This window comes from Colossoma macropomum, unplaced genomic scaffold (assembly GCF_904425465.1).
Source record: "Colossoma macropomum unplaced genomic scaffold, Colossoma_macropomum, whole genome shotgun sequence".
In the NCBI taxonomy this organism is placed as follows: Eukaryota; Metazoa; Chordata; class Actinopteri; order Characiformes; family Serrasalmidae; genus Colossoma; species Colossoma macropomum.
In genome coordinates this window covers 25,800,565-25,944,743 of record NW_023494805.1, presented here as the reverse complement: position 1 = coordinate 25,944,743, position 144,179 = coordinate 25,800,565, and the positions used below count along the sequence as shown (strand labels likewise).

The following is a 144,179-nucleotide window of genomic DNA, read 5'->3' as shown; positions in this document are numbered from 1 at the left end:
ATATGATTTTGCTGCCTGACCAAGTTACAAAAATGTAATGCCCTAGATCAGATTTGAATGTATGCATAAAGGGGTAATGGGAGAGGTATGCGATTGAGTAGATAAACTGACCGGATATTCTGGTTTTTGTAAATGAAAGTAATTCATTTGTAGGTTGTTTATGGGAGCTTCAGGACGAAGGTTTCAAGCGAGTGAGCATTTTAACTTCAAGTATGTATTGTATATTGCTTAAAACGTGTGTGTGTGTGTGAATAATTCATAGCAAATTGTTTCAAATATGATGCAAATGTGATTTTAACGATGATAAAATGTCTTTAAGGGATGCAGTTTATGTATGTGGCACTAGTGGTTCTCTGTAGCTTTTCAACATCAAGATCAGGTACGTATCTAAATCTTATGAAATGTTGCTTACTTCTCTTTAAAGGGGTAGTATACCAAAAAAGTAACGTGTAACATGACTTTCTTCTGCATGTTGAGTGAGGAGAGATTCAAATGTACCTGCTCTTGCCTTTGATTAGCAGAGATTGCGTGAGAGTATATCTAAGGAAAATAATCATAGAAGCACATATCTTAAACGAAAATCAGACTTTTTACAATTATTCCTTAATACAATTGCATTGCTTGTAATATGAATCGCTGAAGTTTTTTAAATCAGTCTTTTTCATCTTCAGTTCCTTGTAAGGCTCAATGCTTATCACAGAGCCGTGCCACCAATACATGTACAAACGTGTTTTAGGAGTGCACCTATTTGAAGACTCCTGGTTTACCATAACTTAACATGCAGTATAAAGACCGTGTCTTGGGGTTCTACTGATGTTTAAGGGTACCTAGCTCAGTTGTTCTACTGAGGTCACTATAGCCAAGTCTTAAACAGGAAAGCGCCAAGGTGAGCTAAAGCTCAGTATGCTTAATACATAAATAAATAAGCTGCGTTCCATTCCACACTTCTTAAACAGTGCCCTCGTGCTCCATACAAACTGACCCCATAAGGAGTATTTTGGCAAAAAAATAAAATTTACACAACTTTCCATTTACTCTAAATGTAGTCAGTCAACTAAGCCATGTTTGGAGTCCAGATTTTGCTTCTTTAGTTTAACACTGGAGCTATGAAGTTAACATTGTTCACACTAGAAGTCAACAGACACTCATATCCTTTCTGCAAATACATCGCCAAAATTTCTCTCAACCTGTTTAAACTGCACACAGGTCTTCAGTAAGATCGTGCAGACGAGTCAGTGTGGTATAGAACACAGTATGACTTACTGTAAACTCTAAAAAGGAACAAAACTTCAGTGTGCAGCTGAATGCTGCAGGCATTTTAGATAACAGGTGTTAACTTCTAGTGTTTGTTAGCAACTATTGCCTCATAGACTGCCGGTATGAACAATGCATCCTGCTACACATATCAATAGATTGATTATACTTTACTTTGGACAAAATGAAAAACAAAGTGAAATGTAAAATCACAATCAAACAGCGTTGCCAGTAATGAAACATCTACTACGGGAAGGAGTTGACAGAGGAGGACAGTTTAGCTATTCCTTGATATTCAGCTAAGTTCTCCAAATTCTAATTAGCTCTCCAAATTAAATCTACTAGGTCATATGATTACATCTTACTAATTTAATTAATGTTGTACATTTTATTTTGCTGGATCTCCTTTCTTATTTCTTTATCAGACATGGGTAATAACACACTACACTTTAGCCATAGTTGGACAGGATTAGTTTTACACATGGAGGTGGGTAATGTAATTTTTACCTGCATTTCTCAGTGATTTTAGTCCCATCCAAATCCGCAGTGTTAATAATTTTTAGGGACTGCGCCCAGCTGCGCCAGGTAAGATCGTGACACCTTTTACCTTTTATAAAATGAGCAAAAGAAATAGTTTCAAGTCATAGTGATCTCATGTGATTCAACATGTCAGAAGAAATACTATCATATTGTGTGAAAAATGAGTTTCTTAAGTATGGAGGCACTTGAATGAGCTTTAATTTAATTGTGATGTTAACTGTTGGCTGTAAATTCTAATGAATTCTATTAATTCTAAAAGCTAGTGACACTGTCCATTCACTAAAGACAGCAAGACAGCTGATTAGAGTAAATGGAATGTCGTCTAAATTAAATGTTTTAACATTTTTTTTCTGACATAAAGGCAGTGCTTAAATTGAGTAGTCACTCCAATCTTTGTCATTTATCCTGAGATTTCTTATTGCATGCTAATTATGGGAAAACATAAACGTTACAGATGTCCTGTGGTAAAGTAACATTACCCCACCTCCACATGAAAACTATTTCGGTCCAAGTAGTACTTCAGTCCGTTCACTTAAATATTCTCTTAAGTAGCTTTTTAATTAAATTGTACTTGTACAAGTCATTTTAAAAGAGGTTACACCTACATACAGGCTGACCAGCTTGGCAAATAGCTAACATGCTATCTTCACTCACAGACATGGTTTATGTTTTACACTTTTACAGAAGAGTTCACTATGAAACGACAATGTACAAATTTAATTACATTGATATGATTACAAGGTTCAAATGTTCGAAAGCCCATGTTTAAGCTAGAGTTGATCATAAATACTGTTGCCATGGCACAGCTAGTCAAAACTACTCCATGTGACTCATTTTAAGCCAGTAAAAAGGAGGCCACAAATATTTGATGCTTGGTGTTTTTATTTACAGAGAATTTTAGGCTGGTTGGTCCATCTGTTTCCCTGATTGCTGTAGTTGGTGAAGACTTCATTTTACCCTGTTCCCTCCAACCCAAAATCAGTGCTGTGGACATGAGAGTGGAGTGGTTCAGACTAGATCAGGCAGCTTTAACAGTGCATCTCTACACAGACCATGAAGACAAAAGCATAGAGCAGGCTGAGTCCTACAGGGGGAGAACAGCTCTGTTCAAAGAGGAGCTACAGGAGGGCAACACCTCCCTCAAACTCTCAGTAGTCCAACTTTCTGACGAGGGAGCTTACAAGTGCTTAGTTAAGTCTGAGAACTGGTACGACGACATAACGCTTAATATCATAGTTGAAGGTAAGCAAAAGTTTAAAAAAGCATTTGCACATCAAGTAAAAATTTAAAAATGCATTTCCCAGGTCAGAACTCACAGATATGCAGTTGTATGCAAAAGTTTAAACTCCCCTGGTCAAATTGTAATATTTGTGCATACGACAGTAGCTCTAAAGTCCAGTCAATGGCATGTAGTGTTTGTTTAGAAGGTTTTTTATGATGTTGGCAAATAGATAAAAAAAACTATGCCATTTTGATTTACACTGAAGTAGAACACTTCATAGTAAATCAGCAGGTATGTAAAATATTTATGTTGAAGAATAAATAGCTATACATCATGTACAAGGCCGTATTTAAAATAATTTCTCACTGTAGTTTTAAATCACAGATTTTAAACATTTCATATGTTTGTTACTTCAGCTCTTCAAAAAACATTAAACGCTCTGCTACTTTGGCTTTTCAAAAAACATTAAACACTCTGCTGCTTTGGCTTTTCAAAAAATATTAAACACGGCTACTTTGGCTTTTCAAAAAACATTAAACACGGCTACTGAAAAAACACTCCACACATTAAAAAAAAAACATTTTACTGACATGTTAGGCTTTTTATCATAGTCAAAGCAGGTTAAAAATCATTAAAAACACTAGTGACAAGGTCATGAAAAATAACACAAGTAAGTAGTCAGTTCAATGAATACATGAACATGAAAAGCTTTCTGTCCAGCCTTACAACATTCAATGGGACTGTTTCTTGTAGGCATTTTAGCCAGAAACACTGCTGGTCGTATTCTATAGGTTGTATATATCAACTATCAACCTTTGCAGCATGAGCTAATTCAGTTGATTTTCACATACTTCAGCTATACAGCCGTAATTATATTATATCCAGTTATATCCAGTGCTCTTCAAAGAATAAGAATTCTCATATGAGTACTTTGTAAATGTGTGATCTTTACAGTTACAGGTAGAGATCCAGTGATCACTCTGGAGGAGCTTTATGTTTCAGGAGCATTGAGTCTGGTGTGTGAATCTAAAGGCTGGAATCCTGAACCAGAAGTTGAGTGGTTGGACAGTGAAGGAGTCACTCTGAATGCTAAAGCTACACAGACACACAGAGACTCTGAGGGCTTCAGTGTGAAACGCTGTATCACTATTTATAAAAGTGACTCTAACAGGTTCTACTGCAGAGTTAAACAAAGATATCATGTGAAGCAAACAGAGGTCATAATCTCTAGTAAGTGACTGTTTTAATCAATCTCAATATGGTGGCCAGTGACACATTAAATGTGTATGGTCCTGTTATATAGTTGTATAAATATTAATTATTGTTCACCATTGATGAGGCTCCTGGCAATACTTCACTGCAGACAGCAATTTTTTTGTCAATATAGTAGCATACAGACAGTGCAGTAAAATATGGTCACTATGGTAGCAGACAGACAGTTTCCAGTGAAGTATGGTCAGTATGGCAGCAGACAGACAGTTTGAAGTGATGTCGGGTCAGTATGGCAACTTACGGTAGCAAACAGCTCTGATTAAATCCAATATGGCATCCTCAGCAGCTCCAAAATGAATTTTTTTTACAAAGCAACCTGACTTTCAATGTGAAGTCCTTTCCTTTTTAAAAGTAAGTTTTATATTATTTGAAAGTTACAGTGTAGTAATAATTTGGTTCCCATGTGATTTTAATCACATTTCTAAACTGCTTATCCTTCTGGGTCACGGGGGAGCTGGAGCCTATCCCACCAGTCATTGGGTGGAAAGCAGGAGACACCCTGGACAGGTCACCAGTCCATCTCAGCGCAGACAGACAGACATATATATTCACACACACACACACACACCTAGGGGCAATTTAGCATATCCAGTTGGCCCAACTGCATGTCTTTGGACTGTGAGAGGCAACCCACACAGAACGGGGAGAACACACAAATTCCACACAGAATCCAGGCCCTTCTTGCTGTGAGGTGACAGAGCTACCCACCTCACCATGCCGCCCCTGATTTTAATCATATAGAAAAATATGTCTATACTTTTGTTCATTATTTTGTTTGTTTGTTTATCATTTTGGTTTATGTTTTTCCAGATAAAAGTTTTATGATGTGGAGGATCAGTATTATCTTCAATTTCCTTTTTTCATCAATAGTACTCATCGCTGGTCTAATTACATGTGCTTATTGTAGGAGAAAAGGTATTTCTATTTTATATAAAATTCTTTATAGTTTATATTTCCAAATTTCCAAAATTTCAGGAATTAAAAAAAAATGCCTTTGTTTTGTTCCACAAGAATATTTTTTCGCTAGAATGGGTCGATTCAGAATCCATGAAAAACGAAGAGTTGACAAAGGTAACTGTAATAAACTCATTTTATAATTGTTTTTAGCAAGTTTTATTATCTTGCTGTTATTCCAAAATAATGAAGTACATGAACCCATACATTTTCATTTTTGGGGGTTATCCCAGGGGTGTCCAATCTTTCCCACAAAAAGCCAGTGTGGCTGCAGGTTTTCACTCCAACCATGCAGGAGCACACCTGATTTTACTTGTTTTGATCACTTGACCTTATTCTTCAAACAACTGGTTGCGTGTGCTTCTTCTGCTCACACTGGCCCCTTACGAATAATATTAGATACCCATAGGTTAAAATAACTTTAACAGTTTGAACCACACTTTCAGCATATGATAATGGTATGGTTGTAGAAAAAAATTAAGCTGGAAGGCTGAACCCCGCATTGATAAACGGAGGTAGAACTAAGAGATAGGACTGAGATGGAGGGAGGAGATGGGAAGGTGGTGGGACATGAAAACTTTGTTGTAGGAGACAGACTGGAGAGATAGAAATTTATAGAGAGATTTGAAGGAGGAGAAAATTCAGGTGTGGGCTTCCTCCCATACATCAGTTATTTCATAACTATATTTTAAAGTTGAACCTCATCTAATGTCTTGAACAAAACACAATGTAAATTGTTTTCATCTCTTTTCAGAAATAGAAAAGAACATTTTATGCAGAGGTGAGTGAGATGACTATATAATTCTTTGTATTAGATAAGGATTTTTTTTGCCATGCTTTTTTTTGGATTTTATTAGGATTCGAAGAGTGTGATACATTTTCTATTTAATGACATCTAATGCTTTATATGTCAATATTAAAACACAATTACATATGTGTATGCTTTGTAGAGTAGGTGGGTAATAATCACATAATGCTGATACAATAAAACATGGTGAAGTTGTTAGTCTACCTGCGTCATTAAGCCCTGCTGCACACTGACAGAGACACTCTTTGGGACAGCTCAGTGCACACACAATGCATTTTCATGAAAATGCAATATGATTTAATGGAGAATATTATCAATTATATAAGCCATGTGTTTTTTTCAACAATCATTCTGCTACTCCACAAAATGGCCTTGTGTAATTCAAAAATTATCTCACATACTTTTAATAGTGATCTTGCACCAATGCTGACTACCAAGATATTATGAAAAGTATGTAGAAAAGTGGAGGTTTTTGGTTTTGCTCATGTCAGAGGACTGATATTGTATATTAACTCTGTATTTGAAATTTGTGTATTTGATTCTGCATTTCGCTCTGTGTTTCATCTTGTAAACACAGTGCTTTTTCTGCCAAAAAAAATCAAACGATACATTTTTTAAAAATATTGTGCTACAGTACCTATTTTAAAAATGGCACTTTCAAGTAAATTAACAAAACTACCTTTTATCCATGTTAAAATTGTCGAACATGTACTGTACTTCCTTTCTAGTGGATGTGGTCATGGACATTGGTACAGCTCACCCCTATCTCAACCTGGTTGATGATGGAAAGGAGGTAAAATATGGAGAAAAGCGGAAGGATTTCTCTGATGCACCAAACGCTTTTGACGACTGTGTTTTTATCCTGGGAAAAGAGGGGTTTAAAAAGTCATTTTACTTTGAGGTGCAGGTCAGAGGAAAGACTGAGTGGACTTTAGGAGTTGCCAAAGAGACTATAAGGAGAAAGGGGGAGATTGCACTGAAACCTGAGTTTGGATTCTGGACTTTGAGTATGGGGAATAGTATGTTCTGCCCGAGTGCCAGTGTCTCCCCGAGACATAAACTCAAAAAGGTGGGAGTGTTTGTGGATTATAATGAAGGTGTGGTGTCTTTTTATGATGTAATTGGCAAGGCTGAACTTTATTCCTTCACAGATCAGCATTTCTCTGAGAAGCTCTATCCAATATTCAGTCCTGGTTTTAAACATGGAGGTCAAAATACAGCTCCTCTAATCATTACACCTATAAGTGAGTCTCGACTTAAAACCCACATATAAGTCTGCTGAAGACCAGAGAACTGCAGAAACGAACCTGGCGTGTTAAGAAAAAAATATTAGTGAACAGTGTAGTCTGAGTGAACTGATTGACACAGGTTAATCCATTGAATGCTGTATCTGCACAAAATTACTGCAGCCACCTGTAAACGGCCAAGAGACTATCGCAGTATGTCTGGAAGTGTTTATCAAGTGTAAAATCGAGCATTGCTTGTGATCACAGAGCAAATGATTGTTTTCTCTTTCAGGTATTATGATTTGATGTGTTTAGACAGGTAGGGTTTTAACCTCCAACTTGTAGAGTTAGTCTGGGGACCTGCATTGTGCTGGGTGGGTTGATGTGTCTTTTACTAGGCAGAAATGAAAAGCAGATATCGCTCTCAATAGTAATAGTTTTGTTCACATGGGTAATAGTGCACCATTAGATTATGTGCTGGAAGCCTTTTATCTTTCTTTGGAACACTCTTGTCAGTTTGGATTTTCTGTAAATAATTAATCTAAATATAACGAGGAACAGTAAAAAAAAGTTAATTTTGTTGTTTACTTATTACTGTTGTAAACATTTGTTGTGTAACTTAAAGATGTAAGTGACTTGGCTGCCTTCACATTTTGTTTGGATTTCATTGAACATCTAATACCAAGTTAATATAGTAATAATCTGTCTTACATTCTTTATGTTTTAAGTTTTCACAAAACCTTTAAGGTTAAGACTACACCAAATCATTTTTACAGTGCAGATCATAAAACCACAACAAATATTTTTTTTTTGTAATGAACACTTTTAGAAAGTAACATGAATAAAGTGATGATATTTTTAACATTTGAATTTACTTTAGACGAAGTTACTTAATTGTGATAAATACTATGGTGTTAACATGGTTGAATAAAAATTATGTAGTTTTCAGCATATATTTTTTTTCTCAGATCAATTAAGCATTAAGCTGTATCATCACAATTTAAATGTTATCATTTTAGCAATATTAGAAACACAGGACTAAAACATGTTTGTGTGGCACCACCTGGTTGTGTTAACTTTTATTAACTCTAGGTTTAGATCAGGTGTATTTATGATTACAAGGAAATTTTGATTTCATATATCTCTGTGGAATTATCTTCAACAAAATATGAGGACAAAACAGACCTACATTCAGTGCCTTACCATCATCCATGTTAGGAAAGGTAACTGATATGCTCATTGGAGTTTTGAGGGAACTGTGAGATGCTAAAGTTATTTTAAATCAGAGATGATGTCTGAAAAGTTATACTTTGTGGAATAAAAAGTTGTATGTGTCCCTGAAGTATAGGTTTCAACCCATTCAGTGTGCCTTTATAAAATAAGTGCATACATGAGATCAAGCCAACTGTGTATGAGACATTGTTTTGCAATTTAACTTGATAAGCAGCTACATTTTCTAATTCTGTATGTAATAATTTGTATGACTACAAGATGATTTTTTATACACCACAGAACAAACATTTGTATAAAATATGTAACTTCTTAAAGTCTTATTTTTCTTTAAACAGTAATTGTTGAAGTATTTTAGAAACAAATTATACACTACTGTGCAAAAAGGGGCCAAGCAAAAAATGGTAAAACATTAAGTTTTTAATGGTCTTAACAACAAATCATTAGATATATAGATAAAGTAAAGATCTATAGATAAAGATATATAGATAAATACAATACATAAAGTAACGTAGTTTGCTATATTTTTTCCGTTTAAATGTTGAAATCTTGTGGGTAATCTTGCAGACAGGTTATTTTACAATTTGGGTGCCATTTGTGTCCCCCTGATATTACATTTACAAATGTATGTTAAAGTACAGATCAAAACATGGTCAAAGTGTCCTTCACAACAACCTATATGTGCATGTTTCAGATAAATAACTTAAAACATTAATAAAACCTATCTACAGAAGAACAGTAATTTTGACTGTCTCAGCACACTATAACTACACTTTACCTTGAGACGTAATCATTAATGTATTTCAAAAAGTCGTATTATTATTTGCATTAATATGTGCATTTAACATCTCATGCTTGAAAGTAATTGTTTGATGACTGCAATCCGTTGAAAAATGTACAGTTCAGTTGTGTCCCTTATCATTCATTCAACCCTGTTACCTAAACACATTCACCCCTCTGAACTATCAGGAAAATCAGAAAAAGTCACGTGTTCTGCAGAAAGTATCAAATTACTTGTATGAAGAAGATGAGAAGAATTCTTTTCTCGTTCTTTTTTTAATTTAGATGATGTTTTGATGTTGACTGATGAGGTCACTTTGAAAGTATAATCTTTTTGCCCAGTATTACAGATTGAAAGTACGTTATTCATTTAAGTAAATTATTAGAATGTTATTAATGTCCTCATGCTGGGAGCATGGATGCTAGTTGACTAGTTGGCTAGTTGTCACTGCAGTGCTGAGAATGATCCACCATCTAAATCATACCAACTCAGTGGTGGTCCCATGGGGGGTCCTAACAATTAATGAATCAGGTAAAAGGTAACAGATAGGCTACAGTCTGTAAGTTTAGAACTATGACATGCACCAATATGATAAGTGGACCTGATAAAATGAACATACAGTGGAGATAAAAGGTATGTGTGCTGAATAAAGTGACCAGTGGGTGTATATGGCAAAGATAAATAAGAACTTCACCCAATAGTAACATTCATTTTGGACTTCTTTTTTACATGCTTACTATCCACACAAATGGCTATAAGAAATTGTAGTAATAGAGGGACAATCACACACACACATCTTCTAAGCCACTTATCCTTCTGGGTCGCAGGGGGAGCTGGAGCCTATCCCAGCAGTCACTGGGTGGAAGGCAGGATACACCCTGGATAGGTCACCAGTCCATCACAGGGCAGACAGACAGACATATACATTCACACACACTCTTACACCTAGGGGCAGTTTAGCATGTTCAATTGGCCTAACTGCATGTCAGGAAACCCATGCAGACACGGTGAGAACGTGCAAACTCCACTCAGAAAGGACCCTGGTCGCCCCGCCGGGGAATCAAACCCAGGCCCTTCTCAGCATGATGAGTTTCAGTGTAACAGGAAGTAAACCTTTAAAACTGAGAACTCTGATTTATTTGATTTATGTGGTTCTCCTTGGGTTTTTTTTCTTCTGAACATGTTATACAGGAGCTCTGCCTTTCATAGATGACGTTTTTAAAGAAAATAGATGAGGTATGAAGGAGCGTCATCGCGTGTGTGTGATAGGACAGGGATGCGAGTGAGCGGATATGCTGTCAGACTGGCTGTTCTACTTACTGTACAAAATGAAAATGAAAGATTTTTTCATAGACTGCTTAAGAGAGCTTCAGAAGACGGTTTCAAGCAAAGAGGAATTGTATATTTCTTCAAATACACATTTAGTTTGTGCACTACATAGCGGGGCATTTCAGATGCGATGCAGATGTGATCTAAGCTATGATAAATTGTCTTTCAGGGATGAATATGATGTTTGTGGCACTAAAAATTCTCTGCAGCTTCACAACGTCAAGATCAGGTATGTATCCACATGTAAAATGTTGATTACCTAATTCTAAAGGGAAAGTAACTAAAACCTATAGATGATTTCCTGGCACACATGTTGATCACTGAGATGTTCAAATTCATCCTCTATTATTTGCTTTTATTTGAAGGAATTCATGTTCCCAATAATGAATTAACTGTTTTGACCCACCATGTTTTTTAAGTCAGTCTTGGCTTTCTCCTGCTTTTAGTCCTTAATATAAACAGGTATTTCTGCCTGTAGTTGTATCTACAGTGCATCTTTATAAGACCATTACTGAACATATATTTTACTGATAGTTACTGTTCATGTAATTTCTGTTTTGGATTTCTGCTATTCTACATGGCTCAGGTTAATAACCTACATATAGATTATATCTCATAACAGAGGTTTTTAGGCTGGTTGGTCCATCTGTTCCTCTGATCGCTGTAGTTGGTGAAGACCTCATTCTGCCCTGTTCCCTCCAACCCAACATCAGTGCTGTGGGTATGACAGTGGAGTGGCTCAGACTAGATCAGGCAGATCCAGCAGTGCATCTCTACACAGATCATGAAGACAAAAGCACAGAGCAGGCTGAGTCCTACAGGGGGAGAACAGGTCTTTTTAAAGAGGAGCTACAGAAAGGCAACATTTCCCTCAAACTCTCAGACGTTCAAGCCTCTGACAATGGAATTTATAAGTGCTTAGTTAAGTCTGAGTTGGGGGATGACAATGTAACTCTTGGCGTTGCAGTTGAAGGTAAGAGCCTTTGTACTGCACAAGCACCTGCAAAAGTTACAGTGCATTTCACATGTCAGAATCCACAGATATGGATCTAAACCATTGGTAATAAATAGCATGTAGCAGTAAATATTGCTGCTCCAAATTGTTTTATGTTCTTGACAAGTAGCAGATTAGAATCTGTGCTAACTCAGTTGATTTTCACAGGCTTTAATTGTGATGAATTCAATGGCGAATTGTGATAGAGCTAGGCCTTCAGTTTGGGACAAAATTCTGTCAGGAAACAAGAAAAAATCTACCTCTACGATACGGCTGATTTCTATTGGTGTCTTTTTGCCATTTCTGGTAGGATGTTAGTACTAAAAATTAATTTTTAGGCTGTACTCAATGAAATACAGATATTTGAGGCCCATAAAATACATTCTATTTTTATTTGATGCTTGTAACAGACATGAACACATTTTACTTTGTATGTAGCAGTTTTTCAGTGACTCATTCAGTAAAGAGCCCTCGCACTGACTTGCTGCTGTTTTCCATTTGTAACAACTGACTGAAACCCAATGGTTAGGCTACTGCTGGTATTTGCAGTTTGTGACATATTTTCTCTCAAAATTTGTCCCACCTTTTGTAAATCAAAGCATGACTGTTTGAGTCCACTGTTGCATCCTAATTGCTGATCTAAGGCCTTTTTCTAGTTCCTGAAATCCTAACAAATGGGAGAGCTAACTTGGGAGAGATAAATAGATAGATAGATGAAGTCCTAACCAAGAAAGAGCTAACTAGATATCAAAGGAAATAAATGCTGATTGGACAGTTTTCTGCTGGGCATTTCAAGATTTGAACATTTTGTGTCACAAATTAACAAAGAGTAGTAGCACAATACTTGCAGAGTGAAATAAAATGAACTAAAAAGTAGTGCCTGGTTTAAAGCCAGTAATATCTCAGTTACAAAGTAAAATATGTCCATGTGTTTATTTGCTTGTATTTCATGTTTGTCTGATACATGTAATTTTTTATTCCTCTAGATAAATGTTTTAAAAGGGGGAGGACCTGTGTCATCTTCAATTTCATTCTTTCATCATTAATACTCATTTCAATCATTGGACTAGTTATACTTGTTTATTATAAGAGAAAAGGTACATCTGTACATCTCTCTCTCTCTCTCTCTCTCTCTCTCTCTCTCTCTCTCTCTCTCATATTATTTATTTATACATATATGTCACATATATCACTTTCATACATACACATACATACACATGCTTGTATGAAATCTACTTTTAATATACTTCTGTCAAGACTCCATTACATTTTTAATAATGCTGTTTAATATGAGTTTATAACAATAACATTTTAATCACCACTCATGCTTCATCAGGAAAAAAAGAGGAATTCATTAGGCTAACTCTACTTGACACGTATTTTGTTCATTTTTTAATAAAATGTAGTAAACAAAACCTCTGCAGGAAAATATTTAAAAAGTTTATGCAAATGTTAATACACAGTTATTTTATATTTGATTACCTTAAAAATAGAAAACAAAATAGAATGAACGTATGGCATGTGGAAATGTTTGGACTCCAAACCAGTTGTAAAGTCTCAGAATTCTTTAGGCCTTAGTTGAATTGTTAGGGCTGGTTTAAAAATATATCAAATGCTTCCAGCTCACAATTTCCACTGTCTAAAATGTCATTAAGAAATGAAAGTGAAGAGGAACTGTGGAAGTCAAGACAAGATCTTGAAAACTCTCAGATAGAACTGCTTGTATGCTGGCCAGAGAAGTGAAGCAAGACCCCTATATGACAGCAAAGGACCTGCAGGAAGGTTTAGCTGACACAGGAGTGGTGGCGCACCATTCTACTGTGCAATGTTGCTTGCACAAATGTGATCTACATGGAAGAGTCTTCTAAAGGAAATATTACCTGTAAGTTTATCACAAAGGTCAATGTCTGACATATGCAAAACAATATCTAGATAAGCTAGAGGCATTAAAAGAAGACAAGTGCTGTGGAGGGTGGCACGGTGGCACAGTGGGTAGCGCTGTCGCCTCGCAGCAAGAAGGGCCTGGGTTCGATTCCCGGCCGGGTGACCAGGGTAATTTCTGTGTGGAGTTTGCATGTTCTCCCCGTGTCTGCGTGGGTTTCCTCCGGGTACTCCGGTTTCCTCCCACAGTCCAAAAACATGCTGTCAGGCCAATTGGATGTGTGAATGTGTATGTTTGTCTGTCTGCCCTGCGATGGACTGGCGACCTGTCCAGGGTGTATCCTGCCTTCCGCCCAATGACAGCAGGGATAGGCTCCAGCACCCCACTGTGACCCAGAAGGATGAGTGGTTTAGATGATGGATGGATGGAAGTGCTGTGGACTGATGAAGTAAAGACTTGAACTTTTTGACCACAATCACCAAAGTTACATTTGGAGAAAAAAGGAGCAGCAGTTGATGAAAAGAACAGTTAAGCATGTGGGTGGATCTATTTTGTTTTGGAATTCTGTGGTCACCACTGGCACAGGAAACAATATAGATTACAATCATCAAAGTCACCAGTCAAGACCCTGAAGCTGAAAAAGGTTGGCTTCTACAACAGGACAATAATCTAAAACATACCTTGAATTCCATCATGAACTACTTCAAGAAATGCCAGCAGAAACTGTTGCAATTGCCCTCACAGTCCACACACTTGGACATCATTAAAAATCTGTGGGGAGATCTTAAACTTGCTATGAACGCAAGACAGCCTAAGAATGTTGCAGAACCATGCGTGTTTTCCAAGGAAGTGTGGGAGAAAATTCCTAAAACAAGAATAGAAAGACTCCTAGCTGTCTACAAAAAGCTTTTGCAAGTTGTGCTAAATGATGTGAAAGAATGTGACCGTGATGGTTACAGCATGACCATTGGGTGTCTTATCTTTTGCACTGACTGTAATTCCTATTTTCTAATTTTTTAAGTCAGTCATATGTAAAGTACCTGTGCATTTGAAGGTAAATGTTATTTTGAAAACAGAATGCAGCAGAGGTTGTGTTCACTACTTTTCAAAAATCCACAAAATGTCATTTGGCTAGGGGTGCCCAAACTTTTGCATACAACTGTACATTCTAGGTGAAAAATGTGTTTTTAAAAGTACATCAAAGTAACTCATTTTTTTAAGTTGAGCATCATCTAATGCCTTTTTTTCCTCAGAGATCAGGAGAACAGAGTGCACAGAGGTGAGTAAAATGACTGAGCGTTTCTTTGTGTTAAACTATGCTGATTGTTTCTGTACTTCACTACACATTCTTTACTAAGAGATTTGATTGAAGGAAGTTATGAAAAATCCTGAAACAAAATATGATAGACATTTACTTTCATTTGGTATGTATGTATAGGGAATTCTTCTTGTCCTCTTTTTCCTTTTTTTTGCAATTTTTCCATTAGGCACATGACGATAAAAGTAAAAACAAAAAAAGCAACTACAATTTAAATGCAAATGTGACTTAGTGATGTTTTCGAAGTTGTATTGTACATACACACATTGAGTATATTTTTTTATTGTGTCGAACATTTGACTTTCGTATAGCAGGACTGAATGGTTATATTCATGTGTTTGTTTAGATTGCAACTACACATTTTTAAAGAAAACCATATTAACAAAAGTATCATTGTATGAACAAGCAGAGAATATGTCAGATCAGAACACTGAAGGGTTTCAGCTGGGCAGGCTTTTTAACAGGCTGATGTTTCACCACAAGGAAAAGCTACTAGTTCTCAAGCAGATTTTGTGTGGGTCATTAAAAGTGAAAACTCTTATCAGAACACATGTTTACAGTTAGTTATTAACCATAATACTGCCACATCCAAAATAAAGAATATGTAAGACACTGCGTCCTTACCTAGTTCATAATTATATGAAGTATTTTCTCATGGTGAAATGCAAAATAGCAAAAAAAAAGTGTTAAAATGCCCACTCCATTGCTTATAAAGCTTTAATTCCATCACAGTCTGTTGTATATGAGCCAATAAGATCTCTTTATATACAACTCCATTTCCAAAAAGTTGAGATGCTGTGCAACATGTAAATAAAAAAAAAATGCAATGATGTGCAAATCATTTAAACCCTATATTTCATTGAAAATAATACAAAAAGAACTAATCAAATGCTGAAACAGAGAAATTTTATTATTTTTTTTTCAAATATATGCCCATTTTGAATTTGATGCCAACAACATGTTCCAAAAAGGTTGGGGCGGGGGCATGTTTACCACTGTGTTTCAGCACCTTCTTTTAACAACACTCGGTAAGCATTTGGGAACTGAGGAGAGCGAGTGCTGTAGTTTTGAAAGTGAACTGTTTTCCTGTTCTTGTTTGATATAGGATTTCAGCTGCTCAACAGTTTAGGGGCTCCTTTGTCGTATTTTTCATTTCATAATGCACCAAATGTTTTCAGTGAGTGCCAAGTCTGGACTGCAGGCAGGTCAGTTTAGCACCCGGACTCTTTTAATATGGAGCCATGTTGTTGTAATACATGCAGAATGTGGTTTGACACTGTCTTGCTGAAATAATCAAGGCCTTACCTGAAAAAGACGACGTCTGGATGGCAGCAAATGTTTACAAAACATGTACATATCATTCAGCATTAATAGCGCCTTCAGCATTCTGCATTAATGGTGTCACACATGCCATGTGCACTAATGCACCCTTATACCATCATGACTACTGGCTTTTGAACTGGGCACTGATAACAAGCGGAGTGGTCTTTAACCCAGAGGGCACAGTGTCCATAATTTCCAAAAAGAATTTCCAATGTTGATTTGTTGGACCACAGGACACTTCTCCACTTCCCTTTAGTCCATTTGAAATGAGCTCGGGCCCAGAGAAGGTGGCAGCATTTCTGGATCCTGTTCATATGTGCTTTCTTCTTTGCATGGTAGAGTTTTCACAGACAGTTTTTTTCAGCAGTGTTTCTGAGCCCATGCAGTGATTTCCTCTATAGAATTGTGTTTGTTTTTAATACAGTGCCGCCTGAGGGCCCAAAGATCATCTCCAGCAATACTGGTTTTTGGCCTTGTCCCTTGCATACAGAGATTTCTCCAGACTCTCTGAATCTTTGAATGATATTATGTACTGTAGATGATGAAAAGCAAAAGTTCTTTGCTATTTTATGTTGCTCTTTCACAGAGTGGTGAACCCCTCCTCATCTTTACTTCTGAAAGACTCAGCCTCTCTGAGATGCTCTTTTATACCCAATCATGTTACTGACCTGTTGCCAATCAACCACCAGGCGTGTTTTTAGCATTACATAACTTTACCCGCCTTTTGTTGCCCCCATCCTAACAATTCTGAAATATGTTGTTGGCATCAGATTTAAAATGAGCACATATTTTTCAAAAAACAATACAATTTCTTAGTTTCAACATTTGATATGTTGTCTTTGTACTATTGTCAAAGAAATATATGGTTTTAGCGATTTGCAAATCATCGCATTTCATTTTTATTTACATTTTGCACAGCGTCCCAACTTTTTTGGAAATGGGGTTGTATTTAAAAGGTGGGGCCTACCTTGAATCACTTACATCATTTGCTTTTATGACTATGTTCATGTTCCTTATTGCAACCAACATAAATTCAATAAGAAAATGAATAATCTTTTACCCTTTTTATTGCCTTTTCTGCACATAGCACGCATAGGCCCTATTAAGCAGACAAGCTCAACTTTTTTTATTTATTTCTGAAAAGTGTACAAACTTGGAAATTTGTACACATTTAGTAACATTTTTTCATTGTAACATGTATGTTACTGAAATGCATATACATAATATTTGACAAAAATAAATTATATAGTTTTGCCACACGCGGCAACCATTTTGGTCCAAGCACCTTTAGTCCAGTGAGGTGTTATGAAGCCCCCATGTTTATAAATGCCAACATTTTTTGATGCTTATCATGTTTCAGTGCTAAATGGCTGTACTCTGCAGACTTTGGCGCTGTTCGATTCGAGAGAGAAAATCAAGTAATGTATGAGAAGCACAGACTCACCAGTCAGAGTATATCAAATCTGTTTGACATTTTTGGCTGTTAGAGTGTAATCTGTAAGTGTATATTAGCAACAAGTTTAGCGTGAGCGCAATTGAACACATGTACATCTAAAACTTTAAAACCTGCCACACTGATTTTTTCTTTACTGTCCATGCAATCGGCTGTAAAAACAGCAGCATCATCAAGCTGCTCTATGTTTGTTAATTTGCGTCTCCTAGTGACAGGAGAACCCATGTGTTCGCACAAGTTTGGTGAGGTGGGTTTGGATCAGCGACATTTAAAAAGCTGTGTAGTGTGTTAAGTATGTTAAATCATTAAGTGTGATTCCCAATATTTCTGTCGCCAAAAATAATATACAGAAACCAGTGGGATAGTGTAAGACACCCAGTCTTTTTATAATCTGTTAGGACTTTGAAAGTCATGCAGTGTATCCAAGGCTTTACTTTTGCAGTGACAGCTCAGATGGGATTTGAACCCAGCACCTTCACATCAGAATGTCGGTGTTGTGATGGTGAGTCACAAGTGGCCCACTGTAGCATTGCAATTTTTGAGACAGTTTCATTGTAGGTGGCAATAAGGAGCCAAGTGCCATTTTATGAATTAGTTGAAACTTTCAATTATTTTTTATTGGGAGCTATTACTGATAATTAATTTAGCTTGTTTTTTATTCTCTACTTACAAAAAAGTCCACAAACAAATCTTGTGGAAAATGTCTTAAACACAGTAAGACATATTCTTGTTTTTTAAGCCTAACTGATGTAAAATTTCATAGCATGTTAGAGAATGCCTATATTTACATACCATTCAAATTCTATGATGATTGGCCAATGTTAAGCCTGGCAAATTCCTGCTGAATTCTGATTGGCTACTGGCAGCCATAATTTTCCACTTATTGAGACATCCTTAACATCTCACTTGTAAGGTGCCTCATACATAAGACTTTTTAAGCTTAATAAGAATTTTAAGCTTAATGGGACTTGCAGTAGCAGAAGAACTGTTATTTGCATTTTATAGCACCTCCTCCCATCAGTACTTGGACCTCTAATAACATTACATAAATGTAATCGCAGTCATGTATTTTCACAATATTACAGTATAGCATTTTGAATTTATGTTTAAAAATGTTCAAACATGTACTTAATAACAATTTTCTTTATTGTTTCCAGTGAATGTGAGTATGGACATTCATACAGCACATCCTTCTCTCAACCTGTCTGATGATGGTAAGGAGGTGAAACATGAAAAGAAACATGAGGATTTCTCTGATGCACCAAACAATTTTGGTGATTGAGTTTTTGTCTGGGGAAAAGATGAGTTTACAGAGTCATTTTGTTTTGAGGTGCAGGTCACAAGGATGACTGAGAGGCTTTAGGAGTGGCTAAATTGTCCATTAGAAGGAAGGGAAAGATAACGCTAAAACCTGAGTTTGGATTCTGGACTGTGAGCAAAGGGGGATAAACTATGCTCCCTGAGAGCCAGAGTCTCCCTGAGGTGTAAGCCCAAAAAAGGTGGAAGTGTTTGTGGATTATAATGAAGGTGTGGTGTCTTTTTAAAGTAGTACAATTATGCACCTGGAATTTTAGTTATAGGTGCTATGGGTAATGGTACATTATTAGACTGCATGCAACCATTTTTTTTTCCTTGTCAAACTTTGATCCATTTTAGTTTTCTGTAAATTAAGAGTTTATATAATCATCTGAATTTTTTTATGAACTTTTTTTTTTATATTTTTACATACCTGTTTCAACTTTGTATTGCTGTTGATGGAAAATACTAAAAAATGCTATAATACACTGTGAAAAAGATTTTTAGTTTATCACTTACAAAAGTAACCTGCCTGCCTAAAATTTGCTTTTATGCTTGTATGACCTTAGGTTCCTTATTGCAACCAACATACATCCAATAAGAAAATTAATAATGATTTAGTCATTGCCTATTGTGCCTATAGCTAGAGCAGGCCCTAACAAGCAGACATTTTATATTTACTTCTGAAAAGTATACAAACCTCCTGCCCTGGAATTTGTAAGCATTGGCAACATTTATTTATTGTAACATTCATGCTATTAAAATGTGTGTACAAAATATTTAACAAAAATAAATCATACAGTGTTGCCACAAATGTCAACCTTTTTAAATAATTATTGGGTATTGGGCTTTTACAAAGATTTGCCTAAAATTTCCACTGAAACTAAGCAATTATCTATGTTTTACATTCTGTTATTATTTTCAGTTAATTTATGATTTATTTCACCACTAGTAAAGGAAAACTGCTCAGGCACCTGCAGTATACTCTTGAGGAGGAAAAGAGAATTGAGGACTAGGTTTTCTTTATTGTGATACCCCACAGAACTAGCTTTACTTTGAAATTTCATGCTGTAACATAAACCTACAAGCAGACTGTATATTTTAAAAAAACTCTACATAGGATAGTCATATTTTGTAATGGTTCCTTTATAAATTAGAGAAGTACAGGGTGTAAGGCAAGTATGCATCTTTTCATGTTTCTGTGCTTTTAGGTTACTCTGTTAACTTAATCTAACAGCACTGGTAAATTCTCAGTTAAATTTTCTTGGTGTTCAAAAATCAGACAAAAGAAAAATCATGTTTCTCTGTACATGTCTACAAACATTGCTCAGATTAGCATAAAGCTAGATCATCATCATTTTACCATTTTAAATACCAGATCAGTAATAGTATAAGCTTTATAGCTTTACATCAGTAATAGTATAAGCTTCCTCAGGGCTGAACAGTTCAACAGTTCAATGAATGCAAAGAAATGTTGCATTTCCAGTCAAACATGTTAAGTTCACTGTCAACAACTTATGGCAATCAAGATACAGTTCTCCTTTATCTACTGTTTAAAGGCAATATGAAGTCAACATAGCCTACACTCAGTGACTTTTTTTTGCCAAGAATGGAGAAAACAGCAGATTATAAATGTTGAATACTTAACAGCTGATGAATATTTCTTCAGCTTCTAAACTTGGCTTCTCTGACTTAAATGATGTCACTTCCTTGTTATCATGTCACTTAATATGATAGCATACTATTTTTATGGCTAACGTTGGTGTGATGTGGTGAAAAGCAAAACTCATTTTCCTAAAAATATTTCAAACAAAAACATGCTTTCCACTTGCAATAAAAAAACATGCACTATGTTAAAGATTAATTTTGATTTCACATGTTTTAGCTGGAAAAAAAACATTTATTAGGCACAGATGCATCTGTCTCCAAGAAACTCCAGCTGAGCCTGTGTAAGGGGAGCCTGGCCATTTCCTTTTCCTCATGTTATATCTAAAACATGACTGCAAGCACCAGAGGGTGCCCACGAGCGAGTCCTAAATTAATGGGGGAAATGGAGCTAAACAGCTTAAACTGGAAAGCTATAATGGGTTCTAACCGTTTGTCAAGGACCTTTCTTTAATTTTGGAATGCAAAAGATGTATTTCACTAAAAAATAAGTAAGTGCTGATTGGCTGGCAAGCAGATCAGCTCATTGGCTGAGTGAGGCATTCGCGCTCACTGATGGTGTGAACATATATGAGGTGAGTTATGACGTCCTGTAAGGAGTTCAAAAGTGCTGAAAAACACAACAGCGGTGGTAAAATGTTTAATGCCATTCAGTGTTCAGGAAATGAATGCATTCTTCTATGTTAAAATGCTTAATCACTTAAAAACTTTTGCTTAAATGCCTCATATTAACTCCTTCATTCAAGGTCCTTGAGACTGGAGGCCATAGGTCAGGAGTGTGGAGATTTAGACTGGGCATTAGAGAGAGGCTTTCTAAATAAGATGAGTCTCAAAGTAAAGGCTGCAGCCAAGGTAGCTCCGGTATACATACATTTACTCCTCTTAAATGCTCATTCTTGCAGATTTAAGACAGCCTAATCAGTGACATCACCAGGAGACAAAGACTTCCTCAGCTGCTGAAATGACTTGTGCTCTCTCCTAATTCACAATGCCTGTCCCCTGAGAGGGGTACCGCCATGCGGTGTGATGGTGGATAGTAGCTCCACCTTCTGGCTGTCGCAATGCCACTCAGAGTGAAAATGCTGAGGAAAACGCAACCAAACAATACATAAGCAAATTGGAAGTTCATTTTTCGACTATAGTCAAGCTGTAGCCTATTTGATCATCCTGTAACACAGAGGGCAAAGGATCCTTTTTTGGATACAACTGGTTGAGTGACAATAGTTAAAAGTAGCTTTTCTCTTTCTTCTCTTTTCTTGGCTGAAAAGTCTTTTAAAAGGTCCCATTGTTTAGAGACAACAGTTATTGTAATGCAAACGATGCGTCTTGGCTAGAGGAGCTAATGGAGATGGTAGTAAATTAAAATCCTATTATTTCTCTCATCAGAGTCTTCTCTTGTACTTTTTTCAACTTTTCGTTTTTGAGTTCATCTCTCATAGACATATAGCAGCTGCTAACTTCTAGTGACCATTTTGTTAGGAAAAGTAAATTTTGCTGCTTGAGTGTACAATCTAGTTACAATCTGAGTGGAATACTTTACACAGGTAAAGTAAATAAACTTGTGTGTGAGAGACTTTTCTTCCTCCTATGACATGCTTTCCTATCAGTTACTGCTTATTTTTAAATAATGAATGCATATAGATTCAGTATTTAAAATATAATTATGTAGATAATCTGAAACTGCTAAATGTTGCATCTTCTTCTTCTTTGTATACACTTATGTAGTCTGTTTTTGTAGTGTATTTATGGCTGTTTATAGAAAAAAATATTCTGTGAACAAATAGAAACAGGAAGAATTAGAGTCTGGTTATAGTTTAGTAGTCGTTTGTTTTTTCAAGGATGTGGTTTTACACTTTGTTTTGTGTGTGATTCTTATATTTCATTATAACTAACACTGCTTTATAAAATTGTGCCTTACAAGACTGTGTGATGTACAGTAAATAAAATATTCATAAAAATATCTATGCTTAAATAACTATAAATAACTATAATTGCATTTTTTTTCATTTCATACTTATATATATATATTATTATAATTATTAAATCACATCTTAAAGGGCAATTTTTTCATAGTTAAATCATTAAGGTGTTATTCAGAGTGGTTTGTTGTGACATGCTCTTTTAGATAAACCTAGTAAGTCAGGATTGTTCACAGTGGTGGTGATATCAATCAGATGTCAGAAGCATAATCCTTTATACAGTATGTACTCAGATATGTTACCCGAAACACTGTTTTCTGATAGTTTTAGAATAAGGTTTTAAAGGAAGGGACCGATTTCAGAGGGGAATCGACAAATTAAATGACTCTTAAAGATACTTTAATTCCCTGCATGTTTGGGGTCTACACACACCAAGTTGCCTTGGAAACAAACCACCAAAAAATGCACAACTAGAAGTCATTGTAAGTTGGTGCTAAAAGAGATTAAAAAAGAACAGAGACTGAAAAAGAAGAGCACACCCTTTGATTTAATTTTAAAATACAAAAATGTTATTTTAAAATTAGGGCTGGATATGGTTTGAAATTTTTATTACTGATCTGATACTTTGATTTCAGTGCTGATATCAAAACTGTACTGTTTTCCTATATTTTTTCAGATTTGTCAGAAAGCTGCTTGGTGATCTGTTGACCTCTCTGCTGATCCGTCTTTATTTTGAATATTTTGTGGACTCAAACATGCTAGGATCCAAGAGCAGGCTGTTAATAAGAAATCCAACATATTTAAAAATAAGCAAAGGGGCAAACAGACTCACTGTTTCGGTAGTGGTGATTTTAGCTAATGTTGAGCAGAACTCAAATGCTGCCCAGTACGTTGACTTACAGACACGGTTTTGAACAGTTGTGCACACATAAAACCATAATATTTTTCATTAAAACACACAATATGGCTGAAGAGGGCAGAAGCGGCATGCCAAGTGACTAACAGAATCCAATCAAAGTAGGCCATGTGTCCAGAACAGGTTAGTGCTGCCCAATTACCAGCAGGTGTGCTACAGGAAGGAAATAACCAAACTGTGCAAGTACACTCCCTTAGTCTAAATGTTATGGTAAGTTTAGCAGTGAAAAAAAATCTAACCTAATGAGGTGGAAAATAAGAAAGTTAGTAATAGAAATAGAACTCAAAGCAAGCATACATAGTGCACACTAATTTGTCGCTATGGATAACACATTTCATCCCAAAAAAAGATCAAAGCTCCATCTATTCTGCCTAACCAGTCTTACCTGCTACTTTCTTGGCCATTTGAATTAAACACTCTGGTCAGCCAGTTGAATCCTGCACTCTAATTGGTTATCTGAATCCTCTTACAGTAAGTACAGTAAGTATCCTATCCTTTGTTTCATATATCAAAATAAAAAATAAATAACTAAACAAAAAAACAGACATGTGGAATAATTATTTGCTGGAACAAGTCACATGCTAAAAGTGAATGAATAGCTTTAATATATTTAAGTGCTTAGCCAGTGCTCTGTCCAGAGTGACTTACAACAGTAGTTGAGGAGTCTTACTCAGCACAGCAGAAGAGAACAGCAGTAATGGTCCTGCCTGGACAGGGACCTTTGACCTGTGTACAAAGCAGTGGTGTTATCTACTAAGATATAGAACCTCAACAGGGTAATGCTGGACGTATGTGTGGATTCAAAACATGTACTTCACCATGTACTGACAAAACAGATGGAAGATTTTTGGTGGGGGGGGCCAAAAGGTCAGAAACACCCCTGCCACCATTTTCCAGAGTGAGGGGAAATGAGTTGAGGAAGTTGACACACAAACTGATTGTTCCACAATCAGAACAACATTACTAAATATTTGTGTCAGGAGAAATCCATTACTGTTATTAAAGTAATGATTACAGTTGTATTTTGTAAATAAACAGCAAGAAACACTTGAAAATGCTTGCAGTTGTGCAAAGAACATTCTTTCAGAATCAGATTTTCGGAAGCATATTCGGGGACAGGAGGTAGGATTACTTTATTTAAAAAACACAATGCATTCACACAGTCATCCTCACACAAACAACTGCAACAGGTTCAAAACAAATGTACAATTATTTTTATTATATAAATTATAAAAATAAAACCTTAGAATATAACATCTGTACATCAATTAACAATATATTTCTTTATTCAAAATGAACAAAAAAGGGAATGTAACACTCAGCTCAGACGCAATAGGCCTATCTGTAACAAAAGGGCAGTAAGATTTTGCAGTTTATTTTTAATGATAAATATGTACCTGTGTTTGTTATGCTACTAAGTGCTGAGAGTAGACTACATCTGTAAGACAAATAGGCTGTATACATCTCTCTGACTGTTACCTTCCCTTTACACTCATGTTAAAAACAATAAAAACACAAACTGAGGAATGACAGACATCTTTCTGAAGACAAATGGCAGTGACATGCATTTACAACAGCCAAATATTTAGATTGTTAAAGTGACAACTACTTCTGGATTGATCAGAAAAATAATAACAAACAGGACACTGCAATGAAAAACAAAATAACATACATATACAGACATTTGAAACAGACATCTTTATGGCTACTGAACATACCACGCTCGTTAAGAGTGTAGCCTTAACCACTTAGAATCACATCCTTCCGCGTCACTCTTTTTGGACATAAGCACTTCTTCTGAAAATCCTCCTCCAGTTACTTTGGTGGTTACAGTTGCACCTTAGACAAAGACATTCTCTTTCCATAACAAAACCCCAAAAGAAACATATACTATAGTCCTTTTTTGCTCTGAACCTCATTAATTGTTTATGACAGAGTCCTTGCTAAGAGTTGTGCTGTCGCAACCAGCATGCTGTGGTCCATGTCGAGTCCTCACATTGATTAATGTGGAAACTGTCAGTTAGTAGAGAACCAAAGCAAGCAGAAGTTAACGCTTCTGATTTAAGTTGACAAAAACATTCCACACCCCACTTCCTTTAATTTAAGTTATATTAAATTAAGATATATTGAAAAAAAACTTCATTGATTTAGCACTAGTCACCACCGGTTAACTTGCATCTCCATTCCATGTTATATGTTCTTCAGTAGGAGGCTGACAAATTCATTGCTTGGCAGCAGTAAATGTAGTTTCCACCTTTCATTCAATGGCCATAAGTCTGTGCTGCCTTTATGGGCAACCAAAGCAGAGGGAACAGCTTCATGGTACCAACAGAACGACAGAGAAATTATTTTTCCTCATGAGTGCATTAGGCAGAGGCACTTCCTTCAGCAGGGTCTTCTGATAGTCCTTCTTCACGTCATTGTTGTATGTCTATGGAATAAGACGTCTACAGTTCAGCCTGTGCCGTCTGTGGTTGTGGTGGGATGCCATGTCTGCCCCAACTATGATCTGAGCACTTTCACTGTCCATTAGTAACTCTTCATTTTAGATCAACAATATTTGAGACAACCTGGACAGAACTAGATCTAGTTCTTTTGGTGTTCAGTAGTCAAATGGTTTGGTCCACTTTCAGGCTTCCAGCATCCAGATCTGTTATGATTTGGATGACTCAGGCCTGGGGTAAGATTAGAACATGCACACATCAAGTACATGGTATTCATATGTATGATTGTTTGTATGTTTTGGAGATGGTTGAACACAGTAGTGAGAGCTGGGATGATCAAAAGCTTGCTTTTGTACTTGAGCCAGACGCACATACCATGAAATATCAAACTCATGAACACACAGTGCTACATACATATGAATAAAGACCGGTTCACAAGCTTAAAAGATAGAAAAGAGCTTCCAGAGAACAAACAGATACACAAGATGAGTATTTGTGTATTTGTCTGCGCGGACACCAAGCATTTCTATTTGTAATGTATGTACAGTATCTGATCCTTAGAAATGCTTGCTCTTCCAGCGTTTCTACACACTAGTACACAAACATGAAGGAAGTGATGTATGTGCATTTGTGCAGTGGCAATAATATATCCGCAATGTGTCCTCAGATTGAGCTTTCTTCACACTGTGCCAATGGCGCACCTCTTAGCATGTGCAGCTTAGCCAGTTCTTCCTCCAAACCCACAAGTCCATCTGCCATCTCGTTAAGCCCCTCCCCCAGTCCTTCCTCCTCTCTCTCCGGCCCCGCCCTCTCTCGGCCGTCCAGCTCTTCTGCCAGGTTGACCGCTGACTCCTGTAGCTTGAGTCCGCTGGAATTGGCATAGACATGGGCACAGTTGTGCCCGACTATATGCCCACCATGGCCTCCATGTCCATTCAGCGTCCCATTTCTTTTCTCCGTAAATGTCACCGCTTCTGAGAGCAGACTGGCGCTGCTGGGGGACTGGGGTGTGTCTGAGGAGGGCAACAGATCCCGCCCCTTTTCCGAGGTAGATGAAGAATGACCACCTCCTCCTCGTTTGCCACGTCTCCAGCGAATTACAAAGAACACACAACAGGGCAGGGTGAGGCCCAGAAAGAAAAACAGCAGATATCCAACCACAAACTGACGGTTTCCTGTTTGGGCAGCGCTGCTGCTAGTGCTAGGCTTTTCCAGGGTCAGGTGGTACGCAGCCCTGCGGCAGGGGGGCTGATCCCGACCAGCTTCCTCGCACAGACACACGTAGGTACCCAGACTCTCTTGAGTGACCCGCACCTCCAGGTCAGAGTGGTGGCGGCGAGTGTGTCTATGGGGGGGGTGTTGCCAGTGGCAGGGTCGAGGGGACACCTGCACGCAGGACAATAGCACACGCAGCCCTTCTACCACAGGCAGCTCAGTTGTTGCAGGAGAGCAGCGATCTGTACCGAGAGAGAGGGACAAAAAGGGAAACAAAGCAAATGAATTATAACATTTCATTAAAATATGTTCTGTGTTTTCTTATATGTATCTTATTTGTGTGGGTTTAGGTAGCAAAAATACTCATGATAATTTATTTTTACATGATTATTTCTCAATGTGTCTTTATCTCTTAGAATACAGTCTGTTTTTGTTGCTGTGCCTTTAAGACTGACATATGGAAATGGCCTCTGTTCTGACAAGCTGACCTCTTTGCAAGTGAAATGAAGCACACGGAGGTCAAAAAGCAGTCTATGGCTAATATGTACAGAACAAGCTGTAAAATTAGGACTGAAATCTTTAGGAAGACTGGGGAAACTCCAGCCATTTCTTTCGCAGATCTGGAGCCTTTATGTGGACTAGGAAGTGAATGGCATGTTTTGAAACTTTGAGTGTTTACATACTTAATTGACACGTCAATTTCTTATTTCAAAAAAGCAAGGAATATTATGTTTTAGACTGTTTAAAAATGATCCTCACAAGAAAGAATGATCCTAAATAATAAGCACTTTCTATGTGCATAGTACAGCTTTTGAGGTTTGACATGCAATGTTAAAACAGTATTTGTTCCTCAGCTGCATCTTTTCAAATCTCTTAGCTCAAATCTAAACATGGCAGGGCTTTTCCCACTTGTACCCCAGTCAAAACAAACATACAGGTGTTCATGCAAATCTGGATTAATCAATCATAGTAGCACTGAGAAATACTAATGAAACGCACCCTCACCACTTCCACACTGGCTGTCCAAGTCTTCAGGCTTCAGCCCCTCACCAGGTCTGGAACGCAAGTGTAACGGTGATATTAGATGATGAACAGAGAAAACGTTACACAGTGTTTATGTGTTTGTGTTCGTGGGAGTGACTCACTCTGAGACAGCCAGGTCGCAGGCGCCCTCTTTTTGTCTCCACACACAGCCGAGCGTACGTGCTTGTGCACACACTTCACAGGTCGTGTATAGAGAACAGCCTTCTGCAGGTAACTTTGCCAGAGAGAGAGGAGAACCCACCAGAGCCTCATCCTGAGAAAGCAGAGAACAGGAGGAGCTTGTACACAGCGTATCTTTGAGTATGTCTATGTGCATATGCTGCAGTTTAACAGAAAGCACAGAGGTACGTAAGGCCTCGTTCACATTCGGCATTGACATGCAGCCTAGGTAATGTGTTGTGATCCAATCACTCAAGCCACGTTCAGAGGTGATCAGGGATGCATATGGCCACTTAACATTTACAGTGTGAAGGTTAAAGCGACTCTTCGACAGCTGCAAAAGACCTCCTTATACAACTGCATCATCAAAGCAGAGGTGAAAGCAGCTGCGTAGCTTAATTTTTTGCCCCCTCTGCAAATCATAAACAAGTGGTCTAAACATTTGTGGCAGCCCTTGCGATTAAATGAACATGGACTCGCGGTACATTTTTGTCTGACAATAAATGCAGGGAGAGACTGATGTAGCACATGTCGGACGTATCCTTTGTCCAGTCACAAAATCTGATCACTAGAGACACATTTGAGACACACGGAAATACGAGGTGTGAATGGCTACACATCTCGCTGACACTTACGATCAGATCATAGACGGATGTTAATACCAAGTGTGAACAGGGCCTAAGGGCCCGCTTTGTGTATGTGTGCATACTTACTTTGTGGAGCAGGATGTTGTTGATGGGTTCTGTGGCATGAAAGAGGGGGAGTTCTTGCAGAAGAGTTGCATTCTGACCCACTACTGCAACTCTGTGAAGTTCACCACGATCTACAGACATACATTAAAAAGAAGCAAAAGATCTTACAAATACACATCACAGGCATCACAGCTGAAGGCAGTGTGTGCAGTTTGAATGCCCAGTTTTCATAATTATAAAGATGTCTTGACATATGTGTATCTTCATCAGTCATGTTGGATAAGCATCTCAGGCGGCTTATAAAGCTGCTTGAGAAAATGCCAAAGGGAGCTAATCTCTAAAAGAATCTAAAACAGAATATATTTTGATTTGTTTAACACTTTGTTTGGTCACTGCTTAATTCCATTATGTCGTCACTGTTTTTTCTATGAGTAGGTAGTGTATATCCTTTGTTTTTCTTTCCCTTTTTTCTCCTCACCTGTTCCCAGATGTAGTACAGTAGCATTTCGCCTGATGTTGCCATTGGAGACAGTTGTCAGGGTGACACCAAGTTTGGTGTATGTAACTCCACTCCTGATCAGTAGGGGCACCGATACTACGCTGTTCTCCATAAGAGGGTGGTCTCGCATGAACGTCAGCACTTTATCAGGCAGCTTTAGAGACGACTCAAACCCCTCTGCTTTCAGAGCGTTGTTCAAACACTATAAACCGAGTGAGAAGGCAAGAGACATTAAGTACTGAATTTTACAGTAAAAATGGATCACAGAATGCAAATTCACTTGGCTGTTTTAGTGTAGGATAACATCACCAAGGTATAATATAGTGTAATGCAAAAGAATATCTGGAACTGTATTGGGTCTCTATACAGTGTTGGGTTTCTATACAGTGTACTATATTAATACTGGTCAGGTGCAGATAGTACAGGGAGATTCACTCGAAAGAGGCCCCGAATATTCTGTAATAACTCTCGCTAGGATGAAGCAATCTGAACCAAACAATGTGCAATGTGCTCCTCAGTATATGGAGCTTCGAACAAGCCGGGATGAGGTAGGCATCAGACAGCCGTCGCAACGTTTAACCTCCGTTTGTAACGTCTGGGTGCATACCCCCATACCCCTTCATGTGTCTGGCAGAAAACAGAGATCACTTCCAGCATTGCATGTAATGCAATCGATCACACATACGTCAAGGTATGTAGCGTATTTTTTGGTTTAGATTGCTTCATCCTAACAGGAGTTACAACAGAATATTTGGGGCCTCTTTCAAGTGAATTTCCCTGCATAATGTGGTACAGTATTGTTACTGTATAGTATAAGTAGAGGTGTGTACCTGGCCTGGTCTGGGCAAGGGCACTGGGTCTGGATTCATCCAGGTCTCACAGCTCTTCTTCAGTTCTTTAAAGGGACCATCCATCACCTTAGAGATCTCCTTCAGACTGTACACACACACTGCAGATATCTCCTCCCTCTCCCTACACACAAACACAAACACACCTCAGTTATATCAGATATGAGAAAATATACAAGGTACTCACTTACTAAAGGGAAGAGAAGAGAAGAGAAGAGAAGAGAAGAGAGTGTTCAGTTTAAGGTAAATAAGATAGGATCAACTGGTTCTCACTGACCACTGCGAGGTGAAAATGCCATAGAAGTGTGTGCTACTGGGGTCTCCTGGATGGTGCTGTTTGGTGAAGACATCAGTCAGAACATTAAAGCGCTGACCACTCGCTCGGTCCTCACACACGAGCTGGGCCTTCAGAAATGTTGTCCAGCGCCTCTGCAAGGTCTTCATGCCCCCAATATCAGACTGAGAGAGATAGAACATGTTTCTCAATGAAATAAAAGGCAGTAATATAGGAAAAAAATGAAGCAGCATGATCCTGGATCCTACCTTACACACTCGAGCCACCCTGGGCACTTTGACCTTGGTGTAGAGGTCATATTCTTTGGCCACTTCAGTAAAGAAGAAGTAGATCTTATCATCCTCTCCTGTTGGGTTGTTCTTTTCATCCTCTTGGATGAAGGCAGAGCTGACAAACTCTGGATCTGTGTTTAGATATAATGGCAATAACATGTTCAGAGACAGCAATATCATCTCACAAAAGTCCCATATATATATATATAGAGCATGTGGAATACATTACAAATACTGTGTGTTTACAGCTTTGACTGCTTTTTGAATGAGATACAACACAGAGCAGCTGATAAGAACATAGGTTATTTACATAAATCAATCTAAATACAGCATGGCAATCTAAAATCAGACCGCAGTTTAATTCTAAGCAATACAGAGAAGTTAAAAAATGGTCATGTACAAATTAATTATAGATGTTTTTGTCTATGAAATCTCACAAGCGTTATAAATGGAAAAAATAAAATATAAACATGTAGGATATGAGCCCTTTAAATGTTAGCAAATGTTAATTAAGTAGTGTTTTAAGTATATATTTTGAATATTTATTTGGTACCATTCTTGTTTGTTTGAAATAAATTTTAATAAATTAATTTAAAATTGGGAAAGTTCCATTCCAGCTGTTTAAAGTTCTGCAAAAGATTGGATCTGATACAATATGACTCAGTGGAAAAGGTCTGATTAGCTGTGCACGCCATGCATGATGGCAGTGAACTGTGCCTCAACATGTCTTCATGGCTTTTCAATTCAGCAGAAGGAAATGGCTCAGTGGACATGTTCCCAATCTCCTCAGGATAGAAGGGATGAATTTTTGCTGTTCATTTGTTCACAGGACACAGAGAACAATTTGGTTTTTGCTAATTTAAGGCAGAGGTCAGATGAAGGAAACTTAAAGTTATGGCCCTCCAGTATTAGGTCACATTAGGGCTCCTGGTGTAAAGCACTGTCAGCTAATGTTTATTGTTATTGTATGTATGTATGCAGGCATAGGTATGTGTTGTGTGTGTTGTGTGCATGTCTTACCACTGAGCCAGGTGATCGATTGCTCCGTCCGTATGCGCTCCTGCTCAGGGCCTGTTGCCCTGGAGATGTCGAACAGTGTGCCCAGGAAGTTACTGGTGGCAGCAGTGTACAGGATGCCCCCTGAGAGACAGAGAGAGAGAGAAATAGTTAGAAATTAAGCATGATGTTGATGATGTTGGTGTTGGTGAAAAACACTGCTCTGTGTCTCATCTCACAGAACTAACTGTCTGTGTGTTTCTTTGCTGAGCTGAATAACTGCCCATCCTGTGCAGTCTGATGCTGTTGCTTCATCTGCCATCTTGATTGGATGCCTACTGCTCACCAGCCTTCTGGACATGTTTGACCAGCTTCCAGCTGTACAACGCTGTGTAAACCTCACCTGCATCCCACTGGGCCCCCCCGATGATACTGCTGCACAGACTTGAACTATTAAATCACAGCCATTTCTTCAGCTGCTTTGCCCCTTTTCTGTGTTTTTTAATATTTTATACTAATGTTAAAACCTTATTCTCTGTTCATGTTACTCTTTGTTATTGTTTGCTATTTGGTGTCGACTAGAGAAGGATGGGTTCCCTTTTTGAGTCTTGTTTTCTTGTTTAGGGACTTTTTCCTTGCCACTGTCACCACTGGCTTGCTCATTGGAGCTTGGACCCGGATTGTTCTTTTCTGTAAAGCTGCTTTGCGACAACACCTCTTGTAAAAAGCACTATATAAATAAACTATATAACTATATAAATAGACTTTGACTTCATAGCATGCAGCCATGCAAACGTTGCCATGGTGACAGCATCAATGGTAAAAGATGATGATTATCACAGGAGAGGTTTAGCAGCATAGACTGCCCTGTACTTTTGTATTGTTGTATAATACTGGGTTTGCCTGAAGATCAACAATGAAACTTTTGGAAACTTTTGGAAACCAATATCCAAAATATTTTAGCACCACAGTTGATGACAAAAGTTGGGAAAATTGAACTCTTGATGGAACATTCCATTGACCACTGTGACAAACTGCCATTGTCACTGGTGGTGGCAGAAATTTCCATTGCTGCTCAATTGAAAAAAATGGAATATTCAAATCAGCCACCTACCGCCAACATGTAAACGCAGCACGAAACCCTATATGTGAAGCTAGAAGCAGCAACATTGTTATAGTAAAGGTGGCGACTACCAACTAGCCGACTTCATTATAACTAAACCATTTGAAAATTATCTACCCATTACCATTTTTAAAAATTAAACATGACACACAATTGTTTACTTTGCATTTAACTTGTTAACAGTAGTTACTATAACAGCTATTGTAGCTGGCAGCATGCCAAGACAGTTACTTTATTTATTTAATTCTCGAGAATGAAGAAAACAGCACCTTTGCAACTTTTTACTTGTTTTTAACAGTCAGAAATCTGGTGGGGTCAGAAGGGGGAGGCCCAGGCCCTCTTTGCCCCCCCTGTAGCTGTGCCCTGGTGTGAATGTGGTTTTGTGTCGTACCTGCCATGACTGCAGCATAGTGTTGACTGGGCTCAAAGGGGCATTTCCCCTTCCCAGTCTCCATCCTCACACTGCCGTCCTCTAACGTTTCCAGAGAGAATGTGGAGATGTTCTGAGTGAGACAGAACAAAGACTGAAATGACCAAAATGTCCAAAATCATTCTTCCCCAAACATTCTTTTAATGATTTTTAATCTGTCTATGACAATTACAAGAAAAGAATTTCGATCTTTGGGGTTTCTTATTTTATGCACAATACTTTGTAGCAGGAAAACCTAAAGAAAATATATAACATATCAAAACAGATTTATGTCATTTAAAAATATCAGCTGTTTTTTTTACAATGTGAAAAACAGGATTAAGAATTGTCCTCACAAGCAGAGTTACCATTTCAGAGAAGGTTTTGTTACAACACTGATGATGGCAAACAATATAACAAGAAAAAAAGAAAGAAGGATACATAATGGATGTATAACACCTTCCAGTTTGTGTGCAAACAGGCTTGTTCATCTGTAGCACGTTCATCTGTCACTACTCTTTAATCTCTAAGCTTTAGTCTGTATATCATCATGCATATGTCTGTTTATGTACTTGTCATATCTAATGTAGCTGTCTTATCAACGTGTCTGTGAGCTCGCGTGTCCTTGTATATGTATGTTCACCTGTCATGCACTGTGATGTGCGTGTGATGTGATGTGTGAATGGGTGTGGGAGCATGCCAAATCAGTTTAGTCGTGGACAGATGAACACACACACTTACCACAAAGGCACATTGGGGGTCGAAGGCGTACGTCCCGCAGGCATAGATGCGTCCATCTCCCAGAAACTCAAGCAGACGAATGTAATTATTGCAGTCGGCCTGAAGAGGGCAGCAGAGGCAGTCAGAGTGACTAACAGAGGCCAATAATAATGCACCACAGTGGATCAGGGTCTAGACATTGTACAATTTATCTGTGATCGAGCTTAATGTGGTGAAAGTTGAGCAATAAACAAATAAAATTAAAAGAATTTAAAGCAGGGGCAAACATTGCATCATCATCTGTCAACATGCCCAGCATAAACATATAAGGTACTCATACTGGGTATTTAACAGGTGTAAAAATGTAAGACAGAGTCCAAAGAAGACCCTCGTTCATAGAACAACACTTTATTTACTATAAACTATGCATACTGCAAAGTTGCATAGTTGTAGGCTTATGTTTTTTACCAAAGCATGTAATAAAAGTATTCAAAACAAGTTTATAATACTTTCATTTTATAATAATATATTTTATATATATAATATAATTTTTTATAATGTATTCTCTGTTTTATAATACTTTTGTCTAGGATGGTATGAAGCATTAAGGTGGAACTCAATATTAAAAGCTTTTTGATAATAGTGCACATGAATCCTGTACATTGTCAGGGAATTTATAATGTTATGAACCATTCATTATGCATTACAGTGCATGGAATACTATAATAATAGCAAGACATTTTTAAAAGCCAGAATCTAAGACTTAAATAATAATGCATTATTTTTAACCAATAATGTCTATAAGAATACAACAAACATGAATATCATAATGCACAATAACCCAGTTCCTTAAATACTTTTTGTTTAAAGGTATTCTAGACTAGATAAATACTAAATCCTTAAAAAAACATGTCCTTCCTTTGTGAACCAATTAGAAGATAACAATACTGACTTCACAAAAAGACTATAAAAAGCACTTATACTCCAATAGATGTTCACAATTAAGTGACCCCACACCACTTAAAGGCTGTAAAGACCAGACATCACTCTTAAGAGAAATCAAGTGTTTTAATGCAGGCTATCATAGGGTTAAACGCTCTCTGGGGAAAATGACCCATATTTATTCAACAAACCAAAACATCTCCTTTTACCATTTTCTGTGGGTGTCTTAGCTAAAATATTTGCTAAAACTTCTGATCTTAGTAAATATTAAACCAAAACTGAGAAAAATATAGTTTTGATAGTAAAAGATCCCTGTTTCATTATCTGGAATATTATCTTTCTAGATATAATTTAGTGTATTATGTTTTATGTTTTTATAAAGTCTATTGTTGCCAGATAAGGAATAATAAAATAGTATTATAATATTTTTATATTATAATATTGAATGCGTTAAATAAATTTATGTCCTATAATGCATATCGTCACTGCCCAAAGAAAGCAGTTTTGGAGCATTTCTATTGGTCCATTCATCACAATATTTTCACACAAGATAAAGAATGGCTGCTGTGCTGAAATGATGTAGAAAAAGAAAAATCACAAAAATGGAGATGCTCATTTTTGTTTGGACATATTGTATATTTATGAACGTAGAATTTGGAAATTGGCCTGATAAGGTCTTACAATGTTTATAAGACATCATCAATAAATATTTTATCTGTACAGGATTCACATTAAGTGTTTACAACAAAAGGTAAAGGCTAAGAAAAAGCAGATGATCTGACTGTGAGATGGATCCCTGCCACAATCTTAGCGTAAAAGTCAGACTACACCATGAGAAAAACAACACCAAAAGTCACTGTCAATGTGACAACAGCATGGGTGTGACCCTAAAGGCTAAACAGGTGCTGCCCAGAACTAACCAGAGGGGGGCCAAACCTTACACTGGAGTATATTTTTTTGTGCAAAGTGCAACATGAAGAAGATGCGATTTGAGTGGGACATGCTATAGATTCTATTTCAGCATTGCAGTATAATCTAAATTTAAAAATATAATGTAAAACTTCAAATTTTTCATGAAAAACAATTCCAATTTCTGCATCATTTATTCACTATGTTGTAAACAAAGTCGCCTGGAGTGGTTTGATGTGAAGCTGTTCAGTGTAGAGAAGTATACTGACTTGGATTTATTTATAGTGGTGGTGATAGGTACCAAGGGTCTTGATATCTACAGGCCAAAACCTACTCAAAACTATCATAAAATAATGTCTCAGGCATCAGAAGAGAACTAAGAACTTTCTGTAAGAACTTTCTGCGAGGGAGGCATGAAACTCGTCAGACGTCTGGTCCCTATCACCACCTCTGTGAACAATTCTGACTCAGTTTCTCTAGAACAGAAACAACTCTGAATGACTTTGTTTACATCTTATCCTTTTAATCATGCAGAATTTCTGAAAAATTTAATGATTTCTTCTTTAATCCTCTTCCTTACAGCGTATAGAGCATGAGAGTGAACAACTGGTCTGTTTAATTAGAGTGTTTTTAATGTGTTTCAATCAAAGACCAATCAGGGTGAAGCAGTTCCTGATTTTCATGTAATTTGAATGAATTGTGTATGTGTGAATGTGATTCAAATGAACAGCAAGCCTAGCTCTACCACCGCCCCTCTCTCTCTCCCCCTCTGTCTCTATCTCCTTGTCTTTTGTTTGCTTAATCATACCCTTTGATCGTCACCCACTGGGGCCTCGCCCCACCTGCCAATCATCCGCAGCTCCTCCCCCTACCACCAGCATGGAACAGAACGGTGGGTAGACGGCAGCCACTAAGTGGCCTAATTAACTCTCTCACACACATACTGGCCCCATGTGCAGCTTCCCACAGAGAGAGAGAGGGATAGAGACAGATAGAGCAATAGCAAGAAGAAAGGAGCGTATTAATTATGTTCTCTTAATTAAGGACAGCAGGTAAATTGTGTATTTATGATGCAGTGGTGATAAAAGGATTTGCATTCTGTGTGTTGTATTACACATTCACTGTAGAAACACATGTGCATACACACACATTCACTATTCATGCACACAAGAGTAAACACACTTGAAGAAATGCTTGGATGCTTCCTCTTCTGTCTCCTCAGGGGAGAATGAAGAGAGAGAAAGTGAAAGAATACCTACAAACAGAGCCCAACAAACAAACACACACACAGAGCACTCACCTCTGTCTTTCCTTTAGTCACACAAGACTTCCTCTTATCCTCCGGAACACTCCACTCAATCTAGAGAAAGAGAGAGATAGAGAGAGAGAGCGAGAAAGAAAGAGAGAGCAGAGAGAGAGAAAGAGATAGTGAGATAGAGGGGAGAGGCAGAGAAAGAGAGTGAGAAAAGGATAGAATGGAGTTTTAGAGAGAAAGACACAGAGAGAGAGAGAGAGAGAGAGAGAGAGAGAGAGAGAGAGAGAGAATAAGGTTTAAAAGGAGAGAGAAAGAGAGAGGGATTGTGAGGGAGGGATAGAGAGTAAGACAAAGAAAGAATGAGAGAGAGAGAGGTAGGGTGAGTGAGACAGAGACAAAGAGAGAAGAGATGGAGAAAGAAAGAGGGGGAGAAAGAGACACAGAGAAAGAGACCAAGAGACAGATGAAGAGAGAAAGCCAGAAGAGGAGAGAATGGGATAGATAGAGGGAGAACAGGAGAGAGAGGTTTCAAGGGAGAAAGAGACACAGGGAGAATGAGAGAGAGAGACAAAGAGAGAGTGAGAGAGAGAGAGAGAGAGATAGGGTGAGTGAGAGACAGAGATAGAGAGAGGGAGAGAAAGAGAGAGAGAGAGAGAGAGAGAGAGAGAGAAAGCAAGGGGGTTGGTGCTTTGAACTTAGGCTCAGAGGTCTGGCACAGGAGTCCCCAGTCAAAAAAAAAGGAGAGCGTGCCCTACATGAATATGCAAATGCTCATTTGGCCTAATAAATACATTAGGGATAATTACACAGGAGCATGTGCAGGCAGCCCTCATCACATGCTATTTATTCATTTATTCATCAAATAGATATGCATTAGGGCTAAGCACTAAATGCATAATTTAAAAAGTTTAGAATATTTGACCCAGAGACTTTTATACATGATAATGATACAAAATATGCATAGTAATATAACATAATCTGATTATGTCTTCACTGACAGCAAGCAGCATGTTTCCCTCCTCTCTGGATTAACTATCCAGGAACTGACTTAAACCCGTATTCGTGACTGTACGCTATTTTGGGCCAGGGACTATTTTTGCCACTACATTAAAACCAGACCTTTTTGCTTTAAACATAGACAAAAGTTAAAGGCTGCTTTTTATAAAAGCACTCTGACGCATTACTTTAGCTCTAGACTCAACATTTAGGCTACTCCACCCACAGACCGTCTTAGCTCCTAGTGTTTATTTGAAAGGACAGATCTTACCTGCAGGCTAATGTACCAGACAAGACATTGAAGCTGCTCTGACTTCACTACAGTGGTATTGTTAAATCTGCGATATGATATTTAATGCAATTTGATATCAGAGAGAGTCATGCTGCTACTAGGCAAGTGACTCAGTGCACACTGAGCAATACAGAGAGTGTATACCTGCCCCTAATACACTAAGAAATAGAGTTAAAGGCCATATACATGCACACACAAGGTACACGTGCTAGTCTGATCTTAGCCAGCCAGGCTGTAATGGGGAAATCAGAGTGGATGGAGATAGGGGTAATTTGGTTAGAGAAATGGAGCAGGCAGAAGAGATGAGGTCATTGAGTTGAGCAAGCACAGATTTCTAATGAAAACCCATTTGGCCTCTTCAGATTAATAATCTTTTTCTCACAGTATTCTTACCCTGGCAACTATCAGGCTGAAGCGCAGCGTATAACAGTAACTCCGCAGATAAAAGCCTTACAGAGAGGAGTTCATTTTGCTGCAGCTTATCATCGCCCGTTTTTATTCACAATAAAAAGAACTCAGTTCAAATACCTTCAACTGAAAAAGCTCAATTACCTTACATTAAAAAATACACTTGCTGCACTGGAAATGATCTGTCCCAGTTTGATATGATATTTGCATTTAACCTGATGTGAGGTAATTTCTCACTTGCTCTATTAGCCTCACCCCCATGTTTTTGCATCATCCAATCACCAGAAAGAAAATTTACCTTGAGTCTCTTTAATAGGTTGGCGGTATCCACAGCAACAATTGCATCTCTTGCCCCCAGGTAGAGCATCCCAGACGACCGGTCCATCAAGAAAGTGCTGAAGTTACCCACGCCCCCGAAGTCTCTCCCACTCACCCTGGAGCTGACCGCTGAAAGAGAAACAGAGACAGAGAGAGGACGGACATTAAAGCAAACCAAGAATAAAATCACAGCTTTCCATGCTCCATTATATGCACTCATCTGCACAGAACCACAGCCATAAGGTTGTACCATTCAATTAAAATGAATAAATTAATAAATCATAAAGAAAAAAAAATAGTAAACACTTACTAAATAAATAAAACAACAAGCCCCCTCTGCTGACATGCACAGCAAGAGCTAGAGAAAATTCACTCGCTCACTATTTAGCGAGGGAACATTAGTAATTCTGTTGCGACGTCTCAGTAGAAGTGTTGATATTGTGAATACATTAGTAGAAGTGTTGATACTGTGAATAATTAATGGTGTTTAAATTGAAGATGCACTGTAGCGCAGATGCCCAAGGACAGCGTAATGAAACGGCTCCACCGATCTGTTCACTTCCATTTCAAAACATATAACACTCCAATCAATTTGGAGAGATAGCAAACAGTGACCCATATAGAGAACACTCCTTCTTTGAAGTGAGAACATCTCCAGATATATGCACACACACACTCACACGCGCACACATCTAGTCTCAAAGGAAATTATTCATGCCACTCAAGACCAGCACCTTAGTCCCACGCCTGCTTCAAAAATCCACTTCCACAGCACACTTATCAGACAGAGAGCGGGAGGAGAAGCGCAGGGAGAGAGAGAGAGAGAGAGAGAGAGAGAGAGAGAGCAAAGGATGAGATCACACTCATTTATTAGTGGGCTGAGCAGGAGGGAGACATGGAGAAGACTAATATACAAAAGGACACTTGACTATGATGTATTATTAGGCATGCGTGTGTGTGTGTCTTTGTCCACAGATGAACAGAAGCCCATTTCCAAGCCCACCGGCAACTGAAGTTGGCTCAGTTTAAAGCCCTCTTTTCTTTCATAAAGTGTTAAACAGCATTTAAAAGATTCACACATGAAACAGTAGAACTGCTCACAGGAGTTTTAGAGATTCAGGGAAAATCAATGTTGAACCTTTCTAAATGGGTCACGATGTAGATAAAATAATGTGGGCACAAATGGCCTGTGCAAAAGTTCTGCCACATTTATATGTTAAACTATGGTTGCATAAAATGTCTTTGTTCCCAGTAGAGGATGTGTCAAATTATTGTCACTTAAAAAAAAGTGAATGTGATATTGTGAATGTGACTGTGATATTGTGGTACTAAAAGATACGCAATATGTATCACAATATTTGATTTTTATGAAACTGGGGTTTGCTAAAAAGCTTGAACAGACAAAATTTACCTAGAAAATAAGCCAAAAGAATTGTAAAAACCGTATGATGATTTTTATTTTACTAATAAAGTATATTAAAATGCAGGTTACTGCTATGATGGTAAAATATCATCGTATCACTCACCCTTATGCTAACATGTTTGACCTTTGTGCAATTAATACAATGCACAGTGTCAGACTGCTTACTGCTCTCTCTTCCAGGTCCAGTGAAGCTCACATTGAGGAGGATCTGATGAAGGTTCAGTAGGTCTGTGAGTGTGTGCAGTGACCCTACAACCTACCAGACTGCAGTAATTAAGGGTCAGTGTGTGTTCGCATGCAAGTTCACCACACATGGAACAGCATGTGTGATGGGATTAATCAGTTCTGTTTAATCTCTCTCCTCCACACTTTGTTCCATCAGTTCTTCAAATCTGTCCTGCATTTCACAGCATCACAACTTAACAAAGTGCACTTGTTCAAAACTCAGTTCCACACCCCCTGCATTCCCTGCAGCAAAAGGCAGCATTGTGTGTTTCTATGTATGTGTGTGTGTGTGTGTGTGTGTCAGTGACAGCTGCTTGAGGACGGGCCAGCTGTGTGCCACATTTCTACTGGACGCGCATGTGTTTCCCCACCAGTCTGTCAGTCCTCAAGGTCTGCTATTGTACTGCTTTCCTCACCAATACAAACACACAAATAGCTGCATTTACACACAAACACACATATACAGTAATGTGCAAAAGTCAGAGACCCCCCTTAAGTGATTTAATTTCCAGTCAAAATGGCCACTGAGTATGTTATTCATTATTTACCATCAGGAAAAAAGCAAGAAAATTACACAGAAGCCTCAACAGATAAATATAATATCAAGTTCTTCAGTATTTAGTGTATCAATTGCCTTTATTACAGCTTCCAATCTTTTAGGGAAGCAGGTTTTCAGTTTTTAATGAAATCTGCAGGGATATTTGTCCACACCTTTAAAGTTCAGTCTCAGAAGCTGGTTGCATTTTCTTACAGGACTGTTTATCTGATGGTGACATATGTATGGGTCTTGCAGAGTTGTTAGGAGTCCAACGTTTTCTTTATCTTTTAAACAATTTTTGGTTTCGGTTTAGAAAACTCCTGTTTTAACACTTAATTTCCGTTGACATTCTCCTTTATGCAAGTGGATTTTCTTATATCTTTTGCACAGTGATGTGCATCATTACACAGCAGTCGTTAAGTAAATAAAGTTGATTATACAAGCCTCCTACTGACAGGAGAACAGCACTTGACAGACAGCATGCTGAGTTTGATCTGTCATAATGCTAACTTAATGCCAGACTGTCACGCAAGCACATGTCAATATTTACCACCAGTGATGTGAACATTAAAGGGCCCATATTCACATTCTTCTTGTATTTTATACATGTCTGTCCTTAGGCCCACTAACATTTTTGTGGGTTTGAGTAGCAAAAAAAACACTCATTTTTACATGAACATTTTATGATCTGTCTTTATTCCTTTTGATTAAACTGGCTGCTTTTGTTACTGTGCCTTTAAGACTGATATATGTAAATGGACTCTGTTTCTGATTGGCTGTCTGTATTGTTCATCACTGACCTCTGAAGTGGTGTCTTCATTCTGTAGTTGGCATCATGCCCATATTAAGAACTCTGAATTACTTTCTCTGAATCACAAGATTGTTAAGAAGTCAAAAAATGAATATTGCTACATGCAGCTAACACTGCTCCACAATGAACTGACATCATAAGACTGGCAACATCAATAAAATACTCCACACTAACCAGCAGGTTTTGTCACATGTCAGTGAAGTTGCTTTGGCAGTAGTAGTCTACAGTTTGAGTAGCTGGTGGTGTTGTAATAGTGCTGAACTGATATAGTGGGCTTACTTACTTTCTTTTCTTTCTTACTTTTGCTTTTTGTCACATGCGCAGAAGTGTTAGCTTGCATAGCATGTATGTAACATTATTTGTATTTTGACCGCTAAACAACACAAGACAAAGCATATCAGGTTTTGAACCTTTTTGTTTACCACAGGACATGATTTTTTGAAATTTTTGAAAACGCCATTCGTTTTTCTCATGAAGAAATCTACTTAGACCCAGAGCTCCTAACACGGGTATGACGCTGACTACAGAATTATGTTTGACTTCAGAGGCTGATTCAAAAAGCAGCCCAAGCTGGAATACTTCTTGTAATTTCAACGTGAGCTGCTGCAGACTGAATTGGCAGATTTATTTAAAACATCACAAAATTTTGTGACATCACAAAAACAATGAATACAAGACAGGCTGTTTCTGAAGCTAAGTTTTCATATGGACCATATGGACTGAGGAATGGGGCACATTTTGAAACTTTAACAGTATATTTACATACTACATCAAACTTTTTTTTCAAGATAAATTTGGTTTTCCATGAGTAGGCCCTTTAAATGTATTTATGATAAACTATGTACAATATACGCAGTGATTTTGGACAAAGTGATGTATAATAATTAAAAAACAAAATCTGATCAAGGAAAAACAAACAAAAATTAAAAATTTAATAAATTATACAGATGCTGATTTGTCAAAGGCTTCTTTACACTCTTCAAATCCCCATTCAAAACCACAAATGGATTTTAGGGAACATGCCAGTGCCCACAATATGAGTATTAGGATGTGCCAAAACTAAAACTTCAAAGAGCCATGGAGGGAGCTGGTTTGTGTGGTTTGGATGCATGAGTAAAGGCAAGCTGTTTGCTACAAGGCTTCAGTCGAGAGATTTCATTGCACACTCATGAATGGTATGCGTGATTCATCAACAGCAATGCAAGCCACTGAGGAATGCGGACGTGCATGTCACCGGCTTTCTGCAGAACCTCTCTGGACACAGAGAAATGTACAAAGATAGCTGTTAGTCTTACAGAACCGAAAGCGAGAGAACAAGAAATATTTCAGGGACCGAATCAAAGTAACAATTCGATTCAAGTGTGCCACAAAAACTGCTTCAGATATTCATCCCAGCCATACAAATGCAATGAGATGATGAAACATCTTTCCATTTCTACTCTCAATTCCAGATTCTGTCATTTCTCCCTCCATCTGTCCCTCAAAGGCTTGCCAAAAAGACCCCCACACTCCAGCATCTTTCCTCATCCCTGGACTTTCATGGTGGATGAGTGACAGAGAGAGAGAGAAAGAGAGAGAGAGATGGACAGGGACAGGCAGAAATATTGGGCCTTGGGGAAGGTCCTGAAAAATGTCCTTGTGTTATGCTTCTTTCTGTCCCTCCAGGAATCTGTTCCCCTGCTGTGTGTGCCGATGTGGTGTTAAGTTCTTAGAGCTACACCATCTGCCCCATATCCCACACAACCAAACGCTGACCGCACCCACCAAACTGTCTGTCAGTGCTCATTCATACAGTATGTGATAAATGTGCAAGACATCTGAAATGCTTCTACAGTCTGTAAACACATCAAAAATAGAATCATATATGCCAGCTAGGATCTAACAAATCAATGCCATCATCAACACTCATATCTACTGCATATAAGCAATGTACAGTAACAATTAAGATGCACAATGATATCAGAATCATCTAACTATCGGGAGACAATTTCTAAAAAAAAATATCGGCATAGGACATTTTTTTTACATTTGACTGATATTTCAAACTGATATTTGATGATGTCTTAATTGCAATTGAAGAGCAGAATGTGTAGGCGATGCAGGGATGCAGGGATACTCCACTAAAATATCTTCCTTTTCTTTGTTATTTTCTGTACTTGGAACTGTCTACAGGTAAATATTATATTACTTTATTTATATAAATATTATAGTCTTTGTACAATTTATAAACGTTTATGTATCGGTATCGTCAGATATGTACATTAAGAATATCGGATATCAACATCAGCCAAAATCCCCATATCAATGCTTCGCTAGTAACATCAGTGCATCTCTAGTAATCCCTAGTGTTATAAGACACAGTGACTGTTCTGTAAGCAGCCGTACAGTGAATACACCACTAATCACAGTCAAGAATGTGTCATTCTGGTATTTTAGGCTCACAAACTGCCTTTTTGAACAGGAAAATGCCTGAATGGAACAAGAAATCACACATAAGTCACGTTCTATTATTACTCTTGTGAAACAAATCAATAAAAAGAGCTCACTCAGAAAGAAATCACAGCGCATCCAACAATAAAGGAAACTTCAAGCTTCAAATTACATTTTACTGCCCAACATAGACATGTACATATCGAAACTACTTTGGCAGCAGATTTAAATGACTTGAAGAGGCCACTGTCATAATCTTTGAATGTACTGCCAGTAAGATGTTTGGTGTGATAAGGTTAACACAATCAGTTCCCTCATTGCGTATATGCCTCAAAACAACTCCTCTTACACTCAGTGTAATTACTTTTCACTCATAGCTCATTGAAAGAAGCAGTCTAAAAATCAGATCTAAACTTTCAAACAAAACCAAATCTGTGCTTGAACGCATAGTGGAGATATTTTATTATGATTTGAATTTAAGGTATTACTGTATGTAGCATTGTTTTGCATAAAGAAAAATGTCCATTATGTTTCTGCCTGTTTTTGTCATTGTTCGACATTAAAAGAAATGGAACAAAATCAGAATGCAGACTTAAACCTGTCAAAGCAGAATGTAAACTGAAGCTAAATTTAATTCAGTAAGTAATTAATTCTGTCATTACTTATAAATTAGTGATGCCTAGGTCCAATATTCTGGATTAGTATCGTCATTGATACTCTCCGTATTAAACGGATCGGGTATCAGTCATATGTGACCGATCCACTCTGGATACAGTTTCTTAGTCGTGGTCCTTACAAAATTGAACCAGTACTGCAAAATGAACAAATAAATAAATAAATTGTACTTTAAATTATGTGTTAGTATATTAGCCTCTACTCCAATTTATGTTTATGTACTTTGCTATTACAAAACACAAGAACCTAACTAGTTAACTACTTATAATTTTTCTGACCAGTACAGCAACTATGATTTAAATTTCCATTATTTTCTATAAATTAAGCTCCATGCCTGCAGTTCACCAGCTCAGTGTTATTAGGTTAAACAGCACTTACAACTTGTTATGACAACACTGTCGATAACATAAGCTAAAAATTAAAATGGCATGTTTTGAAATTGCGATTTCAGTACATGAAAAGGGTTAATCTTTCAGCCCAAGGTAGGAATTGGTACTGTTATAGAGAAAAGGTTGGATCGATGTATCTCTACCCTAAATGTTAATCGAAGGTATAGTAAACCAACTACTTTTGAGGGTGAACCCTATTAATAAATACGTGGAGATGCTCAGCAGGTGCTGCACTACAACAGATAGGCCTGAAACCCTTTGTAGTCTCCTGTGACAGCACAGGTACACGGGTAATGTTGATACAGTTTGCAGCACAAGGCTATGATGGCAGAAGCACAGCGAGATGGCACTGGCCTGCTAAACCCCAGAGTTGGCCGGCCATGGAGGGACAGCCAGCCAAAGCCTGCCCTACTCTCCTCATTAATCATTCATTCAGTCTCACTCCATTAATCATGAATGAAAAACAAGTGCTAGGAGAGAGAGGGAGAGGGAGAGAGAGAGATGAGGAACGGAAGCATGCTTGGAGTGATGGCAATAAACAGCAGTGGGATTTTATCTTTTTTCCTTTTTTCCCCTCATCTTATCATACACCTATATGACCTACAATCATCTTCCTGAATTGCTTTTTCTTTCTCCATGTCTTGTCTGTATCTCATGCAGATTTCATCTGATTCTCTCTCTTTCTCTGCAAAACGCACCCCACCCCCACACCCCTGCTGCTCTGCAAAGCCACGCAGCAAGTTGAATGTGCTGTATAAATGCTCTCTGATTGGCTCCAGCTGCTTGAGGGAATGATATTGGCATTAGCAGGAGGAGGGGTCCGCCACTTTTGAATAATGAACCTCAAACCTGAACCTGTCAATCACACAGAGTGTATGAGACTAATCAGCTTTGCAGCTTCTCATTGGTCCTAATTATTCCATTACTCTACTGTCTTTGTTCATCAGTGTGGCGCTTCTTCAGCCACGTCATGCCAGGTTTCGTGATATAAATCAGTCCTGATTCCAGCCATCTTGAGTTCTACAAGGATGTCAGGATTGGTATAATTTCAATGTGGCACTGAGTGAAGTGATATTACACCAGTCACGTTCACCATTAACACTGGAAAATGGCTTTACTGACATCAATAAATATGTAGATGTCATGCTTCCTGACAGCAGACAGTCACATCAGTGTGGTCGTGCAGATGTCTAGAAGACCTACACTTGAAATGCTTCAGAATCTTTAAAATGAGAACTGATTCAAATCAGCAGGGCTGCATGATATGAACAAAACATTAGCATTGTGATTGAATTGTAACAGTGTAAGTTCAATACTTTTTCAATACAGCATTGTGCTTCTTTTATACAGTAATAGAAAACAGAGTAGCACAGAAAACTCCAATTATACATGCTGATCTGGCAAATGGTGCGACTACATCATGAATCTGATGTAGACTTTTTTTAGGACCTTTCTCAAAAACACATTTAAGAAAAAACTTAGGAAGATACTGGTGAATGAGGCTCATTGTTAAAAACAGGCCTGTATTGTTATCTTTTTTTTATTTTATTTTGTTTCCATGTTTATCATGAACAATTCCACCAGCTCACTCAATGCGACCAAGAAAGAAGGGTGAGGGCTAGCACACGCTTCATTTGAGAGATGTGAAGCCAGCACATCTTTTCAAACTGCTGCCAATGCAATTTCTTTACGCAGATCATTGTGCCTGGAGGAGAAAGCTGACAGTCGCCTGTGTTGGCTAGCATCGCACTGAGAGAGCGAGGCCTATTATGCTGTCTTGGACTCCCAACACCGGATGGCTGTGGCATCACTGGAGACTGAACTCGCAATTTACAGATGACAGAGCCAACACTTGTTGGAGCCCCAGGTTAAAATTATTCTGGCTGAAAAATTAACTTCTGTTGGACTGCATGAATATCTTAATTAATCAAAACGCTGACAGTAGGGGTGGGCAATGTGACAATATTTGGGCAATGTGACAACACAGCATAATTGGTCCTGTTAACCTGCATTTAATGCTACACAGTATGTGAAATGTAGAATATTAATAATTGTACTTGCAGTGTTTTATAGTATTTTTTAAACATGGCACTGCTTGTGTTGCCTGTTCCTACTTATCAAAAAAAAAAATACTGTGGTACGATTTATCGTGTATTGTGAAAATGTCTTTAAGTGTCATAATGTCATACTTTTACCATACTGCCTACCCCCAACACAGAGTAACACTCATTTGAAGCTGTGATTGATCAGGATGCTGACGACACACAATAAAAACCCTTTTCACTGTAAATAAGTGATGTCAGTATTTTAAAGGCCAGTATTGTGAATAACAAAAGGTACACTGTGCAGCCCTACTAGTTAGTTTTAGTTCAAACTAAATGCTCACCTAGCAGATCAGGCAACGTACAAAAAAGCCATTTATTATTAAGGCAGATATCCCTAAACTAGGAAAAGGTGAATACAGTATTGTTCATTCAGGGGCACCTGATGCTGCTTACTGCTTACCATGCATTTCAGTCTGAAGATTTAATCAGCACCACAACAGAACTCCCCCCTCCACACACTATCTATACAGATAATTGTTTCACGGCAGGGTGATCAGTCACTGACTGTCACTTTAGTCACAACTCAGCAAAAAAACAATGCATTTCCTTTGGGGAATTTTCTGCCACTGATCTGATTGAGTGTGTTTTTCCGTTGGAGCATCAGGAAGTTAGACATGCCTGCAGCAGCCCGGATTGATTCCACATGATCAGTCCCTGGTTACCACGGAAACGGGGGATGCTGCTGACTAGGGCTGAATGAAAGGAGTGGAAGGAACAGCAGGATGCATTTGAGGAAAAAGGGATATTTGAGAAGAAAAAGAACAGCACAGTCTGACTGTAGGGGGAAAAGAGGATACAAGGTGAAGTCTCACTGGAGCAGAGTCATGATTCATTCCTCCTTAAAGCACTGAAAGGCTTCTGAACAAAACTCATAAACTCTCACTGCTCAAATACATCGTTGCATCTTTGCATTACTAGACACATAAACATTCTTGGACCTATAAAGTGATGCATTAAAAATTATTTTCTGTCCAACAACCTTTAAAAAATGAATAAACCGACAGATGTTTTCAAAATACTCACAAAGTAAAAATATATGGACATTAACTGCTATTTTATATCGAGGTAACAAAGTCATGAGGAAGAGGTAGCCCGGCTGTAGACACATGAGTTAGATACAAAGGCTTTTAAAGAATACATTACATTCACAGACTGCTGTCACACAACCTGTTTTTGTGGCTGACCGTAACAGAGCTGTCTCTGATAAAAATGGCAGCAGGCTGTCAAGTAAAACTCCTTCCTGCTGTATTCTGCTGAAGTTCTAAAGAAGCCCTGCTTGTCATATAGAAAATGTGTGGCTATTTGGGTGTTTATTTCTGTCACCCTGAACTCAAACAGACAGAGATCAAGCAGCAGTGTGTGGATGGGTAGTGTGTGCGCTGTCCACTGCTCCACCTCTTTCCATCACTGTCGTCCACTATCACACACTTCTCTATTCCGCTGTCAGTATCACTCTTTTTCTGGACCTCAATGCCACAGCAATTTTCTCACCTTTTCACACTTTTCACTCAAGTAAATCTTTAAGTCACACTGGGCACTCAGATTCATGGTAGGCCTGTCACGATTACTCAAACACAAACTCCATTAAAAAATGATCAATTCAAATTTACATTGTCCAGTGATTATTTGGCAGTTTACAATACGAACCAGAGCTTGAAAGTTATAAAACAATCAAGTATTCAGACTTTAGATATTTACAAGGACTATATTATGATCTATTTAAACCCGAAGAATATTATTATTTGAGGTAGTAACACGCTAAACAAACATACACAATCATTACTTATAGGGTACTTTAATTAGAAGGTGGCTGTTCCAAGCTCTTTAATATCAACTGTGAAACTAATATTTACATTTCATTGTTTTAACATGTTTTAAAGATCCTTTTGATTTCTTTAAAAGTGAAGATTTATACTGGTCATTTCACTACCGAAACACAAAGTGTTTTAGTCCTTGGGCAGAGCCTCTTTAGCCACATCCCTGCATTTTAGAGCAAGAAGTGACACTGCCTCCCTGTCCCTCATGGTGAGCAGTTAGATTTTATTGTTTTCAAGTAAATGTGTCCCATTCAAGTCTGAAAATCAGCATCTCACCTTAAGAATTGACACTACCGACACATATTTTCTGCAATTAATGTTGATTGTATTTTTAATGAAAAAAATATATTATTTTAAGTGTATACAGCTGTTCAGAGCTGTATTTGCTAGTACTGGCTAGTGTTTTTGAGTTATGCTCAATATTAGCTAAAATTGTCACTATTTGTTAAAGTTTTGGTGGTGTTGGAGGCCAAATTATTTGTTTTTAATAAAATAAACTTAATTAAGATACAGGGTCACAAGCAAAAGGATTTTAGTCTAAAGTCCAAGCCATTTAAAAGTTTAAAATGTGTTTTCAGCTCTACCAATATATATGTACACCAATCAGGCACAACATTATGACCACCTCCTTGTTTCTGCGCTCATTGTCCATTTTATCAGCTCCACTTACTATATAGGTACATTTTGTAGTTTTGGAGTTTTTAAACACTGTGTCCACTCACTGTCCACTATATTATACACTCCTACCTTGTCAGTCCACCTTGTAGATGTAAACTCAGAGACGATGGCTCATCTGCTGCTGCACAGTTTGTGTTGGTCATCCTCTAGTCCTTCATCAGATGTCACAGGACACTGCCCACAGGATGCTGTTGGCTGGATATTTTTGGTTGGTGGACTATTTTCAGTCCAGCAGTGACACTGAGGTGTTTAAAAACTCCAGCAGCACTGCTGTGTCTGATCCACTCAGTGTTACTGCAGTGCTGAGAATGATCCACCATCCAAATAGTGCCTGCTCTCTGAAGGTCCATGGGGGTCCTGACCACTGAAGAACAGGGTAAAAGGGGGCTAACAAAGTATGCAGAGAAACAGACAGACTACAGTCTGTAATTGTAGAACTACAAAGTGCACCTATATAGTAAGTGGAGCTGATAAAATGGACAATGAGCGTAGAAACAAGGAGGTGGTCATAATGTTATGCCTGATCGGTGTATATATTATATATATGGATATTTATGGATATGTATAAAACTATGCACATAGTTTATCCTTTTTTGGAGTGCAATAACAGGAGAAAACCAATACATGCAAAAAAGTCTGTCTTTCGCTTTCATTGCAATTAAGTAAAGACTAATGCAATGAATGAATGAAACAGATGCAGATAGTATAGACTATGAATAGTGGTATACGGGTGTACATGCTTCATTGAAATAGTTACTACTACAGGTTTTTAGTATGTGAATATGATTTTTGGTAGTCTTCATTAATGCATCAGCCTCAAGAACTACATATGGTTTTAAAAAGTATACATTACTATCTATGCTAGGGTTTAAATCCAAGGAAATATTTTGGAATCTTTGAGAGGTTCTCGTTCTGTTATTGTTAAGTATAGTTAAGCATATTTTTATTGTTTATTAAAAAATGTATTTGAATAATCAACCAAATAATCAGTGGATCCCTCACTTACTAATAGAATTAATAGCGATGGCCCTTCATACTGCTCTCTCTCTTTGTATTTCTGTCGGTCATCCACTGTTCCACATTTGTGACCCCCTCCCTGCCCTTACTCACAGAGCAGAGGGTAAACAAGGCCTTCAGTTCACAATTAGAGCTGTCAACTTATGTTACACTAACACAAACACACACATGTGTCCCTCTCTCTCATGGTGATAACCTGTTCTGACAGCAGGTCTGTTGAGGACTCTACAAAAACAACAGGCTGGTGCTTACCAGGAAGTGGTAACTCTGTGAGCCAGCCGGTCAGTCTACAACCAGCGGGTGTGGTGGGTGCTCCATATTAACCTCTGAGTGTGTGTTTCAGTGTTGGGGTTGAGGAGGTCAAGGGTAACCCCACCAAGAATAAGGGAAGGACAGCACTCAAATGTTGCTAGCTTAGCAAAACAACATGTCTGAGTAGCTCTGGGTCAAGGAGAGCACCACATAACTAACAGTGTTCTAGACAGAGATAAAGTCAGTTAGGACTGGCTTGTTTACTTACTGAAATGTGACTACCGGCTCGGCTTTTCAAGCTAAAAAGTAAAATAAATAATCTATTAATTATTTTGGAATCTTTGAAAAGGCTACAGTATAGTTTGTAATTGTATTGTTTATTTATTATTGTTAATAAATTATTGTTTATTTGCTAAACATAGTAACAAACAAGTATTGAAGAAAAAACCCTCTAATCTCTAACACTAAAAACACTGGAAATTTGGAGAAACAATGTCATATAAGTTTGTTCCCTGTAGAGGATGGGTTAACTTATGTTCAATTTGACATTGTATTTTTTTTTATTTATTATTAGGGAGGCGCATTGGGTAGTGTTGTCGCCTCACAGCAAGAAGGGCCTGGGTTTGATTCCCCGACTGGGCGACCAGGGTCCTTTCTGTGCGGAGTTTGCGTGTTCTTGCCGTGTCTGCATGGATTTCCTCTCGCAGTCCAATCGGACATGCTAAAAGGCGACCTGACCGCTAGGATAGGCTCCAGCAGACCCCACAACCCAGAAAGTTTAGAAGATTTGTGTGTTTAGAAATGTTATTATTAATACTTAATTTAATTATAAATAATACCTGACAGGCCTAAGGTCAGTAAGTGAGACAGATAACACAAATGTCTCACTGAGGGTGAACACACAAACACATACACAGCCGTGTGCATACACACACTCTCGAAGCCTGGGGGGTAAATGCACCTTTAACTGTTGACTCAACAAGTTCTGTATAAGCCTTCCCTTCAGAGTAATAAGCACCAGCATATGGTACACAGTCTACAAGCACCACTCATAACAGCTTTAGAAAATACAGCTGACTGTGAAACTACGGCACATAAACTACTGCACAATAATCTCTCTCTCCCTCTTGCTGTGTGTGTGTATCTGTGTGTGTGGTTAAAGGTGGCAGGTTGATTCAGGAGGGATAAAGAGATAAAGACTCCAGGAAGTGTCCTCATCTGCAAGCCAGAGATATATAGCTCAGTAATGAGTGTGAGAGAGAGAGAGAGAGAGAGAGAGAGAGAGAGAGAGAGGACACAGCTGTTTTGGAGATGGATGTAAGGTCCTCAAGTCCTGAATGGGTAGGAAAGGTTTTGTATAGTTTACAATAGAGAGATCAGCACACAATAGAACTGCAAGCACAACAGTCCATATTAGTAAAGACTAAATCTAACAGCACTGCCAGATACACAACTCATAAGTGACTCTCTTGCTTGCTCACCGCCCCCCCTTGCCCCGCCGGCTCCCCCTCTCTCTGAGTTTGTTTACACCTTTCAGAGATTTACGTGTTTCATGCATCCTCTGACCAGATGAGATCTAGTTTTACTTTCCCAAATCAAACGCACATCAACACGTGTCATCTCTATTTTACTTCCCTTTACTCTCTGCCCGCTAACGCACTAATCAACAAGCTTGGCTTAGATGTTTTCAGTCTTTTCAGCCCAGAGTGTATGAAGACAGTGGGATCTGGGAATAACTCCAGCCGCGCGTATCCTCCACTTTGACATCCTTGCTTATCCTCCACTTATATAACTGTATGGGGATACAGAAAACGCAATACATTTACACTTTCACAGTCATTTTCCGTGTCTGACCACCTCCGAATGTGGTCTGAGTGATCCGACCGTAATCCAATCACAATGATTCCTTCTGCTGTTAAGTAAAATCTGAACTGTTGCCAAAGCACCTTAACACTAATAGTAATAATGTCACACACACTGAGCAGTCATTTCTACTCCTCCTCCACCAAACACACTTACACTCAGCTACTGTACTGTACACACACTCTCAAACAGGATGTTGCTCGGCGATGGGCTGGCCATCAGTCACCAAGAGCACAATACAGTGTAGTGACAATGAGTGACCTTAACTAAACACACACACACACACTCAGCGTGCTCTGCCACTCTTCATCTCCTGCCAGGTTTGCACAGGTCTGAAATGTGAATGCAGTGTCAGATTTATAAGATTCTGTAAGACTTTGAAGATTATAAAACTAACAGTACAAAGTGTGTGTCTTTGTGTGTTTATGCCTGCTATGTGTATGCAAATGTGAGAGAGAGACAAAGTATGGGTCATTTCTTTACATCGTTGTGTGTTTGGGTCCAGTTATACCTGTAATTCAGCTAGAGGTGAAAATGCTCCAAAGATTTGCTCCAAAATGTTAACTGTGAGCTGATGCCGATATTAATACAATAGATAGCAATTCTTTGTATATCAGTGTGCTCCATCAACCATTTTCAAACCTCTTCTTGAAGAGGTGCAGTATTAAGTAGCTATCATTCAAAACCTGGTCTGGATTAACCATTGCTTCATTAAATTAAATCATGTGTTCTGCTGGATTTGAACCAATTTTTGCAATGGGTCATTATGGAGAAGTCTGGAACCAAACCTGTCTTCTTTTAACAACCTCAAAATATCAACCTATCTATAAGGCATCTTCTGTTTCAAAAACAAGAAGTTCTTGTTATTTTTTGCTGTTTTTATGTTTGTTTGTATCTTTTCTAAAGTATTTTTACTGGCACAAATTGCCCAGATAAAAGGTTTTAAACAATTTTCTTTGGTGCTAAAGACTTTTGCACAGCACTGTACAGTGTTCTAGAAGTACTGATACCCAGAATATGCTCCTCAAGTCCTGAATGGGTAGGAAAGGTTTTGTATAGTTTCACAATAGAGAGATCAGCACACAACAGAACTGCAAGCACAACAGTCCATATTAGTAAAGACTAAACAGCACTGCTGCCAGATACACAACTCATAAGTGACTCTCTTGCTTGCTCACCCCCCCCCTTGCTTTGGCTCCCCCTCTCTCTGAGTTTGTTTACACCTTTCAGAGATTTACGAAAAGTGTATTTTTAACAGTAATATAACAGTAACAGTAATATATCTTAATGTTGTCCACTCTTATTCTAAATTGTACAATCAATTTGATCAAATTGGTAACACAGAAATGTTATTGTTTTTTGAACTGTGTTATAACTATAATTGAATTGAATTGCTGTGAGATTTACAGGCCTGATTTGAGGCTGTTTGAGCAAAACTAAACTGTACAGAGAGAAAACTAAACTGTATAGATGATCTTTAGACACCTATGATCTTCAGGAAACACAACTTCAAGAGGCCAGTACTCTCTGTTCTGATTAAAGCACCTCTTCTTTAAACTACAGAGAGGCACACACTTGCTCCAGTGCCTGTCTCCACACACTGAGCCGCCACTGTGGTCTGGCAGCAGCAGAGAGAGCGAACCACTTCAACACATTCACAAACACCATATTAGCATTCCATCAATCACTATACCCACAACCACTGAAGCTACACCATTTGCTGCTAGCGCTCAATGCTGAACTTTGTGCTAGCTTTAGCTTAGCGCTACAGACTTCAAAAGCTCAGCACTCTGACGCTGTGTGAGCCCACTTTGAATCTGCTTCTAGTCAGGGCAGTTAGCGTCTCCTCCAGAGAGCAAGGATTAACAGGCTTTAGACTCAGTGGGAGCAAAAGAGAGGGTAGGGGTGAAAGAGAGAGAGAGAGAGAGAGAGAGAGAGAGAGAGAGAGAGAGAGAGAGAGAGAGAGAGAGAGAAAACAGAGAGAAAGAGAGAGAGACAGAAGAGAGAAAACAGAGAGAAAGAGAGAGAGACAGAAGAGAAAACAGAGAGAAACAGAGAGAGAGAATAGGCAGAAAGAAAGAAGGAGAAAGAGAGGACGAGGAAGGCAGAGATCAAGAGAGAGAGCATGCAACAGAGAAAGAGTGAGAGAGAAAAAATATTGAGAGACAGGAAGAGATTGAGAGAGAACAAATGAGAAAGAGAGACAGAGAGTTACAGAGAAAGAAAAAACAGAAGGAGAAAGACAGAGAGAGAAAGACAAAATGAAAGATACTTAGAGAAAAACAAAGAGAGACACAAGACAGAAAGATAAAAACAGAAAGAGAGAGAGGAAGGGAGACAGGCAAAGAGAGATTTACAGAGAGACAGAGAAAAACTGAGCAAGAGGGAGAGAGAGAGAGAGAGAGAGAGACAGAGAGAGACAGAGAGAGACATTAATGACAGTGGACGAATAAAGCTATGTCTTTTGGGTTAAAGGGGGGCTGTTTCCAGTCTCCTTCCTACATGCCCTGTTTTTCCTCATCTTGTTTTGTGCACCTGTGTGTGTGTGTGTGTGTGTGTGTGTGTGTGTGTGTGTGTGTGTGTTTGTGACTGTGATAAGCGTGCAGGCCGTCGCTAATCGTGCTTGCCCTAAATTCGCCCGTGCTCAAGAGGATTACAGCAAGGAGCTCAGCCTACAGCTTTCATCACACACAACTCAGCAGGAAAAGCTAGCCTTCTGAGACCCCTCACACCACCTCTGTGAGTGTGCAGTCATGAGTGTGAGTGCGTGTGTGTGTTGATTCCAGAGAGTATTCATAAGCTCTCTGGACTACAGTAAGTATAGCTGAGTGTAGTCTTCGTGATCAGATAAAAATAAATGGAAAAGATCTGTTGTGAATACTGGTTATTCAAGGCTACCCCAAATATCACATATTACTCTTAACTCTCAACGTCCCAGGGCCAGGCCTGTCCTAATGTTTTGATCCTTATATTTTGAAGGAGATGGAAATGACGAGTGAGAAGACAGCCTTTCTCTGATATTTTATGACTGAAGCTCTCAATATTGATTCATTCTGAAGGCATATGATTAAGAGTCATGAGCTGGCTAAAGCATTAATGACTTTAAAGTTCATCTCATGCACTAAAAACCAAGCACCCTCACAGAAACACATGCCACACTAGCGGTGAGAGGTATAAAAGTGAATTTCAGCATGATGTTGTCTCATGCTAGGTATTTTGCCAAACTGTGAAAGACTCAAAAACAAACAGCCCCACCCCCAAGACAAATGAAACATGAACCTCTAGTCTATTATTTGCTGCTTGCTGCATGCCATTAACAGTGTTGGGGTAGTTACTCAAAAAAGTAATCCATTATAAATGTCAAATTACTTCTGTCAAACTTTAGTGAGATCACTTTAATTTGACAAAATTTTATTAGGTAGCTGCCTTTGTTAGCTGCAGCAAATCACAAAATAAGCTACTGTTTTTGTCATTAATGTATTATTTTTATTGTTATTATTTTTATTGTTGTTGTTGTTGTGTGTCGTAATGTTGGACTGCTTTCATCCAAATAATCAAAAATATCGTCATGTAAATTTGAGTTCATACTACCCATCCACTAATTTACACACACCCAATCTTAGCATTCCTACTCATTATCGCCATCTCCCTTAAACAATAAGGATTAAAACATAAAGCAGAGCGAGTATTAAAGTGATACATCTTGTGCATCACACCACCAACTGCACTAAATCTACCTGGAAACCATATAATCTCTCTTGCCTTGCCTCATTAGGAAACCATAGTCATGTAAGGCTACAACAGGCTTACCGAAGTACCAGTCAAAACATGCTTAAACTGCAATTATACACAATATGATCAATGCCCTTCTTTTACGTATATTACCCACAATGCCTTGGGTTGTAGCCCACAAGGATAGACGGTAAATAGGTCACTGGCAACAGAAGAGCAACAAGAACGAGGTTCAGAATTTCAGAATATTCCTGGCAAGATTTAACCTGACCCACTTGCTTCTCTTTAATCTCCTGACCAGCATTCCAGATCTAGTATTTACGAAGGGGATGTCTGTAAAACCCTGGACATGATCAAACCATCACTACTCCCCTGTCAAAACAGGATATAACCAACGGGGCTGGTGGTCTCTACGTGAGACCTGATTAAAACATGGTTATTGACAGAAACCCAACAGCACACAAGAGTGTAGGTCAATCAGTGCACACAGAAGGACTTAATGCGCTTCTCAACACTAATGACTTTGCCACAGCTGTCAATCTTATGTTAAGGTCATCTGTGCAATTTGGCACGGCTATGAGCATAGGATAAGTTGCTGTTTGCTTCTTGGACGCTAGGGGAAATAGGCAACATGCAATTCCACTCAAAAGTTTGGGGTTTGATTACTGCTTTCATTCATTAAAAAAAAAAACAACTTCTTTGAAGATACGTGTATAAAATGATTCTGCAATGAAACTAAATTCTTACAAGTTTAAACGTTTGTAGGAACCTGTACAAACGAAGACATTTTCAATGATAAATGTCGCTAATTAAATAGCTATTCATATTATTTTTGTGACAACAAATTCCAATAAAGAGAAAATTGTAGCCTATTATTTAATAACTGTTCCAGATTTTTACCATATCCTTTATGTTGTCCCAAAATGCTGTAAAAAAAAAAACTGTGAATAAAATACTAGTTTAAGTTTTGTTGTCTAGTTTATAGCATTTCAATCTACAATGTATAAGTTTTACTGAATAGCGATTATTATCGCCATGACAAACTTTTGACCGACAAAACAGACAACCAGTGCATGTTTATAGGAGATCCATTTAAATTTCCTGTAGGAAAAGAAGCAACAAGACATAAAACAATATGCTCACAAAAGTATACGAGCTGTGCAAAATTCAGGTTTCGAGATGCTGCTACTGTTTTTAGCCATGCAACACATGTTCATTTTTAGATACCAGTATGTCAGTGTCAGAAACCAGACACAGAGAGAGAACATCTACACAAGATAACCCTACTGACTAAAATAGCTACTCTCAGTGTTCAGCTACATGCTTCACTTATATACTTCACAGGAAGTCATACTGTGTCCTAAATAACACTAACAAGCCTGTACATCCTTAATGAAGACCTGAACGTATTTAAGTGGGTTAAGAGATGTTTTTTCTGCATGTATTTACAGAAAAGATTTGGGTGACTACTGACTTCTAGTGTTTGTTAGCAATGTTAGCCTTATAGCTTGAGTGCTAAACTAAGTCAAATTGGGAGCCCAAACATGTCTTGGCTGATGACTTTATCTGGGGTAAGTCAAAAATTGTGTAAACTAGACTTCACTAAACCATTCCGTTAACATCTTGATGCAATTTGAGGCAAGCATGTGATGATTTAGGCATGCAGTTTGCACAATTTGAATCAGTTGGATATAGGGCTAGTTTCCCGTATTAAGCCCAAACCTAGAGTAAAAAGGATTTACAAAGGTGACTCATCATTGGCTGCAATTTACTCCAATATTCACTGCAGTTTACTCCAAGACTAGGCTTGATCAATGTCCAGAAACCCATAAGTTCAGTCGTTCAATAACTACATTAACCTCTCACAGCTCCAGTGCAAAACTATACTCACCAAACATACAAGTCAGACACACCTAGAGCAAAGTAAAAATTAAAAACGGCCACCAAATGTTTGTTGCCAGGGTTCAACCCAGGCTTACAATGAAGAAACAAGAGGAGTTCTTCACTGGGAAGCTTCTCTGGTCGTCTGTCTAAAGAATTTTTCAATTTTTATTCCTCTCCAAAGATCAGACAGAACAGGCCCTACAGTGTTTGACGGAAGCGACTAAAAATGGTGCACCACTGTCAGTCTGCTTATACGGCTCGACAGCCTCAAAGTCATTTTCCGTTCCTCTGAAGAAGCCCTGTAAGCGCTTGGAAATGAGAAAAAGCTTTGTGTGTCGTTAAATGCTTCTTTCCATTTTTAATGTTCTTGGGTGAGTGGTGCAACAGGCAACCAACAGGTCTTAGCTGATGCTGTAAGGCATGTAAGAAGCAAGCACCAAATTGAATGTGACTGAAATGGATAATGCTGATACCCTGAAGAGAACAGCTCAAAATCTCACTGGCCCAAATCATTTTGATGTCTATTTTTGGGCCACAATCCTTCAGAAAGGCCCAAACTGACAAGACATACACCCCTTGTTGCTGAGCTCCAGTCTCAGGGCATTGGACCCCCAGCTCTCAGCCCTGAAGCTTTGCATTTCTGTCCCCTCAAAGCACATCATCCCTGAGTGAAGCAGGCTGAAGATGAGCTTTGGGCAGTGACAGTCACCACAGCTCGTACCAGAAAAAAAAAAACAAGTGACAGCTGTGTGGTCTGAGGTTTTAATGACCTACAGCTAGCATGACAAAAGTATGCTGCTAACCAGAGTGAAAAATAATCACGAAGCAGAGCAGATTTAACCACAGATCTGCCATTTCCTAGAATCAGATCTAAACTATATCAATATAGCCTCAGTAACAAAGCCTTGTGTGAAACCTACATAGGCTTTCCCACCCCACGAACTTAAACAAAGTCTTCTTCTGAATAGATATACAGTGCCTTGTAAAAGTAATCAACCCTCTTAAAAGTTATGACTATTTTCTGGATTATATACACAGTCTGTGTACAGTTTTAATATTTATGCAACCAGTTTCAGTTTTATTTCAGATATCTGCAGATAAAGGACTATTTTGGCTTTGAAAATTTATTGCACTGACCATAAAAAATACTGGTCGAAAAAAATTCTGGTGCAAATGCTGCAAAAATTCAGGGTGGTTGAATACTTTCGCAAGGCATTTCGACATAAATCACACCACGTATGTGCATGATAATTTGGAAAATGACATAATCAGTACAATATTGGAATTACAGTTGGTTATTACAACAGATGTATCTTGGTGCCCCTTTTGCGCTTGTGCATGTACTGACATGTATTTTTATTGGCATTTGTGTTTTTTAACTCAATGAAATGGACAGCATAATGGATAACTTCTACCACTCATGGAAGATTGGCATGTCACTATTAGAGCCAGACCATCATTAAATAAAAATGAACTAAGACATTTATTTTTTAATTCTCTGAAAGCCCAGAAGGCCCCGAGGGCTCCCCTCTGAAAATGAATTTCTCCACCCAGTCAGGAACAGCACTGCTACACCCATAAGAGTGTTCAGTCAAAACTAATATTACTTTTATTTAACATCCTAAGTATCTCTGATAGATATGAATCAATGATCTTTAGACATTTAACCTTGCTTAATTTTACACTCACTCCACTATACATACATACATACATTGTGTGTGTGTGTGTATATATATATATATTATATATATATATATATTATATATATATATATATATATTATATATATATATATATATATATATATATATGTATATACACACACACACATCATGCTATAACTGTAACTGTAAACCACATGAACTGAACAAACCCCCCTTCCCAAAACAAAAGGAAAGCCCCTCATTCAAATCTGTCACCAGAATAGTTTATCTCATGCAATTTGCCATTGGCAGCAGTAAAATTATGTTATCAGTTTCAGCATGTATAACAGGAATTTTTATGTGCTACTGTGTTTTTTTTACTTTATAAAATATGCATGAAACTTTATTGTTAGATGTGCTTTTTTAATGAGAGCTCACTGAGAACGCAGTTTGGTTACAAAGAGCTTTTTATTGTTTCTTTAATCAGAGTAGCAATAAAGCAATAAAGCATTGTGTTTCCAATCTTGTCCTAAATGGTTGTTTTTTGAGACAATCTGAGTAAAAATCTATGAATTTTCAGCTTTGTTAGATCATGTTTTTTGCATATTAAAATAAATGCAACAATAGCACTGAGAAATTACATTATTAATGGAAAAGAGCAGATAAAACGGCAGAAATAGCCATTTTTTTTCCATTGGCCTTAAAGGGTTAAATACAAAAAAGTTTAATTATCGGCTATTATTACTGGTGTCAGCCAACACAAGGTATTTATTACTGGTTATCATTATCCGCCCAGAACTTCCACATTGGTGCATACCTACCTATAACTGAACAAACGATAATGAAGTCATCTGTATGGCCTAAAGATGTAACGATACTGCACCCACACACAGGCCAAGTGGTGAGGAGGTGTTGGATACACTACCTCAACCTTATGATGTCATTAGGGGGAGTCCACGGTGACCCGACACCACAAAAAGCATCATGTCCGAGGAGTGGCCACTCCTTCTCTCCATCAGTGTAAATTATTTACCTGCTTCTGTTCTGCTCTCCGCCCGAGTCAATGATGCCAGCGATAAGTACACAAACTGACACACACACCCACAGAGCAGATGGGCCTTCGTGTGTGGCAGTGACTCAGTTTCAGGATCAAGGCCCAATCACATTGTTCCCCTCCCCCACCTGTCTCTGCTCTCTTTTTCTCGTTTTTTCTTTCTGAAACGCAAAGAAACTCTGCCAAAAAAACTCACTTGTTCTAAAATTGGTCAAGTGCTCCAGTTGGCATCCATATAAGATTATAAAGCTTCCGATCACACATCTGATTATCTCCAACTCATCCACTCATTAATGACCTACTCCATGCCCTCTGACCTCTGTCTATCGAACACAGGAAGCGGTCAGATGCTGGCAGGAAAAGAACATTGACTCATAGCTTGCAGCCTATAGGCTTACAGGCCCACAGTAAAGGTATTAGGCTCTCAAAACGGAGACATCAAAAGCTCAAGAAGCAAAGAGAGGCTTATCTTCTACTGACAGCACAGAAAGGAAGAGAGGGATTTAAGAGAATGAGAGCAGGAGAGGAAGACACACACAGTGAGAGAGGGTGAGAAAGCGAGAGAGAGAGAGAGAGAGAGAGAGAGAGGAGAGAGAGAGAGAGAGAGAATCGCTGAAGCATGTACACCCCTCAGATTATATACACTAGATTATAACTCCACATCCTTCACGCTGTGCACATATAACCTTCCCACTCAAACAACGCGCAAGAGAACTTACCCTCTATTTGAAAAGGGCTTGCTTCTCTCTTAAACTCTCAAGCTGAGACAAACACAGATCAATTCTTTCTAAGTCTGAATTACTGACCTGTAACTTTCAGCATTTCTATTCTCTCTCCACTCCATTAATGTCCACAGCTCCGGGAAGAATGTGCCTTATGGATTTATCGAGTATTGATGAGCTGAGCTTTTAGGGCCAATTACTGACTGCCTGGCCTCTTCTGATCCCTCACACTATATTCATATTCATCTGTGTTCCTTCTGATCTTGTGTCAGAATATATGCATATGAGTGTGTGCGTATGTGTGTGTGTGTGTGTGTGTGTGTGTGTGTATTGTATCTCCAAATGGTCCAAAAACACTTGGAAAAAAATCATGTTACATTAACTCCCATTACAAGTTCAGAAGAAGTTTTTCCTTCTTTTGTAAAGTTGGCATTTTGGAGATTAAAGGTTTTGTTCTGACAGCGATGATATATACATATACAGCCATAAGCAAACATTTGGGCACATTTTCCCATATAATGTCACTATCAGAACAAAAAAAAAAGAAAATCCCAAATGCCTCAAATGTCCCAAGTGGTGACCAAATCTGACCAAAATGATTGTAAAGACAACTATGGTGTATATATACACACATAGCATATTATAGACATGTGTATAAACATACATATACTGTATATACACATGCTTACTTTTATCATGCACAAACATATTCATTTATTTTGAATGGTTACTTACCTATGTAGTCCACAGCCCAAAGACACGAATGCAGAGAGAGAGAGAGAAAGAGAGAGAGAACGTTAATAACCTGTCAACTTCACTAATCAATGTTTCTTGTTATTAGTGTTTTATGTTTTACAGACATCTGCATTCCACACCTGTTTTCATGTCTGCATAAAATCTATAAATTCTATAGTTTTATGGTAAAATAAACCCCTTAAAAACAAATGTCATTATAATAAGTAGAAAATATTATGTAGAAATGGATATATTCAGCTTTTTTATTTTAAACACATGATCATTCATTGAAATGTGTACTAGAGTGTGCAGTGACTGAATGTTTCTAATTGCTTTTTATTTAAATAAGAATGGACAGTTAAGCTCTAGGAAACATTTGGCTGGCAAAGTTTGGACTAATAACATGAACATCTTTCCTTACACCCAAACTGAAACCCAAACTTTCCATGCCATTTAACTTGACCTTAAAACACACACATGTGCCTCTAGACCTTGTGCTGAAATATACGGTTGGACATCTTAGATAAACTGAAGGATGAGTCAGACAGACATAACAAAGACACACACACATACGCACAATGACGTTTTCCATTAAACAGGCACACACACACACACACACACAGACACACACACACACACACACACACACACACACACACACACACACACACATACACACACACACACACACATAAAAGAGAGACAAAATGAAGGACAGACAATGCAGACATAACAAAGACACACACACACACACACACACACACACACACACACACACACACTTTTTATGCCCCACTGTTTTTTTTATGCAGAGACAAAACACCCTTTTATACCCCTATAAAACAATTCATACTAGGGATGCACCAATATGGGAACTGTGGGTCAGTATTGCCAATATCCAATATTTTTCATGTACAGTCAAAAGTTTGAACATCCCTGGTCAAATAACTTTTTTTTCACAATTTCTATTGATTTGCTGAATTTTACATATCATAAAATATAAAATATGCCATAACTTTGCCACATTTTAGGTTTCATTTTTTCCTACATATGTTAGATTCAGCAAATAAACAGTAATTGAGCAATAAAATGTGCAGAAGTGTGTTCTCTGACGAGGACACGTTTTTATTTTAAATTAAAACATCAAAAACATTGTTTAATTAAAAACATCGTTTGACTGCTGCTGCCAAAACAAAAATGTTTATAATATGTAGAAATTGGGATTACATCTACCTAGACATAATACTTATTTGTAGAGGGTTACAAAGGCATTAAAATTAATTAAATGCAGACATGCAGAGATTTATGTAAATACATAAATCATCAAATATTAGTTTAACATATCAGTCAAATATAAACTAATATAATCTGTGCAATGCTGATACATACAGTACTGTGCATGAGTAAATTCTATTTAAAAAGATATTTTACTGGGTATAATGAATGTTACAATAGACACAAATAACATTAATATAGTAAGTATTTATTTTATGTGTGTCAATATCCTCGTTTAACCATTTTGAAACCTCTCCTCAAGGAAGCCCAGTATTTCTTGTGGTCATCATCCAACACCTGGTGTGACCAATTAGTATTTCACTATGTTAAATCAAGTGTGTTAGTGATGGAATTTCAGCATTGAAGAGACATCTGGAGCCAACCTTTCTTCTTCAACTAGCTAGATATCAATTACTTCTTTCAAAATAAGAAATTCTTGTTATCTTTACGTATGTAGGTTTAACTGAATCTATTCTAATGATATAGAATGTTTTTTTTTTTTACAAGGAATAAAACATTTACTACCAAGATAAATGGTTTAAACAATCTGCTTAGGTGTCTAAGCATTTTGCTCAGTACTGTATATTTTTTAATACAATGTCTGCCGTTACCGATATGATTCCAGTATTATTGTGCATCCCTAACTGCAGCTGTCTTTCACAAACACAGACTCAAACTCTTGTAAAATAATCAAATCAAATCAAAAGCTATCACATCTGCAGCACATTTTCATAAAGCTTCTGTGCACACGTGTGTGTGTGGTGGAAAACATCTTTGATCCATATGGGACATTTTCCACACACTCTGTCTGGGAGCTGTCTGGCACAACACTCTCAGTCAGACTGAAAGAGAGAATAACTGCAGCACATGCCCAAGTCTATTTGTGCTCATTTATTTCATTGTGTGTGTGTTTGTGAGTGTGCATAGAGGGACAGCTAAATAGAGAAAAAGAGAGCGTGATGAGATTGAGAGTGATACAGAGTGACAGCAAGAAAGAGGAAAAGGAAGAGAGAGACTGATTCAATTTGGTAAAGAGGGAAATAAGCACTTTGTTGACCATGAGTGAAAGAACAGTTCTAGAGACTTTCAATGTAGAGATACCACTACCATAAGCTAAAATGATCACATACACACTAGGCCTGTACAATGTGACAATATATATTGTTATCATAATAAACTGTCACAATACAATACTGTATGCTTTTCTGAACATACCGAGGATACAGTCAGTACACTGACCAACTGCCTATTTCATTATAAAGAGAGCAACATCAGTCCCATTTAACTGGATTTAGTGAAACACGGTATGCAAAATTCTAAATAAAAATCATTGTAGTTTTTAATAGTGTATTTTGAAATGTAGCACTACTTCTTCTTTTTTCTCTGCTCGAACAGATCAGATTTTTACATATTGTTTATCATGAATGAATATTTTTGCCATATCGCCCACCTCTAACACACACACACACACACACACACACACACATTGGCACTCATGGCAAAGCTCAACAAGTACTTTTAAAATGCATAAAAAAGTAATGCAGTAATCCTGCATTAGGAGAATAACTGAAAAAGAGTTTCCCAAAACTGCAGTTCAAAAAATATTGAAAGATGGAGAGAAAATGGGACTCCTAACAACTGTAAAGACCTGGTAGAGCAAAACTGTCACCATCAGATAAACAGTAGCTTTTGTTTCTGGGGGAAAGAAGAAAATCTATCGCCATTCTTGTTTCAGATTTGAAAAAACTGACTAAGAAAAGGAAATAAAAAGAAAAAATGTAAAGTAGCTGCTCGTGTTCTCAGAACAATGGACTGACCATCCCAGAGTCCAGATCTCAACATCACTGAATGTGTTCATGGATTGTGAGAAGCAGAAAATGCAACCAACTTCTAAGACTGAACTTTGGAAGTGTGGAAAAATATGCCTGCAGATTTCTTTAAAAAACTGAAAGCAAGCCTCCCAAAAAGGACAAAAGCTACAATTAAGGCAAAGGCGGACACATTAAATAATGAAAAATGTGATATTATATTCAGCTGTTGAGACTTTAGTGTAATTTTCTGTTTTTTTCTGTATATGTTTCCAGCTTTTTTCCTGATGCAGAAAAATGAATAACTCATACTCAATAGCCATTTTTGCCGCTTCATTGAATGAAGGGTGGTCTCTGACTTTGCACAGTACTGTAACTGTTTTACAGGTAAGCAGTAATCTGCACCCCTCCCAACCCTGTGCGTAAATAATGAAATAGCAAACAGCACACTGAATCAAGTAAATTTAATGCATCAGTATTTCGGTCTAATCCACTGTTGAGTTTCAGAGAGAACAGAGTTCTTCTGTCTGTGTGTATGTGTGTGTGCGTGACCCCTGGGAGATAGAGCAGCACTGCCCATTAAACACAATTTTCCAGACATTTCATGGATCTTCTGTTCAATAGACAGCCACACATCAGCCACCGAGAACAGGCAGACATGTGTATGTGTGTGCAAGCGTGTATGTTCATGTGCATGTGAACACTAAAGCATATCTCATTTTGTTCCAGACCATAAAACCAAACCCAAACATAACAAAACCTCAGGGCTCGGGTGTACAAAATGTTCTCTTGCCTCTATCCATCTCAATAAAACAATGCCATCGCTCCACAACGAACCAGTCCGCAAATCTGGCCAACTCGTCAAGCCACACAGCACCAGCCTGTTCATCATGTGCTGAGCACAGGAGCCCGCAGGCTCAGCAAGAGCTTAAAAATACTGTTTGTATGTGTTTTACAGCTGTGCTAATTAGCAAACATATGGTGAAACATACTATTAGAGATGGTACCTGTCTTGTTGATCCCAGCGCATTAACGGTATCACACTAGTTACGCTATATGTCTTAGCTGCACTACACACTTCACTAGCATACACCATTGCCTGTCTAGGCCTGTCTGTTCCAGTGTAGTCTTACTCAGTGACTACTGTTCACTATTCTACTGTTATTATTGCTACATTTATTGTTCAAACCTTTGGGAGTTTTTGCTCCCTTTACTGCAGTAACAGCTTCTACTCTTCTGGAAGACTTTACACTAGATGTTGGAACATTTCTAAGATTTCCCTACTTTCAGCAGAGAATCTCTATTTAGAATGTTGTGTAGTCCAGGACTAGGCTTGATCCCTGTTTAGGAAACCTGCCCCTTGTTACATGCCACTTTACTCTGTCTTATGCACTAAATGTCACTCAGTATTTTATGTTTACCTTCTTGTATCTTAAGACTGATGAGATACGCTTTTCATTACACTGTAAAATGAATATCTTTTACAAGAGAATTAGAGTGAAATTAGTGTTAAATGAATGACCTTTAAGCCATTGTTTAAGGTCTATTTGCCTCAATTGTGAATGATGACAGGATGAAAGATTTGTTCAGGAAGTTAAGTTGTCTGTGTATGTGAGTATATAAGCCAATATATGGTCTGTCTGTCTGTCTTGCTATATCTGTCTCTAAACGTCCCTATATTAATCTGTTTGTATCTGTCTGCTGGTTCCTCTCTTTAAATGACTCTATACTGTTAAAAATAAAGGCTTTTCGATTCCCTAAAGCTGCGGTTCACTTTAAAGTGAACCCTACCCCAACACACATGATCCAGCTCATTCATTGCTTATCTTCTACATGAACTGTATAAAGAGTTTTGGGGAATTATTCACTGTTTTAGTGAAGGTTTGGGACTGTGCAGGGGGTCTCCTGGGTTGGAGCTGAGAATCACTGCCCTAAAGAACCTTTCAGTGGTTTCAGTTTTAAAGAACCTTACATTGAGAAATTGTTTAGGGAACCAAAGGTTGTTCTTCTATGGCAGGAGTGGAAAATTTCAGTACTAGAGGATCGGACTGCTGCACAATTTGCTGATTGTCCTGCACAAACACACCTGATTTACCTCATCAGTGTAGGAAAATTAGAAATCAGTAAATTGTGCTGGGCTTCGGTCCTCAGTTCCCCACCCCGTTCTACAGCATTGCTCCAAAGAACCCTTCTTGGCACCTTTAAATTAAGAGTCTATGTGTCTAATTCTGCCTCTCTCTGTCCACTTTAGTGTTGTGTTATTTTTCAGTCTGTCTATCTGTGTGTCTGCCAGCTCATTCCTTCTGTCTCCCTGATAGCCATTCCTTTCACCAGTTCAGTCCTCTCACCCTCTCCAGGTCCTCTCCTGCTCTTCTCTCAGTCAGCCGTGTCCACTCCACACTGCTTCTCTCTTCACACTGTCCTTCTTTTAACACTTTCCCTGCAATTCTGACAGGCACCATTATCCCCAGACGTTCTCTCTCCCAGCAGGAAGCAGCCTTTTGGGAATCTCATCCCTGTCCTTCATCAAGTTATTCACCATCCCAGACAAAGAGCTTTGGAATACTGTCTGGGATAGGCAGGGAATTGGCTGTTAGTTCCAGCTGGTAAAAAATGTGAAGTTCTTGAAGTTTTTTCAGGAAAACTTTTGTCTTCGCAATCCTGTGAGTGGAGGTTTGAGGACATATTCAGCCAATCCTTTAGTGGCCCTCATTCAGTGCTATTGAGCATCTTGTAGGATAGAAGTGGCGTGGTCAGGGAGCATGCTGAGAAGACAAGCAGCAAGTGTCACTCAAGAGTGAGAAAAGGGAAGAACAGGCCAAGCGGAAGAGCGAGAAAGAGAGAATGCAGTTCACACAGCAACTGCAGTGCAGGTTACAGTTTAGGGTTACAGGATTAAAGGTTGTATGCCTTATAGGGAAAATATACTGTGAGATGCCTAACTTCCTGACTAAGTAAATACTGTAAATAATCTCCTTTCTCTGCTATGAAATATGATTCTGAGTTGTCATATATACAGAATGTGAACTATTATATGCGCGAACTGAATGAAATTCGATTCTGTGTTGTCATGTAAACAAAACATGAGTTTTTTCACTGTTTCCAGCATGCACTTCAGTAGTCCACTACATCAGTCTGAAGGTGGAGATTTACCTGCTAGTTTTAGAATGTTAAGATCCATTATATTTGGTTATAATAATATTCAATACTGTGAAAAAGCTCAACTTTTATCCAAAATGAAAGTCTCAGGCTATTTAAAAAAAATCTGATGAAAACACTTGGTGTGTAGTTCACACTGCAAACTAATTAAATCAATTTGAGATTTCATCATGTATTCATTTGTTTCTTAAAGAGTCACAAGCAAACCACTGGTAAGGTCAGTGATTTACAGCCCTTCTAAATGGCCTACATGGAGAAGTGATAAAACAAGAAGCCTTTTAACTTCACACATTTGGTCACTGTCAGACAGTCAGCATGTACAGCGATTCCTGACCTACCCTCCCACTGCTACATCACCTGAGATGGAAACCCTCCGGGTGCAGTTTGATGGTTTGACGTTAGACTAGCCCTGCAGCCAGGTGAAATAACCACTGACCTACTTATGAAGAACAACAGATATTAAATCAACACAAACACAGGATGTGAACTGACTAAACTAAGATGTGCGTGACACCAAACTGTTTGTTCCTTTTACTCATTTCTCTTATCTCATCTCAATTTCAGAAGTAATGAACCGCCAGCATCATGATCACTTTGTGTACATTTTGCTGGTTTACTTGAGGAGAACAGGAAGGGCAAAGCCTTTGTCGGCTCAGGACAGGACAGGGATGCACCAAGTTTATACTTTCGCTTGTTTGTGAAGTCTTAGCCAAGTCCTTAGTTAACACTAGTTTTCATCCTTAGTTAACACTAGTTTGTTTCAAACTATCCTTTTACTACATTGTGTTGCATCACAAATTCTTAAGTCGTGACCTCTACAATAGACTATAGTAATGCTGTCCTCTACGGAGTCCCTGCTCGGGGCTTGAACAGTTTACAGTGTATGCAAAATTCAGCAACTAGGGTTGTTACCCATACTAGACCCTGGGATCACATTAGTCATAACTCAGTACATTTACACTGGCTCCCTGTACATTTCAGTATACTAAAAGTACAAATTAAGCTACTTTTACTTGTTTTTGAATCCCTCCATGGCCTGGACCTCCTTATCTGTGTAGTTCACTCCAGTCATACTCTTCCACTCAAACTCTTTGTTCTTCTGGTACCCACTTACTTGTGGTTCCATCTTCTAAACTTTGCTCTAAGAAAGAAGCCTCATGAACTGCACTCCTGTACATCTTTGTCTACTTTAAAATCTCATCTCAAAACACCTTTTTCAGGTGATTTGTTCTGTCACCTGATTTTTTTTTTATCTTCTTGCATTTTATTCCTTTTATCTATCTTGTTGATAGCCTTATGATTTTCATAATTTTGTTGCTTTCAATGTTGCCTCTACTGACATACTGCCTTGGAAACGTGACGGCAGCTTGCGCTGACTTTTTCCATGGAAAAAAAATCCAGCACAGAAGAGTAAACAGGTTGAACTGAATAAATCTGAATAGCTTTTGTCTGTTTATTCTTTAATATTTCCTTGTGACATCTAAATATGCAGCCTTTTTAAATGTGTTTCTGGCTAACTGACAACAGCAGACTCAGTTTAGACATTTCAGCAGCTGCTGACTCTCAGTGAACTGGAGCTGTGGGCTTCATGTTTGCAGTTGAAACCAGGGTGACGATTACAGCTGTAAGCAAAATCACACCATACAGCATTTAATGTGTTTAGTGTATTTTGCAAAAAAGTCATGTTTTTGGTCTTTTTTGTGCTACCTATGAGGTTTCAGTTGGTTTCCCTGATACTTACACCTGCTTAGTGGGTGGTGTAAATATTTAGTAGATACTAAGCTCAATGTAAAAACTACATTGTGTGGTGCGACTGTTTTAATGTATACACATACACTTAGTAAACACCTATGTTGCAACCAGTTCATGCTTGAACTTATATATAGCTGTTGCAACCAGCCCTAGGAGAGGGATTAAGATCAAATTTAAGTCAGCTATGCTGCAGAGCACTGTGGTCCCTTCATAAAACCCCTCCCACACAATACATACAGACAAAAGCTATGTTAGCCCACTTAAAGGTGCTATAGAATGGAAAACTGTATTTATATTGGCATAGTTAAATAAGGAGAGCTCGGTACATAGAACTGACATACTGTGAATCTCAAACATTATTGTCTCCTGCATTTGCAAAAAAGGGGCAGTAAAACAGCCCCATTCCAAAAATCCTAAACTGTTATGTAACATCTTGAGTCATTATTATTTATGGTCCCAAAATGTATACATACAGAGCACAGCTCATCAAATTAAACATGAGCGCACCAAAAAAGGGAACACAGCTTGCTTTTTTTCTAGGGCCAAATCATAGGGTTCTTAATGGCCGTATAAAACCACATCTGGGCATTTTTCACACTGACCAAAGTCACACACCTTCTATGTAGACCTCAGACAACAATTTAAAATGCTGAATAAATGCGTTCTATGGCACATTTAAGCCATCAGTAGCCACCCAAGCAGTACTGATTTAAAGATGCTTCTAAGATGGGTAACAGGTGGAGAGTCACACCTCAACAGAAGCATCTAAAATAAACTGTCAGGCATCAGTTACGCTCTGCAAACGTTTCAAATGAAAAACAAAAACGGATATATATTTTTAACACTACACAACATGAAGATTAGCGGTTTTATAATTGACCAACAGCATAGACTGAGAGAGAGAGAGAGAGAGAGAGAGAGAGAGAGAGAGAAATTGTACAGCAATATAAAGCAATGAACTGAAAGAGAAAGAATAAATAATACAATAGCACACATAGCTAGAGATTTTCTTAGATGACGTAGCAAATTTCCCTTTGTGCAGAATGACATCTCTTACACAAGAAAACCCCAAAAGACACTCAGGCCTTGAACAGAGTGTTTTTAATGTTAGTTTAACCTTTGCTCTAAGAACTTGCTAACTAAAACAATAAAGATGAGCCTTATGATCATAGGCTGTTTATGAAACATCACATGAGATGCAGGTGTGCTATCACAGGGCTTTGAAAATGAAAACACGCACCCCGAGGGGCACGAAGACACAGGAGTCTTTGTATGAGCGCTGCAAATGGGCGCCTAGAAAAACACACATACACACCCATTTGTTTTTATATGTTACCGGGACATCAGGTTCATACATACTGTCCATATAGAGTATGTTTTATGTGTATATATATATATATATATATATATATATATATATATATATATATATATATATATATATATATAAACTCCAATAGCTTTACCCTTTAGGTTTAATCAAAGAAATATGGAGCTTTTGGGAAAAAAACTCTTCAGCACCATTTTGCTTTGCATGTTTTTCACTGCTTTCCTACATACTGAGGACATTCTTGTCCTCAAAAGGTTTGATAACAAACACAGGCACACACACACACTACAGACTCGGCTACATCTGTGTCATCAGCTGCTGCCTTAAGACTTATTAGTCTTGTCAGTGCCTCTCTTTCCCAGTCTCTCTTTCTTCCTCTCAGCCTCTTTTGCTCCATCTGGTATACACAAACAAACACTAGCACGCAGACGCACGCAGACGCATGTAGACGCTCACAGGCGCAACTTTCTTAGTGCATCCGTCTGGGTTTGGTCCCCCTTCCTCACCCTCAAGTTCCAGACACCCAAATATGCCCTCTATCCAGACACATGGTAAACCAGACACTAACAAATGATAAGTACGGACATGGGCAGAGAAAGAGAGAAAGGGAGAGAAAGAAAGAGAGAATGAGAACGAGAGAGAGAAAGAGAGTGAGAGACACAAAGGCAAAGACATTAACCAGTGTCTAATCATCAATCACTGCCTCCTGCGTGCTAAAGAGAAAAGATCAGCTTACACTCCGCACACATAACATCACACAAATGAGGTCAGAGCTGCTGAGGTGTTTGATTCAGCACTACACGCTAAAAGCTCACACACAACACACACGCTTTGAGGTCTAAGCAGGCCTCTTTGGGAACTAAATGGGTGTTTCAGTCAAACTTGATATTTAAATTTGTACGGCATTATTCAAAAAATATTGAATGTCCACCACCACCAACCCCCACCCCCTCAAACAATGAACCTTAATAGGAATAAGAATCTTGGACCTGGAGACAGTGACGCTGCCAATAATCTCACTATTACTGCACTATATTAAACCTAGACCTACAGCACAAATCAATGATAGGTAACACAAGGCCTGGGCAAAGACATCAATCCAAAGTGTTTAAGCTTAAAAGACAAACTATTTGTGCTGTTACCTCAGCTAACATTATTAGCCGAGCCACACTGTATTTCACCTTGTCCCTTTTAGCTTGAAAACAATGAGTTTGTAAAGAGTTAGCTAGTAAATGCCAAACCTGATAAATTACATAAACTGATGTCGTTTTATTCCGTTAAATCTATTATGATGGAGTGCAAAATGAGCTTGAGCTGACTGGAGGAAGGGCAACTGCTCAAAGCTGATGTTTGGGTAAATGTTTGCATGTTGTATCTTGATACAAATTTATTTAACAATTTTAAAATTGTCAAAAGTATTTTGCTTAAATAATATGTGTGTCAGACAGATTTTTAGATTTGACCAGTGTTTCAAACAGATATTTGATGATGTACTTATTGCACTCTGAAAGAGCAGGTGATGCTGGGGTACTGTGCTAAAATATTTTATTTATATTTATATTTTATTCATTTTACTGCACTCATAACCCTCTACAAGTAAGTGCTACATTGAGTAATCTGTAATACTATTCCATGTAAATTTAGTTCCAATTTCTACATTTTATAATTGTTCATATATCAGCATTGGCGGATATGTACACGAAAAACATCAGATATTGGCATCAGCTCAGTTCCCATATCATTGCATCCCCTACTGTGATGCATATTGTGTCACGAGTTGCTGCCAAAACTCAGCCCTACAAAATAGGCGTTTATAAGTTTATCCTCAGATAAATAAGGCTTGGTGTATTATTTGCATGATCTATATTCCACCACTGAGTAAATATTTCCTCCAGTCACGTCTGTGTAATCAGTATATTTTTTAAATAATAAGTCAATTAGTCAATGAAGACTCACACCACAATAATCTAATTGAATCAAATGATGGTGACACTTCAAGATTTCAAGAAGCACAAAACATTTCCAAAAATCTGCTTCAAATTAAATCCTCTCTATTTTTAGACTGTTATTAGTACAGATTACACTGTCTATACGCTTGTAATAAGAGATTCTGTGTAATCAGTCAAAATTACTTCACAAGTCATTGTGCATTGTAAATGTGTCATCTGCATGTTCCGATCCTTCAGACAGCCACAGACGCTCTTTGTCTTGTTCTCAGATGAAGAGTTGATGGCTGGCTATGTTCATCCTGCTCTGAACAAAACCTCTTTCACATATTAATGTCTATGACACTCAGACACAGACGCAGAATGAGGTCCGTGTTGTGTCTGAAATTGTCTCGGTCGTAAAGAGACACTGTGACCGTTCTGTTCTCTCCTCCACTCATCAAAGTAGTCAAAAATCTAAATGACTGTAGAGTGAGAGAGAGGGAGAGAGAGAAAGAGCGAGCAAGAGAGAGCAGAGATATAGTAAAAGAAAGAGAGAGAGGAGAGGGAGAGAGGGAGAAAGACAGAAAAAGGAAAAAAGACTGTGAAATATTTAAGTCTAAATAAGGTGGAAACTTTAGTGCGCTCTCTCTCTCTTTCTCTCTCTCTCTCTGAGGCCAGATGGAGAGGGGTCTGGTGCTGACAGCACAGCAGAGGCCAGGATGCAGACTGGAGGAAGGGCAGCTGCAGGAGGGGAGGAGAAAGAAACAGAGAAAATGACAGAAGACAGACAGAAGGAAGGACACCATAACCATACTGACTCTAGATCACTGTAATAGATTTCATTGTCATGATCGTTATCATTGCTTGACATATGTTCTCTTGTTGCACTCTATATTTATAACCGTTATTCAGTGTCAAAATGAAAAAGCTGTTCACAAAAAAAAGCCTTTATTATTCACAGCAATGGAGGAAAGGTTAATGAGCCACCCCAATGCATTTCAGCCTTGTGGTCATGCTCACTGATGAAGGCCAATACAAAAATACATTGCTGGAGTGGCTTTTTAACATTTCATCCATAGTCAGGATACATTAAAGGCTTTTTACCTTCTAGAATAGCGCTGTGGTAACACTGTTGTTTTGCATTTCAGAAGCCTGTGCTTAGAACATAGACTGATTTTTGAAGACTGTTAGTCCTTTTATTGCTTTTGCTACAGAGCCAGAAAGAGTGAGAATATTAGCCTTTTTGACTCTTCACTAATCTGACACTGCCCTCTCTGATTGGTGGATCTGTCTCATCAAAGAGATAAAGTTACAACAATGGGGATTAGCCATGACTAACACTGGAGGAAAGATAGCGACAAAGAACTAAAAAATACATGCAGAGCAGAGCTCCCTGCAGCACTGATGACCCATCATTAAGAGAGGGATGTCAGACAGAGACATGTACTCTAGGCCTGCCAGCTGGACACTGGCCAGGGACATGTCTGTCCACACACACATTCACTCTGATCAACTCTCCCAAATAAGTAACAGGAACATTGCAAAACAGGGAGAAACAGGCAGTTCCTGTAAATTCAAAACTGAAAAGTTCAGAGATGATATGGAAAATAAGGGCATGTATACGTACCACCAGTCGAAAGTTTGGATAAGCTAAAGATATTTTGATTTAAAAGCTTCCGCTTAAATGCATATGATATTTGTGTCAAGATAAATTTTACGTCGTTATGATAGAGGTTCTTCTGAAATTAAGGGTATTAATAGAGAGTTTGTCCCCACTCTTTTGGGCAGGCTTTACATATTGGAACACTGCTGTGAGGATTTAGTTGAGCCATAAGAGCACTAGCGAAGTCAGGTGCTGATGTTGGATGATTATTTCTGGGTCACAAATGCCACTCCAGTCCATCTCAAAGAATGCAGTTCCACTGCTCCACAGAACAATGCTGGGGGCCTTTATACCCATCTAGCCCACACTTGGTATTGGGCATGGTGACCTTTAGGTCCCAAAGACAGGACGTGTGGTCCTCCTGATAAAGCTGCATCAAGACAAAGACAGGCTAATTTTTAATAGAACCTATAACAGAGTACATTTTGATTTGTTTAACATTTTTGTTCCCTGCATAATTCCATATGTGTTATTTCATAGATTTGACGTTTTATTATTCTAATATGAAAAACGTTCTATGAGAAGGTGTGTCCAAATTTTTGACTGGGTGTGGGTGTATCTGTCTACTATCTTTGTGCATGCTTGCGTGTACTCTTCATATTAGCAATGCATTGCTGTTTTTTTACAACCATTGTTGAATGTTTATCCACTGACGTAGGTATGTTACAGGCATCTCGCCTGTCATTTTACAGACAGGTATGGGTGTGTTACACTGCTGAAAAAAGATACAATGCAAATCGTTTATGTACACAAGATGACATTGCATATGTGCATACGTGTGTATGCGTGTACGTGTAAGCTGAAGGTTCAGGTGCACATTATTTCTTCTTTTGAAGCACTTCATTCACCCAAGACGTGTATAAATTTTTGTTAAATATACTCTAGAGACTTAAAATGGAAGCTAATGGATTGTGTAAAAAGGAAAAAAAGGAATGTATTTTCATCTTTCTGCTTATTTTTCTCATTTCTCTCTCTCTCGCTCTCTTTCTCTCTCCAATGTACAAATTGTTGCTGTCATATGAAATACATTCCATTTTTTCAACTATTTGAAAAAGCCAGCTGCCTTTTACATTGCTTGGACACTTCATGATTAATAGAACAACAGATGGTCCAAAATTACAAAATAAAATTAACATGTACTAGGATTTTGTTCATTCTCCTACAAAGTTACTGATTTGGTAATGTTTTGTTAAGAATGCAACAGTATAAAATGAGGAACTTGTTCATGACAACAATTACATGCACTACATCCACAGCAAAAAGGTGTACGTGTGAGATCTGGTTATACAAAGCTGAAGGTATGTCGGGGAGAGATATAGGGAGAGTACCCGGAAACACGACACTTCAGTGGGGCTAAAATACTCTATGACCTCTACTGTTGTGGAAATCGAGATAGACAGGTGGTGCTATCATTAGAGTTCTAATAGCTATGAATGCCTAAATTTGGAGGCTTTGATAAGAGAGATCAAGGCAGGAGATGGATCAATAACTACGCTCCACTTGTCCTGACCCTATTTGTTTCACATTAAGAAAGCAATGCATTGAATTCTCGCGTACATTTCCATATACAGTACAGTGCCAAAGTCAGAGACCACCCTTCATTAATTCTATTTCCAGTCAAAACGGTAACGCTAAAAAGGTTATTTTTTGCCATCAGGAAAAAGGTAAAAAACATATGTTTAACAAACAATTACCTATATTTAGCCTCAACAGCTAAATATAATAGCATGTTTTTCAGTATTTATTGTGTCTACTCTTTCCCTTTATTACAGCTTCCATTCTTTTCAGGAAACTTACTTTCAGTTTTTCAAAGAAATGTGCATGCATATTTTTCCACACCTCCAAAGTTGAGGCTTAGAAGCTGGTTACATTTTCTGCTTCTTACTATCCAAGTAATTTCAATTACAAATTTAGAGTCATCAGTTCATGAAACCTTTCTCCCACATCACAGATGTCCAGTTTCAATGTTCTAGTGCAAATGTTCTTCTTTTCTGCCTATTTCTTTTTCTCAGTAAGGATGTTTTGACAGCTACATATCCTATAAGACTCATGCCATTGAGCTGTCTTCTCAGTGTTTTTTTCAGATCTGAAGCAAGAGAGGAGCTGGATTTTCCCATTTCTCTCAAAGATGAAAGGTTTAAGTACTGTACTGATGGAGACTCAACTTTCTTTCACTTTTATTTTTTCTTAAGCAAGTGGATTATCTCATTTTCAATCTCACCAAAAATGCCGCCTGACTGGTACTTAAAATTAAAAGAAAGTGGTCTCTGATTTTGCGCAGTACAATATGTGTGTGTTTATGTAATATATCTCATTAATGTAGAAATGACACTGACATTTATTTCAAGAAAATTCAATATATTACTTTTTTCAGTCCACGTAGTCACATATAGAACCTGTCAGAGGGTCAGAGAGAGAGGACTGTTGACCAGACTGTGGCAATTTAAGAATTCATCAAAGCCTTTTTCAAAATTAAATGCAAAAACTTGTCCAACCCACTCTGAAAATTAAATTTAGCTCCAACCTTTGATGAGGCTCTCACTATGGTCCCAGTTGATTAGGTCTCCATCTGTAAACAGGCCTTTTGTTTAGCGACTTCAGCCAACATGGATTTACTGCTATAATAAAAGGCCTTTTTATTATACACTGCCTAAAATTAAGCAAGAGGTCCTTTGATTTATTTCACTTTAGTTCATTTGTTGATTTACACTGCCTTGGATACTCTGGTCAACACAGTAGTCTAAAGAGGTCTACAAAAGCTATCAAGCTTTAATATCCTATATGAGCAGTGTGCATTCTCTCAAACAGGAGAAAAGCAGGGTTGTTTTTGAAAAGGCAGTTATATTCATCTCAAACTGGTAGGCACCATCAGAGATGATTCGGACAGTGGGGGAGAGCTGACAGTGACCAATACGGGGGCAGCTCAGTGCACATTTTTCTGAGAAGCAGGTATTTATACAAAGCTTGTTGTTTTTAAAACTCTTGTCTCACAACTGTCAGAATATGTGTGCCATAACTACCAAATTATAAAGAAAAACAAAAAGATACTGAAAAAACTCAGGAGGTACTAAGAGGAACTCAGGCTGTGCTGACCCTAAGTGTGAATTTCTAAGGAAGGTTTTAATTAACTGTAATCAACTAAAATTGTATTGAATTAAATGGCTTATTGATGGGTGAACCTGCAGAGTTATACAGCTGCTAATGGCTATTTTATTCAACACTCTGAAATGTCAGAGAGAGGAGAGAAAGAGGGAGAGAGAAAAAGAGAGAGATGAATAATTGAAACAAAGAGATGGCCCATTTCCAGATGGCTGTACTGTTCCTGCTGAGTCACGTTCACAGGCAGACGGTGATGAAGGTGATGACGATGGTCTCAGTGAGACACAGCTGAGCCTCTTCAGGGTTCAAACAGGGAAGTTATTTTAAGAACCTCATATGAGAAAAAGCCTTTAACATTTAAACATGGGGCTTTAATATGAAAAGCTAAGTTGAAAAAAGTGATGTGTTTAATTCACTTGATTCAAATGTACATTTACATATACACCAGTAATATATATTACATCAACACAGTTTTGCCTTTCAGTTCACTTACTTCTGGCAATAACTGCTATTTTCTGATAATGAAATCGGCCAATACTGATTTAATACTTCTTTTAATATTCTTTGCTACTGGACAGGGTCGGAATCATTCTTTTTTTTCCACCGATATCAATTTGACACAGGTACCCAACAACACAGATACAGATATATCTGTCACAGGGTGATTCAAAAAGATTCATCCGTTTACAAAGCGCCATATTTTTACAACTCTGAGGTGCCTAGGAACCAATCACATACCAATTGAAAGAGGGGGTCATAGAGATTCTGACTGTCACCAGAAGACGGCTCCCATCAGTCTGCGAGGAGATGGAGACCCAGAGCAGAAAGCGTTTTGCGTTCTCCACTTCAATAAGAGTGAATCTGTCGTAACTGGGCCACGTGATTTTTGTCTGCAGTGAAGCTCCAACAGCTCAGAGCGTTCGTCGTTGGTTCCACAACCGGATGATCTCCGAAATCACATTGAAAGAGCCGTGAGTACAGCGACACCCGACATGCTCAATCGATTATGGGATGGATTTGACTATCGCGTTGAGGAGGAGGTTCATATTGAGCACTTGTAAAATTACATAATAAACTTTACTCTCACTTGCATTGTTCTGTAATGATTTACATGTGAAATAAATAATTTTGAAATCAGATGAATCTTCTCAATTTGGAAACTATGAACACATTAGAATCAAGTAAATTAATGCAGTCAATGCATGCTTAACTAAATAGCAACGCAAGTAAATAAATATATATATTATTGTTGATCACCGAAGAAAAATAACTCAAAACTGATATTCCTTTATGCACCTCTCTGCTGTAGAGGTCAGCACTCCATTGTAATAGGATTCAGAGCACCAGGCCAGCTTCAGCTTTGCCATTTGGCTAAGGGACATCATGCTCTGTCACATAGTGTGAAATTACCAGCTAACGCCTAGAGAAATTTGGAGACATGTCAAAAAAGTGGCTGGATGGCAAGCATAACAATACAACCAGCAGTGCCAGCAGGAGTCCACTATTAGTGCTAGCAAAACTAGCAATGCTGTGGCACCAGCAGTTAAATAATTTATAAACAACAATGCTAGCAGTGAACTATTCAGATTAGCCCTAGCAGCAATAATAGGCTGCAGTTGAATTTGTGGTGGCCTTTGTGTTAGTAGGGCAGCTAGTAGCTGTGATAATAACAGGCTAAGCACAGACTGCAGGGGCAACAGTGTAGTAAATAGAAAACTGAGACCTTCATTAATGTACAGTGAGAGAGAGAGGAAGAGTTAGAGGAAGGCATTTTCTGGAATCCTTCCCGTCGATCAATAAAGCTTTCCTTCAACTTAATCCTCCGTATCACATGACCTGCTAGTGTAGTTCAGTTCTAGAGCCAAAAGTCTGTGGAAGAACGATGTGGGTGGACTTGTTGAGGAGATAGAAAGAGAAAGAGAGGGGAACACAGAGGAGTGCATGACTTTCTGCATCTCAGTACAGTCTTCAACATCAAACTTGGTTTTCCATTTTTTTCGTTGTGAACAGTGTGCACACACTCATATCTCTGTTCCAGTGAGCCTTAGCACTATATTTTAGATAAGATTAGCAGGCAGCCTATAGGCAGAGGTAAACATTCTGGTTAACATTAATGAGCTCCCAACTCCTGTAAAATTTACAGAGCTTATGGTGAGGTCAACATCTGTGAGGTCAAGAGAGATGGAGAAGAGAGTGTACCTAGAGGCCAGAAACATCTCTGTAGACTACACTACCCACACACCCTCGTACTCCCACGCAAACAGACGCCTGATATTCATTCTAGAGGACTGGTTACTCCAAGACTGTTATGTGCAGACAAGACGGCTGTAATGATTACCTGATTGAACTCAATAATTCAAAACATTTGATTCTAATTTGAATTGTTAGTGACTAGTTGTATGGTACTTTGCATAATGATAACAAATAAATACATAGAATAAATTCTAAATAAAGAATCAGAGCCAGAGGGACACACCCATTTAAATAGAAATATTGTTATTACATTATTATATAGTGTGTACACACTACACACACACACACACACACACACGCACACGCACACGCACACGCACACGCACACACACATATATATATATATATATATATATATATATATATTAAATATGTATACCTACATATACGTACCTATATATTCTACCTTTTTACCACTAAGATATTTTGAAATCTTTGAAAAGATAGTTAAGAACATAATAATTGTTACATTTCTTTAACTTACTTTTTAACTTACTCTTTAAGTTAAAATTCCAAATCAGTTTTTACGATACTTGCCGATCTGCCATAGAAATTCATGATCGGTGCACCTCTATCAGTTACTAATATATACACGGTAACAACAGCCCTAGCACACACACACACATACACACACACACATATATGCCTATGATAATATATATATCTGTGGTAACTCACACATAAGGTGACATATAGTGTCATTTTCTCATCAATCAAGTATGACAGGAACCATTTCCTACCATCTCTCACAATCACCCTCACACACAAATGCTGACTGGGCTAAACACACACCACTTTCAGCAAATGGCTGAACCTGACTGAGTAGGATTCCCACAGGAATACACACACACACGCAAGCTCATATACCCTCTGGCCAGCCCCAGGCTTATAGCCAACTGTTTCCAATACTTGTCCACTTATTTGACCTATTAGCAGGCAAAAGTCATTAGCTCACAGTATAGCGCTGAAAGCAAAAGAAAAGTGGATCTTATATCCCTACACTAAAAGCGTAATGACTAATGGGGCCTCTGCACATTCAAAACAATGGATTCCATTTAGCTAAAAGCAACCCTCAATACATAACCATATACTATCCCATATGATCTATAAAGCATGCACAAACCATATCTGCTAATGTACTTCCCTAAAGACAATCTGCCCATGTATATGTTTTTTTATACCATCTGAAAAAAAGCCAGATGTCCTGTAAACACTTCATGACAAATGGACCAAAAGAAATGTCTTAAAGCTTCAAGAACAAATGTCAGGAAAGTTTTTTCCTTCCCCCATAAAGTTACCTGGAGATACAACATGTTTTTACAACAGCGACGTTATGCTAACATCAGCAACAAGCTTAGTCACTGGCAGTTGAGTTGGCAGACCCGGTCGCAGGGTCACACCATGCTTCCCACGATGCCCTGGCCCTGTGACATCGTCAACACGGCAGGCAGCTGGATGGGAAGTGAGGAGGCGGAGCCTTTTCCTTCCTGGACGGTTTTCTAACACAATGGACGAACTTCCTAAACACAGAGTAACATACTACACCACTATCAGAACCGTCAAAGGAGAAGGCGAACAGGAACTCTACTGCTGAGCTTAGAGTGACTGAGAGGGGTAAAGCCTAAAAACACACACTTAAAACACAAAAAAATACACACATTTGCTTTTATACCTTGGCAAGATGTCTGCATATATATACACTCATCAAGCATTTTATTAGACACGCCTCCTTGTATCTGCACTTATTGTCCATTTTATCAGCTCTACTAATCATATAGTTGCACTTTCAATTCTACAGTTACAGACTGTAGTCCACCTGTTTTTCTGCAGACATTGTTAGCCACATTTTTCCCTGTTCTTCAATGGTCTGGACCCCACAGGACCACCTGAGAGCAGGTATTATTAGGGTGGTGGATCATTCTCAGCACTGCAGTGACATTGATGTTTTTCAGACTCCTTTGAATAACTGAAATCAATGGAGAAGAATGGATGGCAAAGGGTGAACATACTAAACACCGAAAATGTTGATATTATAATAAGTTGTTGAGGCTTTTGTGTAGTTTTCTGTTAAATCTACAAAATGCTCTATATCTGTTTGTGACAACTTTGGATATACTGAGCTTTTGAAAAGAATAACAGCTGATGTATAATGAAAAACACATTTTTATTTCTCTAATTGAGGAAGTATTAATGATAATAAAGCACTGATATGTTTTATATGTGTAAAGCCCACTCCTAACACACAAAAGGAAAACTCTCAAAGTGCTCTATAAGGTGTTTGGCAACTAAACCCTGTTTGTGCTTTTTTTCTGCTACTGAAAAATTATAACGTAACAAAAAAAGTGACTAATGTAACTGGTCACTATATTGACTGGACATTAAATAAATGGTGATCTCTGACTTTTGCACAGTACTGTACATGTAATAAGAATTTTCTTAGCCTAACCTTAATACCAGTAACAAAGATGAAATTGATTTATCCTTTCATTTCAAACAATTAAATATGTAGTGCAAGAGCAGGTCTGCTGTTTTGCTGTTTTTTGTGTCAGGTCTTTCTTGTCCTGAAAAAAGTACATTTTTAAATTGAACACACACACACACACACACACACACACACACACACACACACACAGACACACACACACACAGCCCCATATCAGTGACCATCCTTAAAACGTATTTCAATTGATTTGACTAGAGACTGGTCTCATGAAAATGAAAGCATATGCACCTGTTGGTGGTGTCTTCTGTGTAATCAGACAGGTCAAACAGGTCCGTCTGCTTTGCCAGTTGCCCGTGGGGGGAAAAAGCCTATGAGCGTAAAGCACTACCTGAAGCACTGGCAACCTCCGTTCCTACTTTACACAACAACATTAACCTGAGGGACCAGTTCTACCTCTATAAAACACATGCATAATGAATGTGTGAGTGTTCACAGAGTGTGTGCAATTGCGTGTCTCTTCTGTATATGCCCAGTTCTGTAGACAATAACTCTCTTGGCGAGGGGGCCAAGCACCAGCAGCTTCATCCATCTGCGAGTCTGACTGAGGGCTTGTGTGTGTGTCACCATGCGTGTGTCTTACATAACCAAAGCAATGCAAGCCAACCAAGAGCCTTCATACAAGCAAGAGACAGAAATAAGAGCAAAAGAAAGACTTTGCTAAAAAGAAGAGAAAGAAGGAATGAGAGAATACAGACTGCAACATTTGCAAGAAAAATACAAACTGCAAAATTTTATGGTTCTGCAGACACAAACATACACACTCATATGACACCTGCAAATTTAGATAAGAAATCTGATGCCTGTGTCCTAAAAGTCAAACCAGCATGCTCAGCCTAGAAATAAGAGATTCCATCAGATTAGGGTACAGATAAACACACCAGCTCAGCATAATCACTCAGAAACAGCCTTTTAATTGGGGATGCACAATGATACTGGAATCATATTGGTATCAGCAGATAATTGCTTTAAATTATCAGCACTAGATCGATGTTTAGATTTGACCAATATTTCAAAACTATGAGAGCGAGGAGTGGTCACACAAACGGACCTTTAGACTTTAAGAGTTTGAAGGAATACAATTCCAGACAGAGGGCGCCAAACACTATCCATCTTTGTTTAGTGTACAGATGTGGTTTTCCCTCCAAGATACATGAAGCACGCTTTTGAATCGTCACTATCAATGGACAGCTCAATGTGCTCGAAGGAGAACATTGCTGACAATACTTTTATGTCAGTTAACAGATGCCTGGGTTGGCTAGCTTCGCTTGATAATGGGGAGAGGGAAGGTCATCCTACCCACCCAGAGAGAGCGAGGCCAGGTATGCTCTCTTGGACTTAGGGAGGGCTGTGGCATCACCCAGGACAGGGCTACTCTTACACAGTTGCAGGAGTCCAGTTACTGGGTGTGATGATATATTGTAGTACAAAACCTAATGCTAACAATTCCTCTAACCATGTATCAGGATTATAATTTTTTTTAAAAAGTCACAGTGGAGTTGTTTTTGCTTTCATTTATTTCATATTCATAGACAAAGCACACATATATATCTACACACACACACACATATGTATATATATGTATATACACACACACACTACACTAAATATCTGTGATCAAATATCTTCACAGTATCTTCACAATATTCACAATATCACAGTAATACTGATGTTGTGAAAGAGTATTTTCATACTGTCCCATCCCTACATGGCGCTTGCTCACTACATTCACTCGTCCTCTCTCTTCCTCTCACTGCTGCTCACACAATGACTTTCCCAGTGGCCACTGCACGGCCATTCCAGATCAGTCCATTAGCTGAGCAGTGGGGGGAGTGGGACGGTGCTTATGTCCGATTAGATTCAATTATACAGGCTAGATAGAGAGCTGAGTTCACCCTGAGCTCACCCCCACACTGTCCCCACAGTGGACTCCTCCATGCACCCAGGGGCAGCAGGGTTACTGATGGCCTGCTGTAAATGTCTCTGTGCTTTCACACAGATATGAGAGAGATACAAAAAAGTCAATCACTTCTTATTCTCCCTTGTATCCATTGCTATATCTCATCATACACAGCAGCACTGAGGCACGAATCAGAGCACTTTCAGAGATCAATGACAATATGGCAGTTTTCTATTGTGTTTGTCTAAATGATCAATTATGAGTGTTTTTATTCTCCAGGCTGTAACGTCAAAGTCACCACTCTGGAAATGACATCTTCATATTTCTACTGCTATTTCTCATTACATTAAATTGATACTCTGGCTAAAATGAAAAACATAACCCTTTCATTTCCTCTCTAGCCGGATAATGCAGAAAGAAGTCAGGCAGCTCACTGCGAGGAAGCCAAATATCACATCTGAATTTATTAGCCTCTTAACTTCTTTATCACCATAGGGGGTTCCCAGTGGTTGCATGACATATTTGTGTAATGCATGCTGGGTATTGTAATGAGAGAACACTGATGGATGACAATGCAAAAAGGATGCAAAATCATTAATTCTGTCAAACTGATGAGGCTGAGGGATACAATGCTGAATGCTAAAGAATATTACAAAACATAACAAATAAATTATTAAATGCTAGTTTTATGCTACAATGCCACGTTCAAACCTCTGGGTTCCAACATCAAAATCATCGTTCTGGAAATGGAAGTGGTCTTTATAAAAAAGTCATGCATAAAAACAGGCCTTTTAACGTCTCTCCAGGCTAGATGTTTCAAACAGGACATATTCTACCCACGTTATGTACGAAACTTGTGTAAGAGCCTAGTGGCTGTGTTATGCATCCACTTCCCTCCCTTATTGGAAAAGACTGAATAGTAAGTGGAGGCCATTCTTTTAAACTCTGCACCTCACAAGCATAGAGCCATTAATAGGTGTTACTATGAGCAGTCTGCATGATTAACTACAGCCTCAGTAAATTGAATCTTCATTTAAGATGGATTCTGTGCATCTACTGCAGCTGCATCAAGTGACATTTTTGCATTGCATCTCCTCATGTGGTCCTGTATCTCCTTGCCATTGCTTGTAATTTTGTTTAAACATTTATAGCAAAACCTAACAAAAAAGCATTTCATTGCTTTAGCTCTTTCCAAATCTGTGGGCATTCTACCGTCCCTTGATTTTTGGGCCGCTGTCTCCAGGAAATCTCCAAATCTGTTTCCTAATCTCTTCTTAACCCCAAAAGCTCTGCAGCCTTAACCTCTCTAACCCCTCCCCAAAAAACATAATCACTTCACCCCTATCCTGCACCTCAGCCCCAGTGGCCATATGAATCCTCCGAAATTCTGAAGCCCACCGGCCCCCCTCTCACCCAAACAGGCTTAACCACAGGGAGGTCACACTTCTGTTGGGGAAATAATGCCGCAAGATCTGGCTTTACACACCAGGATTAAACACAGCATCTCAAGAGAAACACATGATAGTAGACTAACATTCAGTAACACAACTATGTATGTTAACAATGACATTAATTACTATTAAGGTGGAAAATTAAATCGTATCAAATATTTCTGCAATTGCATTTCTGTAAGCTGTAGCTGTGCACACTGAATTGAGTTATCTTCACTGTGAATCACCATGGAGAAAGAGAGAGAGTTTAAAAAGACAGAAAGGGATGATAGAAAGAAAGAAAGAAAGAAAGAAAGAAAGAAAGAAAAAGAAAGAAAGAAAGAAAGAAAGAAAGAAGGGCAGTGTGTGGCTGAATGTGTGTCTCCTCGAGGACTTTGTGTGCGTGTGCAGGCCAGTTTACTCCTAATACAGGCTAGCACCTCTTACACAGCAAGATTAATGACACTGAGCTCATAGCTGGCACTGTGTGTGTGTGTATGTGTGTGTGTGTGCGCGGATGTGGGTTTGCAGTACGAAGGGTTTGCAGATGTCTGTTTATTTCATATATCTCTTTATTTCCCTTTATATTACTAGTGAAAAATTGTAATTAACACAAATTATTTCATTGTTTTCTGCTGTTAATCCCTATAGCCGGTTATAACAGAAGTATGTTGCAATTTATTATACTGTACTGTGCAGTTAAGAGACCACCGATTTTAAATTCTGAGTTAAAATGGCCATTAAGTACAAGTCATTAATGTTTAAGCATCTGGAAAAAAAGCATAAAACACCTTTATAAACAAGTTTAAACTACACAGAAGCCTTAAAAACTAAATCTAATATCAAACTTTTCAGTATTTAGTCTGTCTGCTTTTTGCTTTTACAACAGCTTTCATTCTTTTTAGGAGACTTGTTTTCAGTTTTTCAACAAAATCTGTCAACAAAGTTCTAATGATCCATATAATCTCAAATACATTCAGTAAGAGTTCTGGGCTCTGGGGTAAACAGTCCATTTTTTCCTGATATTTTATATTTATACTTTAAGTTATAATTTTAAACTGTACTTACCTTTCCCCAAACTTTTGCATATGACTTTATACCTCATTCGTGTTTGTAAGTACAAGAGGAGATCTGAATTTGATGTCAGTAGTTTTGCATATAAAAACCATGCGCCTTCATCATTCATAAGGTCATCAAACTGTTTCTGTTGCTGTACATATGTGCAGGTGACTGAGCGCTATTTATTTACACGGCAGTTATTTTCACACATTGAGTGCCCTGCTAGTCTTTGTCCTGTAGAGCATGATGATAAGTAATACTGATAAAATTATTTTCCCACCATCAAACAATGGCAAGCCTGGCTGTGTGTCAAATGGACAAACACAACACAGTACACAGACACACACACACACACAAACACACACTGTTTAGAGGTCACTGTGATCTGTATTCTGCATACTAATCCAAGATCCTCAGTAAATCAAAATGAATTAAACCATGTATAAAACATGTACATATAACATAAAATTATATAACAAACACATTTCCAAATGCATTTCTAAATTCATACTGCTAGACAAAAACAAACAGGCTCCGAATCAAGCTCTGCGCTGACATCCTGTAACACATTATAAAGGTTATCCCGAGTGAATAATTGACTAGACCATTAGTTCAGTGCTTCACTCGTCCTTTCTCTCTCTCTCTTTCTTTCTTGAGGAGAGTCCCTGAGGGTAGATCGCTTTGCATCACTGTGTTGCTGTGGAACAGCAGCAGAAGAAGGAAGGGAGTGTGGCTTCTGTCCCTAATGTACACTTGCACACAGTGGCGGTGGTATGATTGGGCCCAGCAGGAATAAGCCCACCCACATTTCTTATTGGCCCACCCAAAACAGCCACTCAAATATACAGTCGCATGCAAAAGTTTAAACACCTCCAGTCATATTACATATTCTGTTGATTTTCTAGGTAAAGGTAAGTTAACAGGGGACAAACTTAAATAAGCCATTTTTCTTCTTTGCTTTTTTCCCCAATATGTTAAATTCAGTAAATAAGCAGTAACTGTGCATTAAAATGTGCATAAGCTTGTTCTTTGTAGAAGATGTGTTAACTTCTTTTCCATGTAGAAAATCAATAAAGATTGTAATTTGCCCAAACCTTTGCACACAATTGTACTTTTAATTCTAAAATCTTATTAATAAATCAGCCAAAAGCACAAATAACAATGGACTTGCGGGATGTGACATATACAAAATGCGACAGTTTTTGATACAAACCAGTTTTTTTTTCCTATTATGAGATATAAGGTCAATGCTTAGCAGAATCCTCATAGTTAAGTAACTTCTTTGTTGAAGCCACTGGCTGCAGTGGTACAATTCAAGATTCAGCCCATCTGCAAATTTGTTGTGCTCAGTCCTGGTACCCATAACACAGATACACACTGAAAAAAGTTATGCACTGAATTTACTTCAATTGTGTACATAATTTCCATATAAATGAAATATATCAAAGTTCACTTGAATCAACACCATTATTGCCAAATATAAACTGAAAGGTAAAATTGTGTTGATGTGATACATTGCATTTATGCAGACACAGGTCACTGGAAAACTCTACAGGCAAAAGATTTACAAACATGCATTAACTCCCTCCACTGGTGTCCCTGCCCTTTTCTGTTGATAAACAACCTCCCTCATCACCCTCCCTCCACCACTGAGTCTCTGATTGTGCGTGTCCTGCACTTCACCTTCAGTTGCCACAGTGTGTTTATTTGTGTGATTGAACAAGAGAGTGGAAATAAAACCAGTCGTGTGTGTTGGGCACACCTTCCTACAATGGTTCCCTCAGTGATTAGGAAATGTCAGACACCCATTCACACATTCAGAGAAACAAAATGCTGTTTGTCACATGAACACACCCACAGACTATTTCAGACTGAATAAATCAAAACAAAACTGAAATCACCAGCTGCTTTTGTAATATGGTGCCACACCCTATAGTATATACAGATGCCCCCAAATATGTTCAAAAGTGGCACTTTCAGATTTTGCCCAAAGGAAGAAAAATCTAACATTTAACAAATCAGCGCAGACACGTCCAAACAGTTTGAGCTGCAGCAGATCAACAGTGGTGATAAAAGTTTGCTGTGTGATGTCATTCTCAAGGTTTCTATGAAGGACATTAGACATCTTTGTTTATTCCAAGCATCAAGAGTGGGTACAACACATAAGAACTGCTCCATAACAGATTAGATGTAGAATACAATAAAACAACAGAAGCATCAAGGAATGTCACCGCTAGCCCAACGGTGTGATCTATAGCCACAGGTTTTAAAATGATGAAAAAATTCACAAACAGCAGTGCCAAAGTGCAATGTGTAACTAAACAATAATGAAATTCATCACCTTGAATGACCAAACGTTCTCTGTTGTCAAGGACGTTGGCATATTCTGTAGCCTACATACTGTAATAATTTTAGCAAATCTATTTAATGTAAATTGTTTTATTTTCAGCTCAGTTTTGTTTTATTGAAAGCAGATTTTATCAATAATAAAAGTGTATCTTCTGTATTACCTTGTAGATTTTATGTTTGGTTTTTATATTCAAAACATACATAAAACAGCAAATTAAAAAACTTTGAAAACTTTGTGGCTTGAATTTCAGTTTCAGTTTTGGCCAGGAATTTTAATTTCATTGCATCTTCAACAGAACATTATTGCTCTTACATATCACTGCTGTCATTGAGAAGAGTTTTTTTTTATTATTATTTTTACACCATTTGAAAACACTAGCTCCCTTTTACATTGTGTGAACATTTCTTGACAAATGCACCAACAGAAATGGTCCAAAATTACTCAATGATCTTGTTACACTAATGTCAATAAGCTGAATATTTTTTTTCCTTTAAAACTACCACAAAGTTTTATTTTAACAAGAACAATGTGGTCAACATGGTGCTGCAGAATTTCTGACGAACTAACTTCTCAACAGAGAAGAGAGAAATGGTTACAGCACAAGTGAGCTGTAGTTCAGGTGCTAGCATTGGCTGAATCAAGTGCATCACTGAATTGGAATCAAATACCCAATTATAAAGACAAGTTATCAACAACTGGTGCAACTGATAAGCAAAGCTTTTGGCATTGTTAATTGTGAATGGAACCAAACAGGTTCGCACAGTTCCTCAGTGATACTGTACTCACTGTATTATAGAATTAACATGTCGATGTGGAGCTCTTACGAAGCTGATTAATCCTGTCTTACCTAATGTCTCCTCCACCAATATATTTAGAGACTTTATCTCCTTTAACTCATTAAAATGTGTCTCTGGAGTAGATGTGACATATGTGTGTCCATGTCAGGCAGCAAAGTCGATGTAAAAAATGCTGTTATATTAAGTTACATTAATTTTAAAAACTTCTATAAAGCTACCATTTCAGAGCTATAAGGTTTTAAGACAGCACTGCAATGTAAGCACAGAAAAACCTACATTTCTGTTTCCCTCAAACGGTTCATGTGCAACCAAGCCATTCATTAAATGTTTGTGCTCATATCAGGCGCTGTGTTATTTACAGCCTGTTTCTGTACCTAATCACAAATCTCAGCTGACTGTTGTCAAGCAACGTCGCCTGGTGCCTTCGGACACCGAGCTGTGACGTATTACAGTACAGCCTAAGAAGGCTAATGAGAGGGAGGGAGAGAGAGAGAGAGAGAGAGAGAGTTGTTTGTCTATGCAAAACAAAAAGACAGCACGCAGCTCAGATTCTGTAGTTAGCTAAGATCAGCTCTGGCACTCCTCCTCTAAAACTAAGCATATTTTTTTTTCACCACTTTTGTTAAAGTGTATCATAGTCATCCACGATTAACTGTAGGCAGAAGGACCTGTTTGATGAAGAACTGTCTATATTTTCTACTTTGTTATTTATTTAGCCTTTTGCTTTGAGTAAATGGCTCTTTGCCACTGATTGCCACTGGCAATATGTATCCATTGAGACCATATGAGATTTAGTGGGTCACTTGCCTTATGAATATTAACAGTCAACAGCAAAGTACAATGACGCTGCCTCACCATATGGAACAAATGGACATCTAATTATATTTGACAAGAAATACTATATTAGTAATATATGATTACAAATATTGCGAAGAACTGCAGTGGTGTAACTGGAGTCACACCATGACTGAAATTTAAGAGAAAGACTACGCCTGCCTATACTCTAACTATTTTCTTACCAAATCTTCACTATCCCCTTCTGCAATTAGTTTTCACACCCTTACTGCTCCCTTGCTTCTCCTTGTTCTCAATGCCTCCTACACTCAACTCAAAGAGCTTCAGAGAAGAGAACGTGGCCTTTTAACATCAAGCAGAAGCCGCCCAGGCCTCCAGCCCAAATTCTCTGAGTTCTCTCTTCCTCATAGTTTCACAATCACTCCTCAAACCACAATTGATTAACTGAAGCCATGATCTGAACTTACAAAATAGATGTTTGAATTAGAACTTTATTCAGGTCTGAAATTGGTTTGATCCAAACTTGAATGTCTGATGCCCAAGTCTGCCCTGACCCCCAGCACTCAATCAGAACCTGACTGTAGCTTGACCAAAATTCTGTCCAAATCCTTAGTGGAGCAAGCATGATGCCAACAACACAAGTGACTCCAACATGTCAAATAAAAACTGTTTAAAGACATAATGAAAGTCATTCAGAGTAGGTTGATGTGAAATGTTTCATTGTAGAGAACTGAATCAGATTTCTGTACAGTGGTGGTGAAAGCAACCAGGAGGTCACACTGTGTACAACACAAATATGGCCATTTTATTTACTGTCCAAAACTAGCAGTAAACCTACACATGCATTCTGAGGTTTTATATGTAAAGTTCATCATGGTAAATGATGGTAAATCTTTGTCTTACTCTCTGAATGTAATGCTCCATCACAAGTGGATTAAAAACATTTTAGGGTTAGGGCAGCTTTTAGAGGCATTAAGCTCTTTGGATGCCTGGTTTTTATCACCATCATTGTGACAATTTGACATTTCACATCAAACCACTCTGTATGACTTTGCTTATGTCCTTATGGCTTAATTATACAGAAACTTTGAAAAATCAGGACTTTTCCTTTAAGGTAATAAAAATGAGAAGGAAAAATAACTTTACTGTAATGAAAAAACTTCTAACTCATATTTTTGTTGTTTTTAATTTTTTAACCATTTGAAAATACCAGCTGTCCTTTACATTATACAGACATTTCATGATTAATGGACTAATAGAAATAGTTTAATATTACAACATTGGTCCTGTATAACAATCTAAAATTTCATTTCATTAATTTCATTCATAATACATTTTTTCTTCTAATAAAAAGTTACGGTTCTGGAGATACAAGGTTTTATGACACATAATAATAAAGTAGGGAGATAAACTAAAGCAGGGAAAACCCGTATGTGAACTCTGAACCACATCCGAGCCCAACAAATGTTTGAGAAATTACATCTAAATCCATCCAACACTTGTGTGAATAGTCAGGACCCATTGAGTCCACACAAAAGTTCCAGTTTGAACACCAATCTAATTGTTCAGTTTATTAGTGCTATTTTGCTCAGACTTGTTGCTCAATCTTCAAAGTGAAATAAAATCCAGAGATGTGCACAGTCCTGTAAGGTGTACAGGTCAGCCCTGATCTTCTTACTGTCAGACACTTGGACCAGCATCAGTCCAGCCAACATGCACCTGCTGCTCATGTTTCTCAGTTCAAACAGGCTCAGACTGAAACATCTGAAAAGTGGAAAAGGGGGTTTGGTTTGAATTTAACAGTTAAAGGAATCAAACCAAAACCCACTCACAGAGGCCCACTTTTCCACGGAAAGCATCAGACCAACCACAAGGGCTGTTACTTTGAATATTGGTCATCATAACAGAAGTGTGGGTGGGTGATTTCCTGTGAGAGGAGTGACCTAACACCACTACGTTTTTTCCACGATTTTTGAGTAGCAGCAGGTTCCAAAAACTCCATCAACAATCATCCTTTTTTACACAACAATGGAAATGTGTCATCAGCCAACATGAGGATCAGCTGATGTTTAACTCTGAAATCAATATTGCATCAGGCCAGTGGTGGTTATGGCAGCGTGTTAGTGAGTAGGGTGTGTCCAGTACTAAACTAATAGCAAAACACTATGAGTCGACTAACTTACTCACACACTCTCACACCGGGAACGAACTCTTACCCTGGAGCTTCCTGCAATAAAAACATTGGAGTGAATGCATTTCCTGTCTTCGACAGTGTGTGATGATGAGCGTGTGAGTGTGTGGGGGTGGTATGTGTGGTGGGAGGTCCTGTTACACTGAAGAGAGCTGATGTCAATTTACAGTTTGCTGTAAAGCAGATTGCTGTAAAGAATTTCTCATTCTGGGAGACGAATGGTTAGAAACAGGTCAGGTTTCTTGTCAAAGAAGTTTAAAAAAAAAAGAATATTGTAGTGAGGGGGGCTGAGCTTCCTAGCATTCCATGTGGTTTTGTTAGTTTTTGTTACTTTACTTATTACTTTATTTTTTTTTATTTTACTTACTAGTTCATCCTCTAATGCTATTTATAATTTACAGATATCTGGTTATTGCTATCTAATGATTTAATGACTGATGTAGGTGCAGTAACTTTTAATGTGATGTTAAGTTCATGACGTGACTGAAAAACAGAAGTATGCCGCTGTCAAAGCGTATATATATGAATGATCAAGCATTTGCAACCAGAAGCTAGCTATATTTGTCCTGTTTGTCTATATATTTAAATGTGGTACTACATAATGTAGCAAAACTGTGGGTGCACAGCTGTGGGTGCACATTAGAGCACATATGAATTGTACATACTGTAAATACAAGAGTATAGGAAGAAAAACTATCAACTGTATTTAGTATACAGTTTTGGAATTTTACAATACAGTCGGACTACTGTAAATAAACAGTAAATTACTGGAGAAACAGCTGCCACTAAATTACTACAACTTTACACTATGTCTGGGAACCAAAAGTTCCTTAAAAAAAACATTCTAGGTCATTGGCAAACATGAAAAAGTGTACAAGTGTGTTCACACTAGAGCAGTGCTCATGGTTTGCCAGCAGAACCAGGCTAAGCCATGATAAAACAGAGCTCTTCCTATGGCAGGGTTTTCCAACTTTACTGCAGGATGTTGGATTAAGTCCTGTGACCTCCATCAATAATCAAACAGACGCCACAGACACAGCTGTCAGCCAATCAAAATCAAGCATGCACTACTGCTGACCAACGGAGTGTGTCTACAGATATTCCTCCTCATCCAGCGAGTGTAAACAAGAAAGAGGAAGTGTGTAACAGGTGAGTCGATTGGTGAATAAACCACAGCTAATACAGGTAGAGTCTAGCCATAAAAGTAGATGAGTCAATAGTGATGGTACAAAATGTGCTCCAACCACAGGCCCCAAAACAAATAATTAGGGACTCATGTGATTCACATTAATATAAACATTGTGGCTGCACTTTTTATAGCATTTGAAAGCGCCAGCTGCTCTTTACATTGTGTGAACATTTCATGATGAATGGATCAATGAAAATGTTCCATTAACAGTAGAGAGACACTGATCTGTTACCAGGTATCAGTATTGGGATGATAGCAGTAGAAAATGCTGGATGCAGTATCGGAGAAAAAAAGACTATATCAGATGCAACCCTGTAACAAATACAGTCTGAGGTCACACTGTGTGATGTCATGTATTTAGCTATGGTCATGTGTAAACATTTGAGCTCCTTGGTCAAATTACATGTTTGGTTGATTTTCTGGGTGAAAATAAGTTTCCATGTCCTCTACATTTTCCAGTATGTAAAACTCAGCAAATAAAAACCATTAGCCACTAGCCATAAGCTTTAGAAAAATGCCATATTTGAGAGGATGTGTTCACTTATTTTCACTTAGGAAATGTAGTCATTTGACCAGGGGTGTTAAAACTTTTCAGTAAAACTGTAGCTGTGTGTTTCTTCCTGTGAGGCAGTAGAGTGTTTGAGAAGTTTGAGCATGACAGCCTACTTTTAGATGATCATCTTAAGTAACATAGTTCAATTAAAGAATTAGTAGTTTCTGAAGGAAATATATCAACAGGAAAGTGGTAATGGATGGCCCTATTTAACATTAAAGCTAAGATCATACATTAAATTTGGGAAAAATTTTCCCCCTCCTAGAACCTTAACAAAAAAGGGTCTATATAGTTCTATGACTCTGACATGTAGCAGAACCCTTTTCAGTGCTATATATAAGTTTCTTTAAAGAACTATACAATCCGACAGGAACTAACAGGCTGTCCATCACAGAGATCACATACAATACTACTACTACTAATATTAATGATAATAAAAATAATATCAACAACAATGGGCCTCATTCGCCAACTTACACAGTTTTCACTAAGATCCTGACATTCACCAATGTTTTCTAGAATCTACACACACTCAAGAGCACAAAGGTGTGAACAATTCTGCGAACACGTTATGAATCTGACGTAGACTTTTTCTTAGGACCTTTCTCAAGAACACATCTAAGAACAAACTTAGGAAGACATTGGTGAATGAGGTCCAATAATATTAAAAGACAGACTAGAAAATATGTGTTCCTTCTGACCATCACAATCCTGTGGAGGCAACTATAGAAGCATTAAGATGACGCACATTGATGACGACCACTTTCTGAACTGCACAGAGCCATTTACGCGTTCTAATGGCCCTTTTGAGTTCTTTGAGTGGTTCTATATTTAATAGCATTGCTATTATAATAGCAGAGCATCTTCTGCTGAAGAACCCCATTTTCTAGGAGTATATAAAACTACCATTTTGGAGATAAAATATTTTGTTTTGACAGTGAAAAAAAACAAAAAGCTGACTGCGCTACAAAAACACACAGTAAAAGATTTCTGTTCTGGTACACCCCATTATCTTTGCTGATGCACACACCACCACTAAAAAAGTGGCTGATATCAAGTTCACCCTCTGCCTCGGCTCTCTGTCTGCATGAAAGGAATGAGTGCAGTTTAAGCAAAGATAATGCATGTGACGCTACGGCAGGAACAGACGGGCCAGATAAAATCCTATTAATGGATAACATTAATAGCACTGAATCTCGTATGATTAGAGTCACTCCTGCGAGCCCTCTGATCTGCCGTTCTCTCTCAGCTGCACTCACCTGTCTCATCCATCCGCTCCAGTGCTCTCTGTTTCCTTCCCTCTTTCTCTCATAAAGCTTTCAGTTAATGTGGTCCCTCCCTGAAGTTGTAGTACAATATCAAAGGCTGTGTATGCTTACACTCACTCTATCTCCTCACTCTTTCTCTCCCCATTTCTCTCCTCTTTCTCTCTCTCCTATTTTCTTTTTCTTTTTTCTCTCTCTTTTTTTTCTTTCTTTATCTCTTTTCTCTCTCTATCTTTCTCTTTCTTTCTTTCTCCTTGCTCTCTTTTCTCTCCTCTCTTCTCTTTCCTCTTTCTGTCTCTTCTCTCTTTTCTATCTCTTCTGTCTCTTCTCTTTCTCTAAGCCTCTATCTCTCTCTCAGTCTCTCTCTCTCATCAGGTCTGGCACAGTACCCACTCTGCACTTTGCCAGAGCTGAACACTTCAATTACTATAATGGGCTCGGATGATGATGCTTTCCTACCAGACCGCTCTTCCCGAACATACACACCAAACCACAGAGAGGGAGGCTGTGGAAAACACACACACAGAGTTTCCTGCCACACTGTATTCTTACAGCGGCCTACTTGGCACAAGTCCAAACCATTTTCATTTGTTAAAAAGCTCTAGAAGAGCGTAATGCACATGCATGAAAAGTCATCTATTTGACAGCTTTTTTTCATTCTCTCAAGAGGAAGCCAAAGCTTTCAGGTTCATATGACAGTGAGTGAGAGAGAGAATGACAGTGAGCGCAGCATCTGTTGCACAGCCTCTCGATCGCATGCTGAAAATCGCTCGGCATCCTGCTTTTATATGCCCACACCAACAGAAGCCGCAGTTGTTTCAGGCTCATTTGGTATACAGTGTTTTGTGCACCCATATGGACGTGTGTCTGGATGAAGCCTGGATAATTTGGCAAAAGCTCCCTCACGATACACAATATGCATCATGAGATTTAGTTTTTTCTTTTGCAAACAAGTTGAAACGGACAAAATTCACTGGCAAACAGTCGTGCTGCACTCAGAGTAAAAAAAGTTCTAAGCAGTACCACAACAAAAAACATTCTAGGACTTTTAAGCAACCCACAAAAAAACATTTTTTGGGGGGTGTACATACATACATTAAAAAAAGGTAAAGAAAAAAATACAAGTTCACTATTAACACAAATGGTTCTAAATAAACCCAAATCTACATCTAATCTTTGGCTTTACTAACGAACCTTTAAGAAATCATTGCTCTTATATATATTTAAAAGACATGTAACAAAAGAAGAACCTTTTTGGTGCTACATAGAAAACGAGGTTTTTTTTATTATAGAAAAGAACCATTTAACCATGCATTAAAAAAAAAAGAAAGAAAAAATCAGATCATCTGTTTGTTATTATGCAGTTTATGCAGTTATAAACTCTTTAAAATTGAACTACAAAATTCTATGCTCCGCCCACAAATGCATTCTTTTATAATGACTGCTGCCAGGTTGGGCAAATCCAATTTCACCTAATGAAGCTGAATTTCCAGTCTAAAAATGCTACACTAGTATCCTGAACTATGTTGTCGTAGATTATTTGTGGGCGGGGCATGGATAAGTGTATCTGTGAGAGAATACTTGGTAGCCCTGATATACAACAAAGTGTATTGTGACATAATTTAAGAATTTATCATAATAATGTCAACATAGCGCTGTATTGGCCACCCCTTGTCTGTGTATGTAGATACCAGTTTACCTCTTCCTCTTACACAGTCACTATAAAGTTGTCAGACCTGGTCCCAGACTAATATAACAACAACTACCAGATGCCTATGAGGCGCATATGAGGAACCCTTGTCTCCAGCCAAATGAGGGGTGAAAAAGAAAGCAAATTTCACCCTGGTTGACTACTGAAATCCCTCCTCAGTATTTCACAAGCCTCCCAATTTTAATTACCACCACATTCTCCAATTAGAGGCCAATAAAAGAGGGATGAAAGAAAGAGTGCAGAGACCTAACGAGGGGTGGATTTTACACCCTTTGCTTTCTGCAACATGGACACATACACACATCCAGCACACAGACACACAAATCCATTAGTCAGGGCTTTACTGATTTAAACAGGCCAGCAGTGTGTGTGTGTGTGTGTGTGTGTGTGTGTGTGTGTGTGTGTGTGTGTGTGGAGAAAGCGCTCCACAGCTTTCCTTTGTTCTCTCAAGGCTGCATCCTGCCATTAAGAGCTGAATACACAAGCTGGGCTTCCTTACTGGCACTGCGGAGCTTGGAGTAGACCCCAAACCAGAGAGAGAGAGAGATAGAGAGAGAGAGAGAGAGAGAGAGAGAGAGAGAAAGAGAAAGATAGAGAGATGGAAAGGAAGAGAGGGAGAGAGGAAGAGACAGAGAGGGAGAAAGAGGACAGAAATAGGAGGGAAACAGAGAGAGGAGAGAGGTGGGGGAGAAAGGGAGAGAAAGAGAGGGGAGACAGAGAGAGAAAGAGAAAGAGAGGAGAGAAAGGCAAGGGAAAGAAAAAGAGAGATAGACAGATAGAGGAGAGAGAGAGGCAAGGCTGACAGAGAGAGAACGGGAGGCAGAAAAGAGTAAGAGAAAGAGATGGAGAGAGAAAATAAGAGACTTCCTTACTGGCACTGCTGAGCTTGGAGCAGACCCCAAACTGGAGAGGGAGAGGGAGAGAGAGAGAGAGAGAGAGAGAGAGAGAGAGAGAGAGAGAGAGAGAGAGGGGGAGGAAAGAAAGGCAGGGCGACAGAAAAGAGTAAGAGATAGAGACAGAGAGAGAAAAGAGTAAGAGTGACAGAGAAGAAAGGACAGAGTGAGAGAGCGAAAGCGAGAGCGAGAGAGAGTGAAAGAGAGAGAGAAAGAGAGAGACTTTCACCAAAGGCAGACAGGGAGATGCTAGAGGAAAGTGTGCAAAACTAATTTAACAAGGCCAAAGCAAACCACTGCATCCTGAAGCGTTCTTGAAAGATCCACTTCCAGATCGATAGCCATATATTCCTCAGCCTCATCATCTCATGCCACCACAGGCCTAAAATCAATACCCTCCAATCAGTACACTGCTGAGTTCAACAGCTTCTTAGTTCTAAGCCCACCCCACTGACCCACAGCAAGTCGCCTCATTCGTCACTGCTGATGGCTTAATGTAATATTCATTAGTTCAGAGAGTGGTCAACCAATCAGTGCAGGCGTGCATTTAGTGGCAACTGTGAGATATGTTCACCGCATCCTTCTGCAAACGCAGCATCTGTGTGATTTAGGGTGCTGAAAAAGGCCAAAAGTTGAGAACATCGCTGCAATAGAGCGCCTGACTGCAGTGATTTTCACACACTCTCTGACAAAACCACACAAAGCACCTGATTTTGACATAGGCTGAAGGACTGAAAGCAAAACCTCACTTGCGAGAATATTTATTATTACACAATGTATATACTCACTGACCTCAGGGTATGTAAGACTGATGCAGCCCAGGATTGCCTCAGTGAAAGACAGTTACCCAGACCACCAGCGTGGGAGTGGCTTTGCGTGTGTTTATTACTGTGGAGGTAGTCATTTCCTCTCCAGGTGTGGCAAACATTCACAGCCATACACACTCACTACCTGCCTAGGATACAGCACCTTAAGCCCTGTAAAGCCCCGCCTACTCACAGATACCCACTATCGAGATACTGCTGGTCTGGGTTTTTTTCTCCTTCTGCCTTCAATCAGGGGTGGAAAATCCTGAAAATGAAAATTCTGAAAATCCTACTTAAGAAACAGCAGTGTTACTGTAGTGATAATTTACTTGAGTACAAGTAAAAGTTTTAGCCTTTTTTGTCTGAAGTGGATATTTCTACTGTTTTACCTACTCTTTTCCATTTATAACATACATTCTTAAAGCTTTTGTTGTGTTTATTTGATATGCAAAATCAAATCAGATCTAATAAAGCCAAAAATTATGAGATTTTTTGTGTCACAAACTACCATTTTGAACACATGAATAAGAACATCAGTCACACATCAGTTTCTCTTTATTGTTACTCTGATTAACTGAAATAAAACTAAGTACTGATCTGAATTCTGTTCTGAATGAGCTCATGCCCTCACTTGGAAAAAGAAAAGAAGACTTGTACTACTTTAATGTAATGATAGAAAACACAGTAGCACACAGAAGGCAGCAATTCCTCATTCTGATACGTTACTATACCCAAGTGGACGTAGTACATTGATACTCTGGGGGCTGAATTCAATGAGTTAAAGGAGACAAAGCTAAGGTCTCTGAAGCATCACCAATGAGATGCTAGGTAAGAGGTTAATCAGCTTCATAAGAGCTCAGCAAAGACATATCAATTCCATAATATAATGTATGTATTGTTAGTGAGGAGTTAAAAAGCGTGAATGTAACTGATCCATTCACTATATGCCAAAAGGTTTGTATGACAGCGGCAAATCTCACTGCCTCTTGGTTTTGCACTAGTTTGATTTTATTGTGGTGTTTTTGTAATTATTTGTTTTGAAAAATGTCTGTAGCCAGATAACTGTTTAACCTCTTACATGGCCAGGGCCCACCAGCAGCCTCAAAGTTTTATCACACACTTCTATAACCTAAGAATAGCTCAGCCAGTTTGCACTGAAGTCCCTGTAGTTACTGAGTAATAAGCCTTAGTATGTAATAAGCCTGAGATTTCAAGGGGCTAAACGTTACTGCAGTGTCTTTACTTCTGCACTGTAACTTGAGTTAACTGTTCCTCAGAAATTCTGCAGTACCAGGCTGACCATCATCAATGTCGTAACATATCATTGGCAACTCCACAGAAGAGGGAAAATATGTTCTCAATGTTAATGTATGTTAATGTGAAGAAGTATTATGGATCATTTCTACTGCTCCAATCATCATGAAATGTTCACACCGGTGTAGGGAAGCCGGCTTTTCCAACAGTACTGCTTTGGTGCTACACAAAAGAATCTACTAACATTCCAGGAGCACTGCCTAGTAAAATCACAAAAACTCCACTGCTGATTGTTAAAAGTATTCAAAGCAGAATTTGTAAATGAATGTGTATGTCCATGTACTTGTGCAAGTGTGTGCATGATTTGAATATCTTTATATTTCATCATACACTCCCCACCCCCCAAATACGCCAAAGCAGGGTGACAGTTATGCCACAATAGACACAGGTCTGATCAAAGAATGCTGTGTGTCATGATAACATGTCATACAGAATATAGGTCAAATGAAAGACATAAGCACGTCATGGCTTCTGCTTTTTGATGAGCTTCTATAAATGTTTCCACCAATAAAGGTTAAAGCACATATCATCTCATTGCTAAGTATGACTTGAAATGCTCTGACCTACAACATAAAAGCATGTGGCTTATCACCCAGTGTGTGCGTGTGTGTGTGTACGTCACATGTGGGTGAAAGATTAAGAATATGCGGTTAAGAATATGTAGATGGAATGTAGTCATAATGAGTCATCAATGAGTGTGTGAATCTAAGAACTCTCAAAGTAATGGTCAGCATACTTTGTCACCTGTTTAAGCTCCAATGGGCTAAGTTAGCAAAAACACATTGAAGTGACAGCCAACCTCATATTTGATGTATATATTGTACTCTTGAAGAGCAAAACATTTCGGTGACACCGTGACACGGTGGCATTTTACTGCTTATGTAACCCAACAGAAAAAGACTGTAATGCATAAAATGTCCCAATTTTAAAAATGATTTAGGTATTGGCATCAGCACATATGTACATAAAAAATACTGGACACTGGCATCACACACAATTCATATTCTTATACTGCTGCATGCTTAACTAAATAAATCTGGAAAACAATCTGGTAAAAAGGTTAAAAAATCTTTGACCCCTACAACAGAAACTGCCTAAACTGACATGGAACTAGAGGCGGGCAATATAATGATAATTATTGTCACAAATTACACACACTTTTCTGAGCATAAAGTGGATTTCATCGTTACTGTAGGAACCCTAACCAACTGCATGTTTACAAACAGACACGATTACAAGTACAGCATACTTAGTCTAGATTAAGTAGATTTAGTGCAACAGAGTGAAAAACACTGTTTGTGCACTCTAAATATAATGAAATGTCTTGAAAATGTCTTGAAGTATCATGACATTCTATTTTTGCCATATTGCCCAACCCTACTTGGAACAATATCTCACTACACACCTAAGAGTACTGTTTTATCCTCCCACAAAGTTACCATTTCAGAGATAAGAGGTTTCGTTACAACAGCAATGATATTTACATTCACAGACAGAATGACCCCTCTCACACCTGCCAACTATCCCTGTGGACATTAGAGCAGCACTGCTATTCAGCTCCACTCTGTCCAAACAGAGCAAGTGTGCCTACACACTAGCCCCCCGTCATTACACATCGCACAACTACTGCGCTATTAGGACAGGCAGACAGACAGTAAACACTGGCTACCTGCAACTCCAACTCTCTCTGGAACAAAACTACTCTGGCTTTTAACTCTTAGTTGCAGTTATAGCCAGCAATAACAGAAGCAGTGTAATATTATATTCACTATATAATTCTCACTCATAGCTCACTGAAACAGATGGTGAGGTTCCACTGAAAACTGCCAATCCACATGACATTCGTATGTGAGAGATTTTTAAAAGTAATTTTAATCTGATAAACATTTGTTGTACATAGACATTGTTGTACATACTGTCTTTTTTGCCCGGAACAAAAAAAATCCTTTTGGAATTTGGCATGTTTCTCTCACTTTTGACATCAAAACTAATGGAATAAAGTCAGAAATGTAGACTCAAACCTGTCGATACAGAAAAAACGTGTGCCTTTAACTTCCATTCAATTTTCAGCATGCTTTTTACCCTCTCCTGTAAAGTTGCTATTGTGGAGATATGAAGTTTGTCATGACAGCGATGACATTTGTGAGAGGTAATTACATTTAAGTAACTGTAAAAAATACATATAACAAAATGACAGTAATTCATCTTCAAAGGGTCCAAAGGGCCGGGGCAGCGTGGCCACAGCCTGCGGCCATCAGCTGATTCTGGATCAGTGTGGCCTTCCAGCTAAAAAGGCTTTAGCTAACAACTTACTTAGGCCTAAAGGTATGTCTCTTAATCTCACTGCAAGGACAGTTCAAGTTAAGCTAAAGGAAAGATGACAAAGGTAGCTCAGGACAAAATCCCCAAATTAATCTGGACAATCTGTTCACTGAAGCACAATGACCCTTGACATCTGACCCCAGTTGTCGGCGACCCTCCTCTTGACCTTCTCAGTCTGGAGCCCTCCCCTGTTGTTAGCTTACAGGGCGTGTTTTTTCCTAGTCACGTACAGGCTAATAAGAATATAACCTTGAGAAAAGATAATCAAATCAAAATAGCACTGATTTCCAAAATCAAATTAAGGCGAGAGAGCTCCCAAGAGAAAAGCTGTGAAATATTAACGCCCACAAAAAAACATTTTCAGGCATATGCATTAAAGTTTAAGCCGCGAAGCTAACCTTGTGCCAAGCAAGGAATCTATTCATTTATTCAGTGGAAGAAGTGCGTCTTGAGAGGAAAAAAAGTCAGCGGATTCTTGGAGCACATACTGTATGAATAAACCCTCACCCTCATGACAAACTCCACACAGAAAATTGCAGTATTTGACTCTTCATTTAACCCCGCAGGCGAAGCTCTGCTTACGTTAGCTGTGGCATTTCATGCCAAACAATCCATGAGTTCATTGTAAGAGATGCTGATTGAAATATGCTTTCTGCTGATGAGTAAGTCTCCACCTCCTACAGCGAAGAAGTGACGCTGGTGGAGAATGCACAGGTCAAGACCCTGAGTGGGCTGAGGTGGAACTCCTCCTTTTTCATTGACTGGGAAAAACAGCCCATATTCTCCATAGGAGACATGCGAGACTGTAGACATTGTCTTTTGTATATGGTCTGTAACAGACAAATGGATCTCACAATCAGCTGGTGCTTTACAGAAACGTAAATCTGAATGCAAAGAAAATTCACCAGCTATTTACAGAGATGAAGGTTCGATGTAGCCATGTGCATCATGCGCATGACATCTGAAAAGGGTAAAAAGAAAAGTGGCAGGATATAGAATAAGGCCAGTGAGGACGCCACACACCACAGCTCGTTCCACAAGCTCATATGCCTCCACAAAGATGAAGAAAGAAAGCCACATCTAGTATGACGATGTGAGGGGGGTGTGCTGCCTACTCCAGAAGCATTAGAGCTGTTCCTAACTAAGGACTCTCTAGAGATCAACCTGAACATTTTCCACTAAAAGTCATTTCATTACCACCCCCCCCACTGGACTATGAACGTCATATTTTCCAGTTTATATCTGGTTTCGGTAACCTAAATTATAGCAAATCTATTGGTTAGTGAAGACAATTTAGCGTGACCATGCTTTGCACACTTACGTTTTTAAGTGGTACATCATATTTAAAGTTGTGCTGTGGTAAGTAAAACACCACTTGCAGAGTTCATATTTCACCCTCTTCATCTTTTTGTGCTTTTATTGGCATTTTTGTTTTGTATCTTTATGTTGTGTCAGTGGGTCATATGACTGTTGCAGTGCATACAGCAAAGAATGATGACTTGAATGGTGCCTAACATGGTCCTACTGCAGAAATATCTCTGGTTTGAATAATAATTCAGTTATAAAGAAATAAAGACATACAGTTGACTTACAGAATCATAACTGACCAAAGATATTTTCAAAAATTATGACTGATCAGTAGACTTACTGAATTAGAAGGGACAGCCCTAGAACAAATCTTTTACTAAAACTAGGCACTGAAGCAAAATTCCCTGAAAATTTTCCTCAGGCGCTGAATATTTTTCCCTCTCATCTTGGTAAAGTACTGTACAAAACATTGTGTTGGTCATGCCTCACAGGGTTTCTCCACTATGAGTTTTGATGGCCATTGTGTTGTAGCTCCTAATCAGTGTCATGTGAAGGGTATTAGAAACACAGCTAGCCAAACGCAACTGGGTACTACACAAGGAGGTCAGCTCAGTTCTGTTCCCATACACAAGCTGTGGCAAGCTCAGTGTGGTTAGGTAAAACTTCACATTTTAACTATGGGACCACACAGCAAGTCTGCCACTGTAAAACCCATTATGACTGCATTAAGGGGCATTCGGTGGATGTCGAATGGAAAGGATTTTTAGTGGAAAAGCACCACTGGCATTCTAGTTTAGTCCAAGACTGGACTTAATCTATGACCAAAGATGCCTCTAAATGTCGAAATGTACATCTTTTATTAAATATTTAAGGTGTACCCATTGCTGACAAAGGTGTTACAATGCATGCACACAGCCATATAATTGTAAAATGTAATTGAAATGCCAAGCCCAATGCCAAGCGACGGCTAGAGGGGCGTAAAGCCCCCCAGCATTGGGCTGTGGAGCAGCAGAACTGTGTTCTCTGGAGTTAAAAAGCACCAAAATCCTTGGAGCTGCATTTATGGACCATCGACAAACATCAGTTCCTGACCTCACTAATGCTCTGGAATTGGAATACAATCAAATCCCCACAGCAACATTTAGTGTAAAGCCTTCTCAGAAGAGTATAGGCTGTTACTGAAGTAAAGAGGAGCAAACTCTCTATTAATACCCTTGATTTCAGATGCCATGTTGGATGAGCAGGTGTCTTATAGCCATAGTGTACCACTTTATCTTTAGATAAATTGCTCTACACACTTACTACATGAATCGGGAAGACAGCTGTCAATCTCAGTCACTAAAAACTCCAGCTGTTCTGCAAATTATTGAGGATTTGTGCAATTTATCAGATATAGCACATCACAGCACTACGCCCACAGCGCCTTTACACCATGTATGCCCGGTCACATGGAGGATTTGGCCTCGGCCGTGACCATATGGCCACCGTGAGGGATTTCTCCATTCAGCACTAAGCTTTAAGAATAAATGCAAACCAGGTTTGATGTCTGTCCTAACAGATAAACAATGAAACAGTCCCAAAGCCCTTACACATCCCTTTCCAGAACAGCAAGAGAGAACTGAGTGTGGCCAACAGGGCCGACCCCTGGGGGAGTTACACAAAGAGGGGATTGTCAGAATTTATGCTGTACACATCTTTATTACACAGAGGAGAACTTCTGAACTAACTGTAAGAATTGAGTTCTTAAAATCTTCCATATGAATAAAGTGCTGCAATTGCAAAAGACTCCAACAATGTGAATGATCTTCAAAACTTTTCACTTGTTGCTTTTGGACTAGATAAGAAAATGAATGATTCCAGCTGGACTCATATAAACACTGTAGGTGTTCCGTTTCCACATAAAATTCTGCTGTGTAGCAAATTCGGTTTATTATCTCCTCAATATAAGCTAAAGGTAAAACAGTGACGGACCTTTTTACTGCTGCTCCTCACACTCAATCACACAAAACAACCTCTGAAGCTTTCTTTTCATTGCTGTAAGACTAATATAGTGCATATAGTACTGTGGTATTAGGCTACAGTTCATGTTGTCTTATGAAAAACAGTTCAGGCTCCTTGCAACTGCTCCAAGAAACACCTGTTCTCAGAAACGCAAAATGAGTTATTCTATGTTATGCACCTGCAACTTTACATTCCACTCACTGTAGACTGGACAAAGTAGTATGAATAACACAGATCATAACATCTGATACTGCTGAGAAACTTCCACTCTAGAACATTTCCCCACTTTCTGAAGCTCAAAGCGAGCAGCTGCAGCTGAGCACCTGCTTCCTGCCCAGAAACTCACTGTTTTCGTTTAAAAAACGAGTCTCGCCACTTCACTGGGCTGCTCAGCCACTAGTGAGACTCTGGCGCCTGAACTGTTTTAGCTGGACTCACCTCCGTGGCTGATGGCCGCTGCCCGCGCGCAGAGGGCCGAGGAGAGTAGCAGGAGTCCCGCCAGCAGCAGCAGCTCTGTGAGCGGCCTCATACCGCTCCGACCCGAGCAGCTCAACCACATTACAGAAAAGTAGAGAAGCGTCCAGTTTCAGCTGCGGCTCATCGTGGTCAGTCCGCGTTTACCTGCAGCTCAGAGCCACCACACCAACACGGGTTCAGGGAAATAAAGAGAAGAAGCGTTTTCCAGAAAGAAAAAAACAGTAATAGAGCTGGTGAATGAAAGGCTATTGTCCTCTTTCTCCCTCCGTCTACTTTGGAAGGTAAACACACCGGGCTGACACACACGGAGCTCCTGCGTTTGGATTCGCCGCTGATTTCCTGCCGAACAAGGTGCGAAAGTAAACGAGCTCAGAAGCGGATGAAATCGCGTAACCTCCTCTGTTTTAAAAAGTCCAACTTGTCCAGAGTTGATCCTCGTTTGAGCGCAGCTGCTCCGGTCCACTCACCGCACGAGCGCTAATGGTCCTCCATCAGGTCCTATAGAAAGCCCACAGTATGTTCCTCAGCGCTTCTACAGCGGCTCAACACTCAGAAACGTCAACAGCTCAACAGTAGAGAGAAGCAGCAGCAGCGCGCGGAGCTCATACAGGAGAGCCGAGCAGAGACAACGAGAGGGGGGGCGTGCAGGCGGAGCCAGAGCACACCAAGCCCCGCCCACCAGACCTTCAGGTAAGACGTATCACGTGACCTGCCCTTATTCTACATCACCGACATTATCATTCACATTCACAAAGGTAAATTATTATCAATTTTATCAAGGTAAATTATTATCAACAACAATAACAGTAATAGTAACTATTATTACTATTATTGTTATGATGATGTTATGTATTAGGCCTGCAGTTCCATTATTATAACAGTAGTACTAACAGTAGCTGTAATAATAGCAATAGCAGTAGTTGTACACTCTTAAAACAAATGTGTTAAAAAATACATTGTGTCTCTAAATAGACACATCAGTGTGTTCAGTTGGAGAGGACACATTTTGGGTTACTTACACAAAATGTTTTGAAATATTTCTATACCCAGTTATGGACAACATATTTTGGGTTACTTTTAATACAGAATGTGTTAAATCAGAAAACAATATGAGCCAAAAAGTGTTAAAATGGCTTATACAAATTAGTGTGTTGTTGATTACCACATCACTTTTTAGAGTGTAGTATTTGTTGTAGTAGATAGCCCAGCAGTCAGTAGATTAGATGTTTTGAAAGGAGGCTTCATAATGCTCTACAGTGCTGCCACAGTGCTGTTGAAGGATTGTAAATGACGGACGAGGCGAGCTACACGGAGAGCGCGCTGCTTTCCTCTCTCTCTCACACACACACACACACACACACACACATACACACACACACACACACACACACACCGTTCTGTAACCCAGTGGCCATCTGGATGTGTGTAATGTGAGAGAGAATGAACGGCCTCAGAGCAGCCTGGATCTTCAGGATTACACACACAGACAGAGGGACAAAGGGCGGGTCCGCATAGCACCGATAGAGAGAGAGAGAGAGAGAGAGAGAGAGAGACAGAGAGAGAGGAATAAACCACTCACAGAGCAGTTAGGAAATAAAAGTGGGTCAACAAACCTAACCCTCATTCACTGAGGGAAATAAAACAGCCCCCCTTATCACTAAATACAGGTACTAAAATGCAGACGCTTCACAAAGATCCAGCTTTATTGTTTAGATTTTACAACCAGGCGCCCTCTTCTGGACAGGTGAATACTGCAGCGCTTTCACAGCCTCAGAAACAAGACATGGGCACATGTTGCAGCAGTGTACGCTCTCCCCAAGCTGGGTCCTTTGTTTTTACTCTTTCCTCTCTTATCAAACTGTAGAAAACAACACTGTTTACAACACGACACAGTAAAGTGTATCAGTCTTAAATTCACTCCAACAATGTTTATTTATGACCAACTGGACTTTTAGTAACATCACAGTGTTTATTCAATACATTACCTTTAAAATAAGGGACGCTTCAAGGACTATTTAGCAAAGGGAACAGTTATATACAGAACCATGGCAAATCAAAGAATCATTTGAATGCTTCAGAGGTTTTTAAAAGGCTCTCATCTATGATGGAGAATCTGTTGCATATGGTTCTTTAGAGGAAACAGATTCAGTATTCACTACATCTCCAAAAGTTTGGACCTGCTTATCCAAAATTTCATCTGAAATGAAGGGTATTAATAGGGAGTTTGTCCCTCTTTACTGCAGTTAAAGCCTCTACACTTCTGGGAAAGCTTTACACTAGATGTTGGAACATTGCTGTGAGGATTTGATTACATTCGGCCACAAGAGCATTAGTGAAGTCAGGTACTGATGTTGGATTTTTAGTTCTGGATCACAAACACCACTCAAACCCATCCTAAAGGTTGTGGATGGTGCTCCATCATTCCAAAGAACGCAGAATGCTTTATGGGAGATTTATGCTTGGCATTGGGCACAGTGACCTTAGGATTAAGAATGGCTGCTACAGATTGCTCCTTTCTATTATCTATGCTTTTCAATGAGATTATACAAAGCGTGGGTGTGGAATTAAACACTGATGTCAGTAATGTGAGCACCTTAAAGTAGATGAATTCACTAATTTGAAGGGGTGTCTGAATTCTTACACATAGTCTAGCATCTGCTATTGTCAAAAAACCTTTTTTGGGACTATACAAAATGCTTTTTGTCAAGAGTATAGATGACAACACTAGGATTTTGCTGTGTAAATAGTCCCTTCAAGCCAAATGAAACAAAAGACAGCACGTATTGTCAACAATGATTAAACAGCAGCTTCCCTGCTAATAACTGTTTAGCATTAGTGTCTAGCAGCAAAACTCAAGACCTCTCACCTTATGAGGAAAAAAAAAACAAGCTCATCTCTGATCAGCTATTGCGCACGTCTCTTTTAACTTCCCTCACATGCATCATCATGTGAGGGAAGTTAAAAGCGCATACATTTACAGCGAAACCAATCAGTGAGAGCAGGCTAAAAGAGACTTAAAAGGATTGTCACACAATTTATCTGGTGGAGTGCATTATTATTCTCCTCCTGATCTGAGCGAGCTGCACAACGTGAGGTCTGAACCCTGTAAGAGAGGTCCCGCTATCCGCTGTGCGTGAACAAAAGAACAGAGAGGGTTTACACAGAGAGCCCTGCACTGGACAGTGAGTGGGACACCACTGATATCTTAATGGGAGAAGGAGTGTGTGCGTGCATTTCCATTTCTATCAGCTAACTGAAACCTGGTTAGACTGCCGCTCATATTCACAGTCAGTGACCTTCAGAAGGCCTAGAGTGATGTTTTTTCTCAGAAAAATGGTCCCACCCATTGTAAATTTAAACGTGATTGGCTGATTCCACTTTCAGTTTCTTATTATATAAGTGATTAATCGAACACATTAAGCCTTCAGTTCAGCTCCTGAAGGCCTAATCAATGGGAGAGCGCCCTTGGCTGTATCAGCCTAGATACCATGTGAAAAAAATCCTGAAAGGACAATTTTTCCAGAATTTAACCCTTTTGTTTCTAACTAAAACTTAAGAAAAAGTGTACCATTCCCTCTGAGTTTAAATACAACAAACATGATGATTGTATTAAATAAAAAAGAACTAAAAATTACAGATGTGTATTTTTTATTTCACAAAAATAATGCAGACAAGGCCTAGAAGGCCCTGAGGGTTCTCTTCTCTGCATTAGTGATGTGGTACACGATGAGCAGTGACACAAAAGTAAAGGAAGAGAGGGTTTTTATGGATTCATAGGTTTGAAAGAATGAACAGTAATATGACATGGAGGTGATCAGTGAGTGAAAAGAAAAGGAAACGTTTAGTTAATAAAGCTTTATGTAAATATTTCTTGAAGAATGGACCAAGTGAAATGCTGCATTATCTACCACTAAAAGTGAAGAACATTTTTGCCTTTTACTGTAAAGTTACCATTTTGGAGATGTTTTAAGACAATGACAAATATATGTCTGAATGCAAACCACAGGATTAACATCGAGGTAAATAAACAGGAATGTGTGAATATGTGTGAATGAAAATGAAGAAGAGACCCACACAGTAAAAAAGGAACCAAACTGTTGATGTTAATTGCAACGGTGTTCTATGTTGAGGTACAGTCTGTATATGCTGACTCTATTCAAGTTGATTAAACAGAAATGTCTTTTTTTTGAGTGAAGAAAGAAAAAAAGAAAGAGGGGCCACCAAGTGGAGGGGGGCATACACTGTATCAGCATTGTGTGTGTGTGTGTTTGTGTCACGCCAATCCTCATCAGTCTCACTCTTGGCGAGGTGACCTTGAAGCAGTCGTTTCCCAGCTGTGGAGGAATGCTATCAGGATTGGATTAAATGTTTATCTGGAGCATGTACTAGCCAGCAGCTGAATGTGAAGTATTTATGTGTGAGTGTGTGTGTGTGCTTTGTCTACATCTAGTCGAAGACCTTCCAAAACCTACAGAAGATAATAAGCACCCAGTGCCTCCACATATAAATGTGTACAAGACTGTACATTCAATATTACAACTCAAGACAAAGCATCTGCTCTATTCCTCTAAGAGGTAAACATTTATCTTAAAACACTCTTATTTAATATTACACTTAAATAGATTCAGTGGCCTGTATTCATAAAGCTCCTCAGAGTAGGAGTTCTGATTTAGGATCTTAATTACACTGGAAGCTTTGTGACTGCAGAACGTCTTGGAATCTGACTTTACTGTCTTCTATTTTTCAGCAAAATGTTACCTTTATTTATCAGTCACTTTTTGTTTTCTCCTTTTGCATTTTAATTAACTGCATTGTTTTGACCACTCTGTACTTTGTTCCTTGCTAAATTGTATTGTCTTTACTTCCACATTTTTGGAAACTTTATATAGTTCCAACCAAAAAGTGTATTGTGACAACAGTAGAACCCATTTGCTGCTATCTTTAAAGAATTGTAAACAATGAGTTCTCCGTAATAGAGAAAATCCACTTAACCAGGCAAAGAACCACTTAAGCATTCAAACGGTTCTTTGAGTTGGTTCAAGGTTCTATATCACCACCACATTTACCAAAGAAACTTTAAAGGTGCAAGTCTTTCGTTTTAAATAACTCTGATCACTCAGTAAAGCTCTCTGTAATTATGTTGGGTTAAAAACGTTTTACGTCCATGCTATGTACATAAAATCTGTTATTACAATTATGAAAATTATGTGTCCACAACACCCACTCCATAGAGGCTTACGGATAAGACCGTTACACGACCGTTATCAAATGGCTTCCACCTTCCATCTTCACATACCTCTACACCCACCCCCTCTGGCTCATTATGTGTCCAGGGAAAGCCTGTTGGATGGTCAGGAGCAGTATTGGGGGTCATTATGTCATTAATGTCTTTCAGTCTCCACCCGCATTGTAACTGACTCCAGGCTATTGCACCAGCAGGATACAGGTGGGGTGATACTATCTCTATGACCCTCTGGGCTAATGTCTCTCGCCCATTTCTCCAAATTGGCTGTCTGGTTAGTAGCCCTGAGCTGACGGACTTGTCAGGGTGGATTTTTTTATACCCCCACTGTTGCCGCAGTGCTGTGACGGGGGGATGGTGGGACTGTAATATACACTTCTCTCTCCATCCCCCTATCCTTCAGCAAGAAAGAAACGAGGGCTGATCTTTAAGTGGGGGAGAATGGTACCGAGATTCAGTGGTACATGCGTGGGCTGCACATGAAAGAGAAAAGGAGGTGAACGTGTGAATAAATAAATATGTGTGTACACTGACTGCTCTTATCTTTGTTTGAGATTGTGTGTGTGTGTAGTCAGATATATATATATATATATATATATATATATATATATATATATATATATATATATATATATATATATATTCAGAATGCACTTACTTGCTATATTAACATATATAGGAATTTATCACATTCAATACAGTTTATATCTATACACTATACTTTACATAAACCTGTAAATTGTATAAAAAAACAATACACACAACATGGTCATAGAGCTAGATCCACAGTTGTTGGTGCCCTTGGTAAGATGGGTAAAAAAGTCATTAAAATGCTGTTGTGGTTAATTTGATCAATCTCACACTAAAAAAATAAGATAAAAATCAGTAATCAGTGAAATAAGTTTAAAGCTTTAACACATCAATGTTTTAACAAAATTACGCATCACAATTACTGCCACCCTGCTTTTAGTACTCTGTGCAAACTCCATTAGCCAACATAACAAGTCTTCTCTTATAATGCTTGATGTGATTGGGGATACAGAACAAGAAATCTGAGACCACTCCTCAATACTGAATCTCTCCAGAGATGGTCCTACATCCTCTCATTTACACTTACTTCTTCAGCTCACCCCACAGGTCTTAAGTCACAGGACTGGGGTGGCCATGTCAAAAGCTCGATTGTGTGGTCAATGAGCCATTTTGTGTGCTTTTGGACAAATGCTTAGGTCACTGTCTTGCTGGAAGATTCAACTATATCCCAGTTTTAGCTTTTTGGCAGATGCAGTCAGGTTTTAATTTAAAATCTCCTGGTACTTCATGTTCATGATGTCATGTCTCCTAACAAGGTTCCCAGGGTCTTTGGAAGAAAAACAGACCCAAAACATCACAGCTCCACCATACTTAACAGTGGGGAAGAGATTCTTTTCACTATAACCATCCTTCTTTTTAAGCCTTAAGTGTTGCCAAAACCTCTGTTTTTGTCTCGTCTGATCATTGAATCTGGTTCCAATCAAAGTTCCAGTAATGCTTAACAAACTCCAGGTGCTTACGTTTGTGGTTAGATGAAAGTAAAGGCTTTCTTCTGGCACACCGTCCAAAAGGTTTGTTGGCATAGAGTTGGCTAATTGTAGTTTCTGAGACTCGGTCATCTCAGAATGCAACCATCTTCTGCAAATCTTCAGCCATGACCCTTAGAGAAAGTTTTGCCTCCCTAGCCATCCTCCTCACTGCAGGGTAAAATAAACATGCACCTTCTTTTAGGTTGGTCCACTACAGCTCCAGTTCTTTTAACTTCTTAATTACTGTACTAACAATGAACACAAGCATTTCCAGACTTTCAGCTCTCTTACTCTTTTGTATCCATTGCCTTCAACAAGCTCTTTACAACTTTATCTAATTTCATTTGTGTATTGTAAGGAAAATTAGCCTCTGTGTCCCCTCTTATTTACATTACAATAAAACAGGAAGTCTAACACGGTAACAACAGATAAAGGAAAAATATGTTGAATTTTAATGTATGTTAATATAACTAAATTTTATTTGTTCCATGTAATTTTAGGCCATTTCTTTTTGTCCATTTTGTCCATATAATGAAATGTTTATACAATGAGAGCAGTTGGCCTTTTGAAATGATGTAACACAGCAGAACCAGAGAAAAAACTGGATTGAACTGGAGAAAAACTCACTCAGGCACAGTTCGTCATATTATCTTTTTGCTGGTTCCTTGGGCGTAGCCAAGGGGTGCCAAACTAGCATGAAACACAGTCACCGTTTTTTGCCAACCCAGTTATGGGAAGTGAGACAGTCAACTATCATCAGTAAAGTAGTCACCAGGAAGAAGGTTCCTACCTAGCCTCTGTGAATACACTTTACAATGAAATTTTGCCACAGTGTGTCTCGCTGTGATAGGCTAATTTGATTCCTTCAGCTGTGCTGCTCTGTGAGCTACATTACAAAACAAGCAATCTGATGGTAAGATGGGTTATCTATCAAAAATCAGACATAATCGCTGATCATGTCTTAAATGGCATGTCTACATTAAATGACTTAGTTAAAGTTAACATTGTGCACTGGGAAAAACTGATGAATAATATTTACTTGATTCAAATGTGTTCATTTCCTCATGAAGGAATAAAATACATTACATCAACACAGATTTGCCTGTCAGTTTACTTGTTTACTTTCAGCAACATTTGTGTTGATATTATTTTATTCATGTGAAAATAATGTGCAGATTCAGTTATGTACAAAGAAAAACAACGCACTACTTTTTGCACAATTATAAAGTAGCACTATTTTATTTATTTATTTTTTCCTAGCAATGTGCCACCCCTACAAAATCTCCGGGTCTAATCTGGCCACCCCATTCTAAATTGCCTAATATTAGCGCTGACGAACCACTATATCAACCAGCCAATTAAACACTCAATCACAAACAACTCTGCTGATCACTTATTGTTTAAAATGCCAGTAAACAAAGTACTCAATCAAGAGATCAAGGACCCTCAGTTATCCACATACGCACACAAAAACACACACGCTCTTTTGTGAACAACAGAAATTCCAAAGCATTCATAGGCAATATAATGTCTTCACCTTGGTTTAATGGCACAGCTCTGCAGAGATATACGTGAGATCTGTTTAATGAAGAACATACGCAATCTCCATTCATTCAATTATACAGATGAACCTTCCACATCAACTGATTAACCTACTGTTTAGAAAGCAAGAGGTGAACAGGGCATGCTCACATGCACACACATAAACGTTTGTTTTCATAACAGGATGTCAGGATATGGAGACACATATGTGTCTTTATATAAATGTCAGTACCTATTAAAAAAAATAAAAAAGCCCATAAAAAACGTCTATAAAAACTATGCCAAAACATTTACCATGTTAGCTGGAAAAACCGTTTCCATTTTTTTCATTTACATAATTAAAAGGTGTGGTATGCTGCACCCCAGAGATATGTAAATAATCCTTACATCTAGTTTAGATTCTACAGATTCCATAGATGTGCAGCACTTAGTAGACAGAAATGGATCCACTATGAGCTTAAAATACAACTGTTTCCAAAAAAGTTGGGAAAATGTTACAAAGACAACATATCAAATGTTTAAACTGACAAATGTTATAGTTTTCTTAAAAAAGAAAGAGATGCTCATTCAAAAAAGCTGGGACAGGGCAACAAAAGACCGGTTAAAGCTGTGTAATTAAGAACACCCGGTGGAACGTCTCACAAGACCATCCCAGAGAGGCTGAGTAGTAAAGATGTGAAGACTGCACGGGCAAATAGTGCAACAATTTAAGAATAACATTTCTCAACATAAAATAGCAAAAAACTTTCACCATCTACAGTATATAATATCATTAAAAGATTCAGAGAATCTGGAAAAATCTCTGTATGCAAGGCACAAGGCCGAAAACCAATACTGAATGGCCGTGGTCTTCAGGCTCTCAGGTGGCACTGCACTAGAAACAGACACGATTCTGTGGTGGAAATCACTGCATGGGCTCAGGAATATTCTGAAAATAATTCTCTGTGAACACACTTCTTTCTTGTATCTACAAAAGCATGTTAAAACTCCACCATGCAAAAAAGAAACCAAACAGGATCCAGAAATGTTGCCGTCTTTTGGGCCTCTGGGCCCGAGCTCATTTAAGATGGTAAAGTGGAAAAGTGTCCTGTGGTCTGACAAATCAAAATTTGAAATTATTCTTGGAAATCCTCTGGGCTAAAGAGGAGGGGGACCATCTGGCTTGTTATCATCTCACAATTCAAAAAAGCCAGCATCAGTGATGGTTTGGGGGTGCATTAGTGCACATGGCATTGGTGACTTACACATCTGTGAAGGCACCATTAAGGCTGAACAATATATACAGGTTTTGGAGCAACATAGGCTGCCATCCAGATAACATCTTTTTCAGTGAAGGCCTTGTTTATTTTAGCAAGACAATGCCAGTATGGTTCCGCAGTAGAAGAGTCTGGGCGCTAGACTGACCTGCCTACCTAAAGACTGTGCTTGTTGATGCTTTTTTTCTAGAATAAAAGGCTTGGTATTTGGAGCCTTGCTGAACCTGACTGGTGTTTAGTAAAGACTTACTTTTGTAGAATGCAAAGCCTGCAGAAAACAATGAGACAAAACTCAAACTCTCTACTAAAGACTTTGGACTCAATTAACATATGGTCCTCAGAGACTCGAGACTCAACTTGGACTTGAACCCCAGTGACTCGAGCCTCACCTTTTTGCTGCTCTTGATATTATATTTCTGTGGTTTTCATACAAGGTCAGGCCAATGTCATCCTGAAAATGTACAAACACAAGTACACACACACACACACACACACACACACACACACACACACGCACGTGCACTCACACTTTGAATTGGCTTCAATATATGCAATTTGAAATCAGACTCAAACACAGCCCTCTCCCACTTTCTTGGTCCTTCACTCATCTATCTGTCTGCATCTGACAGTAATGTCATTTGATTAAAGAGACAGCAGGAAAGAGTGAGAGGATGAGAAGACGGTGAGAAAGATTGATGAAATAAAACATCAAAGGATGAATAACAAAAAGAACAAATGAAGGATGAATCACAGAAATAAGAAATTAAGGATGTCACTCTGTAACAGTGGAATGAGAGTGAGCAAAGAAAAATTATTTGATAAAATAATTTTACCTACAATGATGTTCTACAGTACAAAGCACCATCCTACTTCTTGCAGACCGGTACCTGAAACCATTCTAATGCACAGCCTACAATACTAGTTATAGAAACTGAATGAAGGGCCCATAAATTTATATTATTACACTAAACCACAGTATTTCACTATTCGTTGCACATGTCAGTGTTATATTAAATTCACAGGGATTTTAGCATAATTTCCCCACAGACAAAAACTGGGAGTTAAGAAGCCACAGTGGGGGGTGAAATGATGGCAGAGAGGACCCTCATCTCACGCCTCAACTACCAGCCAAAACCTCCCACGGACAAATCACTGATTGCCACTGAGCAAACAACGGACCCTTACAAGTCTCCTGAGAGCCAATAAACAAACCCCTAGAACTCAAGATATGAATATTCAGTACCAACATGCAAAGAGTAATGAGATATTAGGCCAGAAATAAAAGTAAAGTTTGGAATCTCACATGCAGCTTTTGAAGATAAATTATCTTGAGGAAGCTTCCTAGAAAGCTCATAAAAATGTGTAAATAAATAAATAATTACATAAATAAACAAACCCTCCCCCAGCTGAACATGGCTCATCAAACTCATTTTAATACATGGGGCAGGTTCTCTTACAGCTGCCTCTTCAGCTTCCTTTGATATCAAGAAATTGTTCATCAATTTACAGAACTTAATTTTTTTGTCTCACAACAGTCACTTAATGTTGCCTACATTGCTATGAAGATGGTACAGTTGGTATAATCCGCTTCCTGAACACTACGAATGTTGGTTACAGATTAGTGGAGAGGTTAAATTCAAACTGATGCAGAATTTTGCTAATCACCTGTGAGGAAGCAGAGGTCAAGCAAGGTTCATTTTTACTGTGTTGTGTAACAGATGTATGCACACTGTAAAAATTAAGAGTAAATTAAAATTAAAAGTCAGGACAAACTGTCAAAGTTTCAATCAACCTTCTGCATAGCTTTTTTTTCCTCAACTGATGTTAATCAAAAGTTCTCTTAATTTACAGTTAATACTGCATCCGAGTTAGGGCTACAGTTCACATAGCTTATGTCAAGCTAACTCAACACTAAAAAATGCAAATGCAAACACAAAAGTGGATGTAGTTGCCTCCTAATAAGCTGAAATTGTTTAAATTTTTAAAGGACTTCCCTAATTAGTCATAGCTAAATTCCCACCCACAGGCTATCACACACTGTGGGACTTCTGACCACAGACGGCTGAGGAGACACTGGGATTCAAACTCATGATCTCATCTTCTGACAATCAGGCAGTTAGACAGGCGCACCACAAGTAACTGTTCCTTATATACGCAGACGGTGCTCTCCGTCTGAGCTTCATCATGAAAGGCTTTTAACAGTGTTCACTGCTGTTCATGAATTTAACTCTCATTTTCACTGTGACAGCTTTTTGTCATTTGTTACTGTGATAGGCCTCTAACAGTAGTCAGGAACAGTGGCCTCTTCTCATAGATCTATTTCTCACTTGTTGCTCTGATAGGCCTCTAACAGTAGTCAGGAACAGTGGCCTCTTCTCATAGATCTATTTCTCACTTGTTGCTCTGATAGGCCTCTAACAGTAGTCATTGGTTATCATTGGTTAATCTAAACATTTCTGGGTTCCCCTTTTAAGTCGTGGTTCCTCTCAAGGTTTCTTGCTCTTGCTCTTAGGGAGTTTTTCCTTACCACTGTTGCCTTTAGCTTGCTCTTTTGGGGTTTGGATTTTCTGTAAAGTTGCTTTGTGACAACGGCCACGGTAAAAAGTGCTCTGTAAATGAATCGCAAATTGAGCTGAGTTGAACTGAACTGAGCTGGAGGAGTTGTTTAAGCAGAGGTCACACTGCTCTGAAATAATTCATCTTTACTTTCTTTCTTGGGCTCGAAATGTAAGCAACTCTGTAGCTCCTACTGTCTAACTGCCTGACCATCAAAAGATCATGACTTTAAATCCTGACAATGCCACTGCCCTTCCATGGTCAGAAATCTGAGAGGAAGAAATGATGAATTATGACGTAAAATTTAAAGTTGACCTTACTTTATTTGTGACAGTGCGGTAGGCCTATAAGTATCTTTATTTTCATTAAACAGAATGGGATCATAAAGTTGTATTCAAAGGTTTTGGCACCCCTGGTCAAAAAGTGAAAATATGTTTACAGGTTGTTTACAGAGAACACATTTCTGCACATTTTAATGAACAATTACTGCTTATTGGCTGAATTTAACATACAAAAAACTCAAAATACTTTTTTGTATGTTATTTTAAGAAAAAATAAAACATATAGCCTGTGCTACATAACATATTTTACATTATACTATATACGGTTTTCTTCCAATATGTTAAAATAGGCAAATCAACAGAAATTTTGCACTAAAACACCATGTTTAAGTTTGTTCCCTGTGGAGGATGTGTTAACTTATTTTCACTTAGAAAAATAAACATGTCATTTCACAATGAGTATTCAAACTTTTGATTGTGTATTCATACCAAGAACATATATGAGGTAGATATTATACAGGAGTAGGCTGGTGAAAATTCCCTGCCCTTGATGTTCTTTAGCCAAACATGCTTTTCAAGTTCCACTGAATTACATACTAATTAAATCAATACTGAAAGTGCAGTACGGGAAATTTGTCAAAAAAACATTTTGAGACGGGATGCCCAGGGGGGGCCAAACATTTCCCGCCTTGTGAACCAAAATCTGCCTATTCTGCCAACGGTTAAATTCAACAACAAAATTTAATCAAGTTCTTTATGCTACCAGCTGTCACAAACTTATGTCACCATTCAAGACACGACTGACCAATAAAGGCAAGCTCCTGAATCCCAGCAAATGAATACGAAGGAGCTGGATAGATGCATAGATTAATGATCTGGGGCAAAAAAGACAAGATGTCTGCCTGCAGCGTCATTAGTTTATGTAAGATGAACCAATCATTTTATTTTTGGTAACAAACCATGAAAGACCTGGTCCCAAACGGCATCACTATTGCAAACCAGATCCCTTCAGGGATCAACATAATAACATAATGCATGATGAATATGCATGAAGGAGGAGAGGCAGAGGAAAGAAAGACAAGAGGGAGGACAGATGATGAGGGACGTAATAAGAGGCTGTTCACGTGTACGTCTCTATAGGAGGAATCAGTGCTGTGAATGATAGGCGTGACAAAGCTGATCCCCCAAAAAACCTCCCTGCACTGGAGGAGGAGAACTGAGATTAACTCTATAAACATACAGAGAGACAGAATTTCTACTTCAAACTGAATTCAAATTGAGAGACAGAATGACTGAAAAGTGAGAGAGGAAGAGAAAAAGAGAGAGAAAAAATAGAAAGAGAGAGGCAGAAAGAGATAAGATATATAGAGAAAGCTAGAGAGGGAACAGAGAGCGAGAGAGAATGAGACAGGGACAGACAGAGAGACAGACAGAGTGATAGAATGTAGAATGATTTAGCGAGCCAAGCAAGCAAACCATACGGGCTTTAAATATATAATTATGCAGTTTTTAAATGATTTTAGAAAGTGTTTTTGTCCATAAGGCAAGGATTTAGGCAGATGGCTGCTTCTGGGATCAAGAATCCCCAAATACACTCCCAACACTGTGCGACGTCCAAGCTCATAGAGCTCTCCAGAAAAAAGGCCTTTCGTTCCCTGAAAAGCTGCTTAGAGAACATCTCAGTACGATTACAGGTCAAACGGAGCCATGTTAGTCACTGAGGCTGAAAAGAGAAGAGCGAGTGTAGAAAATTCTACTGCTTTTGTGCATGACACCGTAATGATGGCGAGGAAATTACAAACACAAAAAGTCTGAATTATGGATGATTATAGAATGTGATGCATCTGTAAAGTGAACAATGTCATAATAAAAGAATACACCAAAATTAGAGAACATCTGTTTCCAAAAAAAAGAATGAATGCACTTTGTTGCTACCCTACTCTACACACACACACATTTGTTTGTATACCTTGTCAAATAAAGTAGACGATATATATATATACACACACACACAAACTGATCAGGCATAACAATATGACCACCTCCTTGTTTCTACGCTCATTGTTCACCAACCAAAAATATCCAGCCAACAGCGTCCTGTGACCACTGATGAAGGACTAGAGGATGACCAACGCAAACTGTGCAGCAGCAGATGAGCTATCATCTCTGAGTTTACATCTACAAGGTGGACTGACAAGGTAGGAGTGTCTAATAGAGTGGACAGTGAGTGGACACAGTGTTTAAAAACTCCAGCAGCACTGCTGTGTCAAACAAATGTCAAACAAAAACATGTTAAAAAAACAAAAACAACAACAACAAAAAGTGATCAAACATTTAAAGTTCAAAATTTAGGGAGATAGAGACAATGGGACTCATAACAACCATGCAAGACCTGACAGACCATCAAAACTGTCATCATCAGATAAACAGTACTTAAAGCTTTTACCTTAGAGAGAGGAGAAAATCAAGCACCACTGAAAAATTCCACAGTTTCTGTACATCCTTCCATTGTGAGAAGACCACACTACAAGTCCGAAAGGAAGTGTAGCTGTCAAGAAGCCCTGACTTAGAAAAGGAACTAGAGAAAAAATAATTTAACATGTTAGAAAGGCAAAGACTGGACACACTAAATACTGAAACATTTTGAGATTACATTTATTTACTAAGACTTCTGTGTAATTTTTTATTAAGTATGTTAGCTGTTTTTTGTCTTGACACTGAAAAATGAACAACTTGCACTTCAATATCTGTTTGGACTAAAAATTAAATAAATGATGGTTGATGTCTGACTTTTGCACTGTATTTATATTATTTATTTAATAAACATTTTATTGTATTGACGTTTATTAAATGTTTTTCCTGATTAAAGTGAATGAAACTTTTCATTCACTTTAATCAGTGTTATTTTGTTTAAAGGAATTTTTCATTCTTTCAAACAAAATAACATGATCATGTAGGATGTTAAACAGGACCTCCAGATATTTAGAAACTGCCCTGCCTGTCAGGAACATTTAACCTCTGTTTGTGTCTAGTTTTTCTACACAGGATATTTTCCTCCTGAAAATGCACAAAAACATGCACACATACGCAGACAAAAGTTCAGGACTCAAAAATACAAAGCCTTTACTGTATGTATGTGCATGCTCCATCTGTCTGTGTGGTGAAAGAAAGTACCCGAGCCAGCACTCCCACCCTCCTCACATGCTGTAAGCCACCATGGTGGCTGCTGATAGATCATACGCAGCGCTCTCTCATCTGACACACTCCATTCAACAGCGCACAAAGAAACTCTGCCAAAACGAGATCACAAGGACGAGAAAGATCACACGGGGAAATTAAATGCGCCGCACCATCGGCAGCCACGAGCAATAGCTAACTAGGTCTTGAGAAAAGGAAGAGGGGAGAAAGAGAGACATCCTAAATCTGTGTCTGTCCCTCTGCTCCACGATGCTGTGAATGAACTGAAATAATTACATTAGCGTTAGACCCAGCCCTTTTCCCTTCTGTTCAAACTGTTCGTTAATTGATAATGCTCAAACGAACTCTCTCAAAGGACAATGCTTTCCCAGAGTGACTGCAGTCTTAACACTGCTTCCCTTCCAAGTTAATTCCTCGAAGGGAGAAGAATGGACAGACAGAGAGAGAGAGAGCAGTTATAATGAGTATTGGTATAATTGAGCTTTAAAGCTTCTATAGTCCACCCCCGCCTACCCAGCAAAAACATCCACTTTGACTAAGACCCTCACATGCTTTTCACACATGGAGAGCCCTCACTCACTGCTTTGTTCCGTTCAGTCGCCTCTCTCGTGGTTGCCATGACAATATTATATACACACTGGAGAGATGCACGAGCCGCCCGGCTCAGGCTGTCGCTCTGGTCCTGTGTTACATGAAAAGCGAACACATGGCCAAAAATCAAATTTACAGATTTTTACCCCAATTATATTCTATCAGCCAAGACATGCCTGGTGTTGGAAGAAACTGCATCTCCTAAATCATTACACATGTCTAGTTGTTCAGTAATCTCAAACAGACTTGCTTTGGTGGTTTATCACACTGAATAACATTGTTATTTATGAAAATGGACAAACCTATTGACACATATAAGGCCTCAAGAAGGCTGCTAGCTACAGTTGTATGCAAAAGTTTGAATATTCCCTGCCTAATTACGTTTTGTTGATTTTTAAGTAAAACTAAGTTAACATATTCTCTACAGAAAACTAAATTAAAAACTGCAAATTTTAGAGCACAATTTCTACTTATTTGCTGAGTTCAGTATATTGGAAATAAACATAGAATATAAAATGTAACATAAGTTTTGCACAGGACACATTTTAGTTCCATATGTTAAATTCAGCAGATAAACAATAATGGTGCATTAAAATGTGCAGAAATGTCCTCTCTGTAGAGGAGGTGTTAACTTATATTCATTTAGAAGATCAACAAAACGTAATCTGACCAGGCACCCAAAATTTTGCATGTGACTGATTACGGCATAGTGGAAAATTCATCCATTTTGTTAAGAGCTCTGAATGCTACAATCTGTTAAGGTATTGATAACCTTTTTCCCTCTAGTACACACACTCACACACACACACACACACACATCATCAAACCGCTTATTCGGTTATTGATAACCTTTTTCCCTCTAGTACACACACTCACACACACACACACATCATCAAACCGCTTATTCTCCTGGGTCACGGTGGGGTGCCGGATCTAGTACATACACTCCTGTGTAAATAAAATGGGCCAAGCCCAAAATATAATGGTTTTCAATGATGGTTTTGGGCTTGTCAGAGTCCAGATTTAAACTCTATAGAGAATATTTGGTAATGTTTTTCAACTGTTTGAAGCCTTAAATGCTGAGTGGAAAAATTTAGACTTTTTTCTGTAAAAGACTGTCTGCAAGTTTTTCCCACAAGACTTCAAAAGGAAAAATATATGTATTTGGAATATGTATTTGCTTAATGATTTGTTGTTAAGATCATTTAAAGCTATAAAACAGAAATACATAAAATATAAATAAAACACACACACACACACACACACACTCACACACACACACACACACATGTGATATTTTGTTTAGAAAACAAAGTACCAACAATGTTAGCTATCTAACATTAAGTAAATACAGAGTTATGTTCTGATTTAGGTGGGGTTAGTTGGCACATCTGTGGAGGACTATTGTCACAAACAAACTGTATATCATACATTGCAATCGTACTGACTAGTACATAATATGGTAAACAGTATATTAAATAACACAACTAGAATGCAGTGTTTATAATGAATATACATTCAATTTGAAACAAATTGATCTTTCCTGCTAAGCTGTAGGCCATTTAAAGAAGTCTACGTAACTTTGAACCCAAACTTCTTATGCATGAAATATGAATTTTTAAAGATGAAATATAAACAGAAGACCTCTGCTTTCACTTCAGCAATATTTCATGAAGCGTATGTCTACTTTTGGTCATGCACAGGAGTATACTCATGTTGTGTACTTTGTCCACCACTGTTAAGTGACAGGCAATGATAAAATAAACAAAAGATTCCCAACATTTAACTGATGCAAAATTGTCATTTGGTTGCTGTTTAATGCTTATATTTGTGGTTTGGTTTAAATAAAGGTTGATCATCTATTTGTGCATAAATCTTTTAAATTATAGCCTTCGAGGTTGTGCTAACCATTCCCTTAACATGTGCCAATCAACTCCATGCTGGGGCTGGTTGGTACAAGTACACAAAATGAATTTAGTCATGAACGCACAAATTCCAGGAAATATTTGCTTGCATTGAAAGAGTTTGGCTTTAGCTAAAATATTCCTATTTCTTTTGCTGCTATTTGGGTTTTCCTAATGTACAGTGTATCTGGGATATATGGCAGAAAATGAAAACCATGCCAACCAACCCCACTCTCTCCCCTATTAATATCCATTTTTATCTATAACACAATTTAATACAGCGTCCGAAATCACTCACACACAGGTCTATTTCAGATTACCTAACAGCTAAACGTGGTTTAAGGCAGGTGGCACACAGTTTGCATAATATTAAACTGAATGCTATGAAATGGAGCCTCACAGCTTCAGTGCAAAACTACACAAGCAAACATTAGACACCACACATGTCTTGGGTGATCAGGATAAGGGGGAAAATATGTAAATGTGGTTTTTACTTGACTGTCACTCAAACAGAGCTTTAGGACCCCAAGGCCAATGCACATGACCCATCTGCCACCATGAAGCTCAGAGCCAGCAATGGAGACCCCCCTGGCAGAGCCAAAAAGGTGGGATTGGAACCCACAGAAATGTAAAACACACTAGTCGAGGGCACCAGGTGTTATGTGTATGTGGCATCATCAGCTGGAAGATGGGGCAGGAGAAAGCAAGCTGCTGCTCAGGGTGCATGTGTGTGTGTGGAGGAGGAGGAGCGGCGTCATAGCTGGAGGCATCTAGAGCGTACACTGAACCATGAGTGAGCGCTTTGAAGACACCAACCAACGCTAAATACCACCTGACTCAAAGAGTAAATCCTTGGGTGGTGTGTGACCCCAAAATGTATGCTCTCAGCTTTCAGATTGCTACTCAGACTGCTGGAATTCAGAGGATTCAGTCTAGAAATTCATCCTTAACCCTGTGTCTCCCATTGCACGTACTGCTTTAGACCTTTTTATACTTCTTTAGAAATTCTTCACATGTTGTTTAATTATTTCTCACTTGTAGGTCATTAAAACCAGTGGAGAAATTCTGTCGAAAGATTCTAAACTTTTAACTGATATCCTATATATTGTGATGTCTCGCAAAGAAAGAGACGTGGAAAACACAGCACGCTCAGGAAACGGCCTTTTAATGAACCAGCAGCAGTGGAGCATCAGTGCCCAGCGCTCACTGAAGCCACTGTGAAGCAGGCAGGTCAGGTTATCAACAGCCACACATCTCCTGTACATGGTAGACACCAACACTGCCAACAAACGATGGAGGCTTTGCATGTCCACGGCCGAGCAAACCAATAGCAGAACGCTACAATATGTTTGTAGAAAGAAAAAGGGATATTTTATTATGACTTGAATTCAGTGGGGAGCTGTGGCTATTAAACTCATCCACAACGAGGGAAAAAAACACCTCTATGAATTCCTGCCAGCGCCCATGAGATTCTAGTAGTATGTTAGCACCAAGCTAACAGCAATTCACATTCTAGGTTAAACACAGATATTTGAAGCTTGTAACAGATTTTTTTTAGCATATTTTACCTTGTAGCAATTTTACAGTGACTCCTTCGGTAAGGTTTCTAAATTTCTAACTCCTGACTGATTACATTAAAGGGTAAAAATAAATTAATAAATAATTTACAGACATGTATTTTTTTCTTCACAGGAATCATTAGGCCTAGCATGCCCTGATGGTTCCCACTGCTTGAATGTAATTAAATATCTGCAGAAAAAAATAATGTTTTTGACATGTTTAACATTGAAAAAGACATAAGTCAGAAGTGCAGGCTAGGATCTATCCATGCAGAATGTACATGACATGTGCATGCAATTAACTTCATGTAGACCTAGAACACTATGTAATAATTATGTAATTACATTTAAACTGAGATTATGAACTGAGAATCATATGTACAGTCAAATGAGAGTTATGACTCTAGACGTCTAAGGGTTGAAGAGAGGAACAAAGATGGAATCTAATGCTAACATTTGGATGGATCAGTCCTTTGAAGACTAAAGGTTTGTTTCATGTCTCATATGAGAATCAAATGACCAAAGACTACTGAGGCTGAGGGTGCATGAGAACAAGCAGACTTGGTTACCAGTGAGAACAGATGCAGACCAAATACTATTGTTATAGGATATGAAACCACATTCACTGGCTTTATTTACCCATAAACAAAGCAAAAGAAAACCCATCTCTTTCGACTTGACCTCATTTCAATCAGATCAAAGAAAAGAAGGGGGAAAGTCTAGAGAAGAACAAAGGTGCTGCATCACTGTTTAACTTAATTTGTGCATGCTATAATTTGAGCAGAACTGTAGAGAGTCAAACAAGAGCAGCTCCTCTTAATGGCGTAGTGCAAAATGTGTGTCAAATACAAAGTTTCACAAAAGACTTTAAGACCATAAACACAGGTTCTCCTAAAAAAGGTTCCAAATTGGTTTTTGGCATAGGTGTACAGTTCTAAAAGTCCTTAATTGATATAGTTTTGGTATATTGTTACATTACTGTAAAAAGGTTCTTCACATTCACACAGCACATTTACAAAAATCCATCCATCCATTAGTTTCCTGAGGGAATCAAAAGTAGTTCTTCTATGGCATTGTTCCAAAGAACCCATTTAGGGATATTTATTTTCAAGAGTATTAGATGGAAACAGCACACCTCTGGGGTAAAACACATTTGAGTGACATAAATTATAATATTTCCAGATTTTTTTTAGCCTATCAGCTTTCCTTTGCTGTCTGCCTGACATATCCAATCACAGGACCCGAATCTTTTGTCAATAATGTCAGTTAACCTCGTCTTGTCTTTCAACTGTTTGTTGAAACTGAACAGGAGGTGTCTGACTTTTCAGGGTCATAAACAAGGGATTATGTGCAAAACTGTATCATAATACAGAGATAAAACTAAAGACTAAAGCTGCATCTTCAGACACCACAGCTTATATGTGTAGACATCTTTTTAGAAGTGAATCTGCTGGAGTGTAAAGCTGGAGATCATCTGACCTATGTAGAGAGCACGATCCCACTAGGGGTCCTTGATCCTTACAGCCAAAAATAAGAGATTAAATCCATGTTTACCGGGCAACCCCGACAAGGGAGGTGCCAAAATATCACAAAACCTTGAAAAAGTTGATCTTGCTGAGGTGTAACACGACACTTCAGGTTCAATACAATTTTCAATTCTGAGGCCAAGATTAGATTATTGATATTTTTTGTTTTACATATTTTGTGGTTCTACAGTACTGCATTAAATGGTTGGCTCAGCTTTTCAATTTTTGAAAATTCTACTGAATATTCCAATATTCTATAACAACAAGAAAAGACATTTTATTTTTACAACTGAACCAAAAAAACTATTATTTTTACAGTTAGATTATTTTATGAATTGATTATATTATGAATTGCATTTATTTATTTTGCTTTTTCATAAAACGTAATTGAATATTACAAGGTAATGAAAAAACATTGCTGTTAAATAATTATTTCATAGCTAGTTGCTAATTATACTCAATGGCAACCCTGATCTGGCTTTGAACAGCAGTGAGCAGTACAGGAGAGCAGAAGCAGCAACTTTTTAAAGGTGCAATTTGTAAGATTATTAGTTTAAAACATTCTGACATTAACTAAAATTATCAACAGAATGTGAAGAAATAACAGTTTATAGAGCTACCTACTGAAGTTAGCGTGCTAACCAGCTAGCTCTGGCCTGTTCTGTTTCGTAATACCATTTCGTACCTCAAGAGGCGATACTGAGTCACTGGGCACAAGGTGCTCTATGGAATGAGTTTAAAAACATGAGGAAAAGTGAATGTCCATGGCACTCTTCATTGAATTGAAAGCTTTTATTTTAGCTTTACTGTAGCCTTTATTGCAGCTTTAGTCTATACCGGTTGTGACCTTTACCTTCGATTTTCAGGCCTGTGTCCCCTCCAGTAGCCTGTTTTGTTTTCACTTGCAAGCCTCTTTCAATAAAATCACCTTGCAATTGCATCCAATCTCTTCTTTGTTCATGACAGGAAGACATAACGAGTGACATATCTATGATAGAGTAAAATGCTGATAAAGCATTTCAAATGTTCATTTTCATCTTCCAATACTGTATTGAAATCATTATACTCTTAAAAAAACCATGGCTGCAAGTCACAGACCACCATACTAAACAGTCTATCAAAAATACTACACCTCCACTGGTGCATTCATTAGTATAGCATGTGTAGTATAGTAGTATGTGGTCGTAGATACAGCCAATGTATATCATTTACAATATACCCACCTGGTTATTTGTAGTACAATTGCTCTATAGAGTTGCTTTTATTGTTTTCAAGCAAGTATCACATCTCCTGAAGGCCAGCTGATACTAAGCAGTTAAAACCATAACCCACAGCCTTAATGAGAACAAATATCTGTCTCCTCAGGGGGTCTCTGTATGTGCTGTCGCCGAAAGGGATCACATATGCAATAATACGACAGCATTGATGCAAATCGTCTGAAGCTGTTTGTTCTCATGTAGGCCCCTCAGATTAAATGAAAAGACATCTTCTCTTGCCATAATCCATCATCTCACTACTGAAATGGGAATAATTTCCATCAGCGAGGGGAGGCTTTTTCACAGACACTAAAGGGAGATTAGGGTATTTGTTTTCTCAAGATGCCCATCTGCGGGTGAAAGCTGACATTAAACTGCTTGTTGTCCGCTGGATTATACTGATGTATGACACTGTGTAGGTATCATTTATTATGTGCTATAAACATCTGAAAAATATTGTGACAAAATACACAGATCAGGCACAACATTATGACCACCTCCTTGTTTCTGCGCTCATTGTCCATTTTATCAGCTCCACTTTCTATATAGGTGCACTTTGTAGTTCTACAATTACAGACTGTAGTCCATCTGTCTCTCTGCATACTTTGTTAGCCCTCTTTTACCCTGTGCTTCAGTGGTCAGGACCCCCATGGACCCTTACAGAGCAGGCACTATTTGGGTGGTGGATCATTCTCAGCACTGCAGTAACACTGACTTGGTGGTGGTGTGTTAGTGTGTGCTTTGCTGGTACGAGTGGATCAGACACAGCAGTGCTGCTGGAGTTTTAAACCACTCACTGTCCACTCTATTAGACACTCCTACCTTGTCAGTCGACCTTGTAGATGTAAAGTCAGAGACGATAGCTCATCTGCTGCTGTACAGTTTGTGTTGGTCATCCTCTAGTCCAGGAGGTGGTCATAATGTTATGCCTGATCGGTGCATATTGTTCCTGCTGCTTTAGAGATCTAAAAGAGAGCCATAGATGTCTCACTGATTATATTATATTATTATAAATCCATTCATTTTATATTGTTATTGTATATCATTGTAATATAATTGTATATTATATTTTACGTCATTTGAAAGTAATAGCTGACCTTTACACTGGGTAAATCTTTCATGATCTGTTGATCAACAGATTTGCTTCAAAATGACCTGAAATAAGATTTGAATTGCGTGTTTTTTAGGAATTATTTTTAAAGAATTCTTTAAAACACAAGAGAACCATAACAGGTTGCACAACGAAAGGAAGCTACACCAGTTGATGAGAAGCAAAAAATAACACTGTGGTGTAACATGTGTACAAGAGTGGGTGCTCCTTTGGTGGATTAAAACTAGTAATCCTGGATTATAATGGAAGCACATCTAGATTAAGTTAACCTCACAGGTCACAGAAGTTGAGCAGCATCTGAAATAAATCCATGGAGAGGTTCAAAGGTAAAATTGGGTGCAGATTTACAGAGCATTAAACAGCCTTCACATTTAATAAAGAAAATAGAACAAATACTCTCTAAAACTAAATGTCAGCTCCACATCAGGTACCACATCTGCCTGCAGCCGTTAGTGCTCTACCACATGCTTACCAAGTGAACAACAGGGAGCTACTCAGCCCCGGTGCATGACCTTTAAAAATCACCATCATTCCCTCTAAACACTGACACAAACACAGCCTGAAAAGTGCTACTGGCTCTTGTCCACAATCATATGATCAATGTCTGTTGGCATTTACTGTCCTCAAATGTCTTTCTCAGTTGTGTGCACTGAGATACAGGCCGAGCCTCCGCAGCTGTGGGGAAGAAAATCCAAGAAGAATACTAAGTGACCTATTCAAATACCAATAATACACAACCATGCAACTATACAGTCCAAAAGATAAAAAAACTGCATTGAGAGATGACAAAGGAAGTACTCTAAGATAAACATGTTTACTGGTTCTGAAGGCTAGATGCTGTTTTGGAAAGCCATGAGATTTGAATATCCACTTTAAAAATGAAGAACAGAGGTTAATTTTAAGCATTTGGATGCAAACAGAAATTGCTCCTTTTCCCCCCCCAATTTTCTTCCCAATTTAGGCATGGCCAATTAAACCTGCTAGCAAGGTTACTAGTATCACATGATGCCACCAGGCTGGGAGGGTGACGCTAGCACATTTTCTCAGAGACAGAAGAAGCGGCACTGCACCTTTTCAAACTGCTGCTAACACAACAGCATTGGATAGCTCAGTATGCTTGTAAGGGAGTGCTAACTGCCAATTTCGTTACTTTAGCTGACAGAGACAGAGAGAGCTCAGTTATGCTCTCTAGGACTTCCCGCCACAGATGGCTGTGCACGATCTCCAGCCTGTGGTTGCTCCAGTCTTTGGGATGTGGTTGAGAGCTCATCGTCTTGCTTCATTTAAATTACATATATATATATGTGTGTGTGTGTGTGTGTGTGTGTGTGTGTGTGTGTATATATATATATATATATATATATATATACACACACACATACACATACACATACAAATATACATACGTCTTCAGTATCTTTAGTTGTTTCCTAACATAATTGTACCCTGCACTGTTGCAATTTATGCAAATTATGCATTTTTAGTTTGCATCGACTCCATACATTCTGTCTTCACTTTATTTTATTGTTGTTTTAAAACATTAGGTTATGAAAAGGTGAATATATGTACCTTTCCCCTGGAAAAAAAACATCAACACCCTTGTTGTACATTTGAGGGAACATTCATTGTATCTTCATGAACAAAAATGTACCCATATACCTTTTTTCTGACAGTGTACAAATATATTCCTTCTGCCCTTCACACTGTAATACATTTTAATGATCAGTGGACCAAGAGAAATGGTGAAAAGTGACTTGGAATTTTTTTTCCTGGATGGCATACTCTCTCATGTAACTCTACCCCTCCCGATGCTTTGGCCATATCAGGTCAATCCTGCTCATAAATAGTATCACAATGTGCTTTCCTCTAGGATTTGAAAGCAGATCATCATTAAGGTAAGTTAATAATCTAATTGCAGGAAACAAAGGCAGGAAACAAAGCTAATGCAATATACCTGCGTTATTACGAGATTAAGTGATTGGGTAAACAGCTAGACAACAGTGCATTCCTGTTTAATCCCCTCTCCAAACTGATACACAATCAAATAATCTGTACAGTGCTGTTGGTGAACCAGGAGAAGGAAATGCATTGTTGGGACAAAAAAAGATTTAGCTATTTCTGCTGTATTGCTACTAAAAGATTCATACAGTGCTACGTCTTTATCAGTCCAGATTTATCAGGCATGTGATTTACTGACTATGAATCACAAATGGAGAAAATACGGAAGTGTAACAGAGATTTCTGTCCATTTATTAAATACACCCTTCATTAAATCTCAGAGTGGAGGAGAAACGGGGAAGAGTCACTCTCTCTCTCTCTCTCTCAAACTGACCTTCTCTATCTGATTGAGACACAATGGCATTCTCCCCTAGCCATTCTTTTTCAGTACTCTCCTCAAACAATACACTTAATGGCCTGATTTCCAAGTGAGGAAACAAAATAATTAGATACACAATACCGCTTAAACTGTCAAGGAGGGAGGGTGGACTAAGTGCTCGACCTTAATTTTCTACTTTTACTGTAATATGGTGTAAATATGCTGCAGTGTTCTTGGGGTGAAAGTTGTTTGTATGATGCTGTTCCGTGATATGGATTATTATAGTTAGTTTGGACCATACAGTCTAACTGGTTGAAAAGCGTACTACCTGTGTTGTTGTATCTCACTGCAGCACATTTTTCACCATATCTCTATCACTCTGTTGACTACCAGTTGCTAAGTAACAACAATCAGCTCTTTAAGCTGCTGGAACTAGTTTTTAGGCAGAAGAAATATTAAAAAACATAGATTTGAGGCAATGGGACTTGCTTGCTTTACTTCATTCTTTACTTCGCAAAAATCCTGTATAGCAATAGAACACAAGGTCACAGTCAAATAAGAGCTGTGGTGTTATTTGCAATAACACACTTCCTGTTCCACTGATAAACCATATCGTAGGTACCATGATGCCATCATGGTGTGTAGCTACAGGTGGAAACACCAGCAGCCTTTTTCACCAGATGACGACCCTGCATGTGTGGCAATATGAAGAAGCTACTAGCATGCAGGCTAGAGTTAGCATTTTCACAATAATCAAAAGACAACTTGTCTCACCGTGTTGGGTTTCATATGGTCAAAAGGGACTTTGTTTCATTTTTTAAATTTTTTTCTAAATTTCTGCATAATTCAATTGTTAAGATGTAAACAATCATTCAGAGGAGTTTGATGTGAAATGTTCCGTATCAGAATTGCTCACAGTGGTGATGGAAATCAGACATCTAAAAGAGCTTAATGCCTCCCTCACAAAAAGCTATTGCATGAAATGGTTACGAATTCACTGGCTGATACACGAGATACTGTTTTACAATCGTGTTTAAATTAGATTTTGGCATAAAATGTGTTTTCTAAAATGCATTTGTAGTGAAAAAAGTTATATAGAGGACATTGTAAGATAAGCACTTTCCAAATAAATCTTATTTTTTCAGATTCCAGATTTTACCGTTATTGACATCACATATAAAACTCAGAAGACACATGTAGGCTCACTAGTGGTTTTGGATAGTAAATGAAATGGCTATATTTGAGTTGCAGATATCACAACTCCTTGTTCCCATCATCACCACTGTAAAGAAAATCTGACTGGTAAACTTCTCTACAATAAACCATTTCATGTGAAACCACTCTGAATGACTTTATTTACGTGCGAGTATTACGTCCCTCTCTAGTAGATGTAATTTTCCCAAATACACAGTCTTGGGTTTGTAACCTCAGCAGTGATTCTTTTTACATTTTTCATAATAATTGATATAATAAAGTACTGTAAAGATTTCTATGTTGTCTCTGCTGTTATATGTTTGCAATAGAGAATAACTTGATAACATCTTTTTCATAGATTCAAGATTCAAGAGTTTTATTGTCATATGCACAGCAGAAACAGGCAGTTACACTGTACAATGAAATTCTTACTTTGCTGATCCTCCATTCACCAAATATAATCTTAGAAAAAAAAAAATTAAATAAACCGAATAAGTAGAAATACCCTAAAAGCAATAGTAAAAAAGTAAAAAAGTACAGTTATATGTGCAAAGTTGAAAGAAAAATTAAAGTAAATGTGTGCGTATGTGCAAGTATAGGTCATTGTATTTTGCATGTTTGGGTGTCTAATCACAGTAACCACAACACAATATTTGCTGCAAGTTCTAAAAATGTTTTAATAGATAACACAGTCTGTGTTATTTTAGATGTATTATTTCAGTAGTAAATGACAGCTGTTACTAGCATAATTGTTTGTGCTCTGTAAATAGTGTTTACCACTGTTCCCAATTAGCCAAGCAACGAAAAAGCCACTACTTCCAAAAAAAACAAAAAAAAAAAACAACACAAATTGCCACAGAACAGCTTGTCATAACAACAATATAGTCTAACTAAGAGAACAGATAGACGTGCATTACTTTACAATCAAGATTGTGAACAAAATGCGCAAACTTTACAGTGTGTTTGTCTCATTCGATTCAAACTTCGGGTACTTCAGCGACATGGTCACCAGGAACTAAGCTTCTAACCACCGGTCTACAGCTGTAGTTCAGACTACACAACTTAACGACAGTGTTTGTGAACATTTGGGTGAACTATGGTTTTGGGAAACACCTGTGTTACTTAATGATGGTTCGTACTATATAAGTCACTAATGTAGTTACCTTGATATTTCCAACCATGTTTTTGGGAAACGCATCATAACTGCATGGTTCCTACTATGTAAATTGCTAACACAGTAAGCAACTATACTTTTGGGAAACACACACCAGAGGGTGGAAAATATCACAATACAAATTTCAGTTCACAGCACTCACCTCAAGGATATTCCAAACTGGGCAGGTGGCCAAGGAGCCAGGGGCATTTTCGCCTACCGCAGCCTACAGAACAGCTTAATACAGAGGTCACTTCCTAGAGTTTATAATTGTTTTCTCCAAGTGCACTTCAAGTTACTGACCTTTACTGGGGAGATCCCACTGAGAGCACAGGGCCTGAGAACACAAGAGAGCAACAGACCAATGAAAACATGCACAGCGCAATGTAAAATACTAAAGACAGAGAACATAAATGAAATTATAATAGGATCAGAGAGTTGAAGGATAGCAAAAAAAGGCAGACAGTAAAAGAATGAGAAGGAACAAAGGGAAATAAAAGAGAGTGCCGGCTTTTTGAGGGAAGTGGCAGGTTCCTCAGTATGAACGTGATGCTAATGAAGCACAGCCCAGAGGGAGACCTGAAGCAATCATGGAACACAATGACGCTATAGAGACGTCCAGTCACCCAGGAGACAATGGAGACCTCTGCTGGGATCTACTCAGTGATGTCATCTCTCTAGATTGGGCCAAAGCCATCACACTAAGAGGTTCAAGGAGGGGGGGCAAGCTGCTCTTTTGTCCTGTTGGCGAAGTATTAGTTTAATTAAATCATGTTCTGGTCATTCTTTTCTTGTTTTCTGCATTCATTTCATTTTGAGAGTTTATTCAAGAACTTTAAAAAGTACAAGCACACAAGGCAAAGATTATAATATGAATATGGAGCAGAGCACGAAGCTCTCTGTAGTGTGGGGTGAGGCGGTTTTGAGTTAATGCTGAAGAGGAGAAGATCTGCATTTGGCCTACTTATTGAAGTATGCCTGCTTCCATGGAAAAGCTTCTATTTCACATTCGCTCTGAGTCTGAACATTAGAGGATGAGACGACAAACTGACATGGCACCAAGTTGAAAAAGGACAACTTCAAGTTAAGCGTGAGTCTGTGTGTGTTAGAAGGGATGGCTCTGCACTGAATGACCCGCAGGCTGTAATGCTCATACATTCAAGCACTTGTGCTCCTTAATGCCTGAATGGCTGACTCAGAGTTCAGCTTTCAGAGTTATCCACATCAGCAACAGCTCAAACTGATAGCTCACTTTGTGGGGACAGAAAAAGGATAATGCAAATGATATCAAAATATGATGACTTACAGAAACTGTCACTGCATTGTTCTCTCACAAAGAACCCTAAAACAGCCTAGAGTTCATACATCTATTTTTCTAGACTATTTTCATGTGATTATTACATAAACAATTCTATTTACATTTGACTTGAAAACATTGCAAAAACGTATAGGAAGATTTTTCTTTCTGCAAAAAAAGACTGTACGAACAACAGCTTTTCATCAAATACAAAGTATAATAAAATACTCCCTGTTCTATTTACAATACAAATGTAGTACTGAAAGTTTAGAATCCACACTTTCAACACAATTAAGCCCCTTCAACAAAAAACAATGCATTAACCATTCCACCCTTTTTTGAAGTACCAGTTATTTTCTTGTCTATTTTATTTTGTACAAACTTTTACATTAAAAGGCCAAATTATGCTTTATTTAGGTTTTAGTGACCCCTTATTTTAAATACAGGGCATTAAACTATGCCATACCATGCTTGTATGATCTTTACAAAAAATGTCACATACACTGTTTTTTGTTGGAAGGGATTAATTATTCCACTTGTTTCTAGGAGCTACAAATGAGAAACAATTCAGTTAAGCAACAGGACATGAGAGGGAGCGGGCTTTGTGAATTATATCATGGCTGTTATTCTGTCACGGGCAAAAGCGGAAAGCAAGTCACGATTACACACAACCTTGAGTGTCCCTTTGCTTTTAAACAACTGTTCTGCTAAATAAAGAAAAGTAAAGCAAAGAAGCCCTGAATGTTACATTAAACATGCTTTATTACTTGTAATTCCTTCTGCCAAAAAAGTAGCTGCCTTTGCTGTACAGATAGAGCCATAAAGCAGTCGCAGTATCAGGTTCAGTTTTTGCAAAAGTTGCAAGATTAACCTCAAGGTTGTTTTGTTCCATCCAGTCTGTAAAACATCACACAGCTCACCTAGTTTGCTGAATTGTATTGTGTTTGTTTTCAAGTTTATTTGTTTGTCCTGTCACAACTGCCGGCTGAAAAAGCTTGGGGGCAACGACAGGTTCAGAATTCGATGTAGTAACTGACCAGACTGTGTCGTCAGAAATAACTGTTGTATAAACAAAACTGCAACACATTTTTGTTAATGAGATCTGCAGCTTCTAAGAGTTAATGGTTTTCATCATGTTTTAAATGGAATAGAATATGAAAGCACTTAATGGTGTAATTATTTGTAATTCTCAGCCAATGCAGCCAGATTCTGAGGGTATTATGGCACTTAAAGTGGACGTTTCCAGGAGCACACCTACAGCACACAACATCATAAGGAGGATTGCAGTCTAGAAGACAATTACATAACCTGCTGTTAAGCTGAATCTAGACATGTAACACCCTTTCCTTCCTAAGAGGAGCTCAGGATACTTGAAACTGCCAAAAGGTTTGCAGGCGGAGTTTGCACAGTTGTTCAGTGTACGCACATTTATGGATATTAACCATGATATGGATATGTTACTGTACTTTATCCTACATAACATCCATGCTGTGCATAGAACAACCAACTGTGCTAACAGCACTGTGCAAAAGCCCTTTGTGTATTTAATTGTGGGTGAAAATGGTAATTAAGTACAAATTATTAATTGTTCAGAAGATATTTCTGAGGAGATCAGATATAAGATAATAAGTTAAAGAAAAGTAAGTGTAAAAAACAGGAGTTTCCAGAACTGGACATCAAAAAATTATAAAGAGTCAGAGAAAAAGGGACTCCTTACAACCATGCATGACCTGGTAGACCACCTAAACTGTCACCATCAGATAAACAGTACTTAAAGCTTCCATGCTTAAAAGGAGAAAATCAAGCTCCACTCTTGCTTCAGATTTAAAAAAGATGCCTCAACACTAAGTGTCTGAAAGAATGTGTAGCTGTGAAAGAAGTTGTTACTAAAAAAGGAAAAAATCTGCAAATCAGACAAAGAAGCTGCCCCCCTCCTCCCCCAGAGTCCAAACCTGAACATCACCACATGTGTTTGGGATTACTTGTAGCATGAGAAGTATGAACTTTTGAAGTATGGAAAAATATTCCTGTAGATGTTTTTGAAAAAGTGAAAACAAGTCTCCTGAAAGGAATGAGGCAAAGAGAGGCAAAGAAGGGACACACTAAAAACTGAGAAAATCTTATATTAAGGTTTCTGTTAAATACGTGTGTTCTCCTGACTCTGAAAAATTGAAAACTTGTACTTAATGGCTGTTTTGACTGAAAATAAATGAAGGGTTGTCTCTGACAGTACAGTACTGTATCTAAAGGGTGCATTGCTGGATTTTACTCCTCGTGTACGGCAATTAACACGAATACAGACTAATAACCAGATTCAGCCAATGTTGCCTAGAGTGGTTTTGGGCTTAGCTTTGGTGGCTGTGACTCGTGGCAGAAAAGCTGCTTTCACTGCCTCCCTCTTTCATCTCATCTGTGCAGCCGAGCCTCGCACAGCCAGTCTCGGCCTGCATCTTTCTCAGGGAGGGCCATAAGGCCGCACAGCTTGAACATGGAGTGGTGTGATGTCACGCTGCATTAGAATGCTCAGCACCAGTTGGCAGCCCTTCCCTGCCGACACATTTCACTGTGCCTGTGACAGAAGTGCATATTTTATAAAAGTTTTGATATTCCTTTTTGCTTTGAGGTCATTCTGACCACACAGCAAGCATTCCAAGCATGACTACAGTCTTCCAGAGCACTGCAGAGGGCCATCTGCTTCTTGCAAAAATAGGCGCCTGACGGAAGCGAAGGTTTCTGGGAAGTCACTTACGTGCACTTTTTACTATTGCTCATGGGAGACCACAGGACACGGAGAGCTAAAAGGACGGAGGTACGGAGCCTCTCACCTACAACATTTAAGCACTAATGGCTTTGATGATTAGTTCTCTCTCAATACCAAAGCAAAGCTCAAAACCTCAACACCTCAAGTAACATGTTGTTCCTGTCTTTCTAAATGGGAGAAGGAAAAAACATTCTTGACATCTGCAATGACATTTTGTATTTTGTTCTAAGAAAGTTTGGACCATTTCTATTCGGCCACTTGTCAAAAAATGTTTATACAATGTAAAGAACAGGTGGTATTTTCAAAACAAGTACAATTTAAAAGCAAACAAACAATCAAAAAGTTTTCTTATGGCTGGGGCAATGTTGCAGTAACCTATGCTATAAAAACTTTTTTTTTTTTTTACTTCATTTGAAAATACCAGCTGCACTTTACGTTGTGTGAAGATTCTGTGAAAAGAAAATATTTTTATCAATAATTTTAAGATACAAGCTACTTACATTGCTGTTTGTAATATTTGCCTGAACCACAAACCATCTACTGTAAATTATACAAGGAAAAAGAAAAGTGTTGTAATCTCTGCCTATAGGGCTGCAATGTAACATACATGTATTTGGAATAGATCTTCAGAATACAGAAATTAAGAATGTGTATTTAGTCCAAGTTACACTTTGAAATGGCAGTATTTAGAATACAGTTACATTTTATATTTTTAGGAAAATACTTTCAGAACACCTACTCACCAAGTAAAGAAAAAACATGGAATCTTTAAATGAAACACCATCAATGCTGCTCTATTATCTATTTAAAATCAGGGCTTGTGTAGGAAACACACTTGTAAGATGGGCTCTACAGAGGAACTCAACAAATGGCTTCTTTAAAAACACAGAAGTTCTTGCTAAAGTCTGAAGAACTGACAATAGAATGCAATAAGCCTATTATTTCTCTCGTGTTAAGATCTTTTGAGGGATGATTTGAACTGAACAGTCTCCTTAGTGCTGGACATGTTTGATGCTTAGCATCAGTGTTGTACTGTACTTGTGTGTGTGTTTTGTGGCATTATGTTATAAATAGAAATTAACTGAAAAATCGCATAGCTACTCACTTTAGAGTCAAATCTGTAAGACTTGTTTGCTTAATGAGACAAGCAGCGGTCCTGCTCAGGGGTTTGTGAGAACAGCTGAAATGGACAGGTGATGAGAGAGGAAAAAAAAATTGTTGAAAATTTTGGAACTTCATTCAGATGATGAAACATACATGAAGAAAACTGCCAATCAATAACCGTGAGGAATAGCATGAATCAAGTAAAAATAACAACAGCAGAGTTTTTCAATATGTCTTATGAGGATGTGGTCTTAATGCATTCTAAATGCATTCTAAATGTGTACTGAATACACTGTAATGGAATACATTACTGAATACATTTAGGACAGTGTTTTCAGCAATCATTATTTTTTCTAAGCACTTTCCCCAAGGCTGCCTATCAACAGGTGCATTTAGTTCACAAAGCTGCTTTCAGTTCAATGTTATTCTTACAGCACTATTACAATTGACTTTGTCAAATTTGTCAACAGCTCTATAATCCAGGTCTAGATTCCAAATGAGCAAGCAGTTTAAAAGCTGCATCATTGTTAACAGTGTATAGGGAAGAAAAGGTATGTCTCAGAAGTGCAGCCACCCTCATCTGGAGGCAGTGGACAGTGATACAGCCTGCATGGATGATGACTGATGACAGCTCATTTTGTCTAGAACATTACACTTGTGTTTCTCAGTAAGGAATGTTTGCCCTTTTTGGTGATGAATAATGCAATTGATTCTTTCTATTCATTTTATTCAGATTATTTCAAGTTGCTTTAGGGCAGCAATCTGATGGAATGCTGTAATCACTTGATGGTCCAGCTAAAATGCATCAGTTCAGTGAATGGCTAGCTGCACGCACTGGCAACAGACAATCCTTCCAACAAATGTTCATGACAACTTAATGGAAGTTTTATGTAAACCATATATTTTTAATCCATGACCTCTCTTTGTTATGTTGAGCATCTCACGCTAGTTTCTGTTGTCTTTTCCATGCACAGGGCAAACACAAAGTTTATCATTTTTATAATTAAATAACTAAATTTGTATGTTTTTGTTTGGGTTTGTTCTTCCAACATTGCTTGTTACCTCATAGACTGTATATTTCTTTTCCCACCAAACACACCAGGTTTTCACACTGTCTGTCATTCAGTTTCTCAAAATCTCTTTGTTTTCACAGACTCTCATTAAGCTCTCAAACCTCTAATGTCTTTGAATGAGTGGGCTGTGTAAAACAGCTCTGATCCGCAGCACATCCCTCCAATGAGATGTGCACACAGCAAGTTTTCTGTTCTTCAAAACTTACATTGCCAACATGTGGGACCAGGCAATAATGCCCACATTGCCACTCAGGGGACCAGGCTTAGCCTCTCAGGCCGAAGATGTATGTACTAGTGGAGCCTTATATAGTGAAGCCTTCCACTTAGACATTGTTTTGTACCATGTACTCATTCAGGTACTTCAGCTATTAAATAAATAAAGGTTCCAGAAATTCTTTGGAAAGGTTCTTTGGATACCACAGAAGAACCACTATGGACTTCTAAGATTTTTCCACTGAGAACCTTTTAGTGGACCTCTAGTCAGCATAGCAAGGTGACAGTGGGAGGTATTTAAACAACCAATTTTGTAAATGAGATGTACAAGTCTGAAAGACCTTTTCAACGTTTACAGGACCCCCATGTAATTTAAAGGTTCTATGAAAAGGTCATTTCAGAAAGTCTACTTCACTGTATGGACAGCCCAATGTACTTAATCCTTTTGCATAATTATGTAACTTCTACAAAACCAGAGGCAAGTTCAAGTGGAGAAAGCAAAAGAGTAATGCAAGTCACTCCAGAGAAAACATTAGCAAGACTATGTTAAATGTATGTATGATAGCTCATCTGCTGCTGCACAGTTTGTGTTGGTCATCCTCTAGTGCTTCATCAGTGGTCACAGGACGCTCCCCAAATGACACTGTTGACACTGGATATGTTTGGTTGGTGGACTATTCTCAGTTCAGCAGTGACACTGAGGTGTTTAATAACCCCAGCAGCACTGCTGTGTCTGATCCACACAGACCAGCGCAACACACACTAACACACCATCATCAGTGCTGAAAATGATCCACCACCCAAATAGTACCTGCTCTGTGAGGGTCCATGGGGGTCCTGACCTGAATAACAGGTAAAAGGGGGCTAACAAAGTATGCAGAGAAACAGATGGACAACAGTCTGTAATTATAGAACTACAAAGTGCACCTATATAGTAAGTGGAGCTGATAAAATGGACAATGAGCACAGAAACAAGGAGGTGGTCATAATGTTATGCCTGATCGATGTATATATAATATGATAAGTTATATATTATATAATACAGAATAAGCTAAGAGTGGAACACACAAAGCTCTAAAGAATCAGTTGGTCACTCTTGCATGTAGAAGACCACATCAGTAAAAACTTGGAATTTATTTTCTTGATA

The 144,179-nt window shown here is 38.4% G+C and overlaps 2 protein-coding genes and 1 long non-coding RNA gene across 4 annotated transcripts; 2 read left to right on the top strand and 1 right to left on the bottom strand.

Moving 5' to 3' along the window:
• The first annotated feature begins 148 nt into the window (after positions 1 to 148).
• On the top strand, positions 149 to 7,323 carry LOC118825388 (butyrophilin subfamily 1 member A1-like). Its single transcript, XM_036595975.1, has 8 exons — positions 149 to 210; positions 320 to 379; positions 2,686 to 3,036; positions 3,971 to 4,246; positions 5,099 to 5,203; positions 5,300 to 5,359; positions 5,997 to 6,023; positions 6,779 to 7,323. Exons 2-8 carry the CDS (start codon positions 322 to 324, stop codon positions 7,321 to 7,323), a joined length of 1,422 nt encoding a protein of 473 aa, XP_036451868.1. The 5' UTR covers positions 149 to 210; positions 320 to 321.
• Positions 7,324 to 11,389: 4,066 nt separating this feature from the next.
• On the top strand, positions 11,390 to 14,771 carry LOC118826530. The gene is made up of 3 exons (XR_005008758.1): positions 11,390 to 11,589; positions 12,597 to 12,707; positions 14,746 to 14,771. It is a non-coding gene; the product is annotated as an uncharacterized LOC118826530 (long non-coding RNA).
• Positions 14,772 to 24,499: 9,728 nt separating this feature from the next.
• sema4f (sema domain, immunoglobulin domain (Ig), transmembrane domain (TM) and short cytoplasmic domain, (semaphorin) 4F) lies at positions 24,500 to 108,948 on the bottom strand. Of its 2 annotated transcripts, XM_036596228.1 has the most exons (14): positions 108,301 to 108,948; positions 39,199 to 39,347; positions 37,250 to 37,309; positions 34,120 to 34,218; positions 33,361 to 33,472; positions 31,871 to 31,990; positions 30,827 to 30,981; positions 30,561 to 30,742; positions 30,266 to 30,407; positions 29,415 to 29,637; positions 28,958 to 29,067; positions 28,187 to 28,338; positions 28,041 to 28,096; positions 24,500 to 27,283 (listed from the first exon to the last, which is right to left on the bottom strand). In XM_036596228.1, exons 1-14 carry the CDS (start codon positions 108,419 to 108,421, stop codon positions 26,490 to 26,492), a joined length of 2,475 nt encoding a protein of 824 aa, XP_036452121.1. In that variant the 5' UTR covers positions 108,422 to 108,948; the 3' UTR covers positions 24,500 to 26,489. The 2 variants fall into 2 exon arrangements, with proteins under 2 accessions (XP_036452121.1, XP_036452120.1); XM_036596227.1 differs by lacking the exon at positions 108,301 to 108,948 and having other exon boundaries at positions 39,199 to 39,626.
• Between the last annotated feature and the right edge of the window lie 35,231 nt (positions 108,949 to 144,179).

Excerpts from the sequence above, each read along its gene's own strand:
- LOC118825388 (XM_036595975.1), top strand. The coding sequence starts at position 322 with ATGCAGTTTATGTATGTGGCACTAGTGGTTCTCTGTAGCTTTTCAACA. Across the intron at positions 380-2,685 it reads CTTTTCAACATCAAGATCAG|AGAATTTTAGGCTGGTTGGT; the intron begins GTACGTATCTAA and ends TTTTATTTACAG. Across the intron at positions 3,037-3,970 it reads GCTTAATATCATAGTTGAAG|TTACAGGTAGAGATCCAGTG; the intron begins GTAAGCAAAAGT and ends TGATCTTTACAG.
- sema4f (XM_036596227.1), bottom strand. The coding sequence starts at position 39,471 with ATGGTACAACCTTATGGCTGTGGTTCTGTGCAGATGAGTGCATATAAT. Across the intron at positions 31,991-33,360 it reads CTATGCTGCAGTCATGGCAG|GGGGCATCCTGTACACTGCT; the intron begins GTACGACACAAA and ends TCTGTCTCTCAG. Across the intron at positions 28,339-28,957 it reads ACAACATCCTGCTCCACAAA|GATGAGGCTCTGGTGGGTTC; the intron begins GTAAGTATGCAC and ends CTGCTTTCTCAG.